The sequence below is a fragment of the Passer domesticus genome, chromosome 34 (assembly GCF_036417665.1).
Source record: "Passer domesticus isolate bPasDom1 chromosome 34, bPasDom1.hap1, whole genome shotgun sequence".
Lineage (NCBI taxonomy): Eukaryota > Metazoa > Chordata > Aves > Passeriformes > Passeridae > Passer > Passer domesticus.
Window position 1 is genome coordinate 202,143 of NC_087507.1, and position 140,100 is coordinate 342,242.

The 140,100-nt window shown below is 50.9% G+C and overlaps 4 protein-coding genes across 4 annotated transcripts in view; all 4 read left to right on the plus strand.

Moving 5' to 3' along the window:
• LOC135288698 (A-kinase anchor protein 8-like) overlaps nucleotides 1-6,345 on the plus strand; it is a 21,085-nt gene extending 14,740 nt beyond the window's left edge. The window contains exons 11-14 of the mRNA XM_064402083.1: nucleotides 1-34; nucleotides 966-1,096; nucleotides 3,727-3,822; nucleotides 5,340-6,345. The exon at nucleotides 1-34 is cut by the window's left edge and continues 72 nt beyond it. Of these exons, the coding sequence (XP_064258153.1) occupies nucleotides 1-34; nucleotides 966-1,096; nucleotides 3,727-3,822; nucleotides 5,340-6,011 (933 nt within the window). The 3' untranslated portion in view covers nucleotides 6,012-6,345. The remainder of the gene's footprint in view (nucleotides 35-965; nucleotides 1,097-3,726; nucleotides 3,823-5,339) is intronic.
• An 8,303-nt stretch (nucleotides 6,346-14,648) lies between these two features.
• On the plus strand, nucleotides 14,649-44,412 carry AKAP8 (A-kinase anchoring protein 8). The gene is given in 15 exon segments (XM_064401982.1): nucleotides 14,649-14,719; nucleotides 14,801-14,898; nucleotides 16,341-16,379; nucleotides 17,015-17,047; nucleotides 18,969-19,899; nucleotides 22,642-23,152; nucleotides 25,567-25,822; nucleotides 28,150-28,197; nucleotides 30,615-30,699; nucleotides 32,433-32,574; nucleotides 34,548-34,583; nucleotides 34,585-34,642; nucleotides 36,993-37,123; nucleotides 39,186-39,281; nucleotides 41,750-44,412. Coding segments are annotated over 15 exon segments (2,568 nt in total). The 3' UTR covers nucleotides 41,783-44,412.
• A 9,675-nt stretch (nucleotides 44,413-54,087) lies between these two features.
• BRD4 (bromodomain containing 4) lies at nucleotides 54,088-116,613 on the plus strand. The gene is given in 23 exon segments (XM_064402081.1): nucleotides 54,088-54,229; nucleotides 68,817-68,893; nucleotides 70,341-70,448; nucleotides 72,189-72,507; nucleotides 74,560-74,697; nucleotides 76,519-76,654; nucleotides 78,510-78,778; nucleotides 82,058-82,312; nucleotides 82,314-82,421; nucleotides 84,791-84,919; nucleotides 86,329-86,538; nucleotides 88,813-89,012; nucleotides 90,578-90,876; nucleotides 92,817-92,924; nucleotides 97,650-97,702; nucleotides 99,283-99,613; nucleotides 101,419-102,057; nucleotides 104,649-104,761; nucleotides 106,227-106,392; nucleotides 108,205-108,332; nucleotides 109,790-110,001; nucleotides 113,909-114,179; nucleotides 116,340-116,613. Coding segments are annotated over 21 exon segments (4,173 nt in total). The 5' UTR covers nucleotides 54,088-54,229; nucleotides 68,817-68,893; nucleotides 70,341-70,428; the 3' UTR covers nucleotides 116,409-116,613.
• Nucleotides 116,614-124,036: 7,423 nt separating this feature from the next.
• Nucleotides 124,037-135,051, plus strand: LOC135288613 (epoxide hydrolase 3-like). Its single transcript, XM_064401983.1, has 7 exons — nucleotides 124,037-124,078; nucleotides 124,180-124,434; nucleotides 126,462-126,547; nucleotides 127,753-128,051; nucleotides 129,876-129,979; nucleotides 131,799-131,947; nucleotides 134,757-135,051. The coding sequence occupies exons 1-7, from the start codon at nucleotides 124,037-124,039 to the stop codon at nucleotides 134,986-134,988; spliced, it is 1,167 nt and encodes a 388-aa protein (XP_064258053.1). The 3' UTR covers nucleotides 134,989-135,051.
• The last annotated feature ends 5,049 nt before the right edge of the window (nucleotides 135,052-140,100 follow it).

Below are 140,100 nucleotides of genomic sequence, written 5' to 3' on the forward strand. Positions count from 1 at the left end.
CAGCAGATCCAGAGGGAGCAGGACCTGACCCAGGGTACCCCGGAATGCTGGGAATGCTGGGGATGGGAATTCCTGGAATGCTGCGCTGGGATCCCTGGGCATGCTGGGAATGGGATTCCCAGGAATGCTGGGAATGGGATCCCTGGGAATGGTGGGGATGGGATCCCTGGGAATGGTGGGGATAGGATCCCTGGGAATGGTGGGAATCCCTTCCCTGGGAATGCTGGGGGTGGGAATTCATCCCCTGGGAATGCTGCGCTGGGATCCCTGGGAGTGCTGGGAATGGGATCCCTGGGAATGCTGGGGGTGGGATCCCTGGGAATGCTGGGAATGGGATCCCTGGGAATGCTGGGAATGGGATCCCTGGGAATGCTGGGAATTCATCCCCTGGAAATGCTGGGAATTCCCTGGGAATGCTGGGGGTGGGATTCCCTGGGAATGCTGGGAATGGGATTCTCTGGGAATGCTGGGAATCCCTTCCTTGGGAATGCTGGGGTGGGAATTCATCCCCTGGGAATGCTGGCGATGGGGAGGTCATTCCCTGGGGATGCCTGGGTGCTTCCCTGATCCCAATCCCAATCCCTGTTTTCTCTCCCCAGAGTTGGGCCTGGAGCCCTGGGGATCCCAGGATTCCCAATCCCAATCCCAATCCCATTCCCTGTTTTTTCCCATTCCCTGTTTTTCCCATTCCCTGTTTTTTTTCTCCCCCCCCAGAGCTGGGCCTGGAGCCCTGGGGATCCCAATCCCAATCCCAATATCATTCCCAATCCCTGTTTTTTCCCATTCCCTGTTTTCCCCCCCAGAGCTGGGCCTGGAGCCCTGGGGATCTCAGAAGGATTCCCAATCCCAATCCCAATCCCCGTTTTTTCTCCCCCCCCAGAGCTGGGCCTGGAGCCCTGGGGATCCCAATCCCAATCTCATTCCCATTCCCTGTTTTTCCCATTCCCTGTTTTTTCCCCCCCCAGAGCTGGGCCTGGAGCACTTTGTGCGCAAGGTGGAGGCCGCTCACTGCTCGGCCTGCGACCTCCTGATCCCGATGCACTTCGGCTCCATCCAGAAACACCTCCGGTCCCCGGAGCACAACCACAACCGCCGGGTGAGCCCCGACATCCCGGGATTCCTGAGGGGATCTGCCCAAAATCTGGGAGTCCTGAGGGGATCCGCCCAAATCCTGGGAGTCCTGAGGGATCTGCCCAAATCCTGGGAGTCCTGAGGGGATCTGCCCAAAATCCTGGGAGTCCTGAGGGGATCTGCCCAAATCCCGGGAGTCCTGAGGGATCTGCCCAAATCCTGGGAGTCCTGAGGGGATCTGCTCAAATCCTGGGAGTCCTGAGGGGATCTGCCCAAATCCTGGGAGTCCTGAGGGGAGCCAGCCAAAATCCTGGGAGTCCTGAGGGGATCCTGCCCAAATCCTGGGAGTCCTGAGGGGATCTGCCCAAAATCCTGGGAGTCCTGAGGGGATCTGCCCAAATCCTGGGAGTCCTGAGGGGATCTGCCCAAAATCCTGGGAGTCCTGAGGGGATCTGCCCCAAATCCTGGGAGTCCTGAGGGGATCTGCCCAAAAATCCTGGGAGTCCTGAGGGGATCTGCCCAAATCCCGGGAGTCCTGAGGGGATCTGCCCAAATCCTGGGAGTCCTGAGGGGATCTGCTCAAATCCTGGGAGTCCTGAGGGGATCTGCCCAAATCCTGGGAGTCCTGAGGGGAGCCAGCCAAAATCCTGGGAGTCCTGAGGGGATCTGCCCAAATCCTGGGAGTCCTGAGGGGATCTGCCCAAAATCCTGGGAGTCCTGAGGGGATCTGCCAAATCCTGGAGTCCTGAGGGGATCTGCCCCAAAATCCTGGGAGTCCTGAGGGGATCTGCCCAAATCCTGGGAGTCCTGAGGGGATCTGCCCAAAATCCTGGGAGTCCTGAGGGGATCTGCCCAAATCCCGGGAGTCCTGAGGGGATCTGCCCAAATCCTGGGATTTACACAGGGAGCCACCCCAAATCCCGGGAGTCCTGAGGGGATCTGCCCAAATCCTGGGATTTACACAGGGAGCCACCCCAAATCCTGGGAGTCCTGAGGGGATCTGCCCAAATCCTGGGAGTCCTGAGGGGATCCAGCCCAAATCCTGGGAGTCCTGAGGGGATCTGCCCAAATCCTGGGAGTCCTGAGGGGATCTGCCCAAATCCTGGGAGTCCTGAGGGGATCTGCCCAAATCCTGGGGTTCCTGAGGGGATCTGCCCAAATCCTGGGAGTCCTGAGGGGATCTGCCCAAATCCCGGGAGTCCTGAGGGGATCTGCCCAAATCCCGGAGTCCTGAGGGGATCTGCCCAAATCCTGGGAGTCCTGAGGGGATCCAGCCCAAAATCCTGGGAGTCCTGAGGGGATCTGCCCAAATCCTGGGAGTCCTGAGGGGATCTGCCCAAATCCCGGAGTCCTGAGGGGATCTGCCCAAATCCTGGGAGTCCTGAGGGGATCTGCCCAAATCCTGGGAGTCCTGAGGGGATCTGCCCAAATCCTGGGAGTCCTGAGGGGATCTGCCCAAATCCTGGGAGTCCTGAGGGGATCTGCCCAAATCCTGGGAGTCCTGAGGGGATCTGCCCAAAATCCTGGGAGTCCTGAGGGGATCTGCCCAAATCCTGGGAGTCCTGAGGGGATCTGCCCAAATCCTGGGAGTCCTGAGGGGATCCAGCCCAAAATCCTGGGAGTCCTGAGGGGATCTGCCCAAAATCCCGGGAGTCCTGAGGGGATCCAGCCCAAATCCTGGGAGTCCTGAGGGGATCTGCCCAAAATCCCGGAGTTCCTGAGGGGATCTGCCCAAAAATCCTGGAATTCCTGAGGGGATCTGCCCAAATCCTGGGGATTTGCACGGGGATCCATCTCAGTCCTGGGAGTCCTGAGGGTTCCATCCAAAATTCCGGAATTCCCTGGAAAATCCCCTGGAATTCCTGAAATGCCCAGAATTCCCTGAAAAAAACCCTGGAATTTCCTGAAAATCCCCCTGGAATTCCCTGAAATCCCCTAAGAAAATCCCCTGGAATCCCCTGGAATTCCTGGCAAACTCCCCGGAATTCCCTGAAATCCCCTGAAAAATCTCCTGAAATCCCCTGGAAAATCACCTGGAATCCCCTGAAAAACGCCCTGGAATTCCCGGAATTCCTTACAAACCCCTGAAATTCCCAGAAAACCCCCTGAAATTCCTGGAATTCCCTGAAAAAAACCCTGGAATTCTCTGAAAAACCTCCTGAAATTCCCTGAAAACCCCCTGAAATTCCCGGAATTCCTTGGAAACCCCTGGAATTCCCTGGAATTCCCTGAAAAACCCCCTGGATCCCTCTGAAATTCCCTGAAATCCCCTGGAATTCCCCGGAATTCCCTGAAAAATCCCCTGGAATTCCCTGATAAACCTCCTGGAACCCCCTGAAATTCCGTGAAATCCCCTGGAACCCCCTGAAATTCCCTGAAAAAAACCCTGAAATCCCTTAAAAACCCCTGGAACCCCCTGAAATTCCCGGAATTCCCTGAAAACCCCTGGATCCCTCTGAAATTCCCTGGAATTCCCCCGGAATTCCCTGAAAAATCCCCTGGAATTCCCTGATAAACCTCCTGGAAACCCCTGAAATTCCCTGAAAAAAAACCCTGAAATCCCCTTAAAATCCCCTGAAATTCCCGGAATTCCCTTCAAACGCCCCTGGAATTCCCGGAATTCCCTGGGAACCCCTGGAATTGCGGAATTGGCAGGCGATGCTGGAGCAGTCGAAGCGCGCGTCGCTGGCGGTGGCGCGGAGCATCCTCAACAACAAACTGATCGGCAGCAAGCTGCAGCGCTTCCTGCAGGTGGGAACGCCCCGTGCCCGCGGCTCCGGGGCTCCGGGACTTTGGGGGATTCTGGGGAATTTTGGGGGGGGTTTGGGAAATTTTGAGCGTTTTTTTGGGAATTTTGGGGGGTTTTTGGGGAATTTTTGGGGGTTTTTTTTGGGGAATTTTGGGGGTTTTTTTTGGGGAATTTTGGGGGTTTTTTTGGGAATTTTTGGGGTTTTTTTGGGAATTTTTGGGGTTTTTTTTGGGGAATTCTGGGGGTTTTTTGGGGAATTTTGGGGGTTTTTTTTTTTTTGGGAATTTTTGGGGGGTTTTTTGGGAATTTTTGGGGGTTTTTTGGGGAATTTTGGGGGTTTTTTGGGGAATTTTTGAGGAAATTTAGGGAATTTTTGGGGGGATTTTTGGGGTTTTTTGGGGGTTTTTTGGGAATTTTTGGGGAGGTTTTTTTGGGAATTTTTGGGGAATTTTAGGGAATTTTGGGGGTTTTTTGGGAAATTTTTCGGGGTTTTTTTGGGAATTTTTGAGGAAATTTAGGGAATTTTGGGGGGATTTTTGGGGATTTTTTGGGGGTTTTTTTGGGAATTTTAGGGAATTTTTGGGGGTTTTTTTAGGAATTTTTGGGGTTTTTTTGGGAATTTTTGGGGTTTTTTTGGGGATTTTTTGGGGTTTTTTTTGGGAATTTTTGGGGAATTTTAGGGAATTTTTGGTTTTTTTTTTTTTAATTTTTGGGAGTTTTTTGGGAATTTTTGGGGGATTTAAGGGAGATTTTTGGGGATTTTTCAGGGTTTTTTTGAGAATTGTTTGGATTTTTGAAGAGGTTTTGGGAGTTTTTTGGGGTTTTAAGGTTTTTTTTTTAATTTTCAGGGGGTTTTGGGGTTTTTTGGATTTTCGGGAGTTTTTGGGTGTTTTTTTTGAATTTTTGGGGCTTCATTGGGAATTTGGGGTTTTGGGTGGAATTTTCAGGGCTTTGAGGGAGATTTTTGGGGATTTTTCAGGGTTTTTTTGGGGAATATTTTGGATTTTTGAAGAGGTTTTGGGGGTTTTTTTGAATTTTCCTGGGGTTTGGGGTTTTTTGGGAATTTTCAGGGCTTTTTGGGGAATTTTTGGGGCTTTTTTTTTGGGAGTTTTCGGTGTTCTTTTTGGAATTTTCAGAGGGTTTTGGGGGGTTTACTGGGAATTTTCAGGGCTTTTGGGTTTTTTTGGAATATTCAGGAGTTTTGGGGGTTTTTGGGGAATATTAGGGGTTTGGTTTTGTTTGTTTTTGTTTTTTTTTTTTAATTTTCAGGGGTTTGTTTTGGTTTGGGTTTTTTTTAAGTTTTGAGGCTTTTTTGGGAATATTTTGGATTTTTGAGGATTTCTTTGGGATAATTTGGGGGGAATTTTTGATGTTTTGAGGGGGATTTTTGGGGATTTTTTTTGATTTTGGGAATATTTGGAGGTTTTGAGGGGGGGTTGGGAATATTCCCATATTTTTTCAGGATTCGGGGCAGTGGGGGGTGAGAATTCCTTGGGATTTTTGGGAATTTTCTTTCCAGGGAGAAAATCCCTTCACGGATGATGCCGAGGAGAAGGAGGAGCACGAGGAAGGGGAAGGAGCAGCGAGGAAAACCCCCAAAATCCCGAGGAAAACCCCCAAAATCCTGAAGAAAACCCTGAAAATCCCACAGAAAATCCTGAAAATCCCACAGAAAATCCTGAAAATCCCACAGAAAATCCCCAAAATCCAGAAAATCCCACGGAAAAAACCCCAAAACCCCGAGGAAAATCTGGAAAACCCCACAGAAAATCCTGAAAATCCTGCGGAAAATCCTGGAAATTCCACAGAAAATCCCCAAAATCCCGAGGAAAATCTGCAAAACCCCACAGAAAATCTGCAAAATCCCACAGAAAATCCTGAAAATTCCACGGAAAATCCTGAAAATCCCGCGGAGAATCTCGAGGAAAATCCCCAAAATCCTGAGGATTCTGAAGAAAGTCCCAAAAATCCGGAGGATTCGGAGGAAAATCCCAAAAATTTGGAGGAAAATCCCGAGGAAAAGGAAAATCCCGAGGAAATTGCAGCGGCCAAAAAGCAGGAAAAGGGACCAGGGACAGACACAGGCGTGGAAAAATCCCCAAATTCCCCAAATTCCCCGAATTCCCCGAATTCCCTGAATCCCGAGGGGTCCCCGGAGGCAGAGGAAGGTTCCGGAAGGTTCCAGGAGTGAATTCCTGCCCCAGGGAGAGGGACCCGGAGGCAGCCCTGGATCAGCCCGGCCCCGCCTGGAATTCCTGGGAAAAACTGGGAAAAACGGAATTTCCTTGGATTTTTTGGGAATTCCTGGGAAAAAAATGAATTTCCTGGGGGTTTTTGGGAATTCCTAGGGAAAAAATGGAATTTCTTTGGATTTCTTTGGGAATTCCTGGGGAAAAAACTGAATTTCCTGGGGTTTTCTGGGAATTTCTGAGGGGAAAATGGAATTTTGTGGAAGATTTTTGGGAATTCCTGGGAAAAAAATGGAATTTCCTGGCAATTTCTGGGGGGAAAATGGAATTTCCTGGGGTTTTCTGGGAATTTCTGGGGGGAAAATGGAATTTCTTTGGATTTTTTGGGAATTCCTGGGAAAAAACCTGAATTTCCTGGGGGTTTTTGGGAATTCCTAGGGAAAAAATGGAATTTCTTTGGATTTTTTCTGGGAGTTCCTGGGGAAAAAAATGAATTTCCTGGGGTTTTCTGGGAATTTCTGAGGGGAAAATGGAATTTTGTGGAAGATTTTTGGGAATTCCTGGGAAAAAAATGGAATTTCCTGGCAATTTCTGGGGGGAAAATGGAATTTCCTGGGGTTTTTTTTGGGAATTCCTGGGAAAAAAATGGAATTTCCTGGGGTTTTCTGGGAATTTCTGGGGGGAAAATTGAATTTCTTTGGATTTTTTGGGAATTACTGGGAAAAAAACTGAATTTCCCTGGGGGGTTTTCTGGGAATTTCTGGGGAAAAATGGAATTTCTTTGGATTTTTTCTGGGAGTTCCTGGGAAAAAACTGAATTTCCTGGGGTTTTCTGGGAATTCCTGAGGGGAAAATGGAATTTTGTGGAAGATTTTTGGGAATTCCTGGGAAAAAATGGAATTTCCTGGCAATTTCTGGGGGGAAAATGGAATTTCCTGGGGTTTTTTTTTGGGAATTACTGGGGAAAAATGGGATTTCCTGGGTTTTCTGGAATTTCTGGGGGGAAAATGGAATTTCTTTGGATTTCTTTGGGAATTCCTGGGGAAAAAAATGAATTTCCTGGGGTTTTCTGGGAATTTCTGGGGGGAAAATGGAATTTTGTGGAAGATTTTTGGGAATTCCTGGGAAAAAAAATGGAATTTCCTGGGGTTTTCTGGGAATTTCTGAGGGGAAAATGGAATTTTGTGGAAGATTTTTGGGAATTCCTGGGAAAAAAATGGAATTTCCTGGGGTTTTCTGGGAATTTCTGAGGGGAAAATGGAATTTTCTGGAAGATTTTTGGGAATTCCTGGGAAAAAATGGAATTTCCTGGCAATTTCTGGGGGGAAAATGGAATTTCCTGGGGGTTTTTTTTGGGAATTACTGGGGAAAAAATGGGATTTCCTGGGGTTTTCTGGGAATTTCTGGGGAAAAATGGAATTTCTTTGGATTTTTTCTGGGAGTTCCTGGAAAAAAACTGAATTTCTTGGGGTTTTCTGGGAATCTCTGAGGGAAAAATGGAATTTTGTGGAAGATTTTTGGGAATTCCTGGGAAAAAAATGGAATTTCCTGGCAATTTCTGGGGGAAAATGGAATTTCCTGGGGTTTTCTGGGAATTTCTGGGGGGAAAATGGAATTTCTTTGGATTTTTTGGGAATTCCTGGGAAAAAACCTGAATTTCCTGGGGGTTTTTGGGAATTCCTAGGGAAAAAATGGAATTTCTTTGGATTTTTTCTGGGAGTTCCTGGGGAAAAAAATGAATTTCCTGGGGTTTTCTGGGAATTTCTGAGGGGAAAATGGAATTTTGTGGAAGATTTTTGGGAATTCCTGGGAAAAAAATGGAATTTCCTGGCAATTTCTGGGGGAAAATGGAATTTCCTGGGGTTTTTTTTGGAATTCCTGGGAAAAAAATGGAATTTCCTGGGGTTTTCTGGGAATTTCTGGGGGAAAATTGAATTTCTTTGGATTTTTTGGGAATTACTGGGAAAAAAACTGAATTTCCTGGGGGTTTTCTGGGAATTTCTGGGGAAAAATGGAATTTCTTTGGATTTTTTCTGGGAGTTCCTGGGAAAAAACTGAATTTCCTGGGGTTTTCTGGGAATTCCTGAGGGGAAAATGGAATTTTGTGGAAGATTTTTGGGAATTCCTGGGAAAAAATGGAATTTCCTGGCAATTTCTGGGGGGAAAATGGAATTTCCTGGGGTTTTTTTTTGGGAATTACTGGGGAAAAAATGGGATTTCCTGGGGTTTTCTGGGAATTCCTGGGGGGAAAATGGAATTTCTTTGGATTTCTTTGGGAATTCCTGGGGAAAAAAATGAATTTCCTGGGGTTTTCTGGGAATTTCTGGGGGGAAAATGGAATTTTGTGGAAGATTTTTGGGAATTCCTGGGAAAAAAATGGAATTTCCTGGGGTTTTCTGGGAATTTCTGAGGGGAAAATGGAATTTTGTGGAAGATTTTTGGGAATTCCTGGGAAAAAAATGGAATTTCCTGGGGTTTTCTGGGAATTTCTGAGGGGAAAATGGAATTTTCTGGAAGATTTTTGGGAATTCCTGGGAAAAAATGGAATTTCCTGGCAATTTCTGGGGGGAAAATGGAATTTCCTGGGGGTTTTTTTTGGGAATTACTGGGGAAAAAATGGGATTTCCTGGGGTTTTCTGGGAATTTCTGGGGAAAAATGGAATTTCTTTGGATTTTTTCTGGGAGTTCCTGGAAAAAAACTGAATTTCTTGGGGTTTTCTGGGAATCTCTGAGGGAAAAATGGAATTTTGTGGAAGATTTTTGGGAATTCCTGGGAAAAAAATGGAATTTCCTGGCAATTTCTGGGGGGAAAATGGAATTTCCTGGGGTTTTTTTTTGGGAATTACTGGGGAAAAAATGGGATTTCCTGGGGTTTTCTGGGAATTCCTGGGGGGAAAATGGAATTTCTTTGGATTTCTTTGGGAATTCCTGGGGAAAAAAATGAATTTCCTGGGGTTTTCTGGGAATTTCTGGGGGGAAAATGGAATTTTGTGGAAGATTTTTGGGAATTCCTGGGAAAAAAAATGGAATTTCCTGGGGTTTTCTGGGAATTTCTGAGGGGAAAATGGAATTTTGTGGAAGATTTTTGGGAATTCCTGGGAAAAAAATGGAATTTCCTGGGGTTTTCTGGGAATTTCTGAGGGGAAAATGGAATTTTCTGGAAGATTTTTGGGAATTCCTGGGAAAAAATGGAATTTCCTGGCAATTTCTGGGGGGAAAATGGAATTTCCTGGGGGTTTTTTTTGGGAATTACTGGGGAAAAAATGGGATTTCCTGGGGTTTTCTGGGAATTTCTGGGGAAAAATGGAATTTCTTTGGATTTTTTCTGGGAGTTCCTGGAAAAAAACTGAATTTCTTGGGGTTTTCTGGGAATCTCTGAGGGAAAAATGGAATTTTGTGGAAGATTTTTGGGAATTCCTGGGAAAAAAATGGAATTTCCTGGCAATTTCTGGGGGAAAATGGAATTTCCTGGGGTTTTCTGGGGAATTTCTGGGGGGGAAAATTGAATTTCTTTGGATTTTTTGGGAATTCCTGGGAAAAAACCTGAATTTCCTGGGGGTTTTTGGGAATTCCTAGGGAAAAAATGGAATTTCTTTGGATTTCTTTGGGAATTCCTGGGAAAAAAAATGAATTTCCTGGGGTTTTCTGGGAATTTCTGAGGGGGAAAATGGAATTTTGTGGAAGATTTTTGGGAATTCCTGGGAAAAAAATGGAATTTCCTGGCAATTTCTGGGGGGAAAATGGAATTTCCTGGGGTTTTTTTTTGGGAATTCCTGGGAAAAAAACTGAATTTCCTGGGGGTTTTTGGGAATTTCTGGGGAAAAATGGAATTTCTTTGGATTTTTTCTGGGAGTTCCTGGGAAAAAACTGAATTTCCTGGGGTTTTCTGGGAATTTCTGGGGAAAAATGGAATTTTGTGGAAGATTTTTGGGAATTCCTGGGAAAAAAAAATGGAATTTCCTGGGGTTTTCTGGGAATTTCTGGGGGAAAATGGAATTTCTTTGGATTTCTTTGGGAATTCCTGGGAAAAAAATGAATTTCTTGGGGTTTTTTTGGGAATTTCTGGGAGAAAAGTGAATTTCCATTGGATTTTTTGGGGGAATTCTGTTGGATTTTTTGGGAATTCCTGGAAAAAACTGAATTTTCTTGGGGTTTTTGGGAATTTCTGGGGAGAAAATGGAATTTCCTTGGGTTTTTAGGGAATTTTTGGGGAAAAGGGGGAATTTCCTTGGGATTTTTTGGGAATTCCTGGGGAAAAGAGGGAATTCTGATGGGGTTTTTTTTGGGAATTCCTGGGGAAAAATGGAATTTCCTTGGATTTCTTTGGGAATTCTGTTGGGGTTTTGGGAATTCCCAGGATAAAGAGGGAATTTCATTGGAATTTTTGGGAATTCCCAGGAAAAAGAAGGAAATCTCTTGGTTTTTTTGGGAATTCCTGGGAAAATGTGGAACTTTGTTGAATTTTTGGGGGAATTCCCAGAAAAAAAGAAGGAATTTTTTTGGAATTTTTTCTCCCAGCTCTCCCAGGGTTTTGCTGTGATCTTTGATTTTCCAGCTGGGATTTTTGGGAATTTCCAGCTGGGATTTTGGGGAATTTCCACCTGGATTTGGGGGAATTTCCATTGGATTTGTGGGAATTCCAGCTGGATTTATGGGAATTTCCATTGGATTTGTGGGAATTCCCAGCTGGATTTTTGTGGAATTTCCAGCTGGATTTTTGGGATTTCCAGCTGGGATTTTGGGGAATTCCCAGCTGGATTTGTGGGAATTTCCAGCTGGATTTTGTGGGAATTTCCAGCTGGGTTTGTGGGAATTCCCAGCTGGATTTTTGTGGAATTCCCAGCTGGGGTTTGTGGGAATTCCCAGATGGATTTATAGGATTTCCAGCTGGGATTTTGGGAATTTCCTGCTTGGTTTGTGGGAATTTCCAGCTGGAATTTTGGGATTTCCAGCTGGATTTTTGGGAATTTCCATTGGATTTTTGGGATTTCCAGCTGGATTTGTGGGATTTTCCATCTGGGATTTATGGGTTTCCCAGCTGGGATTTATGGAATTTCCTTCTGGGTTTGGGGAAATTCCAGCTGGATTTATGGGAATTTCCATTTGGATTTGTGGGAATTCCCAGCTGGATTTGTGGGACTTTCCAGCTGGGTTTGTGGGAATTTCCAGCTGGGATTTATGGGAATTTCCATTTGGATTTGTGGGAATTTCCTGCTGGATTTTTGGGATTTTCCAGCTGGGATTTTGGGGAATTTCCAACTGGATTTGTGGGAATTCCCATCTGGATTTTTGTGGAATTTTCCAGCTGGATTTGGGGAATTTCCAGCTGGATTTGTGGGAATTCCCAACTGGGATTTATGGGAATTTCCAGCTGGATTTTTGGGATTTCCAGGTGGATTTGTGGAATTCCCAGCTGGGATTTGTGGGAATTTCCAGTTGGATTTTTGGGGAATTTCCAGCTGGAATTTTGGGGAATTTCCAACTGGATTTGTGGGAATTCCCATCTGGATTTTTGGGATTTCGAGCTGGATTTGTGGGAATTCCCAGCTGGGATTTGTGGGAATTCCCCTTTTTTCCCTCAGGGCTGGGGATTTTTCCAGGTGGAAGGCGGCTGGGCTTTGTCCCCGAGGTTTTTCCCGGGCTTTCCCGTGGCCGTGGCTCCCTTTTCCCGCTCTTTTCCCGCCGTTTTCCCGTCGTTTTTCCCGTTTTCCCCCCGTTTTCCCCCCGTTTTCCCCGCTGTTCTTCCCGCCCCTCCCTCCCGGAGCGTTCGGTGCCGTTGTGTCCCTTGTGAAACGGGAGAAAATTCCCGAGGTTTCTGTGGATTTTAAAGGACTCAAGCTGAGCTCATCCCGGATTTCTCATCTTTGGGAAAGCCCCCAACCCCAAATTCCTGGGTTTTTTGGGAAAATCTTGGTGCTGACCTGGGTGGGGTTGGGGTTTTCCTGCCCAAAATTGGGGAAATGTTGGGATTTGGGATCCAGGAATGGTCCTGGGGGGGGGTTGTGGGTTTGGTTTTGGGGGATTTTGGGAAATTTTGGGGAATTCGGGGTTTGGGAGGGGGAAATTCCTGCCAGGAATGGGGAAAATCTGCTGGAGTGGGAGAATTCCCACAGGAATGGGAAAATTCCTGCCAGGAAAGGGGAAATCCTTCAGGGATGGGAAAATTCCTTCAGAAATAGGGAAATTCCTGCCAGGATTGGGAAAATTCCTGCCAGAAATGGGAGAATTCCTGCCAGGAATGGGAGAATTCCTGCCAGGAATGGGGAAATTTCTGCCAGGAAAGGGGAAATTTCTGCCAGGAATGGGAGAATTCCTGCCAGAAATGGGAGAATTCCTGCCAGGAATGGGGAAATTCCTTCCAGAAATGGGAGAATTCCTGCCAGGAAAGGGGAAATTCCTTCCAGAAATGGGAGAATTCCTGCCAGGAATGGGGAAATTCCTTCCAGAAATGGGAGAATTCCTGCCAAGAATAGGGAAATTTCTGCCAGGAAAGGGGAAATTTCTGCCAGGATTGGGAGAATTCCTGCCAGAAATGGGAGAATTCCTGCCAGAAATGGGAGAATTCCTGCCAGGAATGGGAGAATTCCTGCCAGGAATGGGGAAATTCCTTCAGAAATGGGAGAATTCCTGCCAGGAAAGGGGAAATTCCTTCCAGAAATGGGAGAATTCCTGCCAGGAAAGGGGAAATTCCTTCAGGGATGGGAGAATTCCTGCCAAGAATGGGGAAATTTCTGCCAGGAAAGGGGAAATTTCTGCCAGGATTGGGAGAATTCCTGCCAGGAAATGGGAGAATTCCTGCCAGGAATGGGGAAATTCCTTCAGGGATGGGAAAATTCCTTCACAAATAGGGAAATTCCTGACAGGAATGGGAAAAATCTGCTGGAGTGGGAGAATTCACACAGGAATGGGAAAATTCCTGCCAGGAATGGGGGAGATTTTGCTGGAGTGGGGAAATTCCTGCCAGGAAAGGGGAGATTTCTGCCAGGATTGGGAAAATTCCTGCCAGGATTGGGAAAATTTCTTCAGGAAAGGGAAATTTCCCTTCAGGAATGGGGAAATTCTTTCAGGAATTTGAGAATTCCTGCCAGGAATGAGGAAATTCCTTCCAGAAATGGGAGAATTCCTGCCAGGAATGAGGAAATTCCTTCCAGAAATGGGAGAATTCCTGCCAGGAATGGGGAAATTCCTTCCAGAAATGGGAGAATTCCTGCCAGGAATGGGGAAATTCCTTCCAGAAATGGGAGAATTCCTGCCAAGAATAGGGAAATTTCTGCCAGGATTGGGAGAATTCCTGCCAGGAAATGGGAGAATTCCTGCCAGGAATGGGGAAATTCCTTCAGGGATGGGAAAATTCCTTCACAAATAGGGAAATTCCTGACAGGAATGGGAAAAATCTGCTGGAGTGGGAGAATTCACACAGGAGTGGGGAAATTCCTGCCAGGAAAGGGGAGATTTCTGCCAGGATTGGGAAAATTCCTGCCAGGATTGGAAAAATTTCTTCAGGAAAGGGAAATTTCCCTTCAGGAATGGGGAAATTCTTTCAGGAATTTGAGAATTCCTGCCAGGAATGAGGAAATTCCTTCCAGAAATGGGAGAATTCCTGCCAGGAAAGGGGAAATTCCCTTCAGGAATGGGGAAATTTCTGCCAAGAATGGGGAAATTCCTCCTCAAGAAAGGGAAATGTCCCTTCAGGGATGGGAGAATTCCTTCAGGAATGGGGAAATTCCACTCAGGAATGGATAAGAGATGAAAAAAATGAAAAAATGATGGAAATGGGGTGGAAAAAATTATGAGAAAAGGGGTGGACAAAGGGATTTGGGGACACCGTGAGGGGATTTGGGAACCCTGAGGGGATTTGGGGACACCATGAGGGGATTTGGGGACATTTTGAGGGGATTTGGGGATATTTTGAGGGAATTTGGGAACCTTGAGGGAATTTGAGGACATTTTGGGGGAATTTTGTGACATTGTGAGGGAATTCCGTGACCCTGAGGGGATTTGGGGACCCTGAGGGGATTTTGGAAGACCATGAGGGGATTTGGGGACATTTTTAAGAAATTTGGGGACATTGTGAGGGGATTTGGGAACCCTGAGGGGATTTGAGGACATTTTGAGGGGATTTGGTGACCCTGAGGGGATTTGGGGACACCGTGAGGGGGTTTGGGAACACTTTGAGGGGATCTGGGGTCCCTGAGGGGATATGGGGACATTTTGAGGGAATTTCGTGACATTGTGAGGGAATATGATGACTCTGAGGGGATCTGAGGTCCCTGAGGGGATACCGTGAGGGGGGTTGGGGACATTTTGAGGGAATTTGGTGACACTGTGAGGGGATTTGGCGACCCTGAGGTAATTTAGGAACATTTTGAGGGCATCTGGGGTCCCTGAGGGGATGTGGGGACACTGTCCCTGAGGGCTGGGGACACTCACTGCGAGGCCCTGGGGACATTGTCACTGGGAGGGGCCGCTCCGAGCCCATTTCGAGGCCGCTCCGGGCCCATTTCGGGGCCGGGCCGGGCCCATTCCGGGTTTCTCTCGGGGCCGCTCCGCTCCCGGCCCCGGGGGCACCATGGCGGCCCCTCCTCCCCTCACCGCCGGCAAGGGGAGCGCCCCGCGGCGCCGTCCAATCAGGAGCCACAATGCCCGTGATTGACAGGCCGTGCCCTCAGGGAGGAAGCTCCTTCACCAATCAGCTCGAGGGCGGGAACCAGTCCGACCAATAGGAACTGCGGGCGGGCCGCGCCGATGAGAATATCAACCAATCAAGAGTATTGTGGGCGGGGCCAAACAGGAGGCGGGCGGTGCCGCGCCTGCGCAGGAGGCTGAGGCGGGCGGTGAAGCGGCGGCGGCGCCGGGCGGACGCGGCGGCGATGGAGCCGGGATACGGCGGTAAGTGCCGGGCGGGGCGGCCCCGCGGTGCTGCCGCTCCCCCGGGGTGGCGGTGGCTCCTTCCCGTCGCTGCCTCAGCACCGGCTCCGTTACCGGCGAATGTTGGGGGGGGCTCCGCGGTAGCGGGAAGCGCAGCGCCCGCCGCTCCGTGAGGCGCCGGCGCCGCTGATTGGCTGAGCGCCACGTCACTCACCGCTAGGGCGGCGCTGATTGGCTGTTAGGGGCTGAGGGAGGGTCGTGCCCTGAGGGGGACGGGGGGGCGGAAATGGCGCCGGGCCCATTTCTGAAGACGACACAAAATGGCGGCCGAGGCCCCGCCCCCGCCGCCTGTGCCTCAGTTTCCCTCGTCCTGACCCGGCCCAACCGTGGCGACACCCGGGGGGAGTCCCGTGTCCCCTTCCTTGGTGTCCTGTGTCTCGTTCTTGGGGGTCCTGTGCCCTCCTCAGGGCGTCCCGTGGTCCCTCCTGAGGGGATCCCCTTGGATCCCCTTATGGATTTCCCCTGGAAATTGCCTCCTGGAATCCCTTTAGGATCCCCTCAGGATTCCCTCTGGAAATTCCCTCAGGGTCCCCTCAGGATCTCCCCTGGAAATTCCCTCAGGATTCCCCTGGAATTTCCCCTGGGTCTCCCCTGGAATTTCCTTGGAAATTCCCTCAGGATCCCCCTGGAATTTCCCCATAATCCCCTCAGGATTCCCTCTGGAAAATCCCCGTGGATTCCCCCTCAGAATTCCCCTGGAACCCCTCAGGATCTCTCTTGGAACTTCCACTGGATCCCCTCAGGATCCCCTCTAGAAATTCCTTCAGGATCCCCCTGGAATTTCCCCTGAATCCCCTCAGGATTCCCTCTGGAAATTCCCCGTGGATTCCCCCTCAAAATTCCCCTGAATCCCCTCAGGATTCCCCCTGGGATTTCCCCTGAACCCCCCCCTCAGGATCTCTCTGGAAATTCCCTCAGGATTCCCCCCAGAATTTCCCCGTGGATTTCCCTCAGGATTCCTACTGGAAATCCCCTGGATTCCCTCGGGATTCCCCCTGGAATTTCCCCTGGATCCCCCCAGAATTTCCCCTGGAATTTCCCTCAGGATTCCCCTGGATCCCTTCAGGATTCCACTGGAATTTCCCCTGGGTTCCTCAGCTTGGCAAAAGGGATTAGGAGAGGGCAAGTCTCACCATTTTATTTTGTTGTTTTTTCAGGTTTTGGGTTTTTTTTTTTTATTATTTATCCCAGGCTTGGCTTCTTTTCCAGGCTCACTTTGGATTTTGGGGCTGGATTTTGGGATCAGAGCTGGATTTTGAGATTGGGGTTGGATTTTGGGGCTGGATTTGGGATCAGGGCTGGATTTTGAGATTGGGGTTGGATTTTGGGGCTGGAATTTTGGGATTGGCTCAGGAAAAGTGGGAATTTTCCCTTCCCTGCTGACATCTCCTCCTTTTCCCCAGGCTATGGCTCCTGGAGCACCGGGGCCACCGGCACCCAGGGTGAGATTTTCCCAACTTTTCCTCAGCTTCTCCTTTTTCCCCCCTTTCCCCCCCCTTTTTCTCCCATTTTCCCTCATTTTTTTCTTCATTTTTCTCCCATTTCCCTCTAATTCCCCCTCCCCCCATTTTTCTTCCCATGTTATTAATTTTTCTCCATTTTTCCCCTACTTTATTCTTATTTCCCCCCATTTTTTCCCTTTCCCCCCATTTTTTCTCCCATTTTATTCCTTTTTTCCCCCATTTCCCCCCTTTTTTCTCCCTTTTCCCCCCTTTTTCTTTCTCTTTTCCCCCTTTTCCCATATTTCTCCTCTTTCTCTTCCCCCCCTTTTTTCCCTATTTTCCCACCCTTTTCTCCCCATTTTCCACTCTTTTTCCCCATTTTTTCCTTATTTTTCCCATTTTCCCTCCTTTTTTTTCCCATTTTCCCACCCTTCCCTCCCCATCCCACCCCCAACTCCCAAAACCTCTTCACCCCCAAACCCTTTTTTCCCCTCTTTTCCTGCTTTTTCCTGGAAAACTCGTCAAAATTCCACCCAACCCCCCAAATCCCCCATTTTCCCAGAAACCCAAACATTTCAGCCCAAATTTCAGCTTTTTTTCCATGGAAAAATTCCCATTTTTCCCATTTTTTCCAGGTTCCTACGGAACCAACACAGCGAGCTGGCAAGGTGGGTGTGAGGGCTCAGGATCCTTGGGAATCTGGCAATTCCCAAATTCCTGATCCTCCCTTTTTCCCCCTTTTCCTTCTTTTCCCCCCATTTTCCCAATTTTTTTCCTCCTTTTCCCTCATTTTCCCAATTTTTCCTCACTTTTTCCATCCCTTTTCCCAATTTTTTCCTCTTTTTCCCTCCTTCCCCCCCTTTTTCTTCTCTTTTTCCCCTTTTCCCCCATTTTTACCTTTTTTCCCTCCTTTTTTCCCCATTTTCTTCTCTTTTTCCCTCTCTTTTCCCAATTTTCCCTCCCTTTTTCCCATTTTCCTCCCTTTTCCTTCCTTTTTTCCCTTTTTTTTCCTTCCTTCCCCCTTTTTCCTTCCTTTTCCCCCCTCCCTTTATTCCTCACTTTTAGCAGTGCTTTTCCTGCTGGGCTCCCACTCCTGTAACTCCTTAATTAATCCCCTAATTAACTAATTACTCCCCAGGCTACAAAGGCTCTGACTCCAGAGCCCGAAACCCCTCAGATTCCTTTGGAATTCTTTTCCTATGGAATCCTCCCAGAGCTTTTCCTGCTGTAACTCTCAAATTCCCCCTTCAATGATCCTCTAATTAATTAATTAATTAATTAACTAATTAACCCTTTACTGCCCAGGCTATGAGGGTTCTACGCCCCCCAGATTCCCTTGGAATCCTCTCAGGGCTTGGAATCCTCCCAGAGCTTTTCCTGCTGGGTTTCCACCCTTTTAACTCTCCCATTCCCCCCTTCATGACCCTCTAACTAATTAATTAATTAACTGATTGACTAATTACTCCCCAGGCTACAAGGGCTATGAGTTCTGCACCCCCCAAATTGCTTTGGAACTTTTTCCCTTGGAATCCTCCCGGAGCTTTTCCTGCTGGGCTCTCACCCCTGTAACTCTCCCATTCCCCCCTTCATGACTCTTTAGTTAATTAATTAACTGATTAACCCTTTCCTGTCCAAACTGTGAAGGTTACAAGTTCTACAGCCCGCTAAATTTCTTTGGAATTTTTTCCTTTGGAATCCTCCCAGAGCTTTTCCTGCAGGGCTCCCACCCCTGTAACTGTTCAATTCCCGCCTTAGTGACCCTCTAATTAATTCATTAATTAACTATTTGACTAATTACTCCCCAGGCTATGAACGTTATGGGTTCTACACTCCCCAAATCCCCTTGGAATCCTCCCGGAGCTTTTCCTGCTGGGCTCCCACCCTGTAACTCTCCAATTCCCCCCTCAATGACCCCCTAATTAATGGTTTCATTAACTGATTAACCCCTTCCTGCCCAAGCTACGAAGGTTACAAGTTCTACACCCGCTAAATTGCTTTGGAATTGTTTCCCCTGGAATCCTCCCAGAGCTTTTCCTGCAGGGCTCCCACCCCTGTAACTCTCCAATTCCCGCCTTCGTGACCCTCTAACTAATTCATTAATTAACTATTTGACTAATTACTCCCCAGGCTATGAACGTTATGGGTTCTACACTCCCCAAATCCCCTTGGAATCCTCCCAGAGCTTTCCCTGCTGGGCTCCCACCCCTGTAACTCTCCCATTCCCCCCTTCACGACGCTCTGATTAACGAATCAATTAACTAATTGGCTGCTTCCTCCCTAGGCTATGAAGGCTACGAGTTTTACACTCCCCAAATTCCCTTGGAATCCTCCCAGAGCTTTTCCTGCTGGGCTCTCACCCCTGTAACTCTCCCGTTCCCCCCTTAATGACCCCCTAATTAATTGTTGAATTAACTAATTAACCCCTTCCTGCCTAGGCTACCAGGGTTAGGAGTTGTACACCCCCCAGATTCCCTTGGAATCATCCCAGGATTTTCCCTGCTGGGCTCCCACCCCTGTAACTCTCCCATTCCCCCCTTAGTGACCCTCTAACTAATTCATCAATTAACTGATTGACTAATTACTCCCTAGGCTATGAAGGCTACGAGTTCTACACCCCGCAGAGCTCGGCCCCCACGGGAGCCTCCTACAGCTACGGGGGAGGGGCGGCCGGGGGCGCCTCCTGGGACTCCCCCAAGGCTGAGCTGGGCCTGGGCTCCTCCGAGGGCTCGGGCAGCGCCCTGGGGCTGGGGGCTGGGGCCGCCTTCGGCTCGGGATCTGCCTTCGGATCGGGATCTGGAGCTGCCTTCGGGTCGGGATCCACCTTCGGATCGGGATCCACCTTCGGATCGGGATCTGGAGCTGCTTTTGGGTCGGGATCCACCTTTGGATCGGGATCTGGAGCTGCCTTTGGGTCGGGTTCCACCTTTGGATCGGGATCTGGAGCCGCTTTTGGATCGGGATCTGGAGCCGCCTTTGGATCGGGATCTGGGACTGCCTTCGGATCGGGATCTGGGACTGCCTTCGGATCGGGATCAGGAGGCACATTTGGGTCAGGATCTGCAGGATCCACCTTTGGATCGGGATCTGGAGCTGCCTTTGGGTCAGGATCTGGAGCTGCCTTTGGATCAGGATCAGGAACCACTTTTGGCTCAGGATCTGCTGGATCCACCTTCGGCTCAGGATCAGGAACCACCTTTGGCTCAGGATCAGGAGCTGCCTTCGGCTCAGGATCAGGAACCACCTTTGCCTCAGGCTCAGGACCCGCTTTTGCCTCAGGATCCACTTTTGGCTCAGGATCAGGAACTGCTTTTGGCTCGGGATCCGCGTTTGGATCAGGATCCACCTTTGCCTCGGGCTCAGGATCCACCTTTGCCTCGGGCTCCACCTTCAGCCAGGGCTCGTCCTCGGGCCCGGCCGAGCCCGGCTCCAACCCCGACTCCATCATCGCCAAGATCAACCAGCGCCTGGACCTGCTGGCCAAGGAGGGCAGCCCGGGGGATGGCCCCGAGCAGCACCACAGGTGGGAGCTCAATTAACCTTAATTAACCCCAAATCCCCCCTTTCCCCCTCATTCCTGGAGTTTGGGGCTGGTTTTTGGTGGTTTTTGAGGTTTTGTCCCAAAATTCCGGTGTTTTCCCAGGGTTTGGAGTGGTTAGGGAACGTTGAACCTCAAATTTTAGGGTTTTTCTGGGAAAATTCCCAGGTTTTTTTAGGGGATTTTGGGAAAGAGAGGAAGGTTAATCTGAAATTTTGGGGTTTTTCTAGGAAAGTTCCTGGGATTTTAGGGAATTTTGGGAACAGGAGAGGGTTCAAAAGCAGCCAAGATCAACCAGGCCTGGACCTGCTGGCCAAGGAGGGCAGCCCGGGGGATGGCCCCGAGCAGCACCACAGGTGGGAGTTCAATTAGCCCTAATTAACCCCAAATCCCCCCTTTCCCCCTGATTTTGGAATAGTTTTTTGAGGTTTTGTCCCAAAATTGCAGCGTTTTCCCAGGGTTTGGAGTGGTTAGGGAAGGTTTAGTCTCAAATTTTAGGGTTTTTCTGGGAAAATTCCCAGGTTTTTTAGGGGATTTTGGGAAAGAGGGGAAGGTTAATCTGAAATTTTAAGGTTTTTCTGGGAAAATTCCCAGGATTTTTAGGGGATTTTGGGAAAGAGAGGAAGGTTAATCTGAAATTTTAGGGTTTTTCTGGGAGAGTTTGTGGGATTTTGTGGAATTTTGGGAACAGGAGAGGGTTTAAAAGCAGCCAAGATCAACCAGCGCCTGGACCTGCTGGCCAAGGAGGGCAGCCCGGGGGATGGCCCCGAGCAGCACCACAGGTGGGAGCTCAATTAACCTTAATTAACCCCAAATCCCCCCTTTCCCCCTCATTCCTGGAGTTTGGAGCTGGTTTTTGGTGGTTTTTGAGGTTTTGTCCCAAAATTGCAGCGTTTTCCCAGGGTTTGGAGTGGTTAGGGAAGGTTTAGTCTCAAATTTTAGGATTTTTCTGGGAAAATTCCCAGGATTTTTAGGGGATTTTGGGAAAGAGAGGAAGGTTAATCTGAAATTTTAAGGTTTTTCTGGGAAAATTCCCAGGATTTTTAGGGGATTTTGGGAAAGAGAGGAAGGTTAATCTGAAATTTTAGGGTTTTTCTGGGATAGTTCCTGGGATTTTAGGGAATTTTGGGAACAGGAGAGGTTTTAAAAGCAGCCAAGATCAAGCAGGCCAAGGAGGGCAGCCTGGGGGATGGCCCCGAGCAGCACCACAGGTGGGACCTCAATTAGCCCTAATTAACCCCAAATCCCCCCTTTCCCCCTCATTTCTGGAGTTTGGGGCTGGGCGCCTTCTCCTCGCGGGACTCCTGGGATCGCTTCTGGGGCGACCTCCCCTTTTTCAACCCCTCATTCCCAGCCCTAATTCTGATTTTATTCCCGTTTTTACAGGATAAAAAGGGATCTCTGCCCGTCATTCCCACCCCTAATCCCGATTTTATTCCCATTTCTCGTCCCCTAATCCCAGTTTTATTCCTATTTTCCACCTCCTTCCGCTTCGACTCCCTGGGCGCCTCCTCCTCGCAGGACTCGCGGGATCCCCTTCTTCAACTCCCCATTCCCATCCATAATCCCGATTTTATTCCTGGTTTTTTAGGATAACAGGGGATCCCAGTCCGTCATTCCCACCCCTAATCCCTATTCTATTCCCATTTCCCTCCCCTAATCCCAATTTTATTCCTTTTTTCCAGCTCCTTCCTCTTTGACTCGCTGGGCGCCTTCTCACGGGACTTGCGGGATCCCTTCCGGGGAGAGTCCCTTTTCCACCCCTAATCCCAGTTTATTCACATTTCTCCAGTCCTAATCCCGATTTTATTCCCATTTCCCTCCCCTAATCTCAGTTTTATTCCTTTTTTCCAGCTCCTTCCGCTTCGACTCGCTGGGCGGCTTCTCCTCATGGAGCTCCTGGGATCCCTTCTGGGGAGGCTTTCCCTTCTTAAACCCCCCATTCCCAGCCCTAATCCCGATTCTATTCCCATTTCTCCAGCCCCAATCTCGATTCTATTCCCATTTTCCCCCCCCAATCTCGATTCTATTCCCATTTTCCCTGCCCTAATCCCAATTTTATTCCTTTTTCCCAGCTCCTTCTGCTTTGACTCGCTGCGCGCCTTCTCCTCGCGGGACTCGCGGGATCCCTTCTGGGGGGGAGTCCTTTTTCCCCCCCCAATCCCAATTCTATTCCCATTTCTCCTGCTCTAATCCCAATTTTTTTCCTATTTTCCAGCTCCTTCCGCTTCGACTCGCTGGGCACCTTCTCCTCTCGTGACTCACGGGATCCCTTCTGGGGAGAGTCCCTTTTCCAGCCCTAATCCAGATTTATTCCCATTTTTCCAGCCCCAATCCCAATTCTATTCCCATTTCTCCTGCCCTAATCCCAATTTTATTCATTTTTTTCCAGCTCCTTCCGCTTCGACTCTCTGGGCGCCTTCTCCTCGTGGGACTCTCGGGATCCCTTCTTGGGGGAGCTTTCCCTTCTCAAACCCCCCATTCCCAGCCCTAATCCTGATTCTATTCCCATTTCTCCAGCCCTAATCCTGGTTTTATTGCCTTTTTCCCTCCCCTAATCCCAATTTTATTCCTTTTTCCCAGCTCCTTCCGCTTCGACTCTCTGGGCGCCTTCTCCTCGTGGGACTCGCGGGATCCCTTCTTGGGGGGGAGGTCCTTTTTCCAACCCCAATCTCGATTCTATTCCCATTTCCCTCCCCTAATCCCATTTTTTTTCCTTTTTCCCAGCTCCTTCCGCTTCGACTCGCTGGGCGCCTTCTCCTCGCGGGACTCTCGGGACGCGTTCCGCGCCTCGCTGCCGCTGCCCGAGGCGCTCCCGGAGCGGGACGATCCCTTCGGGCCCCGGCCCGGGGAGCCGTCCCGCCGCCCCCCGGGGCTGTCGCGGGGCTCGCCCGGCGGCTCCCGGGGCCGCTGCCCGCCGCGGGGCCGGCGGCTCCCGGAGCCCTTCCCGGGGGGCTCCCGCGGCTGGAGCGAGCCGCCCTTCCCGGGCGGCCGCGCCTCGCGCCCGCTGCCCTCGCTCTTCTCCCAGGCGCTCGACTACCCCGGCGACTACCCCGACTACCCCGGCGACTACCCCGGGGATTACCCCGGCGATTTCCCCGGGGATTATCCCGATTTTCCGGGCGATTATCCCGACTATCCCGGCGATATGCTGGGAATGCCCCCCCTGGGCCGCGGCCCCTACGGGATGAGGAGGAGGGACAGGATGGGAGCCCTGCCCTGGAACGGCCTCAGCATGGTGAGTCCTGCGCTCCCCCTTCTCCCACTTTTTCCCTCTTCTCCCCACTTTTTCCCTCTTTTCCTCACTTTTTCCCTGTTTTTTGCCACTCCCTCCCACTTTTTTCCTCTGTGGATCTCCCATTTTTGGCTCTTTCCGCCATTCCCTGCTCCCTTTTCCCGTTTCTTTTCCCACCATTCCTGCTTCCTTTTCCTGTTGTTTTCCCTCCATTCCCTGATCTCTTTTCCTGTTTTCCCTCCATTCCCTGATCTCTTTTCCTGTTTTCCCTCCATTCCCTGATCTCTTTTCCTGTTGTTTTCCCTCCATTCCCTGATCTCTTTTCCTGTTGTTTTCCCTCCATTCCCTGATCTCTTTTCCTGTTGTTTTCCCTCCATTCCCTGATCTCTTTTCCTGTTTTCCCTCCATTCCCTGATCTCTTTTCCTGTTGTTTTCCCTCCATTCCCTGATCTCTTTTCCTGTTTTCCCTCCATTCCCTGATCTCTTTTCCTGTTGTTTTCCCTCCATTCCCTGATCTCTTTTCCTGTTTTCCCTCCATTCCCTGATCTCTTTTCCTGTTGTTTTCCCTCCATTCCCTGATCTCTTTTCCTGTTTTCCCTCCATTCCCTGATCTCTTTTCCTGTTGTTTTCCCTCCATTCCCTGATCTCTTTTCCTGTTGTTTTCCCTCCATTCCCTGATCTCTTTTCCTGTTGTTTTCCCTCCATTCCCTGATCTCTTTTCCTGTTTTCCCTCCATTCCCTGATCTCTTCTCCTGTTGTTTTCCCTCCATTCCCTGATCTCTTTTCCTGTTTTCCCTCCATTCCCTGATCCCTTTTCCCGTTGTTTTCCCTCCATTCCCTCATCTCTTTTCCTGTTGCTTTCCCTCCATTCCCTGATCTCTTTTCCTGTTGTTTCCCTCCATTCCTGCTCCCTTTTCCCGTTGTTTTCCCTCCATTCCCTTCTCCCTTTTCCTGTTTGTTTTCCTGCACCTCACACCCCCTTTTCCCATTTTCCCATTTTTGCACCTTCCCACCATTCTCTACTCCCTTTTCCCATTTTATTCCCGTTATTTTCCCATTGTTTTCCCGCCATCCCTGCTCCTTTTCCCGTTCTTTTCCTGCCATTCCTGACCTTTTCCTGTTCTTTTCCCATTGTTTTCCCACCTTTCCTGACCCTTTTCCCGTTGTTTTCCCATTCTTTTCCCGCCATTCCTGACCATTTTCCCGTTATTTGCCCATTCTTTCCCTGTTCTTTTCCTGCCATTCCTGACCTTTTCCTGCTCTTTTCTCATCTTTTCTGACCCTTTTCCTGTGTTTTTCCCGTTCTTTTCCCGCCATTCCTGACCCTTTTCCCATGTTTTTCCCATTATTTTCCTGTTGTTTTCCTGCCATTCCTGACCTTTTCCTGTTCTTTTCCCGTTGTCTTCCCACCTTTCCTGACCCTTTTCCCGTTGTTTTCCCGCCGTTCCTGACCCTTTTCACCTGTTTTTCCCGTTGTTTTCCTGCCATTCCTGACCTTTTCCCGTTGTTTTCCTGTTGTTTTCCCACCTTTCCTGACCCTTTTCCCATTCTTTTTCCCACCGTTCCTGACCTTTTTCCATTGTTTTCCCATTATTTTCCCACCATTCCTGACCTTTTCCCATTGTTTTCCTGTTGTTTTCCTGCCATTCCTGACCCTTCCCCGTTGTTTTCCCGCCGTTCCTGACCCTTTCCCTGTTGTTTTCCCACCTTTCCTGACCCTTTTCCTGTTGTTTTCCTGTTCTTTTCCCATTATTCCTGACCTTTTCCCGTGGTTTTCCCACCTTTCCTGACCCTTTTCCTGTTGTTTTCCTGTTGTTTTCCTGTTATTCCTGACCTTTTCCTGTTGTTTTCCCACCTTTCCTGACCTTTTTCCATTATGTTCCCGTTGTTTTCCCGCCGTTCCTGACCCTTTTCCCGTTGTTTTCCTGTTGTTTTCCCGTTATTCCTGACCTTTTCCCATTCTTTTCCCGCCGTTCCTGACCCTTTTCCTGTTATTTCCCCGTTGTTTTCCCGCCATTCCCGTTCTTTTCCCGTGGTTTTCCCGCCGTTCCTGACCCTTTTCCTGTTATTTTCCCGTTGTTTTCCCGTTATTCCTGACCTTTTTCCATTATTTTCCCGCTGTTTTCCCGCCGTTCCTGTTCTTTCCCCGTTGTTTTCCCGCCGTTCCTGACCCTTTCCCGCTGTTTTCCCGTTGTTTTCCCACCATTCCTGTTCTTTCCCCGTTGTTTTCCCGCCGTTCCTGTTCTTTCCCCGTTGTTTTCCCGCCGTTCCTGACCCTTTCCCGCTGTTTTCCCGTTGTTTTCCCACCATTCCTGTTCTTTCCCCGTTGTTTTCCCGCCGTTCCTGTTCTTTCCCCGCTGTTTTCCCGCCGTTCCTGACCCTTTCCCGCTGTTTTTCCCGGGAATCCGGGCTGCCAGGGCCGGCGCCGGGGGCTGCGCGCTCGCTCCGGGGGGCGCTGGGAGCCGGAGGGGCCCCGCAAGCGGAAACGCTCCGGGAACAACGACGGCACCGACGGCACCGAGCCCGGCAACGACGGGAATGACGCCGGCAACGACGGGAATGACGCCGGGAATGACCCCGGGAATGACGGGAACAACGACGGGAACGACCCCGGGAACACCGAGGGCGGCGAGGAGCCCAAACAGCCCCGCAGCGACAGCGACTCCGAGCACGGTGCGGCCTTCGCCTGGGGATCTGGCCTTCTCCTGGGAATTCTGCCCTTTTCCCCTGGGAATTCCGGCCTTTTCCTGGGAATTCGGGCCCCTTCTCCTGGGAATTCTGCCCTTTGCCTGGGAATTCTGCCCTTTTCCCCTGGGAATTCCGGCCTTTTCCTGGGAATTCTGCCCTTTTCCCCTGGGAATTCTGCCCTTTTCCCCTGGGAATTCTGGCCTTCTTCGGGGAATTCCAGCCTTTTCCTGGGAATTTTGCCCTTTTCCCCTGGGAATTCTGGCCTTTTTCCTGGGAATTCCAGCCTTCTCCTGGGAATTCTGGCCTTTGCCCTGGGAATTCTGGCCCCTTCTCCTGGGAATTCTGGCCTTCTCTTCTGGGAATTCCAGCCTTTGCCCTGGGAATTCCAGCCTTTTCCTGGGAATTCTGCCCTCTTCTCCTGGGAATTCCGGCATTTTCCTGGGAATTCTGTCCTTTTCCCCTGGGAATTCTGGCCTTCTCCTGGGAATTCTGGCCTTTTCCCCTGGAAATTCTGGCCCCTTCTCCTGGGGATTCTGCCCTTTTCCCCTGGGAATTCTGGCCTTTGCCCTGGGAATTCCAGCCTTTTCCTGGGAATTCTGCCCTTTTCCCCTGGGAATTCTGCCCTTTTTCCTGGGAATTCTGCCCTTTTTCCTGGGAATTCTGCCCTTTTCCCCTGGAAATTCTGCCCTCTTCTCCTGGGAATTCTGCCCTCTTCTCCTGGGAATTCTGGCCTCTTTTCCTGGGAATTCCAGCCTTTGCCTGGGAATTCCGGCCTTTTCCTGGAATTCTGGCCTCTTCTCCTGGGAATTCCAGCTTTTTCCTGGGAGTTCCGCCCTTTTCCCCTAGAAATTCCAGCCTCTTTTCCTGGGAATTCTGCCCTTTTCTTGGGAATTCTGCCTTCTTCTCCTGGGAATTCTGGCCTCTTTTCCTGGGAATTCTGGCCTTTGCCTGGGAATTCTGCCTCTTTTCCTGGGAATTCTGGCCTTTTTCCTGGGAATTCTGGCCTTTTCCTGGGAATTCTGCCTCTTTTCCTGGGAATTCCAGCTTTTTCCTGGGAATTCCAGGCTTTCCTGGGAAATCTGCCCTCTTTTCCTGGGAATTCTGCCCTTTTCCCCTGGAAATTCCAGCCTCTTTTCCTGAATTTCCAGGATTTTCCCAGCAATTTCCAGCCTTTTCCAGCGAATTTCCAACCTTTTCTTGGGAATTTCCAGCCCTTTTTCCTGAATTTCCAGGATTTTCCTGGGAATTCTGCTTTTTCCCCAGGAATTTCCATCTTTTTCTGGGATTTCCCCCTTTTCCATGGATTCCCACAGTTTTTTCCTGCATTTTTACCCTTTTCCTTTGGATTTTCCCTGATTTTCTCCCCTTTTCCATGGATTTTCCACAGATTTCCCCCCTTTTGCTCAGGAATTTCCCCCTTTTTCATGGAATTTTCCCCTTTTTCCATGGAATTTCCCCCTTTTCCCTGGAATTTCCCCCCTTTCTCATGGATTTTCCGGAGATTTCCACCCTTTTGCTCAGGATTTTTCACCTTTTCTGTAGAATTTCCTCCTTTTCCCTGGAATTTTCCTCTTTTTCCCTGGAATTTCCCCCCTTTTCCCTGGAATTTCTTCTTTTTCCCTGGATTTTTTCTCTTTTCCCCTGGAACTTCCCCCTTTTCCTCTGGAATTTCCCCCCTTTTTCCATGAAATTTTCCCCCCTTTTCCCATGGATTTTTTCTCTTTTTTCCTGGAATTTCCCCATTTTCCACTGGAATTTCCCCCATTTCTATGGAATTTCCCCCATTTCCATGGAATTTCCCCCTTTTCCTCTGGAATTTCCACCCTTTTCCCATGAAATTTTCCCCTTTTCCCTGGAATTTCCTCCTTTTTCCCTGGAATTTTCCCTGTTTTCCCTGGAATTTTCCCCCTTTTCCCTAGAATTTTCCCTGTTTTCCCTGGAATTTTCCCCCTTTTCCCTGGAATTTTCCCCCTTTTTCCATGAAATTTTCCCCCCTTTTCCCATGGATTTTTTCTCTTTTTTCCTGGAATTTCCCCATTTTCCACTGGAATTTCCCCCCTTTTTCCCTGGAATTTTCCCCTGGAATTTTTCTTTTTTTCCCTGGAATTTCCCCCCTTTTCCATGGAATTTCCCCCTTTTCCCTGAATTTCCCCCCTTTTTCCATGGAATTTCCCCCTTTTTCCATGGAATTTCCCCCTTTTTCCATGGAATTTTTCTCTTTTTCCCTGGAATTTCCCCCTTTTTCCCTGGAATTTCCCCTTTTTTCCCACTTCCTGCCATTTCCCCCCTGAATTTTCCCATTTTTCCCGCAGGAGATGAAGGGGAAGGAGATGAGAAATCCTTGGACGAGGCAGACAAAGGTGTAAGTGTTCCAGGAATTCCCAAAATCCCAGAAAATCCGGGAATTTCGGAGCCCTGCAGCAACTCCTGAGGAATTCCCAGCCTTGGAAAATCCCAAATTATCCCCAAAAAACCCAAATTTGGTGGAATTTTTCCCCCTTTGGAATTCCCAGGGGGATTTCCCTGCCTGGAGCATCCCAAAAAAAAACCTGGGAATGGGAAAAATTGGGAATTTCCACCCGGATTTGGCTCCTGGAGGGGCTGAATCCCAAATTTTGGGGTTTTTGATCAGAAATTTGGGAATTTTGGGGATTTTTTGGGAATAATTCCCACCTGGAAAAAGCTGAGGGAGCCTGAGCAGGGCAGGGCTTTTCCAGCCTTAAAAATTCCTTTAAAAATCCAAATTTTTTGGGGAATATCCCTAAAAAATGAGGTGAAAATCCCCAAAATTCCAAGGAAAATTGAGCCCAACGATTCCTTTTCCTTCTTTTTTTCCAGGAGCTCCCGGATTTGCTTCCCCAGGAGGTGCCAGGTTCATTTTCCAGGAGAATTCCCGGAATTCTGGGGCTCTTTGGAGGAAATTCCCCAGAATTTTGGGATTTTCCAGCTTTTTTTTTGGGAATTTTTGGAGGGGAAGGGGGAAAATCCCAAAATTCCAAGGGGTTTTCCCAGGTTTTGGGGTGGAAATTCCCAAAAATTCCAATTCCCAACCCCAAAACACGGCGAAATTTGGGATTTTTTCAGCTTTTTTTTTTTGCTTTTCCTGATGATTTTGGGGGGTTTTTGGAAGGAATTTTGGGGGAAAAATGGAAAAAATGAGGGAATAAAATGGGAAAATCAGGGAAAAATGGGGAAAAGGAGGGAAAATCAAGGAAAAATTGGGGGAAAACAGGAGAATGTCAGGGAAAACTGGGAAAACCAGGGGGAGAAAAGAAGGAAATCAAGGGAAAATGGGGAAAATTTTGGAAAAGCAGAAAAAACTGGGAGAAATAAGGGGGGAAAAGAGGGAAAATGGGAATATCTGGAAAAATCCACGGGAAAATTGGGGAAAAACTGGAAAAAGAAAGGAAATCAAGAGAAATTGGGGGGAAAAAAATGGGGAAAATGGAGAGAAAATGGGGGAAAAATGTGGGGGGGAAAAAAAGCAGGAAAACCGGGAAAAAGGTGGGAAGAACACAGAAAAAAGGTGGGAAAATAAGGCAGGAAAAACAAGGAAAAATGTGGGAAAAGCATGGAAGAAAGGAGGGAAAAACTGGGGTGGAAAGTGGGAAAAATGGGGGAAAAAGGTGGGAAAAGCCTGGGAAAAGGCAGGAAAAACATGGGGAAAAAAACAGGGAAAAAAGGCAGGAAAAACACAGAAAAAAGGTGGGAAAAACATGGAAAAAAGGTGGGAAAAACTTGGAAGAAAGGTGGGAAAAACTGGGGAAAAAGGCAGAAAAAAACACAGAAAAAAGTGGGAAAAACATGGAAAAAAGGCAGGAAAAACAGGTGGGAAAAACATAGAAAAAAATGGGAAAACGAGGGGAAAAAGGTGGGAAAAATACAGAAAAAAAGTGGGAAAAACTGGGGGAAAACGTGGGGAAAAAGGTAGGAAAAGACAGGAAAATTGGGAAATGAAGGTGGGAAAAACATGGAAAAAGGCCGGAAAAATGGGAAAAAGGCAGGGAAAACATGGAAAAAAGGTAGGAAAAACATAGAAAAAAGTGGGGGAAAAAGGCGGGAAAAACAGAAAAAAAGCAGGAAAAACACGGGAAAAAACTGGGAAAACATGGAAAAAAAAGGCGGGAGAAACATGGAAAAAAAGGTGGGAAGAACATGGGAAAAAAGGTGGGGAAAACATGGGAAAAAAGGCAGGAAAAACACAGAAAAACGGCAGGAAAAACACAGGAAAAATCTGGGAAAACATGGGAAAAAAAGCGGGAAAAACATGGAAAAAAGGCAGGGAAAACATGGGAAAAAAGCAGGAAAAACATGGGAAAAAAGTCAGGAAAAACATGGGAAAAACACAGGAAAAACATGGGAAAACCAGGGGAAAAAGGCAGGGGAAAAAAGTGGGAAAAACACAGAAAAAAAAGTGGGAAAAACTGGGGGAAAAGGTGGGAAAAAAGGCAGGGAAAACACAGGAAAAAGTGGGAAATAAAGGTGGGAAAAACATGGAAAGAAGGCTGGAAAAACATAGAAAAAAAGTGGGAAAAACAGGGGAAAAAGGCAGAAAAAAGTGGGAAAAACATGGGAAAAAAGGCGGGAAAAACGGGAAAAAGGCAGGGAAAACATGGGAAAAAAAGGCGGGAAAAAGATGGGAAAAAAAGTCAGGAAAAACATGGAAAAAGGCGGGAAACCAGCAGGAAAATCTGGGCAGACTCAGGGAATTCGGGACTCTGGCCTCGGGAACTTTGGGATGGTTTTTTTGGGCTGAGAATTCCCGAATTTCCCGCAGGCTCGGAGGAGGAGGACGAGGAGGTGAAGAAGAAGCGGGAGAAGCAGCGGAGGCGCGACAGGATGAGGGACAGGGCCATGGACAGGTGGGGCTGCCATTTGCCCGTTTTGCCCTTTTTTATCCCCATTTTTCCAGGATCCACTTCCCTGCTCCGTGTGCATTTCCCTATTTTTCCTGTTATTTCCCCATTTTTCCCCATTTTCCCCATTTTTTTCCCCAATTTCAGGATCCACTTCCCTGCTCCGTGTGCATTTCCCTATTTTTCCTGTTATTTCCCCATTTTTCCCCATTTTCCCCATTTTTTTTCCCCAATTTCAGGATCCACTTCCCTGCTCCGTGTGCATTTCCCTATTTTTCCTGTTATTTCCCCATTTTTCCCCATTTTCCCCATTTTTTTCCCCAATTTCAGGATCCACTTCCCTGCTCCGTGTGCATTTCCCCAGAATCCCCATTTTTCCTGTTATTTTACTCAGAATTCCCATTATTTTCCCATTTTTCCATTATTTTTCCCCAATTTCAGGATGCAATTCCCCTGCTCCGTGTGCGTGTCCCCATTTTTCCCATTATTTCTCCCATTTCTCCCATTTTCCCACTATTTTTCCCCATTTTTCCAGGATCCAGTTTGCCTGCTCGGTGTGCATTTCCCCATTTTTCCCGATATTTTTTCTGTTTTGCCCAATTTCCCCGTTTTTTCCCCCATTCCAGGATCCAGTTTGCCTGCTCGGTGTGCATTTCCCCAGAATTCCCAATATTTTTTCTGTTTTGCCCATTTTCCCACTATTTTTCCCCATTTTTAGGATCCAGTTTGCCTACTCCGTGTGCATTTCCCCATTTTTCCCGATATTTTTTCTGTTTTGCCCAATTTCCCCGTTTTTTTCCCCCATTCCAGGATCCAGTTTGCCTGCTCCGTGTGCATTTCCCCAGAATCCCTGTTATTTCTCCCAGAATTCCCGATATTTTTCCCAATTTCCCCGTTTTTTCCCCCATTCCAGGATCCAGTTTGCCTGCTCGGTGTGCATTTCCCCATTTTTCCTGATATTTTTTCTGTTTTGCCCATTTTCCCACTATTTTTCCCCATTTTCAGGATCCAGTTTGCCTGCTCCGTGTGCATTTCCCCAGAATTCCCAATATTTTTTCTGTTTTTCCCAATTTCCCCGTTTTTCCCCCCATTCCAGGATCCAGTTTGCCTGCTCCGTGTGCATTTCCCCAGAATTCCCAATATTTTTTCTGTTTTGCCCAATTTCCCCATTTTTATCCCCATTCCAGGATCCAGTTTGCCTGCTCCGTGTGCATTTCCCCAGAATTCCCAATATTTTTTCTGTTTTGCCCAATTTCCCCGTTTTTTTCCCCATTTTTAGGATCCAGTTTGCCTGCTCCGTGTGCATTTCCCCAGAATTCCCAATATTTTTTCTGTTTTGCCCAATTTCCCCCGTTTTTTCCCCCATTTTAGGATCCAGTTTGCCTGCTCGGTGTGCATTTCCCCATTTTTCCCGATATTTTTTCTGTTTTGCCCAATTTCCCCGTTTTTTTCCCCATTTTTAGGATCCAGTTTGCCTGCTCGGTGTGCATTTCCCCAGAATTCCCAATATTTTTTCTGTTTTGCCCAATTTCCCCGTTTTTATCCCCATTCCAGGATCCAGTTTGCCTGCTCCGTGTGCATTTCCCCAGAATTCCCAATATTTTTTCTGTTTTGCCCAATTTCCCCATTTTTATCCCCATTTTTAGGATCCAGTTTGCCTGCTCCGTGTGCATTTCCCCAGAATTCCCAATATTTTTTCTGTTTTGCCCAATTTCCCCCGTTTTTATCCCCATTTTTAGGATCCAGTTTGCCTGCTCCGTGTGCAAGTTCCGCAGCCTGGAGGAGGAGGAGCTGCAGCGGCACCTGCAGAGCAAATTCCACCGGGACACGCTGCGCTACATCGGCACCAAGCTGCCCGACAAAACCGTCCAGTTCCTGCAGGTACCCACCGAAATTGGGGAATTTGCCTGGAATTTGGCACTTCCGGGATGATCCTGGATTTTTGGGGATTTTTCCCTGATTTTTTGGGAATTTTTCTGGGATTTTTTAGGTAAAAATTTGAATTTTTCGGCATTTTTAAATATTTTTTCGGCATTTTTTCTGGTGTTTTTTCAGGGTTGTTTCCAGGATTTTTCAGGTTTTTCCAAGTTGGATATTTGGGATTTTTGGAGGATTTTTTTGGAGATTTTTCTGGATTTTTGGGGGATTTTGGAGGATTTTTTGGGGGTTTTCTCCACTCCCACCGGGACACACGCTGCGCTGCATCGGCACCAAGCTGCCCAACAAAACCGTCCAGTTCCTGCAGGTAGGGACCGAAATTTGGGAATTTTCCTGGAATTTGGCACTTGGGGTAATCCCTTGAATTTTTGGGGATTTTTTTCCGGGTGTTTCTGGAATTTTTCTGGGATTTTTTAGGTGAAAATTTGAATTTTTCGGCTTTTTTTTTTAATTTTTCGGCTTTTTTCCTGGTGTTTTTTCAGGGGTTTTTCCAGGATTTTTCAGGTTTTTGGGGGATTTTTTCCAAGTTGGATATTTGGGATATTTTGGAGGATTTTTTCCAGGATTTTTCTGGGGATTTTTTGGGAGGTTTTAGGTGAAAATTCCAACTTTTTGTGATTTTTTTTTTCATTGTTTCTCAGGATTTAGTTGGATATTTCAGATTTTTTGAATGTTTTTGGTGATTTTTTTTTATTTTTTTCTGGAATATTTGGGGAGATTTCTAGGTGAAAATTCAGATTTTCAGGGTTTTTTCCTTGTTTTTGTCCCAGAATTCCTGCATTATTTCCCCTGGTTTTATTCCCAAAATTCCCACTTTTATTCCCATTTTTCCCTGTTTTTATCCCCATTTTCCCCTGTTTTTATCCCCATTTTTCCCTGTTTTTATTCCCATTTTTCCATGTTTTTATCCCCGTTTTTCTCTGGTTTTATCCATGTTTTCCCATATTTTTTCCCATTTTTCCCATTTTCCCCGTTTTTCTCCCCATTCCCAGGAGTACATCGTGAACAGGAACAGGAAGATCGATGCTTTATTCCCATTTTTATTCCCATTTTCTCTGGTTTTATTCCCATTTTTCCCTGCTTTTATCCCCATTTTTCTCTGGTTTTTATCCATGTTTTCCCATATTTTTTCCCATTTTCCCCATTTTTACTCCCGTTTTTCCCATTTTCCCCGTTTTTCTCCCCATTTTTCCCTGTTTTCCCAGGAGTACATTGTGAACAGGAACAGGAAGATCGATGCTTTATTCCCATTTTTATTCCCATTTTCCCTGCTTTTATCCCCATTTTTCTCATTTTTCTCTGGTTTTATCCCCATTTTTCCATGTTTTTTCCCCATTTTTCCTCCCGTTTTTCCCATTTTCCCCATTTTTCTCCCCATTTCCAGGAGTACATCGTGGACAGGAACAGGAAGATCGATGCTTTATTCCCATTTTTATTCCCATTTTTCCCTGGGTTTATTCCCATTTCCCCTGCTTTTATCCACCTTTTTTCTCTGGTTTTATCCCCATTTTTCCATGTTTTTCCCCATTTTTCCTCCCATTTTTCCCATTTTCCCCATTTTTCTCCCCATTTCCAGGAGTACATCGTGAACAGGAACAGGAAGATCGATGCTTTATTCCCATTTTTATTCCCATTATTCCCTGCTTTTATCCCCTTTTTTCTCTGGTTTTATCCCCATTTTTCCATGTTTTTCCCCATTTTTCCTCCCATTTTTCCCATTTTCCCCGTTTTTCTCCCCATTCCCAGGAGTACATCGTGAACAGGAACAGGAAGATCGATGCTTTATTCCCATTTTTATTCCCATTTCCCCTGCTTTTATCCCCATTTTTCTCTGGTTTTATCCCCATTTTTCCATGTTTTTCCCCATTTTTCCTCCCGTTTTTCCCATTTTCCCCGTTTTTCTCCCCATTTTCCAGGAGTACATCGTGAACAGGAACAGGAAGATCGAGCGGGCGGCGCCAGGAGCTGACGGAGAAGGAGGGGAGCAAAGCCCGGCCCGACCCCTTCAAGGGTGGGGAGCGCAACTCCCGGCTCCGGGGACTTGGGGGGATTTTTTGGGAATTTTGGGGGGAATTTTGGGGAATTTTTGGGGAATTTTTGGGGAATTTTTGGGGAATTTTCTGAGTATTTTGGCAGAATTTTTTGGGAATTTTTGGGTGTTTGGGGAGGAACTTTTGGGGCGGTTTTGGGGAAAATTTTGGGGGAATTTTCGGGGGAATTTTTTGGGAATTTTGGGGGATTTTTTTGGGAATTTTTTGGCAATATTTTTTGGGAACTTTCAGGGGAATTTAAAAAAAAAATTTCTGGGGAATTTTCTGGAAATTTTCAGGGAACTTTTCGGGAAATTTGGGGGAAATTGTTTTGGAACTTTTGGGGAAATTTTCTGGGAATTTTGGGAAACTTTCTGGGAAATTTTCTGGAAATATTTGGGGGAATTTTTGGGGAATTTTGGGGAAATTTTCTGGGAATTTTGGGGAATTTTTTGGGGGAACTTTTGGGGGAATTTTTTTAAATTTTTGGGAATTTTTGGGGAATTTTTAGGAATTTGGGGGAATTTTTTTTGGAATTTTGGGGATTTTTTTGGGAATTTTGGGGAATTTTTGGGGGAATTTTTGGGAAATTTTTTTGGGATGTTTTGGGGGATTTGGGGGAATTTTTTTTTAATTTCGGGGATTTTTTGGGGAATTTTGGGGGGAATTTTTGGGATTATTTGGGAATTTTTGGGGGGATATTTTTGGGAATTTTTTTGGGGAACTTTTGGGGGAATTTTAAAAAAAATTCTGGGGAATTTTCTGGGAATTTTGGAGGAATTTTTTGGAACTTTCTGGGGAATCTTCTGGAATTTTTGTGGGAATTTTCTGGGAATTTTTGGGGGGATTTTCTGGGCAATTTTGGGGGAATTTTTTTGAAATTTTGGAGGAATTGGGGAAAAATTTTGGGGATTTTTTTGGGGATTTTTTTGGGGAACTTTTGGGGGAATTTAAAAAAAAATTCTGGGGAATCTTCTGGGAATTTTGGGGGAATTTTTGGGAATTTTCTGGGAAATTTTGGGGGAAAGTTTTTTTGAACTTTTGGGGGAATTTTCTGGGAATTTTGGGGAACTTTCTGGGAAATTTTCTGGGACTATTTTGGGGAATTTTTGGGGATTTTTTTGGAACTTTCTGGGAATTTTTGGGGACCTTTTCAGGAATCTTCTGGGAAATTTTGGGGGAATTTTTTTTGAAATTTTGGGGGAATTTTCTGGGAATTTTTGGACATTTTGGGGGAATTTTTTGGGGAATTTTCTGGGAATATTTTGGGGGAATTTTTGGGGATCTTTTTTTCAACTTTCTGGGAATTTTTGGGGAGTTTTTTTTGAAGTTTCAGGGAACTTTTGGGGAATTTTTGGGGAATTTTCTGGGATCATGGATCGGCCAGGAGCACTTTTCCAAGGGCATCGAGGCCAATCCTCATTTTTGGGGGTCAAATTTGCTGATTTTATCCCCGAGAAAGGGAATTTTTGGGCTGGGATTGGGGCTGTTTAACTCCTCCTGACCCAAATCCTTGGAATTTTCTGGGAATTTCCTGGAATTTTCTGGAATGTTCCTGCTCAGGGATCAGCCAGGAGCATTTCCCTGAGCGACTCTTCCCCAAATCCTCTTTTTTGGGTCAAATTTGCTGAATTTAATCCCCGAAAAAACCAATTTTGGGCTGGGATTGGGGCTGTTTGACTCCTCCTGACCCAAATCCCTGGAATTTTGGGGAATTTTTGGGGAATATTTTTGGAATTTCCTGGATCAGGGATCAGCCAGGAGCATTTCCCCGAGCGACTCTTCCCCAAATCCTCATTTTTGGGTAAAATTTGCTGAATTTAATCCCCGAAAAATCCAATTTTGGGGCTGGGATTGTGGCTGTTTAACTCCTCCTGACCCAAATCCTTGGAATTTCCTGGAATTTTCTGGAATTTCCTGGAATTTCCTGGAATTGCCTGCACAGGGATCAGCCAGGAGCATTTTTTTCAAGCGGATCGAGGCAAATCCTCATTTTTGGGTAAAATTTGCTGGATTTAATCCCCGAGAAAGGGAATTTTTGGGCCGGGATTGGGGCTGTTTGACTCCTCCTGACCCAAATCCCTGGAATTTTGGGGAATTTTTTGGGGAATATTTTTGGAATTTCCTGGGACCAGGGATCGCCAGGAGCATTTCCCCGAGCGACTCTTCCCCAAATCCTCTTTTTTGGGTCAAATTTGCTGGATTTTATCCCCCGAGAAAGGGAATTTTTGGGCCGGGATTGGGGCTGTTTGGGTTTCCCTGACCCAAATCCGTGGAATTTCCTGGAATTTTCTGGGAATTCCCTGGAATTTTCTGGAATTGCCTTCTCAGGGATCGGCCAGGAGCACTTCTTCAAGCGGATCGAGGCGGCGCACTGCCTGGCGTGTGACATGCTGATCCCGGCCCAGGGCCACCTCCTGCAGAGGCACCTGCGCTCCGCCGAGCACAACCGCAGCCGCAGGGTGAGCACGGGCTTAGGCCGGCCTTAAACCGGCCTTAACCGGGGTTTAACCTGAGCTTAACCTGAATTTATACTGAATTTATACCGAATTTGTCCTGAATTTATCCTGAATTATCCCGGATTGAGCACAACCGCAGCCGCAGGGTGAGCACGGGCTTAGGCCGGCCTTAAACCGGCCTTAAACCGGGGTTTAACCTGAGCTTAACCTGAATTTATCCTGAATTATCCCGGATCGAGCACAACCGCAGCCGCAGGGTGAGCACCGGCTTAGGCCAGCCTTAAACCGGCCTTAAACCGGGCTTAAACCAAAATTTATACTGAATTGATACTGAATTTATACCGAATTTATACCGAATTATCCCGGATTGAGCACAACCGCAGCCGCAGGGTGAGGAACAGGCTTAGGCCGAGCTTAAACCGAGCTTAAACCGGGTTTAACCTGAGCTTAACCTGAATTGATACTGAATTTATACTGAATTTAACCTGAATTTATCCTGAATTATCCCGGATTGAGCACAACCGCAGCCGCAGGGTGAGACACGGGGTTAGGCTGGGCTTAAACTGGGTTTAACCCAGGCTTAAACCGGGCTTAACCTGAGCTTAACCTGAGTTTATACTGAATTTATCCTGAATTATCCCGGATTGAGCACAACCGCAGCCGCAGGGTGAGCACGGGCTTAAACCGGGCTTAGGCCAGGCTTAACCGAGGTTTAACCTGAGCTTAACCTGAATTTATACTGAATTTGTCCTGAATTATCCCGGATTGAGCACAACCACAGCTGCAGGGTGAGACACGGCCTTAGACCGGGCTTAAACCGGGCTTAACCTGAATTTATACTGAGTTTATTCTCAATTTATCCCAGATTTAGCACAACTGCAGCCGCAGGGTGAGGAAAACAGACTTAGGCCGGGCTTAACCCGAGCTCAACCCAGGATTTTCCCCCCAAAGCCCTTTGGAATTCCCAGAATTCCAGGATTTTATTCCCAAATCCCCTCTGGAACTCCCAGAATTCCGGGATTTTCCCCCCAGGTCCCTCAGGAATTCCCGAAATTCTGGGATTTTATTCCCAAACCCCTGTGGATTCTCGGAATTCCGGGATTTTCCCCCAAACCTCTCTGGAATTCTGGGATTTGATTCCCAAACCCCTCTGGAATTCCGGAATTCGGGGATTTTCCCCCCGAACCCCTCTGGAATTCCGTGATTTCATTCCCAAACCTCTCTGGAATTCCGGGATTTGATTCCCAAACCCCTCTGGAACTCCTGGAATTCCGGGATTTTCCCCCAAACCCCTCTGGAACTCCCGGGATTGGATTCCCAAACCCCTCTGGAATTCTGGGATTTTCCCCCCAACCCCCTCTGGAATTCCTGGAATTCTGGGATATTTCCCCCCAAACCCCTCTGGAATTCCCGGAATTCCGGGATTTTCCCCCCAAACCCCTGTGGAGCTCCCAGAATTCCGGGATATTTCCCCCCAACAAACCCCTGTGGAACTCCTGGAATTCCGGGATTTTCCCCCCAAACCCCTCTGGAACTCCCAGAATTCCGGGATTTTCCCCCCCAAACCCCTGTGGAACTCCCGGAATTCCGGGATTTTCCCCCAAACCCCTCTGGAACTCCCGGGATTTGATTCCCAAACCCCTCTGGAATTCCGGAATTCCGGGATTTTCCCCCCAAACCCCTCTGGAATTCCGGGATATTTCCCCCCAACCCCCTCTGGAATTCCTGGAATTCTGGGATATTTCCCCCCAAACCCCTCTGGAATTCCCGGAATTCCGGGATTTTCCCCCCAAACCCCTGTGGAGCTCCCAGAATTCCGGGATATTTCCCCCCAACAAACCCCTGTGGAACTCCTGGAATTGCGGGATTTTCCCCCCACACCCCTGCGGAACTCCCGGAATTCCGGGATTTCATTCCCAAACCCCTCTGGAATTGCGGGATTTCCCCCCCAAACCCCTGTGGAACTGGCGGAATTCCGGGATTTGATTCCCAAACCCCTCTGGAATTCCGGAATTCCGGGATTCCCCCGACCCCCCCCCCCCCCGTGGCCGTGCTGTGTCCGCAGGTGGCGGCGGAGCAGTTCAAGAAGACGAGCCTGCACGTGGCCAAGAGCGTCCTCAACAACAAACACATCGTCAGGATGCTCGAGAAGTACCTGCAGGTACCCCGGCATTCCCGCATCCCAAAAACCCCCCAATCCCAAAAAACATCCCCAAAAAATCCCACCAAAAATCCCCCAAAAATCCCCCCAAAAATCCCCAAAATACCTGCAGGTACCCCCCGGGCATTCCCGCATCCCAAAAACCCCCCGAATCCCAAAAAACATCCCCAAAAAATTCCAAAAAAATCCCCCAAAAAATCCCCCCAAAAAAGTCCCCAAAAAAATCCCCCAAAAATCCCCCCAAAAATCCCCGAAATACCTGCAGGTACCCCGGGGATTCCCAAATTCCTGGGACCCCCAAAATCCCAAAAAACATCCCCAAAAAATTCCAAAAAAATCCCCCCAAAAAACCAAAAAAAGCCCCCAAAAATCCCACAAAAATCCCCAAAAAATCCCAAAAAAATCACCAAAAAATCCCACAAAAAACCAGCAAAAAATATTTAAAAAAACGCCCCAAAACCCCCAAAATACCTGCAGGTACCCCCAGTTGCTGGATCCCCAAAAATCCCCAAAACTGCACAAAAACATCCCCAAAAAAGTCCAAAAAAAATCCCCCAAAAATTCCCCTCCAAAAAAAATCACCAAAAAATCCCACAAAAAAGCAGCAAAAAATTCCACAAAAAATCCACAAAAAACACCACAAAAAATCCCCAAAATACCTGCAGGTACCCCCAGATCCCGGGTCCCCAAAAACCCCCAAAATCCCAAAAAACATCCCAAAAAAATTCCAAAAAAATCCCCCAAAAATACCCCCAAAAAATCACCAAAAAATTCCACCAAAAATCCCCAAAAAATCCCACAAAAATCCTACAAAAAATCCCCAAAATACCTGCAGGTACCCCGGGGATTCCCAAATTCCTGGGACCCCAAAATCCCAAAAAACATCCCCAAAAAATTCCAAAAAAAATCCCCCAAAAATCCCCCAAAAACGCCCAAAAAATCACCAAAAATCCCACAAAAATCACCAAAAAAATCCACAAAAAAATCCCCCCAAAAAATCCCACAAAAATCCTACAAAAAATCCCCAAAATACCTGCAGTTACCCCCAACTCCCGGGTCCCCAAAAACCCCCAAAATCCCACAGAAAATCCCACAAAAAATCCCCCCAAAATCCCACCAAAAAAATCCCACAAAAAAAAAAAAATCCCGAAAGAATTCCACAAAAAATCCCCCCAAAATACCTGCAGGTACCCCCAGATCCTGGGTCCCCAAAATCCCACAAAAAATTCCACAAAAAACACCACAAAAAATCCCCAAAATACCTGCAGGTACCCCGGGGAATTCCCACCTGCCTGGGGCCCAAAATCCCAAAAAAAACCCCAAAAAAATCCCCAAAAAATCCAACAGAAATCCCAAAAAAAAAACCCAAAAAATTCCCCCAAAAATCCCCAAAAAATCCAATAGAAATCCAAAAAATCCCCAAAATACTTGCAGGTACCCCCAGTTCCCGGATCCCCATAAATCCCCAAAATTCCACAAAAATCCCACAAAAAATTCCCAAAAAATCCCACCAAAAAAAAAAGGCCCCAAAAATCCCACAAAAAAACCTCCAAAAATTCCCCCCAAAATCCTCCAAAAAAAATCCCTAAAAATTCCAAAAATATCCCCGAAAAAATCCCCCAAAAATTCTACAGAAATCCCCCATAAAATCCCCCCAGAAAATCCCACAAAATTTTCCCCAAAATTCCCCAAAAATCCCCCAAAAATAAAAAAAATCCCCCAAAATTCCCCCCCCAAAAATCCCCAAAAAATAAAAAAAATTTCCCAGAATATCCCTGTAAAAATCCTCAAAAAAATTCCCAAAAATCCCCCAAAAATCCCCAAAAATCCCACCAAAAAATGCCACAAAAAATCCCCCACAAAACCCCCAGAAAATCAAAAAAATTCCCCAAAATCCCCAATTTTTTTCCCCTTGGGGCTGGGCCGGGAATTCCGGGTTTTCCGGAATGTTCCGGGCGGGACCCCGGGAGCGGCGGCGCCTCCGGAGGATCCCGGAATTCCGGCGGGAGAAGCTCCGAGATCCCAAAAATCCCTCCCCGAACGTTTGGGGTCAGCCCAGGCTGGGAAACCTTGGAAAAAATGGGGGGAAAAGGGAAAAAAAAGGGAAAAAAGTGGGAAAAATGGTGACTGTGCCTGCTGGGAGCTGGGAAAACGGGATTGGGATCCCAAAAATGGGATTGGGATCCGAAAAAATAGGAATTTGGATCCCGAAAAATGGGACTTTGGATCCCAAAAAATGGGATTGGCATCCCAAAAAATGGGATTGGGATCCTGAAAAATGGGATTGGGATCCTGAAAAATGGGATTGGCATCCCGAAAAATCGAGTTTGGATCCCGGGAAGATGGACCTGGAGTCCTGGGAAAAATGGGATTGGGATCGTGAAAATGGGATTTTGGATCCCAAAAAATGGGATTGGCACCCCAAAAAATGGGAATTTGGATCCCAGAAAAAGGACTTTGGATCCCAGGAAAAATGGGATTTTGGATCCCGGGAAGAGTGACCTCAGGTCCAGGGAAAAATGGGATTTGCATCCCAAAAAATGGAATTTGGATCCCAAGAAGAGGGACGGTGGATCCCAGGGAAAAAAGGATCTTGACTCCAGAGAATAAAGGGATTTGGATCCCAGGAAAAAGGGATTTGGATCCCAAAAAATGGACTTTGGATCCCAAAAAAAAAGGGTTTTGGATTCCAAGAAGAGGGACGGTGGATCCCAGGGGGAAAAAGGACCTTGAGTCCAGGGGAAAAGGGATTTGGATCCCAGGAAAAATGGGATTTTGGAGCCCAGGAAAAAAGGGATTTTGGATCCTGGGAAGATGGACCTCGGGTCCTGGGGAAAATGGGATTGGGATCCCAAAAAAACGGGAATTTGGATCCCAGAAAAAGGACTTCGGGTCCTGGGGAAAATGGGATTTGGATCCCCAAAAATGGGATTTTGGATCCCAGGGAAAAAGGGATTTTGGATCCCAGGAAGATGGACCTCGGGTCCTGGGGAAAATGGGAATTTGGATCCCAAAGGAAAAGGGATTTGGATCCCAAGAAGACGGACTTTGGATCCTAGGGAAAAAAGGGATTTGGATCCCAAAAAAAAAGGATTTTGGATCCCAAAAAATGGACTTTGGATGCTGGGAACACGGACCTCAGGTCCTGGGAAAATGGGAATTTGGATCCTAAAAACCTGGGAATTTGGATCCCAGAAAAAGGACCTCGGGTCCTGGGAAAAATGGGATTTGGATCCCAGGAAAAAGGGATTTGGATCCCAAAAAATGGACTTTGGATCCCAAAGGAAAAGGGATTTGGATCCCAAGAAGAGGGACGGTGGATCCCAGGAAAAGTGACCCCAAATCCTGGGAAAGGGACGCTGGATCCCGGGAAAAATGGGACTTTGGATCCCAAAAATGGGATTTGCATCCCAAACAAGAAGGATTTGGAGCCCAAGGAAGAAGGATTTTGGATCCTGGGAAGACGGACCTGGAGTCCTGGGAAAAATGGGATTGGGATCCCAGGAAAAAAGGGATTTTGGATCCCAGGAAAAAAGGGATTTTGGATCCCAGGAAGACAGACCTTGGGTCCAGGGGAAAAAGGGATTTCGGATCCCAAGAAAAAGGATTTTGGATCCTGGGAAAAAGGGACCTGGAGTCCCGGGGAAAAAGGGATTTGGATCCCAAGAAAAAAGGACCTTGGATCCTGGGAAAAGGGACCTGGAGCCCTGGGAGAAAAAGGACGTTGAGTCCTGGGAAAAAAGGGATTTGGATCCCAAAAAACGGGATTTGGATCCCAAAAAAAGGGACTTTGGAGTCCAAGGAAAAAGGATTTTGGATCCTGGGAAGACGGACTTGGAGTCCTGGGAAAAGGGACGCTGGATCCCGGGGAAAAAAGGGATTTTGGATCCCGAAAGATGGGATTGGGATCCCAAGAAAAAGGACCTCAGATCCTGGGAAAAGGGACTTGGAGTCCTGGGAAAAATGGGATTGGGATCCCAAGAAGAGGGATGGTGCATCCCAAAAGAAGGGACTTTGGATCCCGGGAAAAGTGATGCTGGATCCCAGGAAAAAAGGGATTTGGATCCCAAGGAAAAGGGACTTTGGATCCCAAAAAAAGGGACTTTGGATCCCAAGGAAAAGGGACTTTGGATCCCAAAAAAAGGGACTTTGGATCCCAAGGAAAAGGGACTTTGGATCCCAAAAAAAGGGACTTTGGATCCCAAGGAAAAGGGACTTTGGATCCCAAAAAAAGGGACTTTGGATCCCAAGGAAAAGGGACTTTGGATCCCAAAAAAAGGGACTTTGGATCCCAAGGAAAAGGGACTTTGGATCCCAAGGAAAAGGGACTTTGGATCCCAAAAAAAGGGACTTTGGATCCCAAAAAAAGGGACTTTGGATCCCAAGGAAAAGGGACTTTGGATCCCAAAAAAAGGGACTTTGGATCCCAAGGAAAAGGGACTTTGGATCCCAAAAAAAGGGACTTTGGATCCCAAGGAAAAGGGACTTTGGATCCCAAAAAAAGGGACTTTGGATCCCAAGGAAAAGGGACTTTGGATCCCAAAAAAAGGGACTTTGGATCCTGGGAAAAGTGATGCTGGATCCCAAGGAAAAGGGACTTTGGATCCCAAAAAAAGGGACTTTGGATCCCAAGGAAAAGGGACTTTGGATCCCAAAAAAAGGGACTTTGGATCCCAAGGAAAAGGGACTTTGGATCCCAAAAAAAGGGACTTTGGATCCTGGGAAAAGTGATGCTGGATCCCAAAAAAAGGGACTTTGGATCCCAAGGAAAAAGGATTTTGGATCCTGGGAAAATGGACCTCGGGTCCTGGGAAAAATGGGATTTGGAGCCCAAGAAGAGGGACGGTGGATCCCGAAAGAAGAACTTTGGATCCCAGGAAAAGTGACCCCAAATCCTGGGAAAAGGAACGCTGGATCCCGGGAGAAGGAGGTACGTTGGATCCTGGGGAAAAGGGGATTGGGATCCCAAAACATGGGATTGGGATCCCAAAAAAAAATGGATTTGAAGCCCAAGGAAGAAGGGTTTTGGATCCTGGGAAGACGGACCTGGAGTCCTGGGAAAAATGGGATTGGGATCCCCAAAAATGGGATTTGGATCCCAGGAAGATGGACCTCAGGTCCAGGGGAAAAAGGGATTCTGGATCCCAAAAAAAGGATTTTGAATCCTGGGAAAAGGGACCTGGAGTCCCGGGAAAAATGGGATTTGGATCCCAAAATATGGGATTTTGGATCCCAGGAAAAATGGGATTTTGGATCCCGGGAAGACAGACCTCAAAAAAAGGACTTTGCATCCTGGGAAAGGTGACCCTAAATCCTGGGAAAAGGGACGCTGGATCCCGGGGAAAATGGGATTTGGATCCCAAGAAAAAGGACCTTGGATCCTGGGAAAAGGGACCTGGAGCCCTGGGAGAAAAAGGACGTTGAGTCCTGGGAAAAAAGGGATTTTGGATCCCTTAAAAAAGAATTTGGATCCCAAAAAATGGGATTTGGAGCCCAAGAAGAGGGACGGTGGATCCCGAAAGAAGAACTTTGGATCCCAGGAAAAGTGACCCCAAATCCTGGGAAAAGGAACGCTGGATCCCGGGAGAAGGAGGTACGTTGGATCCTGGGGAAAAGGGGATTGGGATCCCAAAAAAAAAGGATTTGGAGCCCAAGGAAGAAGGGTTTTGGATCCTGAGAAGACGGACCTGGAGTCCTGGGAAAAATGGGATTGGGATCCCAAAAAAAGGGATTTTGGATCCCAGGAAAAAGGAGTTTGGACCCCAAAAGAGGGGACGCTGGATCCTGGGAAAAATGGGATTTTGGATCCCAAAAAAAGGGGATTTTGGATCCCAGGAAGATGGACCTCAGGTCCAGTGGAAAAGGGATTTAGGATCCCAAAAAAAGGATTTTGGATCCTGGGAAAAGGGATCATGGATCCTGAGAAGAGGGACTTCGGATCCTGGGAAAGAAAGGACATTGTGTCCTGGGAAAAATGGGATTTGGATCCTAAAAAATGGGATTTGGATCCCAAGAAGAGGGATGGTGGATCCCAAAAGAAGGGACGTTGGATCTTGGGAAAATGGGATTTGGATCCCAAAAAATGGGATTTGGATCCCAAAAAATGGGATTTGGATCCCAAGAAGAGGAACTTTGGATCCTGGGAAAAGGACTTGTAAGTTAAAGGAAAAGGGACGTTGGATCCCAGGAAAAAAAGGGGATTTTGGATCCCAAAAAAAGAATTTGGATCCCGGGAAAAGCGGGGATTTTCTATCCAAAAAAAAGGGATTTTGGATCCCAAAACCACAGGTTTGGATCTCAAGAAGAAGGACTTGGGATCCCACAAAAAGCAGCAATTTTTGATCCCAAAAAAGGGATTTTGGATCCCAGGAAAAGCAGGGACTTTGGATCCCAAAAAAGGGATTTTGGATCCCAAAAAAGGGACTTTGGATCCCAGTTTGGGATGGGATCGTTCCCAGTGATCCCAGTTTGGGATGGGATTGTTCCCAGTTTGGGATGGGATCATTCCCAGTGATCCAAGTTTGGGATGGGATTGTTCCCAGTTTGGGATGGGATCGGTCCCAGTGATCCCAGTTTGGGATGGGATTGTTCCCAGTTTGGGATGGGATCGTTCCCAGTGATCCCAGTTTGGGACTCCAGTAATTCCCATTATCCCAGACCAGTATTCCCAGTAATTCCCACTGTCCCAGCCCATCCCAAACTGGAACCTCTCCATCCCACGGAGCCGACCCTGGAAAAAATTTCCCAGAAAAAAAAAAAAAACCAACCAAAAATCCCACAAAAACCTGAAAATTCCCCCCCAAAACCCCTGAACATTCCCAGAAAAACCCAAAAAAATCCCCAGAAAAATCCCAAATATCCCCCTGGCAGGATTTGGGGCAATTCCCAGCACTTTTGGGACAATCCCAAGACCATTATCCCAGAATTTCCCACATTTCCCCCAATTTTCCTTTTTTTTTCCTTATTTCCCATTCTTTTCCCCAATTTTCCAGGATTTTTCCCCAATTTTCCCTCTTTTCCCCCAAATTTTCAATGATTTTTTCCCCAATTTTCCCCATTTTCCCACAAATTTCCCTGTTTTTGCCAAGTTTTCCCTGGTTTTTCCCCAATTTTCCCTTTTCTTCCCAAATTTCCCCCATTTTTCCCCAATTTTCAATTTTTTCCCCCTGATTTTCCCCATTTCCCACAGTTTTCCTCAATTTCCCCCGTTTTCCCTCCCCATTTTTCCCCAAATTCCCATCATTTTTGCCCAAATTTCCCCAATTTCACACATTTCCCCAAATTTTCCCCTATTTTCCGTGTTGTTTTCCTAATTTTCACTTTTTTCCCCAATTTTCCGTGGTTTTCCCCCAAACTTCCCTGTTTCCCCCAATTTTCCATGACTTTTTTCCCCAATTTTCCATGGTTTTTCTCCAATTTTTTCCTTTTTTTCTCCATTTACCCCAAATTTCCATTGTTTATTCCCCCATTTTTCCCTTTTCCCCCCAATTCTTCCCAAATTTCCATTGTTTCCCCTCCCAAATTTTCCATTTCTCCCCCATTTTTTCCCGAAATTTCCTTTTTTCCTCCCACTTTCCCCCAACTTTTCCATGTTTTTTTTCCCCCAAATTTCCCTGGTTTTCCCCACTTTTCAAAGTTTCTCCCCAATTTCCCCCAAATTTCCTTTTTTTCCCCCCAATTTTGCCAAAAATTTCCTTTTTTTCCCCCAAATTTCCGTGGTTTTCCCCCTAATTTTCCCTTTTGCCCCCCAAATTGTCAGTATTTTCCCCCCCATTTTCCCTTTTCCCCCCCAATTTTCCCCAAATTTCCTTGGGGTTTGTCCCAGTATTCCTTTTATTCCCCCAAATTTTCATGTTTTTCCACCCAACTTTCCCTTTCGCCCCCCAATTTTCCCAAAATTTTAATGTTTTTTCCCCACAAATTTCCCTTTTCCCCCCAATTTTCCATGATTTTTCCCTTTTTCTTCCCCAAATTTTCATGGTTTTTGCCCCAATTTTCCCTTTTTCCCCTCAATTTCCCCAAATTTTTAATTTTTTTCCCCACAAATTTCCCTTTCCCCCCCCCCAATTTTCCATATTTCTGACCCCATTTTTCCCTTTTTTTCCCCCAAATTTCCTTGGTTTTTCCCCCAATTTTCCCTTTTCCCCCCCAAATTTTCAGTATTTTCCCCCCAATTTTCCCTTTTCCCCCCCAATTTTGCCCAAATTTCCTTGGTTCTTTCCCCCAAATTTCCCTTTTTCCCCAATTTTTCCATGTTTCCGACCCCATTTTTCCCTTTTTCCCCCCAAATTTCTTTGTTTTTTCCCCCAATTTTCCCCAAATTTTTACCGTTTTCCCCCAATTTTCCCATTTTCCCCCCAACCCAATTTTCCCTTTCCCCCCCCAATTTTCCCCAAATTTCCTTGGTTTTTTCCCCCAATTTTCCCTTTTTCCCCCAATTTTCCCCAAATTTTCACCTTTTTTCCCCCAATTTTCCCTTTTCCCCCCAAACTTTCAGTATTTTTCCCCCCAATTTTCCCTTTTCCCCCCCAATTTCCCCCAAATTTTCAATATTCCCCCCATTTTCCCCAAAATTCCCGTTTTTCCCCCCATTCCAGGGTGAAGATCCCTTCACGGAGGAGCCCCAGGAGAGCCCCAAAGCCTCGGAAATGCCGGAAAAAGCCCCGGAAAATTCGGGAATTCCGCAGGATTGCCCCAAATCCCAGGAATTCCTGCAGGCCCCCGCGCCCCTCCTGGTGCCGCCCTTCCTGGAGGAGCCCGAAATGCCCCAAAATCCCCCGGAAAATCCCCAAAATCCAGAGAATCCCCAAGAAAATCCCCAAAATCCGGAAGATTCCCTGGAAAATCTCAAAAATTCCCAAGAAAATTTGGAAAATTCCCAAGAAAATCCCAAAAATTCCCAAGAAAATTTGGAAAATTCCCAAGAAAATCCCAAAAATTCCCAAGAAAATTTGGAAAATTCCCAAGAAAATTCAGAAAATTCCCAAGAAAATTTGGAAAATTCCCAAGAAAATGCCCAAGAAAATCCCAAAAATTCCCAAGAAAATCCCAAAGATTCCCAAGAAAACCCAACAGAAAACCCTCAAAAATTCGGGATTTCGCCCCAAAACCAAACCGAGGGAGGGGAGGAGGAAGAGGAGGGAAAAAATCCGGAGAAAATTCCAGAAAAAATTCCGGAAAAGGAGGAAAAAAACCCGGGAAAGGAAGAGGAGAAAACCTTGGAGGAGCCCTGAGAAAAAGGTGAGAATTCCACCCAGAAAATTCAGATTTTTCCGGGATTTTCCACCCCGGAATTGGAATTTTGGGGAGAATTCCTGGAAAATTCATTAAAATCAAATTTTTCCCATTTTTTCCCCCATCCCTGATTTATTTTTTTTTCCCTTTCTAGGATGAAGAAGCCAAAAAAAAGGAGAAATTCCTGAATTTTTTCATCCCTGAGGAATTCTCTGCTGGGATTTGGGGCAATTTTCAGGGAAAATAAACCCCAAAAATGGGAAAAATAAAAAGTTGGAAGTTTGGAAAATTCCTGAGGATTTCTCTCATTTTTTCTCCAAAATTCCTCAATTTTAGTGAAGATTTTTCCCAAAAAATTTGAATTTTTCCCTTTAATTTTCATTTTTTTTCATTCCCAGTGGGGATTTGGGGCTGGAATTGGATTTTTAAGGAATGATCTCATTCCAAAGGGGAATTTTTGGGAGAAATTCCTGATTTTTTTTGCCCAAAATTTCCCTTTTCCAACAAAATTTGAGGCTCCACCCCTTTGAGTTTGATCCTTTCTTTTCCCTAAAAAATCCCAAAAAATTTTCAGGAATGATTTGGGATTCAGAGGCAGAATTTGGAATAAATTTGGAATAAAACTGGAATAAATTTGGAATAAATCCCTGATTTTTGCTTTTACCAAAATTCCCTTTTTTTGCCCCAAAAATTGACGGGATTTTTTTTTTTTTAAATGGGAATTTTTTTACCTCAAATTGATCCCAAATTTCTCTGGAATGGGAATTTCCCAGGGGGGGGGACCCCAAATTGTCCTTGGGACCCCCAAAGTGTCCCCAAAATATCCCCAGGACCCTCAAAATGTCCCCAAATTGTCCCCAAAATGTCCTTGAATTGTCCCCAGGACCCCCAAAATGTCCCCAAAACCCCCAAAGTGTCCCCAAAGTGCCCCTGGGACCTCCAAAATGTCCCCAAATTGTCCCCAAAATGTCCCCAGGACCCTCAAAATGTCCCCAAATTGTCCCCAAAATGTCCCCAAATTGTCCTTGGGACCCCCAGAATGTCCCCAAAATGTCCCTTGGACCCCAAAAATGTCCCTGAAGTGTTCCCAGGACCCCCAAAATGTCCCCAAAATATCCCCAGGACCCCCAAAATGTCCCCAAAATGACCCCCGGGACCCCCAAAATGTCCTTGCGACCCCTCAAATGTCCCCAAATGCCTCCAAGACCCCCAAAATGTCCCTAAAATGCCCCAAAATGTCCCTGAATTGTCCCCAGGACCCCCAAAATGTCCCCAAAAGGTCCCCAAAACCCCCAAAGTGCCCCCAAATTGTCCCCAAGACCCCCAAAATGTCCCCAAATTGTCCCCAAAATGTCCCTGAATTGTCCCCAGGACCCCCAAAATGTCCCCAAATTGTCCCCAAAATGTCCCTGAATTGTCCCCAGGACCCCCAAAATGTCCCCAAATTGTCCCCAAAATGTCCCTGAATTGTCCCCAGGACCCCCAAAATGTCCCCAAAGTTTCCCCAGAATGTCCCCAGGACCCCCAAAATGTCCCCAAAATGTCCCTGAATTGTCCCCAGGACCCCCAAAATGTCTCCAAAATGTCCCTGAATTGTCCCCAGGACCCTCAAAATGTCCCCAAATTGTCCTTGGGACCCCCAGAATGTCCCCAGAATGTCCCTTGGACCCCAAAAATGTCCCTGAAGTGTTCCCAGGACCCCCAAAATGTCCCCAAAGTGTCCCCAAAATGTCCCTGAATTGTCCCCAGGACCCCCAAAATGTCCCCAAAGTTTCCCCAGAATGTCCCCAGGACCCCCAAAATGTCCCCAAAATGTCCCTGAATTGTCCCCAGGACCCCCAAAATGTCCCCAAATTGTCCTTGGGACCCCCAGAATGTCCCCAGAATGTCCCTTGGAACCCAAAAATGTCCCTGAAGTGTTCCCAGGACCCCCAAAATGTCCCCAAAGTGTCCCCAAATGTCCCTGAATTGTCCTCAGGACCCCCAAAATGTCCCCAAAGTGTCCCCAAAATCCCCCCAGGACCCTCAAAATGTCCCCAAAGTCCTCAAGGAACCCCCAAAATAACCCAGGACCCCTCAAACATCCCCAAAATGTCCCCAGGGACCCCCAGAGTGTCCCCAACCACCCCGGTGTCACCCAGGACCCCCCAAAACGTCCCCAAAGTCCCCAAAATGTCCCTAAAATTACCCTGAGCCCCCCCAAAATGTCCTTGGGACCCCCAAAATCGCCCCCAAAACGTCCCCAAAGTCCCCAAGGACCCCCCAAAATAACCCGGGACCCCCCAAACGTCCCCAAAATGTTCCCAGGGACCCCCAAAGGGTCCCCAAAGTGCCCCTGGGACCCCCAAAATCGCCCCCAACGGTCCCTAAAGTGCCCCTGAGACCCCTCAAATGTCCCCAGGACCCCCCAAAACCCCCAACATGTCCCCTGGGACCCCTCAAATGTCCCCAAATTGTCCCCAGGACCCCCCAAAATGTCCCCAAAATGTCCCTGGGACCCCAAAAATGTTGCCAAACCCCAAGAACGTCCCCAAGTTGTCCCCAAAGTGTCCCCAAGTTGTCCCCAGGACCCCCAAAGTGTCCCTGGGACCCCCCAAATGTCCCTAAAATGTCCCTAAAATTACCCTGGGACCCCCAAAATGTCCCCAGGACCCCCAAAATGTCCCCAAACTGCCCTTGGGACCCCCAAAATGTCCCTGGGATCCCCCAAAATCTCCCCTAAAGTGTCCCCAAAACCCCCCAAATTGTCCCCGAAATGTCCCCAGGACCCCCAAAATGTCCCCAAATTGTCCCTGAGACCCCCAAAATGTCCCCAAAATCCCCCCAAAAGGTCCCTAAAGTGACCCTGAGACCCCTCAAATGTCCCCAGGACCCCCAAAATGTCCCCAAAGTGCCCCTGGGACCCCCAAAATGTCCCTGGGATCCCCCAAAATCTCCCCTAAAGTGTCCCCAAAACCCCCCAAATTGTCCCCAAAATGTCCCCAGGACCCCCCTGGTGTCCCCAAAGTGCCCCTGGGACCCCCAAAATGTCCCCAAAATGCCCCCAAAAGGTCCCTAAAGTGACCCTGAGACCCCTCAAATGTCCCCAGGACCCCCAAAACGTCCCCAAAGTCCCCAAGGACCCCCCAAAATAACCCGGGACCCCCCAAACGTCCCCAAAATGTTCCCAGGGACCCCCAAAGGGTCCCCAAAGTGCCCCTGGGACCCCCAAAATCGCCCCCAACGGTCCCTAAAGTGCCCCTGAGACCCCTCAAATGTCCCCAGGACCCCCCAAAACCCCCAACATGTCCCCTGGGACCCCTCAAATGTCCCCAAATTGTCCCCAGGACCCCCCAAAATGTCCCCAAAATGTCCCTGGGACCCCAAAAATGTTGCCAAACCCCAAGAACGTCCCCAAGTTGTCCCCAAAGTGTCCCCAAGTTGTCCCCAGGACCCCCAAAGTGTCCCTGGGACCCCCCAAATGTCCCTAAAATGTCCCTAAAATTACCCTGGGACCCCCAAAATGTCCCCAGGACCCCCAAAATGTCCCCAAACTGCCCTTGGGACCCCCAAAATGTCCCTGGGATCCCCCAAAATCTCCCCTAAAGTGTCCCCAAAACCCCCCAAATTGTCCCCGAAATGTCCCCAGGACCCCCAAAATGTCCCCAAATTGTCCCTGAGACCCCCAAAATGTCCCCAAAATCCCCCCAAAAGGTCCCTAAAGTGACCCTGAGACCCCTCAAATGTCCCCAGGACCCCCAAAATGTCCCCAAAGTGCCCCTGGGACCCCCAAAATGTCCCTGGGATCCCCCAAAATCTCCCCTAAAGTGTCCCCAAAACCCCCCAAATTGTCCCCAAAATGTCCCCAGGACCCCCCTGGTGTCCCCAAAGTGCCCCTGGGACCCCCAAAATGTCCCCAAAATGCCCCCAAAAGGTCCCTAAAGTGACCCTGAGACCCCTCAAATGTCCCCAGGACCCCCAAAGTGTCCCCAAAGTCCCCAAGGACCCCCCAAAATAACCCGGGACCCCCCAAACGTCCCCAAAATGTCCCCAGGGACCCCAGAGTGTCCCCAAAGTGCCCCTGGGACCCCCAAAACGTCCCTGGGATCCCCCAAAGTGTCCCCAAAACCCCCCAAAGTGTCCCCAAAACCCCCCAAATTGTCCCCAAAATGTCCCCAGGACCCCCAAAGTGTCCCCAGAATGTCCCAAGGGAGCCCAAAATTGTCCCCAAACCCCCAGAATGTCCCCAAAATGTCCCCAGGGACCCCCAAAGTGTCCCCGAAATGTCCTTGGGACCCCAAAAATCCCCCTAAAATCTCCTCCAAAGTGTCCCAAAAGCCCCAAAGTGTCCCCAAAACGTCCCCAGGGACCCCCAGAGTGTCCCCAGAGTGCCCCTGGGACCCCCAAAGTGTCCCCAAGACCCTCCTGGTGTCACCCAGGACCCCCCAAAGTCCCCAAAGTCCCCAAAATGTCCCTAAAATTACCCTGAGCCCCCCCAAAATGTCATTGGGACCCCCAAAATCCTCCCAAGACCCCCCAAAGGTCCCCAAAATGTCCCCAGGGACCCCCAAAATGTCCCCAAAGACCCCCAGGACCCCCCCCAAAATAACCCGGGATCCCCAAAATTGACCCCAGAATGTCCCCAGGACCCCCCGATGTCCCCAAGACCCCCAGGACCCCCCAGGACCCCCCCCGGTGCCCCCCCATTCCCGGCCCCTCCCCCCCCGGGGTCCCCCCGGTTCCCCTCCCCCCGCTCCCTCCCGTGACGTCACGCGGCGGGGCCGGCGGCGGTGGGCGTGGCGCGGTGCGCCGTGACGTCACGCGCAGCGCGGTGAGGTCAGTGCGGCGCCGCTGCCGGACCCGCTGCCCCTCGGTGCCCGCGGCCCCCCCGCCCCCTCCCCTCCCTCCTCCTCCTCCTCCTCCGCCCCCGCCGCCGCCCCCGGCCCGCCGGGAGGGAGGGAGGGCGGCCCGGCCCGGCCCGGCGCGGCGCGGCCCCCTCAGGTAAGAGCGGGGCGGCCGCGGGCGCGCCGGGAGGGCCGGGCCGGGCCGGGCCGGGGGCGGCGGCGGCGCTGAGGGGAAGCGGGAGGACGGAGCGGGGACGCCGGGTGGGCTTCATGGGGGTGCCGCGATTCACCAACGCCGCTTACGTCGCCCCGCCGGCGTAACCCGCATTGCGTAATGCGGCCGCTGCGTCAGGGCGGCTACGCCAACGGCGCAAGCTGCGGCGCGGGCCCCGCCGCTGCGCCAGCGCCGTAAAGGCGGGGGCGCCGCTGGCGCAAGCGCCGGTCACGCGCCGCCCTCCGCCCCGCTCCGCCGTGCCCGCCGCCCTCTCCGCCGCCTCCCGGTGCGGCGGGCGGGCGATCCGCGGCCTGTCCGCCCTCACCGGGCGGCGCGGGGGCTCCGGGGGTCGCGGCGGAGCGCCCTCCGCCCTGCGCCGCCGGGGTTACGCCGTTTGCGTAGGGGGCGGGCGGGGCCGCGCTGCGCCGTTTGCGTACGCGCCGTTCAGCGCCGCCTTACGCCGCCGGCGTACGAGCAGCCCCGCGGTGCGCTGCGCCGTTTGCGCACCGCCGGGCGTGCGCGGCGCGGGCGGGGCCGCCTTACGCCGTTGGCGTAGCGCGGGGCGGGGCCGGCGCGCGGGGGGCACTTCCTGCCGCCGCCATTTTGTCGCGGACCGGGAGGAAGCGGCGGCGGCTCCTGCGCGGCGGCAGCGCCGGCCCGGCCCGGCCCGGCCCGCGGTGAGTGAGCCCCGCGACAGCGCCGGCAGCGCCCGCCGCGCCGCGCCGCCCCGCCGCGGCCGCGGCAGCCCGCCCCCGCTGGGCCCAGCCCGCCCCCGTTAGGCCCAGGCCGCTCCCGCCCCGCGGGGCCGCCCCCGCCCGCTCCGTGAGGGGAGGACGCGCTGAGGGCGGCCCGGCGCCGCGGGGCCTCGGCGGGCACGGCAGCGCCGCCTCTCCCGGGGCGCCGTGGGGCTTTCCCCGCGCGGTTGTGCCGAATTTGCGAGGTTTGGGGCGGGTTTTGGGGAGCGGTGACGTTGGAGCGCTCGGCGCGGGCAGCGGGGCAGAGCCTGAGGGGAGCGCGGGGGGACAGCGGCAGCCTGAGGGGGGACAGCGGGAGTTCGGGGCGGGAACGGGACGCTGAGGGGATTTTTGGAGTGGGAAGGGGACACTGAGGGAATTCCTGATTTTTTGGGGGGAGGGAATGGAGCACTGAGGGAGTTACTGTTTTTTGGGGGGATAGGAACGAAGCACAGGGAAATGCTGGTTTATTTGGGATGAGGAGTGAACACTGGGGGAATTCCTGGATGTTCTGGGATGAGGAGCGAACACTGAGGGAATTCCTGGTTTATTTGGGATGAGGAGTGAACACTGAGGGAATTCCTGGATGTTCTGGGATGAGGAGCGAACACTGAGGGAATTCCTGGTTTATTTGGGATGAGGAGTGAACACTGAGGGAATTCCTGGATGTTCTGGGATGAGGAGCGAACACTGAGGGAATTCCTGGTTTATTTGGGATGCGGAGTGAACACTGAGGGAATTCCTGGTTTATTTGGGATGCGGAGTGAACACTGAGGGAATTCCTGGTTTATTTGGGATGCGGAGTGAACACTGAGGGAATTCCTGGATGTTCTGGGATGGGAAAGGGACACTGAGGGAGTTCCTGGATGTTTTGGGGTGGCAGTGGGACACTGAGGGAATTCTTGGTTGATTTGGCATAGCAATGAAACACTGAGGGAATTCCTGGAAGTTGATTTGGGATAGGGAGTGAACGCTGAGGGAGTTCTGGATGTTTTGGGGTGACAGGAAGTCACTGAAAGCATTTTTGAGTGTTTTGGGATGGGAATGAAACACTGAGGGAATTCCTGGTTTATTTGGGGTGGAGAGTGAACACTGAGGGAATTCCTGGATGTTTTGGGGTGGGAGAGGGAATTCTTGAATTTTTTTGGTGTGGGAATAGAACACTGATGGGATTCCTGGATGTTTTGGGATGGCAATGAAGCACTGAGGGAATTGCTGGTTTATTTGGGATAGGGAGTGAACATTGAGGGAATTCCTGGATGTTCTGGGATGGAAATGGGACACTGAAGGAATTCTTGGATTTTTTTGGGTTGGGAATAGAATACTGAGGGGATTCCTGGATGGTTTGGCATAAGGAGTAAACACTGAGGGAATTCCTGGTTTATTTGGGATGAGGAGTGAACACTGAGGGAATTCCTGGATGTTTTGGGATGGGAAAGGGACACTGAGGGAATTCCTGGATGTTTTGGGGTGACAGGAAGTCACTGAAAGTATTTTTGAGTGTTTTGGGATGGGAATGAAACACTGAGAGAATTGCTGGTTTATTTGGGGTGGAGAGTGAACACTGAGGGAATTCCTGGATGTTTTGGGGTGGGAGAGGGAATTCTTGGATTTGTTGGGGTGGGAATGGAACACTGATGGAATTTCTGTGTTTTTTTGGGATGAGGAGTGAACTCTGAGGGAATTCCTGGTTTATTTGGGATGAGGAGTGAACTCTGAGGGGATTCCTGGTTTATTTGGGATGGGGAGTGAACACTGAGGGAATTCCTGATTTATTTGGGATGGGGAGTGAACACTGAGGGGATTCCTGGATGTTTTGGCATGGGAGAGGGACACTGAGGGAATTCCTGGTTTTTTTGGGAATGAGGAGAGAACACTGAGGGAATTCGTGAGTTTTCTGAGATGGGAATGGAACACTGAGGGAATTCTTGGATTTTTTTGGGGTGGGAATAAAACACTGAGGGAATTCCTGGATGTTTTGGGATAAGGAGTGAACACTGAGGGAATTCCTGGATGTTTTGGGATGAGGAGTGAACTCTGAGGGAATTCCTGGATGTTTTGGGATGAGGAGTGAACTCTGAGGGAATTATCAGGATTTTTGGGATGGCAATGGGACACTGAGGGAATTGCTGGTTGTTTTGGAATAGAAATTGGATACTGAGGGAATTCCCAGATTTTCTTGGGATGAGGAGGGCACACTGAGGGAATTCCTGGTTTTTATAGGATGGGAATGGAACGCTGAGGGAATTCCTGGATGTTTTGAGGTGACAGGGACCTGTCACTGAAATCATTCCTGAGTGTTTTGGGATGGGAATTGGGAGCCTGAGGGAATTCCTGGTTTATTTGGGATGGGAATTGGGAGCCTGAGGGAATTCCTGGTTTATTTGGGATGGGAATTGGGAGCCTGAGGGAATTCCTGGATGTTTTGGGTTGAGAATGGAACACTGAGGGAGTTTCTGGATGTTTTGAGGTGACAGGAAGTCACTAAAATTATTCCTGAGTGTTTTGGGCTGGGAATTGGGAGCCTGAGGGAATTCCTGGGTCTTTTGGGGTGGGAATGGAACACTGAGTGAATTCCTGATTTTTTGGGGAATGGGGAGTGAACACTGACAGAATTGCTGGATGTTTTGAGATGAGGAGGGCACACTGAGGGAATTCCTGAGTTTTCTGGGATAGGAATGAAACACTTGAGAGATTTCCTGGATGTTCTGGAATGGGAATGGAAATCTGAGGGAATTCAGGGATGTTTTGGGGTGGGAATGGGACACTGAGGGGATTCAGGGATGTTTTGGGGTAGGAATGGAACCCTGAGGGAATTCCTGGTTTGTTTGGGATGGGAATGGAACTCTGAGGGAATTCAGGGATGTTTTGGGGTGGGAATGGAACTCTGAGGGAATTCAGGGATGTTTTGGGGTAGGAATGGGACACTGAGGGGATTCCTGGATTTTTTTGGTATGGGAGGGAGATGCTGAGGGAATTCCTGGATTTTTTTGTATGGGAAGGAGATGCTGAGGGAATTCCTGGATTTTCTGGGATGGGAATGGGACACTGAGGGAGTTCCTGGAAGTTTTGGGCTGGGAATTTCCAGCCTGAGGGAATTCCTGGGTATTTTGAATGGGAATGGAACACAGAGGGAATTCCTGGGTTTTTTGGGGATGAGGAGGGAGCACTGAGGGAATTCCTGGATATTTGGGGGTGACAGGGAATCACTGAAATTATTCCTGAGTTTTCTGGGATGGGAATGGGACACTGAATGAATTCCTGGAATTTTTGGGATGAGGAATGAACACTGAGGGAATTCCTGAATTTTCTGAGATGGGAATGAAACACTGAGGAAATTCTTGGATTTTTTGGGGGTTGTGAATGGAACACTGAGGGAATTCCTGGATGTTTTGGGATGGGAATTGGGACACTGAGGGGATTTTTGAGATGGGAGTGGAATGCTGAGGGAATTCCTGGGTGTTTTGGGGTAATGGGGAGTCCCTGAAAGTATTCCCAGGTTTTTTGGGGTGGGAATTGTGAACCTGAGGGAATTCCTGTTTTTATGGGGTGGGAATGGGACACTGAGGGAATTCCTGGATTTTCTGGGATGGGAATGGGACACTGAGGGAATTCCTGGATTTTCTGGGATGGAAAGGGAACCCTGAAGGAATTCCTGAGTTTTCTGGGGTGGGAATGGAACACTGAGGGAATTCTTGGGTATTTTGGAGTGGGAATGGGGCACTGAGGGGATTTTTGGGATGGGAATCAAACACTGAGGGAATTCCTGGATGTTTTGTGATGGGAATGGAGTACTGAGGGAATTCCTGGATGTTTTGGGGTGGGAATGGAGCACTGAGGGATTTTCTGGTTTTTATAGGATGGGAATCAAACATTGAGGGAATTTTTTGGATTTTTGGGATGGGAATGAAATGCTGAGGGAATTCCTGGAATTTTTGGAATGGGAATTAAATGCTGAGGGAATTCCTGGTTTTATTTGGGATGGGAAAGAGACACTGAGGGAATTCCTGGTGGTTTTGGGCTGGAAGTTTGGAACGTGAGGGAATTCCCAAAGTTTTAGAGTTGGAATTCCCAGTCTGAGGGAATTCCCAAGGTTTTGGGCTGGGAATTTGCAGCCTGAGGGAATTCCCAAGGTTTTGGGCTGGGAATTTGCAGCCTGAGGGAATTCCCAAAGTTTCAGAGTTGGAATTCCCAGCCTGAGGGAATTCTCAAGGTTTTTTGGGCACAGGAATTGGGAACCTGAGGGAATTCCCAAGGTTTTAGAGTTGGAATTCCCAGCCTGAGCGAATTCCCGAAGTTTTGGGCTGGGAACTGGCAGCCTGAGGGAATTCCCAGGATTCTGGGGTTGGAATTTCCAGCCTGAGGGAATTCCCAGTGTTTTAGGGATGGGAATTGAGAGCCTGAGGGAATTCGTGGGAATTTAGGGATGGGAATTCCCAGCCTGAGGGAATTCCTGGGGTTTTGGGCTGGGAATTTGGAACCTGAGGGAATTCCTGAGGTTTTGGGGTTGGAATTTGAAGCCTGAGAGAATTCTGGGGTATTTTGGGATGGAACTGGGAGCTCGAGGGAATTCCCAGGTTTGTTTGGGATGTGAGGGAATTCCCAGGGTTTTTTGGGATGGAAATTTGCAGCCTGAGGGAATTCCCAGGGTCTTTTGGGATGGGAATTTCCAGTCTGAGGAAATTCCTGGATATTTTGGGCTGGGAATTTCCAGCCTGAGGGAATTCCCAAGGTTTTGAGGTTGGAATTTTCAGCCTGAGGGAATTCCCAGTGTTTTAGGGGTGGGAATTTGCAAGCTGAGGGAATTCCCAAGGTTTTTTGGGGATGGAAATTTCCAGCCTGAGGGAATTCCTGGGAATTTAGGGATGGGAATTCCCAGCCTGAGGGAATTCCCAAGGATTTGGGCTGGGAATTGGGAACCTGAGGGAATTGCCAAGGGTCTTTTGGGATGGGAATTCCCAGCCTGAGGGAATTTTGGGGTATTTTGGGATGGAATTGGGAGTCTGAGGGAATTCCCAGGGTCTTTTGGGATGGGAATTCCCAGCCTGAGGGAATTCCCAAGGATTTGGGATGGGAATTTGCAAGCTGAGGGAATTCCCAAGGTTTTTTGGGGATGGAAATTTGCAGCCTGAGGGAATTCCTGGGAATTTAGGGATGGGAATTCCCAGCCTGAGGGAATTCCCAAGGATTTGGGCTGGGAATTGGGAACCTGAGGGAATTCCCAGGTTTGTTTGGGATGGGAATTGGGAGTCTGAGGGAATTCTCGAGGTTTTTTTGGGATGGGAATTCCCAGCCTGAGGGAATTCCCAAGGATTTGGGCTGGGAATTTGGAACCTGAGGGAATTCCTGAGGGTTTTGGGGTTGGAATTTGAAGCCTGAGGGAATTTTGGGGTATTTTGGGATGGAACTGGGAGCTTGAGGGAATTCCCAGGTTTGTTTGGGATGGGAATTGGGAACCTGAGGGAATTCCCAGGTTTGTTTGGGATGGGAATTCCCAGCCTGAGGGAATTCCCAAGAATTTGGGATGGGAATTCCCAGCCTGAGGGAATTCCCAAGGATTTGGGCTGGGAATTGGGAGCCTGAGGGAATTTTGGCCGATTTTGGAGCGGGAATTGGGAGCTTGAGGGAGTTCCTGGGAATTCAGGGATGAGAACTGGGAACCTGAGGGAATTCCCAAAATTTGTGGGTTGGAATTCCCAGCCTGAGGGAATTCCCAAGGATTTGGGACAGGAATTTGCAGCTTGAGGGAATTCCCAAGGTTTTAGGGTTGGAATTTGCAGCCTGAGAGAATTCCCAAAGTTTTGAACGAGGGATTTCCAGCCTGAGGGAGTTCTCGAGGTTTTGGGATGGGAATTCCCAGCCTGAGGGAATTCCTGGATATTTTGGAGTTGGAATTCCCAAGGTTTTAGAGCTGGCAATTTGCAGCCTGAGGGAATTCCCAAGGATTTGGGCTGGGAATTGGGAACCTGAGGGAATTCCCAGGGTTTTTTTGGGATGGGAATTTGCAGCCTGAGGGAATTCCCGAGGTTTTTGGGATGGGAATTTCCAGTCTGAGAAAATTCCCAAGGTTTTAGGGTTGGAGTTTGCAGCCTGAGAGAATTCCCAAAGTTTTGAGCTGGGAATTTGCAGCCTGAGGGAATTCCTGGATATTTTGGGGTTGGAATTCCCACCCTGAGGAATTCCCAAGGTTTTGAACTGGGAATTTGCAGCCTGAGGGAATTCCCGAGGTTTTTGGCTGGGAATTTCCAAGCTGAGGGAATTCCCAAAGTTTTGGGCTGGGAATTTGCAGCCTGAGAGAATTCCTGGATATTTTGGGGTTGGAATTCCCATTCTGAGGGAATTCCCAAGGATTTGGGATGGGAATTGGGAACCTGAGGGAATTCCCGAGGTTTTGAGCTGGGAATTTCCAGTCTGAGAAAATTCCCAAGGTTTTGGGGTTGGAGTTCGCAGCCTGAGGGAATTCCCAGGTTTTAGGGCTGGAATTCCCGAGATTTTAGGGTTGGAATTCCCGAGGTTTTAGGGTTGGAATTCCCGAGGTTTTAGGGTTGGAATTCCCACGGTTTTAGGGTTGGAATTCCCGAGGTTTTAGGGCTGGAATTCCCACGGTTTTAGGGTTGGAATTCCCACGGTTTTAGGGTTGGAATTCTCACGGTTTTAGGGTTGGAATTCCCACGGTTTTAGGGTTGGAATTCCCAGGTTTTAGGGCTGGAATTCCCGAGGTGTTAGGGCTGGAATTCCCGAGGTTTTAGGGTTGGAATTCCCACGGTTTTAGGGTTGGAATTCCCGAGGTTTTAGGGCTGGAATTCCCACGGTTTTAGGGCTGGAATTCCCGAGGTTTTAGGGTTGGAATTCCCGAGGTGTTAGGGTTGGAATTCCCGAGGTTTTAGGATTGGAATTCCCGAGGTTTTAGGGTTGGAATTCCCGAGGTTTTAGGGCTGGAATTCCCGAGGTTTTAGGGTTGGAATTCCCAAAGTTTTAGGATTGGAATTTGCATTCTGAGGGAATTCCCAAAGTTTTGGGGTGTCAGCCCCTCCCCTTGGATTTAATTCCCAAAAATCCCCAAATTTCCCTGGAATGAGCCCAACCCCTCTTCCCGGGAAAATCCCCGGGGCTGGGTGAAGCCGCGGCTAATTAGCTGCTAATGAGCCCTTAATGAGCGGGGGTGGGGCTGCCGGAGCTGGGCCGGGTTCGCTCCTGGCTGTGGGGTTTGGGGCCGCGGTTCCCAAAGTTTGGGGGATTTGTCCTAAAGTTTGGGGGATTTTCGGAATTTTGGGGGATTTTTCCCAAAGTTTGGGGGAGTTTTGGGATCCAAAATCACCCAGAACTTGGGGTGATTTTGGAATTGTTTCCCAAAGTTTGGGGGAGTTTTGGGATCCTTTCCCAAAGTTTGGGGGAGTTTTGGGATCCTTTCCCAAAGTTTGGGGGAGTTTTGGGATCCTTTCCCAAAGTTTGGGGGAGTTTGGGGGAGTTTTGGGATCCTTTCCCAAAGTTTGGGGGATTTTGGGGAATTTTTCCTAAAGTTGGGGGGATTTTCTGAATTTTGGGGGGGATTTTGGGGATTTTTCCCAACGTTTAGGGGATTTTGGGACCCTTTTTCCAGAATTTGGGGAATTTTGGAGTCATTTTCTGATTTTTAGGGGTGATTTTGGGATTGTTTCCCAAAGTTTGGGAGATTTTGGGATCTTTTCCCAAAGTTTGGGGGATTTTGGGGGATTTTTCCCAAAGTTTGGGGGATTTTTGGGACCCTTTTTCCAGAACTTGGGGGATTTTGGAGCCATTTTCTGAATTTTGGGGTGATTTTGGAATTGTTTCCCAACGTTTGGGGGATTTTGGGGAATTTTTCCTAAAGTTTGGGGGATTTTCTGAATTTTGGGGGGGATTTTGGGGATTTTTCCCAAAGTTTGGGGGATTTTTGGGATCCTTTTCCCAGAATTTTGGGGATTTTGGAGTAATTTTCTGAATTTTGGGGTGATTTTGGGATTGTTTCCCAAAGTTTGGGGGATTTGGGGAATGTTTCCTAAAGTTGGGGGGATTTTGGGATCCTCTCCCAAAGTTTGGGGGATTTTGGAGTAATTTTCTGATTTTTAGGGGTGATTTTGGGATTGTTTCCCAAAGTTTGGGGGATTTTGGGATTGTTTCCCAACGTTTGGGGGATTTGGGGATCCTTTTCCCAGAATTTGGGGAATTTTGGAGTAATTTTCTGATTTTTAGGGGTGATTTTGGGATTGTTTCCCAAAGTTTGGGGGATTTTGGGATCTTTTCCCAAAGTTTGGGGGGGATTTTGGGGGATTTTTCCTAAAGTTTGGGGGATTTTGGGATCCTTTCCCAAAATTTGGGGGATTTTGAAGTAATTTTCTGAATTTTGGGGGTGATTTTGGGGTCGTTTCCCAAAGTTTGGGGGGATTTTGGGGGATTTTTCCTAAACTTTGGGGGATTTTGGGGATCCTTCTCCCAGAATTTGGGGGATTTTGGAGTAGTTTTCTGAATTTTGGGGTGATTTTGGAATTGTTTCCCAAAGTTTGGGGGAGTTTTGGGATCCTTTCCCAAAGTTTGGGGGATTTTGGGGAATTTTTCCTAAAGTTGGGGGGATTTTCTGAATTTTGGGGGGGATTTTGGGGATTTTTCCCAAAGTTTGGGGGATTTTTGGGATCCTTTTCCCAGAATTTTGGGGATTTTGGAGTCATTTTCTGAATTTTGGGGTGATTTTGGGATTGTTTCCCAAAGTTTGGGGGATTTGGGGAATGTTTCCTAAAGTTGGGGGGATTTTGGGATCCTTTCCCAAAGTTTGGGGGGATTTTTGGGTATTTTTCCTAAAGTTTGGGGGATTTTGGAGCCTTCTCCCAAAATTTGGGGGATTTTGGAGTCATTTTCTGAATTTTGGGGTGATTTTGGAATTGTTTCCCAAAGTTTGGGGGAATTTGGGATCCTTTCCCAAAGTTTGGGGGGATTTTGGGGGATTTTCCCCAAAGTTTGGGGGATTTTTGGGATCCTTTTCCCAGAATTTGGGGGATTTTGGAGGGGATTTTGGGATCCTTTCCCAAAGTTTGGGGGATTTTTGGGGATTTTGGAGCCATTTTCTGAATTTTTGGGGGTGATTTTGGGATTGTTTCCCAAAGTTTGGGGGGATTTTTGGGACTCTTTCCCAAAGCTTGAGGGATTTTTGGGATCATTTGTCAAAGTTTTGAGGGATTTTAGGCTCCTTTCCCAAACTTTGGGGGATTTTGGGGTCATTTCCCAAAGTTTTGAGGGATTTTGGGATCTTTTCCCAAATTTTGGGGTGGTTTGAGCATCACTGGTGGGATTTTGGGGCTGTTTGGGGATTTTCTGTGCAAGTTTTGGGATTTTTGATCCTCATTTCCCAAAATTTGGGGTTATTTGGGGATGAATTCCCAAAATTTGGGGTCATTTGAGGCTCAATTCCCAAAAATTTTGGGGTTATTTGAGGATCAGTTCCCAAAATTTGGGGTTATTTGAGCCTCAGTTCCCAAAATTTGGGGTTATTTGGGGATGAATTCCCAAAATTTGGGGTTATTTGAGCCTCAGTTCCCAAAATTTGGGGTCATTTGGGGATGAATTCCCAAAATTTGGGGTCATTTGGGGATGAGTTCCCAAAATTTGGGGTTATTTGAGGACAGATTCCCAAAATTTGGGGTTATTTGAGCCTCAGTTCCCAAAATTTGGGGTTATTTGAGGATGAATTCCTAAAATTTGGGGTTATTTGAGGATCATTTCCCAAAATTTGGGGTTATTTGAGGATGAATTCCCAAAATCTGGGGTCATTTGAGGATCATTTCCCAAAATTTGGGGTTATTTGCGGATGAATTCCCAAAATCTGGGGTTATTTGAGGATGGTTTCCCAAAATTTGGGGTCATTTCACATTTGGGGTTATTTAAGGATAATTTCCCCAAGTTTGGGGTTATTTAAGGATAAATTCCCAAAATTTTGGGTTATTTGAGCCTCAGTTCCTAAAATTTGGGGTTGTTTGAGGCTCAATTCCCAAAATTTTGGGATTATTTGACAATCAGTTCCCAAAATTTGGGGTGTATTTGATCCTCAGTTCCCAAAATTTGGGGTCATTTGGGGATGAATTCCCAAAATTTGGGGTCATTTGAAGACAAATTCCCAAAATTTGGGGTTATTTGAGCCTCAATTCCCAAAATTTGGGGTTATTTAAGGATAATTTTCCAAATTTTTGGGGTCATTTAAGGATAATTTCCAAAATTTTTGGGTCATTTAAAGGTCGCTTTCCAAAGTTTTGGGATTATTTAAGGATCAGTTCCCAAAATTTGGGGTTTTTTAAGGATCAATTCCCAAAATTTGGGGTTTTTTAAGGATCAATTCCCAAATTTTTGGGTCATTTAAGGATAATTTCCAAAATTCTGCGTTTGTTTAAGGATAATTTCCCAAATTTGGGGTTTTTTTAAGGATCAGTTCCCAAAATTTTGGGGTTTTTAAGGATAATTCCCAAAATTTGGGGTTATTGAAGGATAATTTTCCAAATTTTGGGGTCATTTAAGGATCAATTCCCAAAATTTTGGGATTATTTGAGGATAATTCCCCAAAATTTGGGGTTATTTGAGGATGATTTCCCAAAATTTGAGCATCATTCCCAAGATTTTAGGATTATTTAAGGCTGAAATCCCAAAATTTGGGGTAATTTGAGGATCAGTTCCCAAAATTTGGGGTTATTTGAGGATAAATTCCCAAATTTTTGGAATTATTTGAGGAAACATTCCCAAATTTTTGGAATTATTTGAGGATAAATTCCCAAATTTTTGGGATTATTTTAAGATAATTTCCAAAATTTTTGGGTTATTTAAGGATAATTCCCAAATTTTGGGGTCTTTTAAGGATAATTCCCGAAGTTTTGGGTTTTTTTAAGGATCAATTCCCAAAATTTTGGAGGTTTTTTTTTAAGATTAATCCCAAAATTTGAGGATCATTCCCAAAATTTGGGGTTTTTTTTAAGGAACTGGAGGAAAAATTGGGAATTTTATCCCAAATTTCCTGGCATGAGAATATTTGGGATTTTCTGGGAATTCTGTGCTGGAAAACCTGGGAATTTTTATCCCAAATTCTGGGATTTGGTGAAGATTTGGGGAATTCCAAGGGAAAATTCCCGGATTTGGGAGAATTTGGGAATTTTGGATTTCGGGAATTCAGATTTGGGGAATTTTCCTCTTTTTTTGCCACCCCTGGGCTTGGATTTGGGGCTTCATCACTTAAACCCGGCACTAAAACATTAATTAAGCTCAGTTTTAATTACTCAGGGGTGACAGAGATCTGAGTAAGGCTCTGAACCACTTAAACCCGGCCTAAAAGCCAATTAAACCCAGGTTTAATTACAAATTTCTAAGTAAAGAGGGAGTTCAGGGCCCTGGACCGCTTAAACCCAGCACTAAATGTTCGTTAAGCTCAGTTTTAATTAGTCAGGGGTGACAAAGCCTGAGTAAGGCCTGAACCACTTAAACCCAGCCTAAAACCCAATTAAACCCGGGTTTAATTATCAGGGAGTTCCAACCCGGAGTAACGGCTGGAGCAGAGCCTTGAACCACTTAAGCCCAGCACTAAATGTTCATTAAGCCCAGTTTTAATTACTCAGGGGTGACAAAACCTGAGTAAGGCCCTGGATCACTTGAACCCAGCACTAAATGTTCGTTAAGCCCAGTTTTAATTGCTCAGGGGTGACAGAGATCTGAGTAAGGCTCTGAGCCGCTTAAACCCAGCCTAAAAGCCAATTAAACCTGAGTTTAATTGCAAAGCCTGAGTAAAGAGTGAGTTAGGTTCTGGACCGCTTAAACCCAGCACTAAATGTTCGTTAAGCTCAGTTTTAATTACTCAGGGGTGACAGAGATCTGAGTAAGGCTCTGGATCACTTAAACCCAGCCTAAAAGCCAATTAAACCTGAGTTTAATTATCAGGGAGTTCCAACCCGGAGTAACGGCTGGAGCAGAGCCTTGAACCACTTAAGCCCAGCACTAAATGTTCGTTAAGCTCAGCTTTAATTAGTCAGGGGTGATAGAGATCTGAGTAAGGCTCTGGATCACTTAAACCCAGCCTAAAACCCAATTAAACCCGGGTTTAATTATCAGGGAGTTCCAACCCGGAGTAACGGCTGGAGCAGAGCCTTGAACCACTTAAACCCAGCACTAAATGTTCGTTAAGCCCAGTTTTAATTACTCAGGGGTGACAAAACCTGAGTAAGGCCCTGGATCACTTAAACCCAGCACTAAATGTTCGTTAAGCCCAGTTTTAATTACTCGGGGGTGACAGAGATCTGAGTAAGGCTCTGGATCACTTAAACCCGGCCTAAAAGCCAATTAAACTAGAGTTTAATTGCAAAGCCCTGGGTAAAGAGTGAGTTCAGGACCCTGAACCGCTTAAACCCAGCACTAAATGTTCGTTAAGCTCAGTTTTAATTAGTCAGGGGTGGCAGAGATCTGAGTAAGGCTCTGGATCACTTAAACCCAGCCTAAAAGCCAATTAAACCTGGTTTTAATTATCAGGGAGTTCCAACCCGGAGTAACGGCTGGAGCAGAGCCTTGAACCACTTAAGCCCAGCACTAAATGTTCGTTAAGCCCAGTTTTAATTACTCAGGGGTGACAAAACCTGAGTAAGGCCCTGGATCACTTAAACCCAGCACTAAATGTTCGTTAAGCTCAGTTTTAATTAGTCGGGGGTGACAAAGCCTGAGTAAGGCCTGAACCACTTAAACCCGGCCTAAAAGCCAATTAAACCTGAGTTTAATTATCAGGGAGTTCCAACCACGACTAACGGCTGGAGCAGAGCCTTAAACTACTTAAGCCCAGCACTAAGTGTTAATTAAGCTCAGTTTTAATTAGTCGGGGGTGACAGAGATGTGAGTAAGGCTCTGGACCACTTAAACCCAGCCTAAAAACCAATTAAACTCGGGTTTAATGACAAAGCCCTGAGTTAGGAGCGAGTTCAGGGCCCTGAACCACTTAAACCCAGCACTAAGTGTTCGTTAAGCTCAGTTTTAATTAGTCAGGGGTGACAAAACCCTGAGTAAGGCTCTGGATCACTTAAACTCAGCCTAAAAGCCAATTAAACCCAGGTTTAATTGCAAACCTCTCAGTAAAGAGGGAGTTCAGGGCCCTGAACCACTTAAGCCCAGCACTAAATGTTAATTAAACCTGGTTTTAATTACCAGGGGTGTTTTTAGGACTTTTTGGGCCATTTTAAGGCAATTTGGAGCATTTTAGGGGAGATTTGGGGGCTGGAATTGGGAATTTTGAGGCTAAAAATGGAAATTTTGGGTCTAAAATTGGGATTTTTGGGCTGAAATTGGGAATATTGAGACTGAAATTGGGAATATTGAGACTAAAATTGGGAATTTTGGGGCTAAAATTAGGATTTTGGGGGGTAGAATTGGGAATTTTGAGGCTAAAATTGGGAATTTTGGGCGGAAATTGAGAATTTGAAGTTGGAATTGGGAATTTCAGGACCAGAATTGAGAATTTTGGGGCTAAAGTTGGGGTTTTTGGGGCTAAAATTGAGGATTTGAAGCTGGAATTGGGAATTTGGGGCCTGGATTGGGAATTTTAGGGCCAGAATTGGGATTTTTGGGGCTAAAATTGGGATTTTGGGGGCTAGAAATCGGAATTTTGAGGCTGGAATTGTGGATTTGGGGCTGGAATTGGGATTTTTAGGACCAGAAATTGGGAATTTTGGGGCTAAAATTTGGAATTTTCAGGCTGGAATTGAGAATTTTAGGGCTAAAATTGGGATTTTTGGGGCCAGAAATTGGAAATTTTGAGGCTGGAATTGGGAATTTCAGGGCCAGAATTGAGAATTTTGGGGCTAAAATTGGGAATTTTGGGCTGAAATTGAGGATTTGAAGCTGGAATTGGGAATTTGGGGCCTGGATTGGGAATTTTGGGGCTAAAATTGGGGGTTTTGGAGCCAGATATTGGAATTTTGAGGCTGGAATTGGGAATTTTAGGACCAGAAAATGGGAATTTTGGGGCTAAAATTTGGAATTTTTAGGCTGGAATTGAGAATTTTGGGGCTAAAATTGGGTTTTTTGGGGCCAGAAATTGGAATTTTGAGGCTGGAATTGGGAATTTTAGGGCAAAAATTGGAATTTTGAGGCTGGAATTGAGGATTTTAAGCTGGAATTGGGAATTTTAGGGCTGCAGTTTTGAATTTTGGTGCTGGAATTGGGAATTTTAGGACCAGAAATTGGGAATTTTGGGGCTAAAATTGGGGGTTTTGGAGCCAGAAATTGGAATTTTGAGGCTGGAATCGGGAATTCTGTGGCAAGAATTGGGAATTTTAGGGCAAAAATTGGAATTTGGAGGCTGGAATTGGGAACTTTAGGACTGGAAATTGGAATTTTGGGGCTAAAATTTGGAATTTTCAGGCCGGAATTGAGAATTTTAGGGCTAAAATTGGGATTTTTGGGGCTGAATTTGTGAATTTTGAGGCTGAATTTTGGAATTTTTGGGGCCGGAATTGGGATTTTTGGGCTGGAATCAGGAATTGATGGAAATTCCCATTTTTCCCAGAGCTTTTTGCAGCGTGAGGTGGAAGATGAAGGTCAGAGGCTGAGGGAGCCACACCCGCACGGCCCCTGGAAATTCAGGTAAATTCACTTCTCCTGAGCTCCTGGGGGAAAAAAAGTGAAAAAAACCAGAAAAATTCAAATTTTGGTGCAAAATCCCATTTTTCTGTAGGATTCTCCCAATTTTTTTGGGGGTTGGGGGCTGGAAAAATTAGTGGAAAAACCCAAATTTTAGTGCCAAAATCTCATTTTTCTGTAAGATTCTTCCAATTTTTTGGATTTTGGGGCTGAAAAAATGGGGAAAAAAAGGGTAAAAACCTGAATTATGGTGCCAAAATCTCATTTTTTGGTCGGTATCTCCCCATTTTTATGGATCCCACTGAACTCAAGTGGATTTCCAGGATTTTGGGGCAATTCCTGAGGTTTTTTCCCCCTCAGAGTTGGGGTCTGGAGCTGGAAAAATGGGGAAAAAAGTGAAAAAAATCCAGAAAAATTCAAATTTTGGTGCAAAATCCCATTTTTCTGTAGAATTCTCCCAATTTTTTTGGGGGTTGGGGGCTGGAAAAATTAGTGGAAAAACCCAAATTTTGGTGCCAAAATCTCATTTTTCTGTAAGATTCTTCCAATTTTTTGGATTTTGGGGCTGAAAAAATGGGGAAAAAAGGGTAAAAACCTGAATTATGGTGCCAAAATCTCATTTTTTGGTCGGTATCTCCCCATTTTTATGGATCCCACTGAACCCAAGTGGATTTCCAGGATTTTGGGTGGAAATTCCTGAGTTTTTTCCCCCTCAGAGTTGGGGTCTGGAGCTGGAAAAATGGGGAAAAAAGTGAAAAAAATCCAGAAAAATTCAATTTTTGGTGCCAAAATCTCATTTTCTGTAGGATTCTCCCAATTTTTTTGGGATTTTAGCTGGAAAATGGGAAAAATTATTGGAAAAACCCAAATTTTGGTGCCAAAATCTCATTTTCTGTAGGATTCTCCCAATGTTTTTGGGTTTGGGTCTGGAAAAATGGGGAAAAAATGGGAAAAACAAAATTTTGGGGGCAAAATCTCATTTTCCCATGGGAATCTCCCCATTTTTATGGATCCCAGAGAACCCAGGGTGGATTTCCAGGATTTTGGGGGAATTCCTGAGGTTTTTTCCCCTCAGAATCGGGGTCTGGAGCAGAAATCCCTCCTGGAAATGCGGATTTGGGGCTGGAAAAATGGGAAAAAAACCCCGAAAAATTCCAATTTTGGTGCCAAAATCTCATTTTCCCATGGGAATATCCCCATTTTCATGGATCCCACTGAACCCAGGTGGATTTCCAGGATTTTGGGGGAGTTCCTGACGTTTTTTTCTTCTCAGAATTGGGATTTGGAACAGGAAAAATGGGGGAAAAAATGAAAAAAACCCAGAAAAATTCCAATTTTGGTGCCCCAAACCCCATTTTCCCGTGGGAATCTCCCCATTTTCGTGGATCCCAGAGAAGCCAGGGTGGATTTCCAGGATTTGGGGTGGGAATTCCCAGGATTTTCCCCTCAGAGCGGGCGGAGGCGCCGTGCCGCAGCCGGGGCAGCATCGATGGAGCAGCCGAGCGAGCTCTGACCGCGCCGCCTCCGGGAGCACTTCCATGGCCATGTATCCTACAAGGTACCTGGGAATTCCCAAAAATGCCTTCTCCCAAATTTCTGCTCCTTTTCCCAAAATTCCTGCCTCGTCTCCCAAATTCCTGCCCCTTTGCCCCAAATTCCTGCCCCTTTTCCCCCAATTTCTGCCTCTTTTTCCCAAATTCCTGCCCCTTTTCCCCAAATTCCTGCCCCTTTTTTCCCAAATTCCTGCCTCTTTGCCCCAAATTCCTGCCCCTTTTCCCCAAATTCCTGCCCCTTTTTTCCCAAATTCCTGCCCCTTTTTTCCCAAATTTCTGTCCCTTTTTTCCCAAATTTTCTGCCCCTTTTCCCCAAATTTCTTCCCCTTTTCCCCAAATTTCTGCCCCTTTTTTCCCAAATTTTCTGCCCCTTTTCCCCAAATTCCTGCCCCTTTTCCCCCACTTTCTGCCTCTTTTTCCCAAATTTCTTCCCCTTTTCCCCCAAATTTCTGCCCCTTTTTTCCCAAATTTTCTGACCCTTTGCCCCGAATTCCTGCCCCTTTTCCCCAAATTTTCTGCTCCTTTCCCCCCACTTTTCTGCCCCTTTTTTCCCAAACTTCTGCCCCTTTTTTCCCAAATTTTCTGATCCTTTTCCCCAAATTCCTGCCCCTTTTTCCCCAAATTTCTGCTCCTTTTCCCCAAATTCCTGCCCCTTTCCCCCCACTTTCTGCCCCTTTTTCCCCAATTTTCTGCCCCTATTTTCCCAAATTTCTTCCCCTTTTCCCCCAGTTTTCTGCCTCTTTTTCCCAAATTTCTTCCCTTTTTTCCCAAATTTTCTGACCCTTTGCCGCAAATTCCTGCCCCTTTTTACCCAGATTTCTGCCCCCTTTGCCCCAAATTCCTGCCCCTTTCCCCCAAATTCCTGCCCCTTTCCCCCAATTTTCTGCTCCTTTTTTCCCAAATTTCTGCCCCTTTTTGCCAAATTTCTGCCCCTTTTCTCCTAATTTTCTGCCCCTTATTTCAATTTTTTGCCCCTTTCCCCCAGTTTTCTGCCCCTTTTTTCTCCAATTTTCTGCCCCTTTTCCCCAAATTTTCTGCCCCTTTTTCCCCAAATTTCTTCCCCTTTTTCCCAAATTTCTTCCCCTTTTCCCCAAATTTCTGCCTCTTTTTCCCAAACTTCTGCCCCTTTTCCCCCAAATTTCTGCCCCTTTTTTCCCAAATTTTCTGCCCCTTTTTTCCCAAATTCCTGCCCCTTTACCCCAGTTTTCTGCCTCTTTTTTCCAGTTTTCTGCCCCTTTCCCCCCAGTTTTCTGCCCCTTTTCCCCAATTTTCTGCCCCTTTTTTCCCAAACTTCTGCCCCTTTTCCGAATTTTCTGTCCCTTTTCCCAAATTCCTCTCTTTTTTCCCCACATTCCAGGGTGGTCCCACCCCCCTTGGTGTCACCTCAGGGAGATCCTAACCTCCTTAGTGCCACCCCAGGGTGGTCCCAGATCCACCTCAGGGTGGTCCCAAACCCCTTGGTGCCACCTCAGGTCCCTCAGGGTGGTTCCCCCCACCTTGGTGCCACCCCAGGGTGGTCCCAGATCCACCTCAGGGAGATCCCACCCCCCCGTGGTGCCACCCCAGGGTGGTCCCACATCCATCTCAAGGTGGTTCCACCCCCTTGGTGCCACCCCAGGGTGGTCCCAGCCCCCGTGGTGCCACCCCAGGGTGGTCCCAGATCCATCTCAAGGTGGTCCCACCCCCTTTGGTGCCACCCCAGGGTGGTCCCAGCCCCTCTCTCAAGCCCCCCCGCCCACCCGCAGGGTCTCCGGTGAGGAATGCAACGGCATCAACGCCATGGCGGCCGAGAGCGGCCCCGGCACGCGCCTGCGGAACCTGCCGGTGCTGCCGGACGCGCTGGACTCCACGCAGCCGTCGGCGGCGCCGGCGCCCGGCCAGGCCCAGCCCGGCGTCGGCGTCGGGGTCAATCCACCGCCGCCGGAGACGTCCAACCCCAACAAGCCCAAGCGCCAAACCAACCAGCTGCAGTACCTGCTCAAGGTGGTCCTCAAGACCCTCTGGAAGCACCAGTTCGCGTGGCCCTTCCAGCAGCCCGTGGACGCCGTCAAGCTCAACCTCCCGGTGGGTTTGGGGAAGGGTGGGGGGCTCCGGGAGGTGGGGAAGGGTGGGGCTGTCTGGGAGATGATGATTCAAGGGTTGGACTTGATCTGGTGGTTGAGTTGATGATCCAGTGGTTGGGTTGATGATCCAGTGGTTGGGTTGATGATCCAGTGGTGCCATTGATGATCCAGTGTTGAGTTGATGATCCAGTGGTTCCATTGATGATCCCGTGGTTCCATTGATGATCCATTGGTTCCATTGATCATCCATTGGTTCCATCGATGATCCATTGGTTCCATTGGTGATCCCGTGGTTCCATTGATGATCCCGTGGTTCCATCGATGATCCATTGGTTCCATTGATGATCCATTGGTTCCATCGATGATCCCGTGGTTCCATTGATGATCCATTGGTTCCATTGATGATCCCGTGGTTCCATTGATGATCCATTGGTTCCGTTGATGATCCATTGGTTCCATTGATGATCCATTGGTTCCATCGATGATCCCGTGGTTCCATTGATGATCCATTGGTTCCATTGATGATCCATTGGTTCCATTGATGATCCATTGGTTCCATTGATGATCCCGTGGTTCCATTGATGATCCATTGGTTCCATCGATGATCCATTGGTTCCATCGATGATCCATTGGTTCCATTGATGATCCCCTGGTTCCATTGATGATCCCGTGGTTCCATTGATGATCCATTGGTTCCATTGATGATCCATTGGTTCCATTGATGATCCCGTGGTTCCATTGATGATCCCCTGGTTCCATTGATGATCCCATGGTTCCATCGATGATCCTGTGGTTCCATTGATGATCCATTGGTTCCATTGATGATCCATTGGTTCCATCAATGATCCATTGGTTCCATTGATGATCCATTGGTTCCATTGATGATCCCGTGGTTCCATTGATGATCCCCTGGTTCCATTGATGATCCCATGGTTCCATTGATGATCCCGTGGTTCCATTGATGATCCATTGGTTCCATCGATGATCCTGTGGTTCCATTGATGATCCATTGGTTCCATTGATGATCCATTGGTTCCATTGATGATCCCATGGTTCCATCGATGATCCATTGGTTCCATCAATGATCCATTGGTTCCATTGATGATCCATTGGTTCCATTGATGATCCATTGGTTCCATTGATGATCCCGTGGTTCCATTGATGATCCATTGGTTCCATTGATGATCCCGTGGTTCCATTGATGATCCATTGGTTCCATCGATGATCCATTGGTTCCATTGATGATCCCATGGTTCCATCGATGATCCATTGGTTCCATCAATGATCCATTGGTTCCATTGATGATCCATTGGTTCCATTGATGATCCCATGGTTCCATTGATGATCCATTGGTTCCATTGATGATCCCGTGGTTCCATTGATGATCCATTGGTTCCATCGATGATCCATTGGTTCCATTGATGATCCATTGGTTCCATTGATGATCCCGTGGTTCCATTGATGATCCATTGGTTCCATCGATGATCCATTGGTTCCATTGATGATCCCGTGGTTCCATTGATGATCCCATGGTTCCATTGATTATCCATTGATTCCATTGATGATCCCGTGGTTCCATTGATGATCCCGTGGTTCCATTGATGATCCCGTGGTTCCATTGATGATCCCATGGTTCCATTGATGATCCCGTGGTTCCATTGATGATCCATTGGTTCCATTGATCATCCATTGGTTCCATTGATGATCCATTGGTTCCATTGATGATCCCATGGTTCCATTGATGATCCATTGATTCCATTGATGATCCATTGGTTCCATCGATGATCCATTGGTTCCATTGATGATCCATTGATTCCATTGATGATCCATTGGTTCCATTGATGATCCAATGTTGGGTTGATTCTCCAATGTTGGAGCTGATAACCCCAAGTTGAACTCGATGAATTTCGCTGCCTTTGGTTTCAAATGTCCCAAATTTTCCTCTTTTCCCACTAAAAATCCCCATTTTCGAACAAACCCCGGTGCTCCATCCAGCAAAAACCACAGACCCCAAACCCTTCCAAATCCCTAAATTCCCTTTTTTTTCCCCCAGGATTATTATAAAATAATTAAAACTCCGATGGACATGGGAACAATAAAGAAACGCTTGGAAAATAATTATTACTGGAACGCTCAAGAATGTATCCAGGATTTCAACACCATGTTTACAAACTGCTACATCTACAACAAGGTAGGGAAACCCGGATTTTTGGGGAAAAAAAATCAGAATTTAATCAATTCTGCCTCAGCCTCATTCCCACTGGGATTGGTCAAGTCCCCCTGGGGAATTTTTCCCCTTTTTTTTTTTAAATTTTAAAGGATTTTTTTGAAGCACATCCTTGGGAATTTGGGTCTGGGTTTGGTGTTTTTCAGGAATGGTGAAAGTTTGGAATCTGCACATGGATTTTTCCTTTTTTTTTGGCTTTTTAGGGGAATATTTGAAGGGATTTTTCCTTGATTTTTTTTTCCTTCCCTCCTTTTTTCCCCTCCTTTTTTCTCCATTTCCCCTTTTTTCCCCCTTATTTTCCCCCTTCTTTCCCCCTTTTTTGCTATTTTACCACTTTTCACCCCATTTTCCCCCCTTTTTTTCCTATATTCCCCCTTTTCCCTCCTCTTTTCCCTTCTTTTCCTCCCCTTTCCCCCCATTTTTCTCTTTTTTCCACTTTCCCCTTTTTTCTCCAATTTTCCTCCCTTTTCCCCCTTTTTCCTCCTTTTCCCCCCATTTTTCTTCTTATTTTCCCCCTTTTTTTCCCTGTGTTCCCCCAATTTCCCCATTTTTTCCCTATTCCCCCCTATTTTCCCTGATTTTTCCCTCATTTTTCCCCCATTTTTCCAATTCCCATCTCCCCATCCTCAGCCTCTCCCTATAAAAACCCCAGGACTCACCCCAAAACCTCCAGTCCCAAATCCCTCCTGGAAAATCCCCAATTTCTGGGTTTTTCCCCAATTTCCAGCCAGGGGATGACATTGTGCTGATGGCAGAAGCTCTGCAGAAGCTTTTTTCTCCATAAATCCTATTTTTCCCTAATTTCTGGTTTTTTTCCCTGATTTCTGGGTTTTTTCCCCAATTTGCAGCCAGGGGATGACATTGTGCTGATGGCAGAAGCTCTGCAGAAGCTTTTTGCCCTAATTTCTGGGGTTTTTTCCCTAATTTCTGTGTTTTTACCCCAATTTTCCAGCCAGGGGATGACATTGTGCTGATGGCAGAAGCTCTGGAGAAGCTTTTTTTCCCTAATTTCTGGGTTTTTACCCCAATTTTCCAGCCAGGGGATGACATTGTGCTGATGGCAGAAGCTCTGCAGAAGCTTTTTTCCCTAATTTCTGTGTTTTTTTCCCCAATTTTCCAGCCAGGGGATGACATTATGCTGATGGCAGAAGCTCTGGAGAAGCTTTTTTTCCCTAATTTCTGGTTTTTTTCCCCAATTTGCAGCCAGGGGATGACATTGTGCTGATGGCAGAAGCTCTGCAGAAGCTTTTTTCCCCTAATTTCTGGTTTTTTACCCCAATTTTCCAGCCAGGGGATGACATTATGCTGATGGCAGAAGCTCTGGAGAAGCTTTTTTCCCTAATTTCTGGGTTTTTTCCCCAATTTCCAGCCAGGGGATGACATTGTGCTGATGGCAGAAGCTCTGCAGAAGCTTTTTTCCCTAATTTCTCTGTTTTTTCCCCAATTTGCAGCCAGGGGATGACATTGTGCTGATGGCAGAAGCTCTGGAGAAGCTTTTTTCCCTAATTTCTCTGTTTTTTCCCCAATTTGCAGCCAGGGGATGACATTGTGCTGATGGCAGAAGCTCTGCAGAAGCTTTTTTCCCTAATTTCTGGGTTTTTGTCCCCAATTTTGCAGCCAGGGGATGACATTGTGCTGATGGCAGAAGCTCTGCAGAAGCTTTTTTCCCCTAATTTCTGTTTTTTTACCGCAATTTTCCAGCCAGGGGATGACATTGTGCTGATGGCAGAAGCTCTGCAGAAGCTTTTTTTTCCCTAATTTCTCTGTTTTTCCCCCAATTTGCAGCCAGGGGATGACATTGTGCTGATGGCAGAAGCTCTGGAGAAGCTTTTCCTGCAGAAGATCTCGGAGATGACGCCGGAGGAGACGGAAATCGTCATCGCCCAGACCAAGGGCCGGGGCCGCGCCCGCAAGGAACCAGGTGGGGCTCCCAAAAAATCCCCAAATTCCCCCCAAATAATCCCCAAATCCTCAAAATTCCCCCTAAAAAAAAATCCCAAAATCCCCCCCCAAAAAAATCCTCAAGGTTTTCCAAAGAATTGCTGAAATCCCTGCAAAAAAATTCCCCCTCAAATAATTTCAAATCCTCAAAATTCCCCAGAAATATTCCAAGAATGCCTCCCAAATTCTCCCCCAAAATCTATCAAAATTGCCCAAAAAATTGCTGAAATTCCTGAAAAAAAATCCAAAATTTTCCCCCAAATCCGCAAATTCCCCCCCAAAAACCCCAAAATAATAAAAATTCTCCAAGACATTCCTGAAAAAAATCCCAAAATTCCCCCGAAAAATTCTCTAAACTCCTTCCAAAAAAAATCCACCAGTCCTCAAACCCCCCCCCCCCAAAAATTCCCAGAATTTCACCCCAAAAAAATCCCTAAATTTTCAAAATTTCCCCCCAATTTTTTTCCCCTCCTTTCCTCCACCTATTTTTCTCTCTTATTTTCCCCCATTTTTCCCCCTTTTCCTGTTTTTTTCCCTGATTTCTTCCCTTATTTCCCCCCTCATTTTCATGTATTTTTCCCTATTTTCCCCCTTATTTTTCCATTTTTCCCCCCTTACTTTTCCCCTTATTTCCCCCTATTTTCCTGTATTTTTTCCCCATTATTTCCCCCATTTTCCTTTTTGTTTTCTCTCATTTTCCCCCCATTTCCCCTTATTTATCCCCTCATTTTCCCCCTTATTTTCCCTTTTATCCCCTCGTTTTCCCCTCATTTTCCCCCTTATTTCCTCCTATTTTCCATTTATTTTCTTCTCATTTTCCCCCTCATTTTCTTCTCTTTTTCCCCCATATTTTCCCCTCATTTTCCCCCTTATTTCCCCCTATTTTCCCCTCATTTTCTACTCGTTTTCTGCCTTATTTTCCCTATTTTCCCCCTATTTTCCCCCTTATTTCCCCTTTATTTTCTCTTTTTTCCCCTCATTTTCCCCCTTATTTCCCCTCAACTTCCCCCTTATTTTCCCTGTTTTTTCCCCATATTTTCCCCTCATTTCCCCCAATTTCCCCCCTTATTTCCCCTCATTTTCCCCCTATTTTCCCCCTTATTTCCTCCTATTTTCCCCCTTATTTCCTCCTATTTTCCCCTTATTTTCTTCTCATTTTCCCCCCTTATTTTCCCTTTTTTCCCCCCTCATTTTCCCCTTATTTTCCCCCATATTTTCCCTCTATTTTCCCCTTATTTTCTTCTCATTTTCCCCCTTATTTTCCCTTTTTTTCCCCTCATATTTTCCCCTCAATTTCCCCTTTATTTTCCCTTTTTTCCCCTCATTTCCCCCTTATTTCCCCTCAATTTCCCCCTTATTTTCCCTATTTCCCCCCATATTTCCCCCATATTTTCCCCCTTATTTCCCCATATTTTCCCCCATATTTTCCCCTCATTTTCCCCCTATTTCCCCCCTTATTTCCTCCTATTTTCCCCTCATTTTCTTCTCATTTTCCCCCCTTATTTTCCCTTTTCCCCCCTCATAATTTCCCCTCAATTTCCCCTTTATTTTCCCTTTTTTCCCCTCATTTCCCCCTTATTTCCCCTCAATTTCCCCCTTATTTTCCCTATTTCCCCCATATTTTCCCCCTTATTTCCCCATATTTTCCCCCTTATTTTCCCTTTTTTCCCCCCTCATTTTTCCCCCCCCTTCCAACCCTATTTCCCCCTTATTTCCCCCTATTTTCCCCTCATTTTCTTCATTTTCCCCCTCATTTCCCCCCTCATTTCCCCATATTTCCCCCCATTTTTTCCCTTTTCCCCCATTTCCCCTCCCTGACTGTGTCTCTCCGGCAGTGCCATCCAAGCCGGGCTCCTCGGACGGTGCCAACGCCTCCCAGGCCTCCTCCCCGGCGCCGCCGGTGCCGCCGGTGCCGCCGGTGCCGGGCCTGGCGCCGCCGCTGCCGTTCGGCGCGGCGGGCACCGAGCTGCTGGTGCCGCCCGCCATGACCGTGGTGCCCCCCGTGCCCCCCGCGCCCGCCCCGGCGCCGCCGCCCGCCCCGGCCGCGCCCGCCGCGCTGCAGCCGCACCCGCCCGTCATCCCCACGCCCGCCCAGCCCGTCAAGGTGAGCGCCGCGTCGGCTGCATCGGGGCGGGGGTTGTGGTTGGGATTGGTACTGCTTTAGCTGTTGTTGTCATCATTTGTTGGTGGTGTTGGTGTTGGTGTTGTTCCCAAAACCCCAATGAACGCCCCCAAAACCCAAACTCCAAAACCCAAAATCCCAATGAACGATCCCAAAACAGAAACTCCAAAACCCCAATGAACGATCCCAAGGTAGAAACTCCAAATCCCAAAAAACGCTCCCAAAGCCCAAACTCCAAACCCTGAAACCCCAATGAACGATCCCAGAGTAGAAACTCCAATCCCAAAATCCCAATGAACGCCCCCAAAGTCCAAACTCCAAACCCTGAAACCCCAATGACCAATCCCAAGGTAGAAACTCCAATCCCAAAACCCAAAAAAACGCCCCCAAAGCCCAAACTCCAAACCCTGAAACCCCAACAAACGATCCCAGAGTGGAAACTCCAAATCCCAAAACCCCAACGAACGCCCCCCCAAAGGCCAAACTCCAAACCCTGAAACCCCAATGAACGATCCCAAGATAGAAATTCCAAACCCAAAAACACCCCCAAAGCCCAAGCTCCAAAACCCAAAATTCCAATGAACGATCCCAAAACAGAAACTCCAAAACCCCAATGAACAATCCCAAGGTGGAAACTCCAAATCCCAAAACCCCAACGAACGCCCCCAAAGCCCAAACTCCAAACCCTGAAACCCCAATGAACGATCCCAAGGTAGAAACTCCAATCCCAAAACCCCAAACGAACGCCCCCAAAGGCCAAACTCCAAACCCCCAGCAAACACCCCCAAACTACAAACCCCAAAATTCCAATGAACGATCCCAAAACAGAAACTCCAAAACCCCAATGAACAATCCCAAGGTGGAAACTCCAATCCCAAAACCCCAACGAACGCCCCCAACACCCAAATTCCAAACCCTGAAACCCAACGAACGATCCCAGAGTGGAACTCCAATCCCAAAATCCCAACGAACGCCCCCAAAGTCCAAACTCCAAACCCTGAAACCCCAATGACCAATCCCAAGGTAGAAACTCCAAATCCCGAAATCCCAAAAAACGCCCCCAAAGGCCAAACTCCAAACCCTGAAACCCCAACAAACGATCCCAGAGTGGAAACTCAAAATCCCAAAAAACGCCCCCAAAGGCCAAACTCCAAACCCTGACACCCCAATGAACGATCCCAAGGTAGAAACTCCCAATCCCAAAAAACGCCCCCAAAGCCCAAACTCCAAACCCTGAAACCCCAACGAACGATCCCAGAGTGGAAACTCCCGATCCCAAAACCCCCAGCGAACGCCCCCAAAGGCCAAACTCCAAACCCTGAAACCCCAACGAACGATCCCAGAGTGGAAACTCCAAATCCCAAAACCCCAACGAACGCCCCCCCAAAGGCCAAACTCCAAACCCCAACGAACGCCCCCCAAAGGCCAAACTCCAAACCCTGAAACCCCAATGAACGATCCCAAGATAGAAATTCCAAACCCAAAAACACCCCCAAAGCCCAAGCTCCAAAACCCAAAATTCCAATGAACGATCCCAAAACAGAAACTCCAAAACCCCAATGAACAATCCCAAGGTGGAAACTCCAATCCCAAAACCCCAACGAACGCCCCCAAAGGCCAAACTCCAAACCCTGAAACCCCAATGAACGATCCCAAGGTAGAAACCCCCAGTCCCAAAATCCCAAAAAATGCCCCCAAAGGCCAAACTCCAAACCCCAATGAACGATCCCAAGGTAGAAACTCCAATCCCAAAACCCCAAAAAACGCCCCCAAAGGCCAAACTCCAAACCCTGAAACCCCCAACAAACGATCCCAGAGTGGAAACTCCAAATCCCAAAAAACGCCCCCAAAGGCCAAACTCCAAACCCTGACACCCCAATGAACGATCCCAAGGTAGAAACTCCCAATCCCAAAACCCCAACAAATGATCCCAAGGTAGAAACTCCAATCCCAAAAAACGCCCCCAAAGGCCAAACTCCAAACCCTGACACCCCAATGAACGATCCCAAGGTAGAAACTCCCAATCCCAAAACCCCAACAAATGATCCCAAGGTAGAAACTCCAATCCCAAAAAACGCCCCCAAAGGCCAAACTCCAAATCCCAAAACCCCAACAAACGATCCCAGAGTAGAAACTCCCAATCCCAAAATCCCAAAAACACCCCCAAAGGCCAAACTCCAAAACCCAAAATTCCAATGAACGATCCCAGAGTAGAAACTCCCAATCCCAAAACCCCAACGAACGCCCCCAACGCCCAAATTCCAAACCCCAACAATCCCAAGGTAGAAACTCCAATCCCAAAACCCAACGAATGATCCCAAAGGCCAAACCCCAAAACCCCAACAAACACCCCCAAAACCCCAGGGAATGCTCCCAAACCCAACCTCCACCTCCAGATCCCCATGGAACTCCCCCAAAGCCAACCTCCCCCCCAAAACCCCATCAAACGCCCCCAAACCCAACCTCCACCCCCCAGAACCCCAGAGAACGCCCCAAATCCCAACCTCCACCCACGGAACGCCCCCAAACCCAACCTCCACCCCCCAAAACCCCAGTGAACGCCCCCAAACCCAACCTGCACCCCTCAAATCCCCATGGAATGCCCCCCAACCCAACCTCCACTCACCAAAACCTCATGGAACGCCCCCAAACCCAACCTCCACCCCCCAAAACCCCACAGAACGCCCCCAAATCTCAACCTCCACCCCCCAAACCCAACCTGCACCCCCCAAACCCAACCTGCATCCCCCAAAACCCCACAGAACACCCCCAAATCTCAACCTCCACCCCCAGAACTCCTTGGAACGCCCCCAAACCCAACCTGCACCCCCCAAACCCAATCTCCACCACCCGAAACCCCATGGAACTCCCCCCAAAACCCCACGGAACACCCCCAAACCCAACTTCCATACCCCAAATCCCCATGGAACTCCACGGAACTCCCCCAAAACCCAACCTCCACCCCCCAAAACCCCACAGAACTCCCCCAAAACTCAAGCTCCACCCCCCAAACCCAACCTCCACCCCCCCAAACCCCCCCGGAACGCCCCAAACCCAACCCTCCACCCCCCAAACCCAACCTCCACCCCCCAAACCCCCCTGAACGCCCCCAAACCCAACCTCCACCCCCCAAACCCAACCTCCACCACCCAAATCCCCACGGAACACCCCCAAATCTCAACCTGCACCCCCCAAGCACCCCCAAACCCAACGTCCACCCCCCCCCAATCCCGTCCCTGACGTCTCGGTTCCCCGCGGCAGACAAAGAAAGGCGTGAAGAGGAAAGCAGACACCACCACTCCCACCGCCATGGACCCCATCCACGAGTCGTCGGCGCTGCCCGCCGAGCCCAAGGCCGCCAAGCTGGGCGCGCGGCGCGAGGGCGGGCGGCCCGCCAAGCCCCCCAAGAAGGAGGTGCCCGACTCGCAGCAGCAGCCGGGCGAGGCGCGCGCCTCCAAGGCCTCGGAGCAGCTCAAGTACTGCGGCGGCATCATCAAGGAGATGTTCGCCAAGAAGCAACGCGGCCTACGCCTGGCCCTTCTACAAACCCGTGGACGTGGAGGCGCTGGGGCTGCACGACTACTGCGACATCATCAAACACCCCATGGACCTCAGCACCATCAAGGTGAGCCGGGGAGGGGGGAAAATGGGGGTTTGGGGGGAAAAAATGGGGGTTAGGGGGGGAAAAATGGGGTTTGGGGGGGGTAAATGGGGAAAAAATGGGGGGTTTGGGGGGATGAAATGGGGAAAAAATGGGGGTTTGGGGGGATGAAATGGGGAAAAAATGGGGGTTTGGGGGGGGAAATGGGGGTTAGGGGGGAAATATGGGGGGTTGGGGGGGGAAATGGGGAAAAAATGGGGGTTTGGGGGGATGAAATGGGGAAAAAATGGGGGTTTGGGGGGAAAAATGGGGGTTTGGGGGGGGAAATGGGGAAAAAAATGGGGGTTTGGGGGGGGAAATGGGGGTTAGGGGGGAAATATGGGGGGTTGGGGGGGGAAATGGGGAAAAAATGAGGGGTTTGGGGGGATGAAATGGGGAAAAAAATGGGGGTTTGGGGGGAAAAATGGGGGTTTGGGGGGGGAAATGGGGAAAAAATGGGGGTTTGGGGGGATGAAATGGGGAAAAAATGGGGGTTTGGGGGGATGAAATGGGGAAAAAATGGGGTTTAAGGGGAAAATATGGGGGTTTGGGGGATGAAATCAGGAAAAAATGGGGGTTTGGGGGGTGGAAAATGGGGTTTGGGGGGATGAAATGGGGAAAAAATGGGGGTTAGGGGGGAAAAATGGGGGTTAGGGGGGAAAAAATGGGGGTTTGGGGGGGGGAAATGGGGAAAAAATGGGGGTTTGGGGGATGAAACCAGGAAAAAATGGGGGTTAGGGGGGAAAAATGGGGGGTTGGGGGGGGGGAATGGGGAAAAAATGGGGGTTAGGGGGGAAAAAATGGGGGTTTGGGGGGGGAAATGGGGAAAAAAATGGGGGTTTGGGGGGGGAAATGGGGAAAAAATGGGGGTTAGGGGGGGAATATGGGGGGTTGGGGGGGGGAAATGGGGGAAAAATGGGGTTTAGGGGGATAAAGATGGAATTTCAGGGGAAAAAAATGGAGGTTTGGGGGGATGAAATGGGGAAAAATGGATTTTAGGGGAGAAAATGGGGAAAAAATGGATTTTGGGGGGAAAAATGGGGGTTTGGGGGTATGAAATGGGGGGTTGGGGGGATGAAATAGGGAAAAAATGGGGGTTTGGGGCAATAAAATGGGGTTTTGGGGGAAAAATGGGGATTTGGGGGAATAAAAATGGGAATTTCAGGGGAAAAATTGAGAATTTTAGGGGAAAATTGGGAATTTCAGGGGGAAAAATGGGGGTTTGTGGGAAAGAAATGGGGGTCTGTGGGGAATAAAATGGGGTTTGGGGGGAAATGGGAATAAAAATAGGGTTTGGGGGATGAAAGGAGAAAAAATGGGATTTTGGGGAAATCAATTTGGGTTTCAGAGGAAATAATTGGATGGAGGGGGGAAAATGGGATTTTAGGGGAATAAAATGGGGTTTCGGGGGAAATAATGGGGGTTGGGGAAATAAAATGGGATTTTGGGAAGGAAATTTGGGATTTTGTCACATTTCAGTGGTGGTTTGGGGATCTTGGGTTTCTTCTTCTTGGTGTTCAGGAGGAAAAACGGCCCCAAATCTTTCCAGGAAAGCTAGAAACCCTGAAATGGATTTTTTTAGTCAGAAAGTAAAAATTTTTTTGACCAAAAATAGTAATTTTTATGGATCAAAAAATGGGGTTTTTTTACAAAAAAAATGAAGGCCCTAAAGAAGTGGGTTTTTAAACCAAAAATAGTAATTTTTATGGAGCATAAAAAGGGGGATTTTTGACCAAATTTGTCATTTTTATGGACCAAAAGAAGGGGGTTTTGACTAAAAATAGTAATTTTCATGGACTAAAAAAGGGGATTTTTAAACCAAAAGTAATCGTCTTTATGGACCAAAAAAAGAGTTGTTTGGACCAAACCAAGGTGTTCTTTTAACTAAAAATAGTCATTTTTATGGCTCAAAAAAAGGGCTTTTTAAACAAAAAATAGTCATTTTTATGGCCTAAAAAAAGGAATTTTTAACCAAAACCAGATTTTTTGAGCCCAAAAAGATTTTTTTGGCCAACCCCAAAAACCTCCTGCCCAGGTGCCCATCCCACATGACAAATTCCCATGGAATTCCACCGGAATTCCCAATTTTGGGTGGTTTTTGCCCAGGTGCCAAATTCCCCTGGAATTCCACCAGAATTCCCAATTTTGGGTGTTTTTTGCCCAGGTGCCCATCCCAGGTGCCGAATTCCCAATTTTGGGTGTTTTTTGCCTAGTTGTGCATCCCAGGTGCCAAATTCCTCTGAAATTCCACCGGAATTCCCAATTTTGGGTGGTTTTTGCCCCGGTGCCCACCCCAGGTGCCGAATTCCCCTGGAATTCCCCCGGAATTCCCAATGTTTGGGTGTTTTTTGCAGTCCAAGCTGGAGGGCCGGGAGTACCGCGACGCTCAGGAGTTCGCGGCCGACGTGCGGCTGATGTTCTCCAACTGCTACAAGTACAACCCCGCCGACCACGAGGTGGTGGCCATGGCCCGCAAGCTGCAGGTGAGCGTCCCCAAAACTTCCAGGAGAATTCCCAAAATTCCAAGAAAAAAAAAATTAAAAAAAAAAAACAATCTAATTTAAAAAATGCTGACTCGGCAAAAAAAAAAATTAAGATTGGCATTTTTTTGTTGTTGAAGGAATTGGAATTTGAATTTTGAATTCCCAACGTTCCAGGAAAATTCCCTTTTTTTCCCCAGTGGGATTTGTCAAAAAAAAAAAAATTATGGAAGAAGCAAAAAAAATGCTGACTCGGCAAAAAAAATTGGTGTTTGGGGGTTTTTTTGGTTGAGTTTTTTTGTTTTGTTTTTTTTTTTTTGTTTTTTCTTGTTGAAATGAAGGAAATCAGAATTCCCAAACCTTCCAGGAAAATTCCCTTTTTCTTTTTCTTCCAGTAGCGTTTACAAAAAAAAAAATCTGAATTATTGAAAAATGGTGACGCTGCAAAAAAATTGCCAAAAAAGAAATTGGGGTTTTTTGCTGTTGAAGTGAAGGAAATCAGAATTCCCAAACCTTCCAGGAAAATTCCTTTTTTTTTTTTTCCAGTGGGATTTACCCCAAAAAAAGTCTCTCAAAATAATCCAAAAAATGCTGATTTGGCAAAAAAATTACAAAAAAAAATTGGGGAACTCCTTCAAAATTGAGGGAAACTCCTTCAAAAAGGAGGGAAACCCTTCCAAAATGAGTGAAAATCCTTCAAAATGAGTGGAAACCCCTGGACTGGATGGAGAGGAGAGCGGGCTCTGAATCCATGGTGGAATTGAGGATGGAAAAGACCTCAGAAATTGTGGAGTCAACCAAAGATGATCCAAGAAGATCTCAAGAACTTGGAAAACGCAGGTTTTAAATGAGAAACTGAGGAAATCCTGTAAAATTTTCCCCCAAAACCATCTTGGGGATGGTTGAGATCTCCATTGGGAATCTGTGGTGGAATTGAGGTTGGAAATGACCTCAAAAATTATGGAGTCAACCAAAGATGATCCAAGAAGATCCAGAACAACTCAAGAATGTGAAAGAAGCAGCTTTTAAGTGAGAAATTGAGGCAATTCTATGAATTTTTCCCCCAAACCACCTTGGAGATGGTTGAGATGTCCAGTGGGAATCCATGGTGGAACCTCTAAGATCATCACATCAACCGAAGTTGACCCAAGAAGATCCAGAAGATCTCAAGAACCTGAAAGTCGCAGCTTTTAAACAAGAAAGTAAATGAGCAAATCCCATAAATTTTCCCCTAAATCCACCTCGGAGAGAGTCAGAATTCCAAGAAACTCCCAAGATTTCAGGGTCCCTCCCCCACCCCGTGTCCAGGTGTTGATTTTGGTGTGGAACCCCCCAGTCCGTAGGGCCCCCTCTTTGGAGACGCCGCGGTGCCGACCCCGGCGTCACTCCCGTCCCGTTCCCTGTGATTCCAGGACGTGTTCGAGATGCGCTTTGCCAAGATGCCGGACGAGCCGGAGGAGCCGGTGATCCCCGCCTCGTCCCCGGTGGTGGTCCCGCCCCCCACCAAGGTGGCCCCGCCCTCGTCCAGCGACAGCAGCAGCGACAGCTCCTCCGACAGCGACAGCTCCTCCGACGACTCCGAGGAGGAGCGGGCGCAGCGCTTGGCCGAGCTCCAGGAGCAGGTACGGGGCGCTCCAAGGGTCCTTCGGTGGGGCTGGGTGGTCTTGGGGTCAAGGGGTGGAAGTCATGGATGTCCCACCACCGTCAGCTCCAGAGGCAACAAAATTGTTGGGTTTGTTGAGCTTAAAGGTTGAGATGTCCAGTGGGAATCCATGGTGGAACCTCTAAGATCATTTCAGGTTTGTCAACCTGAAATCGTTGGGTTTGTTGACCTGAAATAGTTCGGTTTGTCGACCTGAAATTGTTGGGTTTGTCAGTCTGGAATCATTGGGTTTGTTGACCTGAAATTGTTGGGTTTGTTGACCTGAAATTGTTGGGTTTGTCGACCTGAAATCGTTGGGTTTGTCGACCTGAAATCGTTGGGTTTGTCAGTCTGGAATCGTTGGGTTTGTCAACCTGAAATTGTTGGGTTTGTCATCCTGAAATCGTTGGGTTTGTCAACCTGCAATCGTTGGGTTTGTCGACCTGAAATCGTTGGGTTTGTCAACCTGAAATCGTTGGGTTTGTCAGTCTGGAATCATTGGGTTTGTCAGTCTGAAATTGTTGGGTTTGTCGACCTGAAATCATTGGGTTTGTCGACCTGAAATTGTTGGGTTTGTTGGCCTGAAATTGTTGGGTTTGTAGACCCAAAATCATTGGGTTTGTTGACCTAAATAGTTTCGTTTGTCGACCCAGAATCATTGGGTTTGTAGACCCAAAGTTGGGTTGACTTGAAATGGTTGGGTTTGTTGACCCAGGGTCATTGAGTTTGTTGGCCTAAATCATTGGATTTGTTAGCCTGAAGTTGTTGGGTTGAGTTGAAATCATTGGGTTTGTAGACCCAAAATCATTGAGTTTGTAGACCCAAAGTTGTTGGGTTGACTTGAAATCGTTGGGTTTGTTTACCTAAAATTTTTAAGTTGACCCAAAATCGTTGGGTTCGTCGACCCAGAGTTGTTGGGTTTTAACTGGAAATGGTTGGGTTTGTTGACCCAGGATCGTTGGCTTTGTTGCTCCAAAACAGTTGGGTTCGTTGACCTAAAGTTGGGTTGGGTTGACCCAAAACTGTTGGGTTTGTTGACCTGAAAGTGTTGAGTTAACCCAGAATTGTTTGGCCCAAATTCTTTGGGTTCGTTGACCTCAAATCAATGAGTTTGTTGGCCTGGAAGTGTTGGGTTGACCCAAAATCATTGGGTTGTTGGGCCAGAACTCAACAGTGACCAGGTGGGTCGTTCATGGATTTGGCTTGATGACCTTGGAGGTGTCCATGGAACCGTTGGAGGTGACACTCAGTGACCGGGTGGGGTCAGTCGTGGGGTGGGTTTGATGACCCCAGAGGTGTCCATGGAACGGTTGGAGGTGACACTCGGTGACCAGGTGGGGTTAATCAGAGGTCACATTTGATGACCCTGGAGGTGTCCATGGAACCCCTGGGCACTGATCTAGGTGACCACAGAGAGTTGATCAGTCCCAGTTTGTAATCGATGACCCTGGAGGTCTCCATGGAATGGTTGGAGATGACATTGACCAGGTGGAGTCAGTCATGGGCTGGGTTTGATGACCCTGGAGGTGTCCATGGAAGGACTGGACACTGGGCTGGCTGAGAAGGTTGGGGTCAGTCCAAGTTGGGATCTGATGACCCTGGAGGTGTCCATGGAATGGTTGGAGGTGACACTCAGTGACCAGGTGGGGTCATGGGCTGGGTTTGATGACCTTGGAGGTGTCCGTGGAAGGACTGGACACTGGGCTGGCTGAGAAAGTAGGGGTCAATCAGAGGTCACATTTGATGACGACCCTGGAGGTCTCCATGGAACCCCTGGACCCTGATCTGGTGACCAGGTGGGGTTGGCCAGTCCCAGGTTGCAGTCCATGACCTCGGAGGTGTCCATGGAATGGTTGGAGGTGACACTCAGTGACCAGGTGGGGTCATGGGTTGGGTCTGATGACCCTGAAGGTGTCCATGGACACTGATCTGGGTGACCACATGGGGTTGGTCAATCCCAGTTTGCAGTCCATGACCTCGGAGGTGTCCATGGAACCCCTGGACATTGATCTGGGTGACCAGGTGGGGTTGGTCAGTCCCAGGTTGCAGTCCATGACCTCGGAGGTGTCCATGGAATGGTTGGAGGTGACGCTCAGTGACCAGGTGGGGTTGGTCAGTCCCAGGTTGCAGTCCATGACCTCGGAGGTGACCAGGCCGTGGCCGGACGCTGCTCTGCCGAGGAGCTGGGGCTCGGCCCGAGGTGGGACCGGACCTTCTGGAGAACCTCTCCCAGCTCCGTGCCCCGTTCCCACAGCTCAAGGCCGTGCACGAGCAGCTGGCGGCGCTGTCCCAGCCCCAGCAGAACAAACCAAAGAAGAAGGAGAAGGACAAGAAGGAGAAGAAGAAGGAGAAGCACAAAAAGAAGGAGGAGCTGGAGGACGCCAAGAAGAGCAAGGCCAAGGAGCCGCCGCCCAAGAAGGCCAAGAAGAGCAACAGCAACAGCAGCGCCTCCAGGTGGGCCCTTCCCACAATTCCCTGGGGCAGTTTGGGCATTCCCCGGTGCTAATTAAGGTAATTACCGCCGGGTTCTTCATGAGGGACCTCAGGCCCCAGGCGATGGGTGGGGTTGAGCTCAGCCCTGAGCTCAGCTCGGGGTTTGGGGCTGGTTCTTCTCCGTGGTTGCTGGGGACACCTGGGTTTGGGTGTGCAGGAGCAAATTAAGCTCAGCTTTGGGTGCCAGGAGCAAATTAAGCTCAGCTTTGGGTGCCAGGAGCAAATTAAGCTCAGCTTTGGGTGCCAGGAGCAAATTAAGCTCAGCTTTGGGTGCCAGGAGCAAATTAAGCTCAGCTTTGGGTGCCAAAACCAGCTTGAGTTGAGTTTTGGCTGTCCTGGAGCAAATTCAGCTCAGTTTTGGGTTTCTGAACATCTTGAGCTCAGTTTCAGCTTTGCAGGAGGAAATTAAGCTCAGCTTTGGGTTTCTGAACACCTTGAGCTCAGCTTTGGGTGTCCAGGAGCAAATTAAGCTCAGCTTTGGGGTTCTGAACAGCTTGAGCTCAGTTTTAGGTTTGCAGGAGCAAATTGAGCTCAGCTTTGGATGTCCAGGAGCAAATTAAGCTCAGTTTTGGATGTCCAAAACCAGCTTGAGCTCAGTTTTAGGTGTCCAGGAGCAAATTAAGCTCAGTTTTGGATGTCCAAAACCAGCTTGAGCTCAGCTTTGGATGTCCAGGAGCAAACTAAGCTCAGTTTTGGATGTCCAAAACCAGCTTGAGCTCAGTTTTAGGTGTCCAGGAGCAGGTGAAGTTCAGTCTAGACCATCCTGAGCTCACCTTAGGATCACCACACGTTTTAAGCTCAGCTTTCCACCCCAAAGGCACAACCAACAAAGCCACTCATTTTAGGATAAAATCTAAACCTCCTCCAGCGCCTGTGGGTTAGGGCCAGGTTTAGGGCGGGTTTAGGTCAGGTTTAGATCTAAAATGCCATTTTTGGTCCTGTAAGTAGGAAGAAGGAGCAAGTGGCAAAGCTCTCCAGATCCTGTGGGTTAGGGCTGGTTTAGGTTGGGTTTAGACCAGGTTTAGGCTGGGTTTAGGCCTAAACCAGCACTTTTTTTTCCCATGAGCAGCAAGAAGGAGCCGGTGGCAGCGAAGATCTCCAGATCCTGTGGGTTAGGACTGGTTTAGGCTGGGTTTAGGCCTAAACCACCATTTTTTCTTCCTGTGAGCAGCACAGAACCGATGGCAGTGAAGATCTCCAGATCCTGTGGGTTAGGGCTGGTTTAGGATGGGTTTAGACCAGGTTTAGGCTGGGATTAGGCCTAAACCAGCACTTTTTATTCCCATGAGCAGCAAGAAGGAGCCGGTGGCAGTGAAGGTCTCCAGATCCTGTGGGTTAGGGCTGGTTTAAGTTGGGTTTGGACCTGGTTTAGGCCTAAACCACCATTTTTTCTTCATGTGAGCAGCAAGGAGCCGGTGGCAGTGAAGGTCTCCAGATCCTGTGGGTTAGGGCTGGTTTAGGTTGGGTTTAGACCAGGTTTAGGCTGGGATTAGGCCTAAACCAGCACTTTTTATTCCCGTGAGCAGCAAGAAGGAGCCGGCGCCGGTGAAGCCCAGCAAAGCCGCGCCCGCCTACGAGTCGGAGGAGGAGGAGAAGTGCAAGCCCATGTCGTACGAGGAGAAGCGGCAGCTGAGCCTGGACATCAACAAACTGCCCGGGGAGAAGCTGGGCCGCGTCGTGCACATCATCCAGTCCCGCGAGCCCTCGCTCAAGAACTCCAACCCCGACGAGATCGAGATCGACTTCGAGACGCTGAAGCCGTCGACGCTGCGCGAGCTCGAACGTTACGTCACCTCCTGCCTGCGCAAGAAGAGGAAACCCCCAGGTACGGCCAAAGCCCAAAATTTGGCGGTTTTCAGCCCAAATTTCCGGTGGTTTTAATCCCGAGGGTTGAGGTTTGGGGAGGTTTTGGAGGTGTTTTCGCCTCGCCGAGATGGCGGCGGGTGGGATTTAAAATGGGTCCCATTTTTGTCGTAGTAATTAAAGATTTTATTTTCAAGTTTCAATATTTGAAATTACTGAATGCACGTCTGCAACAGTTGGGATGCACCAGTTGAGTTTAGGATAAACCAGTTGGGATGAACCAGTTGGGATGAACCAGTTGAGTTTGGGCTGAACCAGTTGGGATGAGCCAGCTGGGTTTAGGATAAACCAGTTGAGTTTAGAACCAAACAGCTGAGACTAACCAATGAGTTTAGAACCAACCAGTTGGGATTAGGACAAGCTAGTTGTGTTTAGAACCAACCAGTTGAGTTTAGGATGAACCAGTTGAGTTTAGGATGTCCCAGTTGAGTTCGGGATGACCCAGTTGAATTTAGAACCAACCAGTTGAGTTCAGGATGACCCAGTTGAGTTTAGAACCAGCCAGTTGAGTTCAGGATGTCCCAGTTGAGTTCGGGATGACCCAGTTGAGTTCAGGATGACCCAGTTGAGTTCAGGATGACCCAGTTGAGTTTGGGATGTTCCAGTTGAGTTTGGGATGACCCAGTTGAGTTTAGAACCAGCCAGTTGAGTTTGGGATGATCCAGTTGAGTTCAGGATGTCCCAGTTGAGTTCGGGATGACCCAGTTGAGTTCGGGATGACCCAGTTGAGTTTGTGATAACCCAGTTGAGTTCGGGATGACCCAGTTGAATTTGGGATGTTCCAGTTGAGTTTGGGATGACCCAGTTGAGTTCAGGATGTCCCAGTTGAGTTCAGGATGACCCAGTTGAGTTCAGGATGACCCAGTTGAGTTCAGGATGACCCAGTTGAGTTCGGGATGTCCCAGTTGAGTTCAGGATGACCCAGTTGAGTTTGTGATAACCCAGTTGAGTTCGGGATGACCCAGTTGAATTTGGGATGTTCCAGTTGAGTTTGGGATGACCCAGTTGAGTTTAGAACCAGCCAGTTGAGTTCGGGATGACCCAGTTGAGTTCAGGATGTCCCAGTTGAGTTCAGGATGACCCAGTTGAGTTTGGGATGACCCAGTTGAGTTTGGGATGGCCCAGTTGAGTTCGGGATGACCCAGTTGAGTTTGGGATGACCCAGTTGAGTTTGGGATGACCCAGTTGAGTTTAGAACCAGCCAGTTGAGTTCGGGATGACCCAGTTGAGTTCAGGATGTCCCAGTTGAGTTCAGGATGACCCAGTTGAGTTCAGGATGACCCAGTTGAGTTCAGGATGACCCAGTTGAGTTTGTGATAACCCAGTTGAGTTCGGGATGACCCAGTTGAATTTGGGATGTTCCAGTTGAGTTTGGGATGACCCAGTTGAGTTCAGAACCAGCCAGTTGAGTTTGGGATGACCCAGTTGAGTTCGGGATGTCCCAGTTGAGTTCGGGATGACCCAGTTGAGTTCGGGATGGCCCCAGTTGAGTTTGGGATGTCCCAATTGAGTTTAGAACCAGCCAGTTGAGTTTGGGATGACCCAGTTGAGTTCGGGATGGCCCAGTTGAGTTTGGGATGTCCCAATTGAGTTTAGAACCAGCCAGTTGAGTTTGGGATGACCCAGTTGAGTTCGGGATGACCCAGTTGAGTTTGGGATGACCCAGTTGAGTTCAGGATGACCCAGTTGAGTTTGTGATGACCCAGTTGAGTTCAGAACCAGCCAGCTGAGTTCGGGATGACCCAGTTGAGTTCAGGATGACCCAGTTGAGCTCAGGCTGCCCCAGTTGACCTCAGGCTGCCCCGGTTGGATGCCCTGTCTGACTTCAGCCCATCCCGTTGGGCCGAGTCGCTCAGTCCCCGTTGACGCCCCGCGCTGACGCGCTCCCGTTGTTCCCGGCAGAGAAGCTCGACGTCCTGGCCGGCTCCTCCAAGCTCAAGGGCTTCTCCTCGTCGGAGTCGGAATCCAGCAGCGAGTCGAGCTCCTCCGACAGCGACGAGTCGGACTCAGGTTAGCGCTTCCCTCCTCTCCCGACGTGCCGGACAAATAAACTCGATTTCATTCCTGCCTCCGCCGTCCATTCTTCTTTGGGGGAGCCTCGGCCAAGCCCGACCCCGTGCCGTGGCTTTTGTGATTTTTGTGTGGATTGTTTTAATCCCGGAGCCGTGGGAGGTTTGGGTGGGACGGGCTTGGTGGGGTTGAGGGTAAATGGGAGTTGTGGTGGAGCCGTTGGGAATGTTGGGGGATGGGGGTTTGGGGGAAAAAATGTGAATTTATGGGGGAAAATGGAGCAGGTGGGGTTTGGTGGAGGGAAAATGCAGGGAAAGGGATTTTATGGGGGAAAAATGTGATTTTATGGGGGAAAAAATGTGATTTTATGGGGGAAAAAATGTGATTTTATGGGGGGAAAATGTGATTTTATGGGGGAAAATGGAGCAGGTGGGGTTTGGTGGAGGAAAAATCCAGGGAAAAGGGATTTTATGGGGGAAAAATGTGATTTTATGGCAGGAAAAATGTGATTTTGTGGCAGGAAAAATGTGATTTTATGGGGGTAAAATGTGATTTTATGGGGGAAAAATGGAGCAGGTGGGGTTTGGTGGAGGAAAAATGCAGGGAAAGGGATTTTATGGGGGAAAAATGTGATTTTATGGCAGGAAAAATGTGATTTTATGGGGGTAAAATGTGATTTTATGGGGGAAAAATGGAGCAGGTGGGGTTTGGTGGAGGGAAAGGGATTTAATGGGGGGGGAAATGGAGGAAATGGATTTTTATGGAAAAAATGGGATTTTTATGGAGAAAATAAGATGGAGAAAAAGAGATTTTATGGAAAAAAATTAGATTTTTATGGAGAAAAAAATGGAGTAGATGGGATTTTAAAGAGAAAAAAAAGATGGAAAAGGGATTTGATGGAAAAGATGGGATTTGATGGATAAAAATATGGAGAAAATAGATGGAGGAAAAGGGATTTTATGGAAAAAATGTGATTTTATGGGAAAAAATGGAGCAGGTGGGGTTTGGTGGAGGAAAAATGCAGGGAAAGGGATTTTATGGAGAAAATAAGATGGAGGGAAGGGGATTTTATGGAAAAATGGGATTTTATGGATGAAATTATAAAGGGAATGGGATAATACTATGGGAAAAATTGGATTTTATGGATAAAAAGATGGAGGAAAGGGATTTTATGAAGAAAAAAGATGGAGGGAATGGGATTTTATGGATAAAATATGGAGGGAAATGGGATTTTATGGAGGAAAAAAGGTAGAAGGAAAGGGATTTTAGGGAAAAAACGGGATTTTATGGAGAAAAATGCAAGGAATGGGATTTTATGATGAAAATAAGATTGAAGAAAAGATATTTTAAAGAAAAAAAAGTGGGATTTTATGGATAAAAATATGGAGGGAATGGGCTATTATTAAAAAATGGGATTTTATTGAGAGAATAAGACAGAGGGAAAGGGATTTGATGAAAAAATATTATTTTATGGATAAAAAGATGGAGGAGAAGGGATTTTATGGAGAAAAAAGATGGTGGAAGCGGGATTTTATGGGAAAAATGAAATTTCATGAAGAAAAGATGGAGGGAGCAGGATTCTATGGATTAAAAAATTGGGAAAATGGGATTTTAGGGTTAAAAAACCGGAGGGAATGGGATTTTACAGATTAAAAAATTGGGGGAAATGGGATTTTAGGGATAGATCCTTTTTTATTTTACGGCACCGGGCGGATTTGGGATCTGGGATCTGGAGTTAAAAATGGATTTTGAGGAAATCTGGAATTCCGAGTCCCCGGCGTCGCTCCCTGCGCCTCTTTTGGGATGAAATTTTGATTTTTCCTGGTTATTATCCTGAATTTTCCTGGTTATTATCCCAGATTTTCCTTATTCCCACCCTGCTGTGGGTTTGGGATTTGTCGCCATCCCAAAATCTGAGGTTGAGCCGGGCTTAACTCCAGGAAATGGGAAGGGTTTGGTGGGTCCAGTGTTGGAAAATCCCATGGAAATATTCGGGATTGAATTCCAGTGTGGAGAGACAGCAGAAATCCAAAACTATTCCCCAAAAAAAGATTTAAAAATTCCCAAAAAATCCCCCAAAAAAACCAGGATTGAGCCAGATCTGATGGTGATCCCCAGCAATTTTCCAGGATAAATCCAGAATTTGGAAATTTTGAACTTTTTCATTATTTTTTAGAACAATTTTAAGGAGTTTTCCATACATTTTTGGGGGTTTGTTGGAATTTTCCATAAAATTTTTGGAGGTTTTGTTGGAGTTTTTAAGCCTGAGTCAGGAATGGGAAAATCCGAGGAATTGGTGCTGAATTCTTCCCTGGATTTATCCTTTAAATCCTATTTTGATCATGTTTTTCCTGATTTTTGCTTGATTTTCCATCAAATCCATGAAAATTAACAAGATTTGGCTCATCCCAAATCCAGACCCTTAATTTTTCCCAAAAAAGTGGTGGTTGGAAGCAGAAAAACCTGGAAAATTTCATTTTTTGGGATGAATTTCACTCCAAACCACCAAATCCAGATTTTTTTTCCCAGAAAACTTTGATCTGCCTCAAAAAACTTTGATATTTTCCCCAAATCCATTTTTTTTATGTTCCTTTTTTGCAAGATTTCTCAGCCTTGGAAGCACCAATTCCTCACTTCCTCAAAACCTTGGAAAAATGGATGTTTGGGAATTATAAAAGCAAGAAAAGGACTCCAAAAATTCGCTTTTTTCACGGAATTTCACCCCCGGATGTGGGAATTTGGATCCGTCCGTTGGCGTTTCGCTGTTTGGGTGGGAATAAAATCAGGATTTTGGGGAAAATTTGGGGAAAAAATCCCATAAATTCAACATTTCTGTCCCAAAATCACCTGGAAGTGACTTTTCCATCAATGCTGGATTTTATCCCCGTGGATTCGGGGTTGAAGGTTCATCCGTGGGTTGGGTTGGGAGCTCCAAAATCCGGGATGATCCTCCTGGGAGCGCGATTCCGACTCGGATCCAGCGGCCGGGGAGGAAGTTTGGGATCATCCTTGGGTTGGGATCTCCAAAATCCAGGAGGATCCTTCTGGACTAGAAAATTCCAGTTGGTGATGAAGGTTGGGATCATCTTTGGGATCTCCAAAATCCGGGATGATCCTTCTGGGAGCGCGATTCCGACTCGGATCCAGTGGCCGGGGAGGAAGTTTGGGATCATCCTTGGGTTGAAGTCCTTGGAATCTCCTCCGGACCAGAAAATTCCAACCGGGACCCAAAACTGCTGATGGAGTTTGGGATCATCCTTGGGTTGGGATCTCCAGGTGATCTCCATAGAACCTCACGATTCCAACTGAGACCCAAAATCGGTGGTGGAGTTGGGGATCATCCTTGGGTTGAAATCTTTGGAATCTCCTGGACCAAGAAATTCCAACCGGGACCCAAAATTGGTGATGGAGTTTGGGATCATCCTTGGGTTGGGATCCCTGGAATCTTCTTTTGGACCTTGCGATTCCGACTGGGACCCAGTGGCTGGGAATGAAGGTTGGAATCATGCTTGGGATCTCCAAAATCCAGGGTGATCCTTCTGGGAATGCGATTCCGACTGGGACCAACAACTACCAGAGGAATTTGGGATCATCTTTGGGTTGAAATCCTTGGAATCTTCTTCTTCATGTCGTGATTCCAACTTGGATCAACAATTTGCAATGAAGGTTGGGATCGGCTTTGAGTTGGGATCTCCAAAATCCAGGATGATCCTTCTGGGAATGTGATTCTGACTGGGACCAACAACTACCAGAGGAATTTGGGATCATCCTTGGGTTGAAATCTTTGGGATTTTCTTTTGGACCTCACGATTTCAACGGGGATCCAACACCAGCGATGGAATTTGGGATCATCCTTGGTTGAAATTCTTGGAATTTCATTTTGGACCTCATGATTCCGACTTCAATCCAACACCGGCGATGGAATTTGGGATCATCCTTGGTTGAAATCCTTGGAATCTTCTGCATGTCGTGATCCCGACCTGGATCAACAATTTGCGATGAAGGTTGGGATCGTCTTTGAGTTGGGATCTCCAAAATCCAGGATGGACCTCGTGATTCCGACTGGGATCCCACAACCAGCAGTGGAATTTGGGATCATTTTTGGGCTGAAATCTTTGGGATTTTCTTTTGGACCTCGCAATTCTGACTGGGGTCCAACGACTGGTGATGGAATTTGGGATCATCCCTGGGTTGAAATCCTTGGAATCTTCTGGACCTCACAATTCTGACTGGAACCCATCAGCTGGCAGTGGAATTTGGGATTTTTGGGTTGGAATTTGGGATCATCTTTGGGTTTAAATCCTTGGAATCTTCTGGACCTCACAATTCTGACTGGAACCCATCAGCTGGCAAAGGAATTTGGGATCTTTGGGTTGAAATTTGGGATCATCTTTGGGTTGAAATCCTTGGAATCTCCTCAATTCTGGGATTCCAGCTGGGATCCAACGACCGGCGATGGAATTTTCCAAGGTTCTCCCTCTGGAGCAGCGACATTCCCGGGATATCTGATCCTCTGGAATCCATGGATTTTCTTGCCCGTTGGATCTTTTTCCAACAATTTTCCTTCTCTTTTTTTTGGCGGCAAAATCCCCGCTCCCCAATCCCAGAAATCCCTGGGGAATTCCAGTCGGTCCCTGGGGAATTCCAGCCCCGTTCCCGATCGGTGCCGTCGGGTTTGTCTGGATCCGTTCCCAAATTAATTTCTTTTCCCCCTTTTTTTGGCAGAAATGGCGCCAAAATTGAAGAAAAAAGGGCACTCGGGGCGGGAGCAGAAAAAGGTAGGAATGGGATTGGGATTGGGATTGGGATTGGGTCCGTGGGATTGGGATTGGATCCGTGGGATTGGGATTGGATCCGTGGGATTGGATTGGTGGATTTGGTTGGGGTGGGATCCATGGGTTGGGGTTGGATTGGGATTGGATCTGTTAATTGGGTTGGGATGGGATCCATGGATTAGGGTTGGATTGGGGTTGGATCCATGGATTGGGATGGGATCGGTCGTTTTGGTGACCAAAAGCCATTTTTGGTGGAACAGAAGAAAATTTTGGTGACCAAAACCTCATTGAGATGATCCAAGAGATCGTTTTGATGACCAAAAAAGTCCTTTTGATGACTCAGGAGTTAATTTTGAGGCCTAAAATGTATTCTGATAACCCGAAAAACTGTTTTGGTGACCAAAAAACCATTCAGATGACCCACAAGGGACTTAGATGACCCAAGAGAGCATTTCAGTGACCACAACTGCATTTTGATGGCCAAGGAACACATTTCAATGACTAAAAAACCATTTTGGTGACCAAAAAATTAGTTTGATTATGAAGTTGGGCATTTTGATGACTTAGGACAGCACTTATGTGACCAGAGAGCCATTTTGGTGGCCCAAGAGGTCATTTTGGTGTCCAAAACCACCTTTAGATAACCCAAAAGGTCATTTTGATGACCAAAAGACCATTTTTGTGTCCAAAACCACATTTTGATGACCCGAGAGCTCATTTTGATGACCAAAAGACCATTTTGGTGTCCAAAACCACATTTTGATGACCCGAGAGGGCATTTTGGCAGCCAAAAGACCATTTTGGTGTCCAGAACCACCTTTAGATGACCCAAGAGCTCATTTTGATGACCAAAAATCCATTTTGGTGTCCAAAACCACCTTTAGATGACCCAAGAGCTCATTTTGATGACCAAAAGACCATTTTGGTGTCCCAAACCACCTTTAGATGACCTAAGAGCTCATTTTGGTGACCAAAAGACCATTTTGGTGTCCAAATCCACCTTTAGATGACCCAAGAGCTCATTTTGATGACCAAAAATCCATTTTGGTCTCCAAAACCACCTTTAGATGACCCAAGAGCTCATTTTGAAGACCAAACCACCAATTTTGGTGTCCAAGACCACATTTAGATACCAAAAACACCATTTTGGTGTCCAAAACCACCCGTAGATGACCCAGAAGATGATTTGACCACCAAACCACCAATTTTGGTGACCCCCTGGCCCATTTTGGTGACCAAAAGACCATTTTGGTCTCCAAAACCACCTTTAGATGACCCAAGAGCTCATTTTGATGACCAAAAATCCATTTTGGTCTCCAAAACCACCTTTAGATGACCCAAGAGCTCATTTTGAAGACCAAACCACCAATTTTGGTGTCCAAGACCACATTTAGATACCAAAAACACCATTTTGGTGTCCAAAACCACCCGTAGATGACCCAGAAGATGATTTGACCACCAAACCACCAATTTTGGTGACCCCCTGGCCCATTTTGATGCCTCATTCCCATCCCCAAACCCCCATTTCGCCGCCCCACCCGAACATCTCCACCCTTTCTAACTCCTCCCCCTTCTTCCCACAGCACCACCACCACCACCACCAACCGGCGCCGGCGCCGCCGCAGCCCCCGCCGGCGCCGCCGCAGCCCGTCCCGCCGGCGCTGCAGCCGCCGCAGCCGCCGCCCGTCCCGCAGCCCGCCGCGCCCCTGAAGGCGTCGCCGCCGCCGCCCTTCGTGCCCGCGCAGGTGCCCGTGCTGGAGCACGCCCTGCCGGGCGCCATGTTCGACACCATGGCCCACTTCGGGCAGCCCATCCTGCACCTGCCCCAGCCCGAGCTGCCCCCGCCCCACCTGCCCCCGGCGCCCGAGCACAGCACCCCGCCCCACCTCAACCAGCACGTGGTGTCTCCTCCAGGTGAGCGGCACGGGCTTGGGGGCGGTGCCGGGAGGAGGAGGATGGTGGTGGTGGGTGGGATTGGGATCTTCTGGAAGAGGGTGGATGGGGGAAAAGGGAGGTTCTTGGGTCTTGGTGTCCATCATGGTCATGTTGGGGTGTCCCAGGAGGAAGAGGATGGTGGTGGGTGGGGGAAAGGGACCTTCTTCACTCTTGGTGTCACCATGGTCTTGTGAGGGTGTCCCAAGAGGAGGAGGATGGTGGTAGATGGGGAAAAGGGACCTTCTTCACTCGTGGTGTCCACCATGGTCTTGTGGGGATGTGCCAGGAGGAGGAGGATGGTGGTGGGTGGGGAAAAGGGATGTTCTTGTGACTTGGTGTCCACCACGGGCTTGTTGGGATGTGCCAAGAGGAGGAGGATGGTGGTGGATGCAGGAGAGGGAGGTTCTTGGGTCTTGGTGTGCACCACGGTCTTGGTGGGAAGTGCCAAGAGGAGGAGGATGGTGGTGGGTGCAGGAGAGCGAGGGTCTTTGGTCATGGTGTCCACCATGGTCATGCTGGGATGTCCCAAGAGGAGGAGGATGGCAGTAGATGGGGGAAGAGGGAGTTTCTTGGGTCTTGGTGTCCATCATGGTCTTGGTGGGAAGTGCCAAGTAAGAAGAGGATGGTGGTGGGTGGGGAAAGGGAGGGTCTTGGGTCGTGGTGTCCACCATGGTCTTGCGGGGGTGTTTCTCCTGGTCCCACCACCGTTCCCTCCTGGGACAGCCCAGCAGGAGCCAACACTGGGTGGGGCTGGGGCTGAAGGACCATCCCTGAAGCTCTCCTGGTCCCACCACCGTGTCCCTCCTGGGATATCCCAGAAGGAGCCAGCCCTGGGTGGGACTGGGGCTGAAGGACCATCCCAGGGAGGTTCTCCTGGTATCTCCTGTTCCCTCCTGGGACATCCCAGAAGAACAGGACAGTGTTGAGTGGGTCTGAAGGACCATCCCTGAACTTCTCCTGGTCCCACCACCGTGTCCTTCCTGGGACATCCCAGAAGGAGCCAGCGCTGGGTGGGATTTGGGCTGAAGGACCATCCCTGAAGCTCTCCTGGTCCCACCACCGTGTCCTTGCTGGGACATCCCAGCAGGAGCCAGCCCTGGGTGGGATTTGGGCTGAAGGACCATCCCTGAAGCTCTCCTGGTCCCACCACTCGTTCCTCCCTGGGACATCCCAGAAGGAGCCAGCCCTGGGTGGGATTGGGGCTGAAGGACCATCCCGGGGAGGTTCTCCTGGTCTCTCCTGTTCCCTCCTGGGACATCCCAGAAGAAGAGGACAGTGTTGAGTGGGTCTGAAGGACCATCCCTGAAGTTCTCCTGGTCCCACCACCGTGTCCCTCCTGGGATATCCCAGAAGGAGCTGACACTGGGTGGGACTGGGGCTGAAGGACCATCCCGGGGAGGTTCTCCTGGTCCCACCTGTTCCCTCCTGGGACAGTCCAGAAGAACAGGACAGTGTTGGGTGGGTCTGAAGGACCATCCCTGAAGTTCTCCTGGTCCCACCACCGTGTCCCTCCTGGGATATCCCAGAAGGAGCCAACACTGGGTGGGATTGGAGGGTGAAGGACCATCCCTGAAGCTCTCCTGGTCCCACCTGTTCCCTCCTGGGACAGTCCAGAAGAACAGGACAGTGTTGAGTGGGTCTGAAGGACCATCCCTGAAGTTCTCCTGGTCCCACCACCGTGTCCTTGCTGGGACATCCCAGAAGGAGCCAGCCCTGGGTGGGGCTGGAGGCTGATGAACCATCCCTGAAGTTCTCCTGACCTGGCTCGTGTCCTTCCTCCGCAGCTTTGCACAACGCTCTGCCTCAGCAGCCCTCGAGGCCCAGCAACCGGGCGGCGGCGCTGCCCCCGAAGCCGCCGCGGCCGCCGGCCGTGTCCCCGGCGCTGCCGCCGCCGCAGCCGCCGCCGCAGCCGCTGCTCCCGCAGCCGCCGCTGCCGCAGCCGCCGCAGGTGCTGCTGGAGGACGAGGAGCCGCCGGCGCCGCCGGTGCCGCCCCCGGTGCCGCCGCCGGTGCCGCCGCCGCCGCCGCACCACAGCCTCCCCCTGAGCACCAGCCAGATGCAGCTGTACCTGCAGCAGCTGCAGAAAGTGCAGCCGCAGACTCCGCTTCTCCCTTCAGTGAAGGTCCAGTCGCAGCCGGCGCCGCAGCCGCAGCCGCCGCCGCCTCCCCCGGCGCTGCCGCCGCCGCCGGCGCACCCCGCGGTGCAGCCGCTGCAGCCGCCGCCGCGCCCGCTGCACCTGCAGCCCCTGCCCTTCCCGTCGCACCTGGCGCAGCCGGCGCCGCCGCCGCCGCAGCCGCCGCAGCAGCAGCCGGCGCAGGCGCAGCCGCAGGCGCCGCAGCCGCCGCCGGCGCCGGCCAAGGCGCAGCAGGTCATCCAGCACCACCCGTCGCCGCGGCACCACAAAGCCGACCCCTACGGCAGCGGTGAGCGCCAGGACGGACACACGGACACCGGGAGGGGTGGAGGGATGGATGGTGGGTGGATGGTGGATGAGAACATCGTGGTGTTCCTCAAGAACGTCTTGGGGTTGTTTGAGGAAACCTCGATGTTGATCAAGGACGTTTTGGGTTCTTTGAGGAAACCCTGGTGCTCCTCAAGGACATTTTGGGTTCTTTGAGGAAACCCTGATGTTCCTCAAGGACATCTTGAGGTTCATTGAGGAAACCCTGACATTCCTCAAGGACGTTTTTGCGTTCTTTGAGGAAACCCTGGTGTTCCTCAAGGAGGTTTTGGGTTCTTTGAGGAAACCCCGATGTTCCTCAAGGAGGTTTTGGGTTCTTTGAGGCCATCATGGTGTCTTTTGAGAACATCCTGATGTTCCTCAAGGACGTTTTTGGGTTCTTTGAGGAAACCCCCATGTTCCTCAAGAACATTTTGGGGTTCTTTTAGAACATCTTGACGTTCCTCAAGGACATTTTGGGTTCTTTGACGAAACTCTGACGTTCCTCAAGGACGTTTTGTGTTCTTTAAGGAAACCCTGATGTCCCTCAAGGACATTTTGGGTTCTTTGAGGAAACTGCAGCGTTTCTCAAGAACATCTTGGCTTCTTTGAGGAAACCCTGATGTTCCTCAAGATCATTTTGGCTTCTTCAAGGAAACCTTGATGTTCCTCAAGGACGTTTTTGGGTTCTGTGAGGAAACCCCGACGTTCCTCAAAGACGTTTTGGGTTCTTTGAGGAAACCCCAATGTTCCTCAAGAACATCTTGAGGTTCTTTGAGAACATCTTGACGTTCCTCAAGGACATTTTGGGTTCTTTGAGGAAACCCCAACGTTCATCAAGGACATTTTGGGGTCTTTGAGGAAATCCCGACATTCCTGAAGGACATTTTGGGGTCTTTGAGGAAACCCTGACGTTCCTCAAGGATATTTTGGGTTCCTTGAGGAAACTCTGATGTTCCTCAAGGACGTTTTGGGTTCTTTGAGGATACTCTGATGTTCCTCAAGGACATTTTGGGTTCTTTGAGGAAACCCCAACGTTCATCAAGGACATTTTGGGGTCTTTGAGGAAATCCCGACATTCCTGAAGGACATTTTGGGGTCTTTGAGGAAACCCTGACGTTCCTCAAGGATATTTTGGGTTCCTTGAGGAAACTCTGATGTTCCTCAAGGACATTTTGGGTTCTTTGAGGCCATCCCAGGGTTCTCTGAGAACAACTTGGTGTCCCTCAAGAACATCTTGATGTTCCTCAAGGACATTTTGGGTTCTTTAAGGAAACCCCGAGGTTCCTCAAGAACATTTTGGGTTCTTTGAGGAAACCCTGATGTTCCTCAAGGATGTTTTGGGTTCTTTGAGGATACTCTGATGTTCCTGAAGGACATTTTGGGTTCCTTGGGGAAACCCTGACGTTCCTCAGGACATTTTTGGGTTCCTTGAGGAAACTCTGATGTTCCTCAAGGAGGTTTTTGGGTTCTTTAAGGAAACCCCGAGGTTCCTCAAGGACATTTTGGGGTCTTTGAGGAACCCCTGACGTTCCTTAAGAACATCTTGAGGTTCTTTGAGGAAACCTCGGTGTTCCTCAAGGACTTTTTTGGGTTCCTTGAGGAAACCCCAATGTTCCTCAAGAACTTTTTGGGTTCTTTGAGGAAACCTTGATGTTCCTCAAGGACGTTTTGGGTTCTTTAAGGAAACCCCGACGTTCCTCAAGAACATTTTGGGGTCTTTGAGGAACCCCTGACGTTCCTCAAGGATGTTTTGGGTTCTTTGAGGATACTCTGATGTTCCTCAAGGACATTTTGGGTTCCTTGGGGAAACCCCGACGTTCCTCAGGACATTTTTGGCTTCTTCAAGGAAACCTTGATGTTCCTCAAGGAGGTTTTTGGGTTCTTTGAGGCCATCCCAGGGTTCTCTGAGAACAACTTGGTGTCCCTCAAGAACATCTTGAGGTTCTTTGAGAACATATTGATGTCCCTCAAGGCTATTTTGGGTTCTTTGAGGAAACCCCGACGTTTCTCCAGGACGTTTTGGGTTCTTTGAGGAAACCCCGACATTCCTGAAGGACATTTTGGGTTCTTTAAGGAAACCCCGATGTTCCTCAAGGACGTTTTTGAGTTCTTTGAGGCCATCCTGGTGTCTTTTGAGAACATCCTGACGTTCCTCAAGGACATTTTTGGGTTCTTTGAGGAAACCCTGACGTTCCTCCGGGATGTTTTGGGTTCTTTGAGGAAACCCTGACGTTCCTCAAGGACATTTTTGGGTTCTTTGAGGATACGCTGATGTTCCTCAAGGACATTTTGGGTTCCTTGGGGAAACTCTGACGTTCCTCAAGGACATTTTTGGATTCTTTGAGGAAACCCTGATGTTCCTCAAGATCATTTTGGCTTCTTCAGGGAAACCTTGATGTTCCTCAAGAACATTTTGGGTTCTCTGAGGAAACCCTGACGTTCCTCAAGGACGTTTTTGGGTTCTTCAAGGATACTCTGATGTTCCTCAGGACGTTTTGGGTTCTGTGGGTGCGAGCTGGGGTTTTGGGGTGGCGGCGGTGCGACGCTGACTGACGGCTCCCCCTGTTGCAGGTCACCTGCGGGAAGCCCCCTCCCCCCTCATGATGCCTTCCCCACAGATGGCGCCGTTCCAGGGCCTCGTGCCTCAGTCGCCCCCTCAGCAGAGCATCCAGCCAAAAAAACAGGTGACACCGCGGGCTCGGGGTGTGGGGTGTGGGGTTTGGGGTGTGGGGTTTGGGGTCAGGTGACACCACGGGGTCAGGGGAGTGTGGGGTTTGGGGTTTGGGCTTCGGGGTTTGGGTCAGGTGACACCGCAGGGTCGGGGTTTGGGGTTTGGGTTTTGGGGTTCAGGGTTCGGGGTTTGGGGTCAGGTGAAATCGCAAGGTTCGGGTCAGGTGGAACATGGAGTTTGGGGTTTGGGGTTTGGGGTCAGGTGACACCACGGGCTCAGGGGAGTTTGGGGTGTGGGGTTTGGGGTCAGGTGAAATTGCGAGGTTGGGGTCAGGGGGAGCCTGGGTTGTGGGATTTGGGGTTGGGGGTCAGGTGAAAAAATGGGATTTGGGGTCAGGTGAAACCACGAGGTTCGGGTCAGGGGAACATGGGGCTTGGGGTTTGGGGTTTGGGGTCAGGTGAAACTGCGAGGTTCGGGTCAGGGGAACTTGGGGGTTGGGGTTTGAGGTTTGGGGTTTGGGGTCAGGGGCAGCGTGGGATTTGGGGTTTAAGGTCAGGTGAAACCGTGGGGTTCGGGTCAGGGGGACCGTGGGGTTTGGGGTTTGGGATTAGGATTGGGATTGGGATTTTGGATCCCATCCTGACCCCGGTTTCCTTTAGGAGCTGCGGGCGGTGTCGGGATCAGGATCAGGATTAGGGCCAGGATTGGGATTTTGGGTCCCATCCTGATCCCAGGTTTCCGTGGCAGGAATTGTGATCAGGATCAGGATTAGGATTGGCTTTGGGATTTTGGGTCCCATCCTGACCCCGGTTTCTTTTAGGAGCTGCAGGCGGTGTCAGGATCAGGATTAGGGTCGGGATTGGGATTTCGGGTCCCATCCTGACCCCGCTTTCCTTCAGGAGCTGCGGGCGGTGTCGGGATCGGGATCAGGATTGGGATTGGGGTCGGGATTGGGATTTTGGGTCCCATCCTGACCCCGGATTTCCATGGCAGGAATTGTGATCAGGATTGGGATCAGGATTAGGGTCAGGATCGGGATTTCGGGTCCCATCCTGACCCCGCTTTCCTCCAGGAGCTGCGGGCGGTGTCGGGATCAGGATCAGGATCAGGATCAGGATTGGGGTCAGGATTGGGATTTCGGGTCCCATCCTGACCCCGCTTTCCTTCAGGAGCTGCGGGCGGTGTCGGGATCAGGATCAGGATCAGGATCAGGATTGGGGTCAGGATTGGGATTTTGGGTCCCATCCTGACCCCGTTTTCCTTCAGGAGCTGCGGGCGGTGTCGGGATCAGGATCAGGATCAGGATTGGGGTCGGGATTGGGATTTCGGGTCCCATCCTGACCCCGCTTTCCTTCAGGAGCTGCGGGCGGTGTCGGGATCAGGATCAGGATCAGGATCAGGATCAGGATCAGGATCAGGATCAGGATTGGGGTCAGGATTGGGATTTCGGGTCCCATCCTGACCCCGCTTTCCTTCAGGAGCTGCGGGCGGCCTCGGTGGTGCAGTCGCAGCCGCTGGGGGGGCCCAAGGAGGAGAAGCTGCACTCGCCCGTGATCCGCACCGAGACCTTCAGCCCCCCCCTGCGCCAGGAGCCCCCCAAGGGCCACCCCGAGGGCATCAAGGCGGCCCCGCACCTCCCCCAGCGTGAGTGGGGCCAGCCCGGGCACGGGGCACCCCGAAAAAACCCCGAAAAACATCAAATCCTGTTAAAATCCTGAAAAACGTCGTGGGGAGAGGGAAAAACCCGAGAAAATCCCATAAAGTTTCATGGGGAGGGGAAAAAATCCCAAAAAGTTTCATGGGGAGAGAGAAAACCCCAAAAAATCCCATAAAGTTTCATGAGGATGGAAAAAAATCTCAATAATTCCCAATTTTTGGGTTCCTAATCTCCAGAATTCCAATTTTTGGGTCCCAAAATCCCACAATTCCCAAGTTTTGGGTCCCAAACCCCCACAATTCCCAATTTTGGGGTCGGAATTCCCAATTTTTGGGTTCCAAAACTCCATAATTCCCATTTTTGGGTACCAGATCTCCAGAATTCCCAATTTTGGGTCCATAAATTTCCAGAATTCCCAATTTTTTGGCTAGAATTCCCAATTTTTGGGTTCCAGACCCCCAGAATTCCCAATTTTTTGGCCAGAATTCCCAATTTTGGGGTCCTGAATCCCCAGAATTCCCAATTTTTGGGTCCCAAACCCCACAATTCCCAATTTTTTGGTCACAATTCCCAATGTTTGGGTCCCAAACCCCACAAATCCCAATTTTTGGGTCCCAAACCCCAGAATCCCCAATTTTTGGGTTCCAAATCCCCTGAATTCCCAATTTTTTGGCCAGAATCCCCAATTTTGGGGTCCCAAATCCCCAGAATTCCCCTTTTTTTGGTCCCAAACCCCAGCATTCCTGATTTTTTGGGTCCCAAACCCCCAGAATTCCCAATTTTTGGGTTCCAAATCCCCAATTTTTTGGCCAGAATTCCCAATGTTTGGGTCCCAAACCCCAATGTTTGGGTCCCAAACCCCAATGTTTGGGTCCCAAACCCCAATTTTTGGGTCCCAAACCCCAGAATTCCCAATTTTGGGTCCCAAATCTCCAGAATTCTGCGTTCTTGCCCTGCAGGGCCGGAGCTGAAGCCCCTGGCGGGGGCAGGACCCGGCCCAGCCCAATTTGGGGTCTGAGACCCCCAGAATCCCCAATTTTGGGGTCGGAATTCCCAATTTTTGGGTCCCAAACCCCACAATTTCCAATTTTTTGGTCACAATTCCCAATGTTTGGGTCCCAAACCCCAGAATCCCCAATTTTTGGGTCCCAAACCCCACAAATCCCAATTTTTGGGTCCCAAACCCCAGAATCCCCAATTTTTGGGTCCCAAACCCCACAAATCCCAATGTTTGGGTCCCAAACCCCAGAATTCCCAATGTTTGGGTCCCAAACCCCAATGTTTGGGTCCCAGCCCCCAGAATTCCCAATGTTTGGGTCCCACACCCCAATTTTTGGGTCCCAAACCCCAATGTTTGGGTCCCTAACCCCAGAATTCCCAATTTTGGGTCCCAAATCTCCAGAATTCTGCGTTCTTGCCCTGCAGGGCTGGAGCTGAAGCCCCTGGCGGGGGCAGGACCCGGCCCAGCCCAATTTGGGGTCTGAGACCCCCAGAATCCCCAATTTTGAGTTCCAAACCCCCAGAATTCCCAATTTCTTGGCCAGAATTCCCATTTTTTGGGTCCCAATCCCCAGCATTCCCGATGTTTGCCCTGCAGGGCCGGAGCTGAAGCCCCTGGAGGGGGCAGGACCCGGCCCAGCCCAATTTGGGGTCTGAGACCCCCAGAATCCCCAATTTGGGGTCTGAGACCCCCAGAATCCCCAATTTTGGGGTCGGAATTCCCAATGTTTGGGTCCCAAACCCCAGAATTCCCAATTTTTGGGTTCCAACCCCCAGAATTCCCGATGTTTGCCCTGCAGGGCCGGAGCTGAAGCCCCTGGAGGGGTCGGGACCCCGGCCCGTGATCCGCCCCCCGGAGCCGACGCCGCCCGCCCCCGACAAGGAGCGGCAGAAGGCCGAGCCCAAAACCCCCGTGGCCCCAAAAAAGGTAAAAAAACCCAAATTTTGGGAAAAAATCCCCAAATTCCTGAGGGATCTCCCACGGGGGCTGGGCTGGGGGTGGGATTTGGGGCCTTCCTGCCCCAAAAACGAGAGGTGGGATCCAGGAAGGGCTGGAGAAGGGCCAGGGTTGGGTTTGGAGAAGGTCCTGAGGTCCCACCAGGGTCAGGGGGGGTTTGGGGGTACCACAGAATGTGGAGAAGCTCCAGAACCTTCCATGAGGTCCCACCAGGCTCAGGGGGGGGGGTTGGGGGTCCCAAGGAACCTGGAGAAACTCCAGAACCTTCCATGAGGTCACACCAGGCTCAGGGGTCCCAAGGAGCCTGGAGAAGCTCCAGAACCTTCCATGAGGTCCCACCAGGCTCAGGGAGGGTTTGGGGGTCTCAGGGAACCTGGAGAAGCTCCAGAACTTTCCATGAGATGCCACCAGGCTCAGGGGTCCCAGGGAACCTGGAGAAGTTCCAGAACCTTCCAGAGGTTGTTCCATGAGGTGCCACCGGGGTCAGGGAGGGTTTGGGGGCTCCAAAGGAGCCTGGAGAAGTTCCAGAACCTTCCCTGAGGTCCCACCAGGCTCAGGGAGGGTTTGGGGGTCCAAAGGAACCTGGAGAAGTTCCAGAACCTTCCATGAGGTCCCACCAGGCTCAGAGAGGGTTTGGGGGTCCCACAGAATGTGGAGAAGCTCCAGAACCTTCCATGAGGTGCCACCAGGCTCAGGGGTCCCAGGGAACCTGGAGAAGTTCCAGAACATTCCATGAGATGCCACCAGGCTCAGGGAGGGTTTGGGGGTCCCAGAGAAGCTCCAGAACCTTCCAGAGGTCCTTGTGTGAGGTCCCACCAGGCTCAGGGAGGGGTGGGATCCAGGGGGACCTGGAGAACTCTGGGGTTGGATCTGGGAGAAGCCCCTGAGGTCCCACCAGGCTGAGGGATCTCCAGGTTGGCTCCGGTTCCTCAGGACAAAGCCACTGGAGGATCCCACGGGGGCCACCACGGCTCTGGTGGCTCCCAGACCCCGTGGTGGCCCATGGTGACCTGTGGTGGCTCCCAGACCTCGTGGTGGCCCCATGGTGGCCCCTGGTGGCCCCGTGGTAGCCCCATGGTGGCTCCCAGACCCCGTGGTGACCCGTGGTGGCTCCCAGACCCCGTGGTGACCCGTGGTGGCTCCCAGACCTCGTGGTGGCCCCGTGGTGGCTCCCAGACCCCGTGGTGGCCCCGTGGTGACCCCGTGGTGGCCCCCAGACCCTGTGATGACCCCCTGGTGACCCTGTGTGCCCCGTGGTGGCTCCCAGACCTCGTGGTGACCCATGGTGGCCCATGGTGACCCTTGGTGGCCCCGTGGTGGCTCCCAGACCTCATGGTGACCCCATGGTGGCCCCGTGGTGGCTCTCAGACCCCATGGTGGCCCCGTGGTGTCCTGGTGGTGACCCGGTGGTGGCGGTGTCTCGGCAGGACCTGAAGATCAAGAACATGGGCTCGTGGGCGTCGCTGGTGCAGAAGCACCCGGCGGCGCCGGCGGCGGCGGCCAAGTCCTCGAGCGACTCCTTCGAGCAGTTCAAGCGGGCGGCGCGCGAGAAGGAGGAGCGCGAGAAGGCGCTCAAGGCCCAGGCCGAGCAGGTGGAGCGCGAGAAGGAGCGGCTGCGGCGCGAGCAGGAGAGGATGAGGTGAGCGCGCGGCCTCGAGGGGAGCCCCGGCACCAGCAGGGACCACAAACACCAGAAACACCAGCAGGAACATCACAAACACCAGCAGGGACACCATAAACACCAGCAGGAACTCCATAAACACCAGCAGGAACTCCATAAACACCAGCAGGAACTCCATAAACACCAGCAGGAACTCCATAAACACCACCAGGAACTCCATAAACACCAGCAGGAACTCCATAAACACCAGCAGGAACTCCATAAACACCAGCAGGAACATCACAAACACCAGCAGGAACTCCACAAACACCAGCAGGAACATCACAAACACCAGCAGGAACTCCATAAACACCAGCAGGAACATCACAAACACCAGCAGGAACTCCATAAACACCACCAGGGACACCATAAACACCAGCAGGAACTCCATAAACACCAGCAGGAACATCACAAACACCAGCAGGAACTCCATAAACACCAGCAGGAACTCCACAAACACCAGCAGGAACTCCATAAACACCAGCAGGAACATCACAAACACCAGCAGGAACATCACAAACACCAGCAGGAACTCCATAAACACCACCAGGAACTCCATAAACACCAGCAGGAACATCACAAACACCAGCAGGAACTCCATAAACACCAGCAGGAACTCCACAAACACCAGCAGGAACTCCATAAACACCAGCAGGAACATCACAAACACCACCAGGAACTCCACAAACACCAGCAGGAACTCCATAAACACCAGCAGGAACTCCACAAACACCAGCAGGAACTCCATAAACAGCACCAGGAACTCCATAAACACCAGCAGGAACATCACAAACACCAGCAGGAACATCACAAACACCAGCAGGAACTCCATAAACACCAGCAGGAACTCCACAAACACCAGCAGGAACTCCATAAACACCAGCAGGGACCCCATAAACACCAGCAGGAACTCCATAAACACCAGCAGGAACTCCATAAACACCAGCAGGGACCCCATAAACACCAGCAGGAACTCCATAAACAGCACCAGGAACTCCATAAACAGCACCAGGAACTCCATAAACACCAGCAGGAACTCCATAAACACCAGCAGGGACCCCATAAACACCAGCAGGAACTCCATAAACACCAGCAGGAACATCACAAACACCAGCAGGAACTCCATAAACAGCACCAGGAACTCCATAAACACCAGCAGGAACTCCATAAACACCAGCAGGGACCCCATAAACACCAGCAGGAACTCCATAAACAGCACCAGGAACTCCATAAACACCAGCAGGAACTCCATAAACACCAGCAGGGACCCCATAAACACCAGCAGGAACTCCATAAACACCACCGTAAACACCACCAGGAACTCCACAGACACCAGCAGACACCACAAACACCAGCAGGAACATCACACACACCACCAGGAACTCCATAAACACCAGCAGGAACTCCATAAACACCAGCAGGAACATCACAAACACCAGCAGGAACTCCATAAACACCAGCAGGAACTCCATAAACACCACCAGGAACTCCATAAACACCACCAGGAACTCCATAAACACCAGCAGGAACATCACAAACACCAGCAGGAACTCCATAAACACCAGCAGGAACTCCACAAACACCAGCAGGAACTCCATAAACACCAGCAGGAACATCACAAACACCAGCAGGAACATCACAAACACCAGCAGGAACTCCACAGACACCAGCAGGAACTCCATAAACACCAGCAGGGACCACAAACACCAGCAGGAACATCACAAACACCAGCAGGAACTCCACAAACACCATCAGGGACACCATAAACACCAGCAGGAACTCCACAAACGCTCCTGGCCACTCCCTGACCCCATTCCCACATTTCCTGACTTGTGTCCGGTTCATGGTCACTCCTGGTCACTCAGTGGTCACTGTGGTGATTCATGGTCACTCAGTGCTCACTTATGGTCACTCAGCCATGGTCAGTGGTCACTGTGGTCACTCCCCAGGTCCCGGGAGGACGAGGAGGCGCTGGAGCAGGGCAGGGTCCTGGTCACTCATGGTCACTCAGTGTTCAGTGATGGTCATTCATTGGTCACTGTGGTCACTCAGTGGTCACTGATGGTCACTGTGGTCACTCAGTGGTCACTGTGGTCACTCAGTGGTCACTGTGGTCACTCCCCAGGTCCCGGGAGGACGAGGACGCGCTGGAGCAGGCGCGGCGGGTGCACGAGGAGGGTCCAGAGCAGGGCAGGGTCCTGGTCACTGATGGTCACTCAGTGGTCACTCAATGGTCACTGTGGTCACTCAGTGGTCACTCAATGGTCACTCCTGGTCACTGTGGTCACTCCCCAGGTCCCGGGAGGATGAGGATGCCCTGGAGCAGGCGCACGAGGAGGGTCCAGAGCAGGGCAGGCTCCTGGTCACTGTGGTGGTTCATGGTCACTCAGTGGTCACTCCTGGTCACTCAGTGGTCACTGTGGTCACTCAGTGGTCACTCAGCCGTCACTGTGGTCACTCCCCAGGTCCCGGGAGGACGAGGACGCGCTGGAGCAGGCGCGGCGGGTGCATGAGGAGGGTCCAGAGCAGGGCAGGCTCCTGGTCACTGATGGTCACTCAGTGGTCACTCAATGGTCACTGTGGTCACTGTGGTCACTCAATGGTCACTGTGGTCACTCAGTGGTCACTGTGGTCACTCAGTGGTCACTCCTGGTCACTCAGTGGTCATTCATTGGTCACTGTGGTCACTCAGTGGTCACTCAGTGGTCACTGTGGTCACTCCCCAGGTCCCAGGAGGACGAGGACGCCCTGGAGCAGGCGCACGAGGAGGGTCCAGAGCAGGGCAGGGTCCTGGTCACTGTGATGGTTCATGGTCACTCAGTGGTCACTCCTGGTCACTCAGTGGTCACTGTGGTCACTCAGCCATGGTCAGTGGTCACTCAGTGGTCACTGTGGTCACTCCCCAGGTCCCGGGAGGACGAGGAGGGTCCAGAGCAGGGCAGGGTCCTGGTCACTCAGTGGTCACTGTAATCAATCAATGGTCACTCAGTGGTCACTCAGTGGTCACTCAGTGGTCACTCAGTGCTCACTGTGGTCACTCAGTGGTCACTGATGGTCACTGTGGTCACTCAGCAGTCACTGTGGTCACTCCCCAGGTCCCGGGAGGATGAGGATGCCCTGGAGCAGGCGCACGAGGAGGGTCCAGAGCAGGGCAGGCTCCTGGTCACTGTGGTGGTTCATGGTCACTCAGTGGTCACTCCTGGTCACTCAGTGGTCACTGTGGTCACTCAGTGGTCACTCAGCCGTCACTGTGGTCACTCCCCAGGTCCCGGGAGGACGAGGACGCGCTGGAGCAGGCGCGGCGGGTGCATGAGGAGGGTCCAGAGCAGGGCAGGGTCCTGGTCACTGTGGTGGTTCATGGTCACTCAGTGGTCACTCCTGGTCACTCAGTGGTCACTGTGGTCACTCAGTGGTCACTCAGTGGTCACTGTGGTCACTCCTGGTCACTCTGTGGTCACTCCCCAGGTCCCGGGAGGACGAGGACGCGCTGGAGCAGGCGCGGCGGGTGCACGAGGAGGGTCCAGAGCAGGGCAGGGTCCTGGTCACTGATGGTCACTCAGTGGTCACTCAATGGTCACTGTGGTCACTCAGTGGTCACTCAATGGTCACTCCTGGTCACTGTGGTCACTCAGTGGTCACTGTGGTCACTCCCCAGGTCCCGGGAGGACGAGGACGCCCTGGAGCAGGCGCGGCGGGTGCACGAGGAGGGTCCAGAGCAGGGCAGGGCTCCTGGTCACTGATGGTCACTCAGTGCTCAGTGATGATCACTCCTGGTCACTCAGTGGTCACTCAATGGTCACTCCTGGTCACTGTGGTCACTGTGGTCACTCAGCCATGGTCAGTGGTCACTCAGTGGTCACTCCTGGTCACTGTGGTCACTCCCCAGGTCCCGGGAGGACGAGGATGCGCTGGAGCAGGCGCGGCGGGTGCACGAGGAGGTGCGGCGGCGCCAGGAGCAGCAGGCGCAGGCGGCGCAGGCGCAGGCGGGGCCGGGCTCGGCCGCGGTGCCGGTGCCGGTGCCGGTGCCGGTGCCGGTGTCGGTGGCGGCGCCGCAGCCGCCGGCGCAGCCGCAGGGCCCGGCCGGCTCGCAGGCCATGCTGGACCAGCAGCGGGAGATGGCCCGCAAGAGGGAGCAGGAGAGGAGGCGCCGGGAAGCGGTGAGCGAAGGGTTAAACCGGGGGGGAATCACCGGGATATTCCTGAAAAATCCCAAAAATGGATCCCAAAAGTGGGGGGGAATCGTTGGGATGTGCTCAGGAAATCCCGAAAATGGATCCCAGAAAATGGGGAAAATCAGCAGAATATTCCTGAAAAATCCCAAAAAAGGGTCCCCAGAAATGGGGGAAATAATCAGAAAATTCCTGGGAAAGGGTCCCCAAAATTGGGGGAAAATCACTGGAATATTCCTGAAAAATCCCAAAAATGGATCCCAAATTTGCGAGGGGGATCGTTGGGATGTTCCCGGGAAATCCCGAAAATGGATCCCAAAATTGGGGGGGGAAATCATTGGGATGTTCCTGGAAAACCCCGAAAATGGATCCCCAAAAATGGGGGGGAATCGTTGGGATATTCCTGAAAAATCCCAAAAATGGATCCCAAAATTGGGGGGGGAATCGTTGGGATATTCCTGGAAAATCCCAAAAATGGATCCCAAAAGTGGGGGGGAATCGTTGGGATGTTCCTGGAAAACCCCGAAAATGGATCCCAAAAAATGGGGAAAATCAGCAGAATATTCCTGAAAAATCCCAAAAAAGGGTCCCCAGAAATGGGGGAAATAATCAAAATATTCCTGGGAAAGGGTCCCCAAAATTGGGGGAAAATCACTGGAATATTCCTGAAAAATCCCAAAAATGGATCCCAAATTTGCGAGGGGGATCGTTGGGATGTTCCCGGGAAATCCTGAAAATGGATCCCAAAATTGGGGGGGAATCGTTGGGATATTCCTGAAAAATCCCAAAAATGGATCCCAAAATTGCGGGGGGAATCGTTGGGATGTGCCCGGGAAATCCCGAAAATGGATCCCAAAAAATGGGGAAAATCAGCAGAATATTCCTGAAAAATCCCAAAAAGGGGTCCCCAGAAATGAGGGGGGGAATCGTTGGGATGTGCCCAGGAAATCCCAAAATAGGGTCCCCAGAAATGGGGGGAAATCGTTGGGATGCTCCCGGGAAATCCTGAAAATGGATCCCAAAAAACGGGGGGGAAATAAGGAGAATATTCCAGGGAAAGGGTCCCCAAAATGGGGGAAAATTGTTGGGATGTTCCTGGAAAATCCCGAAAATGAATCCCCAAAAATCGGGGGGGAAATCATTGGGATGTTCCCAGGAAATCCTGAAAATGGATCCCAAAAATGGGGAAAAAATCTTTGGGATGTTCCTGAGAAATCCCAAAAATGGATCCCCAAAATTGGGGGGAATAATCGGAATATTCCTGGGAAAGGGTCCCAAAAATTCAGGGGGAAATCATTGAGGATGTTCCTGGAAAATCCCAAAAATGGCCCAAAAAAACCTGAAATGACCCAAAAAATGCTCAATAAATCTGGAAATGATGCCAAAAAAATACCCAAAAAAATCCAGAAATGCCCCAAGAAAAGTCAGAAATCAGCCCAAAAATTCTACAGAAAATCCGTGAATTACCAAAAAAAAAAAAAAAAGCCAGAAATGACACAAAAAAACTCCTAAAAAATCTCATTAAAAAATCCCTAAAAATTCCGGAAATGGCCCCAAAAAAACCCAAAATGGCCTGAAAAGTACGCCTCAAAAAAGCCCAAAAAATACCTTAAAAAAAGCCAGAAATTACCCCAAAATGCCCCAAAAAATCCCCTAAAAAATCGAAAATAAAAAATCTGGAAATGCCCCCAAAAAAACCCAAAATGGCCCAAAAAATACCCCCAAAAAAAGCCCAAAAAATACCTTTAAAAAGCCAGAAATGACCCCAAAATGCCCCAAAAAATCCACTAAAAAATCTAAAAAAAAAAAAAATTAAAAAAAAAATCTGGAAATGCCCCAAAACAACCTGAAATGACCCGAAAAAATTCCCAAATAAGCCCAAAAAAAAAACCTTTAAAAAGTCAGAAATTACCCCAAAAAACCCCTAAAAAAATCTTTAAAAAAAAGTCCCCAAAAAAATCCGGAAATGCCCCCAAAAAACCCGAAATGACCCAAAAAATGCCCCGAAAAAAGCCCAAAATGACCCAAAAAATACCCCAAAAATCCCCAAAAAAAGCCCAAACTGACCCAAAAAACCCAGAAATAACCCCAAAAAATTGGGGGAAATTTTTCCTGGAATTTTTTCCCGATTTTTCCCATTTTTTGCAGATGGCGGCGACGATCGACATGAACTTCCAGAGCGACCTCCTGGCCATTTTCGAGGAGAATCTTTTCTAGGAGCGGCGACTCCGGCCGGGAATTTTGACTTTTCCCAAAAAAAAAAAAAAAAAAAAATCCCGGAAAAAAAAACCAACCAAAAAAAAGAAAAAAAAAAGTGGAAAAATATCAAAAAAAAAAGAAAAAATTCCTTTTTTTTTCTCTTTTCCCTTTTTTCCTGGCCAAAAACACCACAAAAAAAAAAAAAGAAAAAAAAAAAAACAAAGTTCGGACTCTCCGTTGAATTCCGGAAAAAATTCGGGAATGGGAGCGGGGGCGGGGCTGCCTTACCCCGGAATTCCAGTTTTTTGTTGCCTTTTTTTCCCTTTTTTCACACCAAAAAAAAAAATCCCCATCAAAATTCCTGGGAATTCCTGGGATTTTCATTCAAATTTTGAATTTTTTTGGAATTTTTTTTAATTTTTTGGGAGTTTTTTGGGGTTTTATTTTTTTTCCGGCGCAGCGGCGAAAAAATGGGAAAAAAATCCCGATTTTTTTTGGGCTGGATTGGGGCGGATTTGGGGAATTTTGGGGGGAATTTGAGGGGGGGAGGGGTGATGGGGGGAGGGGCGCAACCCCTCCCCCACCCGCGGCCTCAGGGACTTCCCCCCCTTCGCTTTTCCTGATTTTCCCTGGAATTTCTCCTTTTTTCCCCAATTTTTTACCTCCCTTTATCATTTCCTTCCCTTCCCAAAAATTCCCTTTTTTTTCTGATTTTTTTCCATTTTTCCCCTGATTTTTTTCTATTTTTACCGGATTTTTTTTTCCTTTTTTTCCCTGAGTTTTTCAATTTTTCTTCTGATTTTTTCTATTTTTTCCTGATTTTTTTCCATTTTTCCATTAACTTTTTTAATTTCTCCCCCGATTTATTTAAATTTATCCCTTGATTTTTTTAAATTTTCTCAATTTTCTTTCAAATTTTTCATGATTTTTGCCAAATTTTTCCAGATTTTTTAATTTTTTCCTGATTTTTAAAAACTTTTCCATTAATTTTTTTTCATTTCTGCATTATTTGTTTTCCATTTTTTCCCCTGATTTTTCTTCTCTCCTGATTTTTTCACATTTCCAGATTTTTTCCATTTTTCCCCTGATTTTTTTCAGACTTTTTCTGATTTTTTCAAGTATTTCCTGATTTTTTTTAATTTCAAATTTTTCTTGATTTTTTCAATTTTTTTCCATTTTTTTCCTGATTTTTTTTCTCTGATTTTTCCATTTTTTCCTGATTTTTTTTTCCATTTTCCCCTGATTTTCTCTTTATATTTTCCTTATTCGTTTCCTTTTTTCCCTGATTTTTTTCTTTTTTCCTTTTTTTCCCTTTTATTTCTAATTTTTGTTTTCCCCATTTTTTCCCTCATTTTTTCTTCTTTCTTTTTTTACATTTTCCCTGATTTTTTCCCTTTTTCTCCCATTTTTTTATCTTTTTTCCCCCTAAATTTCATTTTTATTTTCCCTCTTTTTCCTTTTTTCAATTTGAATTTCTCCCTTCAAAATTCCCTTTTTTCCCCCATTTTTTCCTCTTTTTTTCCCCCATTTTTTCCTCCTTTTCCCCCAATTTTTTCCATTTTTTCCTCCTTTTTCCCCCATTTTTAAAATAAATTTTTAATTTTTTAATTCCCCCCTTTCCCCTCCCTCCCCTCCCCCTTTTCCCCCCAAAATCGCCGCCGCGCCCGGAATTTTTTATTTTAAAAAATTCCCATTTTCCCCCCATTTTTCCGCCTTTTAATTCACTTTTTTTTTATATTTTCTCTCTCCCTTTTTGCCCAAAATCCCGGGAATTCTCCCCGTTTCCCCCCCCCCCGGGGTTGGATTAATTATTAATAATTAATTAATTTTATTTGGGTTGGGTTTTCCCCCCCGGAATTCCCGCGCCGGGGTTTCGCCGATCGTGGAATAAAAAACGCTGCGAGTTTGGTTTTGTATAAAAAACACCAAAAAAAAACAACACAAAAAATGGAATTTTCGGGTTTTTCCACCCCGTTTTTATCCCCCAAAAAAAATCCCCAAAAATTTAAAGGGAGGGGGAGGGGGGAAATTGGGGGAAAAGGAGAAAAAATCTGAATTAAAATTAAAAATATTTTTGTTAAAATGGGAATTTAAGGGAGGGGGAGTCCCAGAAATTGGGAATTTTTAAGTGGAAATTGACAGAAATTGGGAATTTAAAATTCAGATTTTGAAGGTTTTGGTGGAAATCGACAGAAATTGGGAATTTTAAAGCGAAAATCGACAGAAATTGGGAATTTTAAATCCAAATTTCGAAGGTTTCAGTGGAAATTGAGATTTTTTTAATTCAAATTTCAAAGGTTTCAGTGGAAATCGAGATTTTAAAATTTAAATTTCAAAGGTTTCAGTGGAAATCTACAAAAATTAGAAATTTAAAATCCAAATTTTGAAGATTTTGGTGGAAATCGAAGGAAATTGAGACTTTTAGAAGTTGAAGTTTTGAGATTTTAAAATCAAGATTTAAATTTTATTTAAAAAAAAAAAAATTCGGCCTGAAATGGCCAAAAATTGAAATTTTAAAAGGTGAAGTTTGGGCGTTTTGAAGTCAAAATTGACAGAATTTGAGATTTTGGTTTAAATTTAATTTTTTCAGTTGGATTTTTAGGTTTAAATTTGTAGAAAGGAGGAAAGGAAACGGGGAAAAAAAGGGGAAAATAGAAAAATAAATCTGAAAAGGCCAAAAAAAAGGGTTAAAATGGCCAAAAATACAAAAATAAGGAAAAGAAGGGAAAATTGAGTAAAAAGGGGGAGAAAAAGGTTAAAAAATAGGGGGAAAGAAGCTCAAAAATTCAAAAAAAATAAAATTAGGAGGATAAAAGGGCCCCGAAAGTCGCGAAAGCGACAAAAAAGGTGAAAACTAAAAAGGAGCAAACGCGGAAAAGCCAAAAAACGCCGCAAAAAGTTGAAAAAAAGGAGAAAAAAACCAAAAATTAACAAAAACGCCCCAAAGCCACGCCCCCTCGGGATTCTAGGCCACGCCCCTCGTGTTCCAAGCCACGCCCCTTGTGAATTCCAGGCCGCGCCCCCTCTTCTCATTGGCTGGTTGCCGAAGGCTCCTCCTCCTTTCCCCCGCCGCCCAATCAGCGCGGGGGGGCGGGGCCGGCCGGATCGAGGCGGAAGCGGCGCGGGGGGGGGGGGGGAGGGGCGGGGGCAGCGCCGCGATCGCGACAGAAAAACCCGGGAGCGCGACAGCGGCGACACAGCGGCGACACAGGGGTGACAGCGGCGACAGCGAGCCCCGGGGGCGACACCCGGAGCGCCGCAGGTCGGTGGCGGCCGCCGGAGCCCCGCGCTGTCGCGACAGAGGCGGCCCAGGGGGCGGGGCCATGTCGCGATAGGGGCGGGGCTGGCGGGGGGAGGGGAGGGGGGGACAGGCGACAGCGGTGTCGCGACAGAGCGGGGGGTTGGGAGAGCCCCGCGCGGCGACAAGGACGGCCCAATGTCGCGACAGCGCCGGGCGGGGGCGGCGACAGCGACGGGGACAGCGGAATGTCGCGACACCTCGTGGTGACAAGGACACCGCGACAGGGACACCGCTGGGGACAGGGACAGGGACAGGGACACGGCAGTGTCGTGACACCCCTGGGGACAGGGACACGCTTGGGGACAGGGACGTGGTGACAGGGACACCTCCATGTCGTGACACGTTGTGACAAGGACACCGTGACAGGGACAGCCCCGTGTCGTGACACGTCGTGACAGGGACATCTGACAGGGACAGGGACACTCTGGGGACAGGGACGTGGTGACAGGGACACCTCCATGTCGTGACACGTTGTGACAAGGACACCGTGACAGGGACAGCCCCGTGTCGTGACATGTCGTGACAGGGACATCTGACAGGGACACTCTGGGGACAGGGACGTGGTGACAGGGACACCTCCATGTCGCGACATCTCATGTGACAAGGACACCGTGACAGGGCCACCCTTGGGGACAGGGACAGGGACACGTCCGTGTCGTGACAGCCCTGGTGACAGGGTCACAGTGACAGGGCCACCCTTGGGGACAGGGACACCCCCCTGGTGACACGTCGTGACAGGGACACAGTGACAGGGCCACCCCAATGTCGTGACACCCCTGGGACAGGGTCACAGTGACAGGGCCACCCTTGGGGACAGGGACAGGGACACGTCCGTGTCGTGACAGCCCTGGTGACAGGGTCACAGTGACAGGGCCACCCTTGGGGACAGGGACATGGTGACAGGGACACCTGACAGGGGACAGGGACACCCCAGTGTCGTGACACGTCGTGACAGGGACAGGGACAGGGACACTCTGGGGACAGGGACACGGTGACAGGGACAGACTGCTGGGGACAGGGACAGCCCCATGTCGTGACATCTTGTGACAAGGACACCTGACAGGGACAGCCCCGTGTCGTGACACCCCCGTGGTGACAAGGACACCGTGACAAGGACACCGTGACAGGGACACCTCCCACGGTGACAGGGACACGCTGGTGACAGGGACAGCCCAATGTCGTGACACGTCGTGACAGCCCTGGTGACAGGGCCACCCTTGGGGACAGGGACACCCCCCTGGTGACAGGGACACCCCGATGTCGTGACACCCCTGGGACAGGGACACTCTGGGGACAGGGACCCCCCGATGTCGTGACACATCGTGACAGGGACACCATGACAGGGACATCCCCTTGGGGACAGGGACAGGGACACGTCCGTGTTGTGACAGCCCTGGTGACAGGGCCACCCTTGGGGACAGGGACACCCCCCTGGTGACAGGGACACCCCAATGTCGTGACACGTCGTGACAGGGACACCGTGACAGGGACACCCTTGGGGACAGGGACATGGGGACAGGGACGCCCCCCGTGGTGACAGGGACACCCCGATGTCGTGACACCCCTGGGACAGGGACGCAGTGACAGGGACACCCTGGGGTCACCCCCCGGGGTGGCACCTCTGGGCTGTGGCGGTGCCACCCCGGGGGTGGTGGCACTCAGGGGGTGGTGGCACCCGGACAATGGTGCCACCCAGGGGTGGTGACACCCAGGGGGTGGTGACACTCTGGGGATGGTGACACCCCTGTCGGTGCCACCATGGGGTGGTGACACCCCTGACAGTGCCACCCAGGGGTGGTGACACTGGGACAATGGTGACACCCAGGGGTGGTGACATCCAAGGAACGGGGACACCTGGACAGTGGTGACACTCCTGACAGTGCCACCCCGACAATGGTGACACTCTGGGGGTGGTGACACTCCTGACAATGCCACCCTGGGGTGGTGACACCCAGGCAACGGGGACACCCTGGGGTGGTGACACTCCTGACAGTGCCACCAAGGGGGTGGTGACACCGGGACAATGGTGACACCCAAAGAACAGGGACACCTGGACAGTGGTGACACTCCTGACACTGCCACCCCGACAATGGTGACACTCAGGGGGTGGTGACATCCTTGGAATGGGGACACTCCTGACAGTGCCACCATGGGGATGGGGACACCGGGACAATGGTGACATCCAAGGAACGGGGACACCCAGACAACGGGGACACCCAGGGGTGGGGACACCCAGGGGGTGGTGACACTCCTGACAGTGCCACCCAGACGATGGTGACATCCTGGGGGTTGTGACACTCCTGTCGGTGCCACCCAGGGGTGGTGACACCAGGACAATGGTGACACCCAGGGGTGGTGACATCCAAGGAACGGGGACATTCTGGGGGTGGTGGCACCCAGACGATGATGACACTCCTCATGGTGACACCCAGGGGACGGGGACATTCTGGGGGTGGTGGTGACACCCGGGGGGCGGTGACACCCGGGAACTGGGACAGGTGGTGGCACATCCCGGGAACGGCACCGCGGAGGCCGTGGGGACAAGGTGGGGACAAGGTGGGGACAGTGGGGACACCGAGGGGACACCGAGGGGACACTGAGGGGACTTTGGGGACACCCTGGGGGCTTTGGGGACACTGAGGGGACTTTGGGGACAAGGTGGGGACACTGCAGAGGCCTTGGGGACACCGAGGGGACTTTGGGGACAATGGGGACAAGGTGGAGTCTGTGGGGACAATGGGGACACCCTGGGGGCTTTGGGGACAAGGTGGGGACACTGCAGGGGCTGTGGTGACACTGAGGGGACTTTGGGGACAATGGGAACACTCTGGGGACACTGGGGACACTGTGGGGACTTTGGGGACACCCTGGGGGCTTTGGGGACAATGGGGACACTGCAGGGGCTGTGGGGACAATGGGGACACTCTGGGGACAATGGGGCCACCATGAGGTTGGGACACCCTGGGGCCGTGGGACATCGGTGACGAGGCCACCCTGCCACAGGGGACACCTTGGGCATGGGACACCTGCAGTGTCCCCGCGGTGTCCCCATGTCCCTGTCCCTGTGTCCCCCCAGCTGTCCCCACATCCCCAAGGTGTCCCCAAAGTGTCCCCAAACCCTCCCCTCAGGTGTCCCTGCTTTGTCCCCAGCTGTCCCCATGTCCCTTTGTCCCCCCCAATGTCCCCACTGTCCCCATGTTTCTTTTTCTCCCCAGCTGTCCCTCTGTCCCCAGCTGTCCCCCGCTGTCCCCATGTCCCTTTGTCCCCAGGTGTCCCCAGGTGTCTCTGTCCCCCCAGCTGTCCCCAATGTCCCCAGCTGTCCCTTTGTCCCCATCTGTCCGTTTGTCCCCAGGGGTCCCTGTCCCCCCAGCTGTCCCTGTCCCCAGGTGTCCCCGCTGTCCCCATGTCCCCACTGTCCCCACATCCCCATCTGTCCCTTTGTCCCCAGGTGTGGCCATGCCGTGCCACCTGCTGTCGCTGCTGCTGGCCCCCACGCGCGTCCTGCTGTCCCCATGTCCCCACTATCCCCATCTGTCCCCATGTCCCCATGTCCGTTTGTCCCCAGGTGTCGCCGCTGTGGCCATGCCGCGCTGCCTGCTGTCGCTGCTGCTGGCCCCATGTCCCCATGTCCCCAGGTGTCCCCAGGCGTCCCCATGTCCGTTTGTCCCCAGCTGTCCCTTTGTCCCCATGTTCCCAGGTGTGGCCATGCCGCGCCGCCTGCTGTCGCTGCTGCTGGCCCCCACGCGTGTCCTGCTGTCCCCATGTCCCTGTGTCCCCATATCCCCACTATCCCCAGCTGTCCCCATGTCCGTTTGTCCCCAGCTGTCCCCATCTGTCCCTCTGTCCCCAGGTGTGGCCATGCCGCGCCGCCTGCTCTCGCTGCTGCTGGCCCCATGTCCCCATGTCCCCAGGTGTCCCCAGCTGTCCCCATGTCCGTTTGTCCCCATCTGTCCCTCTGTCCCCAGGTGTGGCCATGCCGCGCCGCCTGCTGTCGCTGCTGCTGGCCCCCACGCGTGTCCTGCTGTCCCCATGTCCCTTTATCCCCAGGTGTCCCAGCTGTCCCCATCTGTCCGTTTGTCCCCAGGTGTCCCCAGGTGTCCCTTTGTTCCCATGTCCCCATGTTCCCACTGTCCCCATCTGTCCCTTTGTCCCCAGGTGTCCCCACTATCCCCAGCTGTCCCCACTGTCCCCATGTCCCCATGTCCCTTTGTCCCCAGCTGTCCCCAGCTGTCCCCAGGTATCCCAACTGTCCCCATGTCCCCAGGTGTCCCAGGTGTCCTCATGTCCCCATGTCCCTTTGTCCCCAGCTGTGCCCCCATCTGTCCCCATGTCCCCAGGTGTGGCCATGCCGCGCCGCCTGCTGTCGCTGCTGCTGGCCCCCACGCGTGTCCTGCTGTCCCCATGTCCCCGTGTCCCCATGTCCCCACTATCCCCAGCTGTCCCCATGTCCGTTTGTCCCCAGCTGTCCCTTTGTCCCCATGTCCCCAGGTGTGGCCATGCCGCGCCGCCTGCTCTCGCTGCTGCTGGCCCCCACGCGCGCCCTGCTGGCGCTGCGGGCGCTGCTGGCCCGCGGGGGCCTGGCGGTGGCCGCGGTGGCCTCGGGGGTGGCCTTCGGGCTCTGGGGGGCGGCGCTGCTGCTGCGCCGCGGGCCCCGCGCGGCGCTGGGGCGGCAGCGCCGGGACACGGCCCCGCCCGGGCTGGCCGACGGCACCTTCGGGGAGCACCCGCACCCTGCGGCTGCCGGTCAGCGGGTTCGGGGGGGTCCAGGGGGGGGTTTGAGGGGATTTTGGGGGATTTTAGGGGGATTTTGGGGGGATTTTAGGGGGATTTGGGGGGGATTTTGCGGGTCCTGGGGGGGATTTGGGGGGATTTTGGGGGTCCTGGGGGGGATTTGGGGGGATTTTGGGGGTCCCGGGGGGGAGATTTTGGGGAGTACTGGGGGGAATTTGGGGGCTCCTGGGGGGGTTTGGGGGGTCCTGGAAGGGTTTGGGGGGGATTTGAGGGAATTTTAGGGAGGTACTGGGGGGATTTTAGGGGGATTTAGGGGGATTTTGGGGGGGGATTTTGCGGGTCCTGGGGGGCATTTGGGGGGATTTTGGGGGTCCTGGGGGGGATTTGGGGGGATTTTGGGGGATTTTTTTTTGCATTTTAGGGGGATTTTGGGGAGTACTGGGGGGATTTGGGGGGGGTCTTGGGGGGATTTTGGGGGGTCCTGGTGGGGTTTGGGGGGTCCTGGAAGGGTTTGGGGGGATTTTGGGGGATTTTTTTTGCATTTTAGGGGGATGTTGGGGGGATTTGGGGGGTCTTGGGGGGATTTTGGGGGGTCTTGGGGGGATTTTGGGGGGTCCTAGGGGGATTTGGGGGGGATTTTGGGGGATTTTTTTTTGCATTTTAGGGGGATTTTGGGGAGTACTGGGGAGATTTGGGGGGTCTTGGGGGGATTTTGGGGGGTCCTGGAAGGGTTTGGGGGGATTTTTTTGGCATTTTAGGGGGATTTTGGGGAGAACTGGGGGATTTGGGGGGTCCCTGGGGGGGGTTTGGGGGGTCCTGGGGGGGTTTGGGGGGAATTTTAGGGGGATTTTTGGGGGGGATTTTGCGGGTCCTGGGGGGCATTTGGGGGGATTTTGGGGGTCCCGGGGGGGATTTGGGGGGATTTTGGGGGATTTTTTTTTTGCATTTTAGGGGGATTTTGGGGAGTACTGGGGGGATTTGGGGGGGTCTTGGGGGGATTTTGGGGGGTCCTGGAAGGGTTTGGGGGGGATTTTAGGGGGATTTGGGGGATTTTTTGGGCATTTTAGGGGGATTTGGGGGGGATTTTAGGGGGATTTGGGGGGGGATTTTGCGGGTCCTGGGGGGCATTTGGGGGGATTTTGGGGGGGGCTTGGGGGAGATTTTGGGGAGTACTGGGGGGATTTGGGGGGTCTTGGAGAGATTTTGGGGGGTCCTGGGGGGGTTTGGGGGGGATTTGAGGGGATTTTAGGGAGGTACTGGGGGGATTTTAGGGGGATTTTGGGGGGGTTTGAGGGAGATTTTGCGAGGTTTGGGGGGAGATTTTGGGGGTCCTGGGGGGTTTTGGGGGGGATTTTGGGGGTCCTGGGGGGAATTTGGGGGGGGTTGGGGAGTTTTGGGGGGATTTAGGGGGTCTTGGGGGGAGTTTGGGGGGATTTTGTGGAATGCTGGGGGGATTTGGAGGGGCTTGGGGGGTCTTGGGAGGATTTTGGGGGGGGGGTTGGAGGGGATTTGGGGGGGTTGGGGGAGATTTGGGGGACTTTTGGGGCATTTTAGGGGGATTTGGGGGGTCTTGGGGGTATTGGGGGGATTTGGAGAATTTTAGGGGGATTTTGGGAGAGATTTTGGGGAATTTTAGAGGGAATTTTGATGTGAATTTGGGGAAATTTTGGGGTGAATTTGGGGGGGAATTTGGGGGAATTTTGGAGGAATTTGGGGGTGAATTTGGGGGAATTTTGGAGTGAATTTTAGGAGGAATTTGGGGGAATTTGGGGGAATTTTTAGGGGAATTTGGAGCGGAATTTTGGGGGGAATTTTTGGGTGAATTTTGGGGTGAATTTTGTGGTGAATTTGGGGGAATTTTGGGTTCCTCGGGGTGGCTTTGGGGTCGTCCCCAGCGGTGACAACTCCTGGGACAGACCCGGGGGGGGGGTGGGGGGTCCCTGCGGGGGGAGAGGCTGATTTGGGGGTGTCCCCGAGGTGTCCCCTGGGTGTCCCCTGGGTGTCCCCTCAGTGTCCCCTCAGTGTCCCCGTGTCCCCAGGGCTCGGGGCTGCGCCTCCATTACGTCACGCGGGGTCCCCCCGGAGCCCCCCTGGTGCTGCTGCTCCACGGCTTCCCCCAGAACTGGTCAGTGTCCCCAAGGGTGTCCCCAAGGGTCCCCAATGTCCCCAAATGTCACCAAGGGTCCGCACATTTCACCAAGGGTTCCCAAGTGTCCCCCACATGTCCCAGTGTCCCCAGGGTCCCCATTGTCCCCAGTGTCCTGAGGTGTCCCCAGTTGCTCCCAGATTTCCCCAGGTGTCCCCAGTGTCCCCATGTCCTGTGTCCCCAGGTGTCCCCAGTGTCCCCCAAAATTCCCCAGATTTCCCCAGGTGTCCCGGCTGTCCCCATGTCCGGTGTCCCCAGCTGTCCCCAGATATCCCCAGTGTCCCCAGGGGTGTCCCCAGGGGTGTCTCCAGTGTCCCCATGTCCGGTGTCCCCAGTTGTCCCTATGTCCCCAGTGTCCCCAGTGTCCCCAGTGTCCCCATGTCCCCATGTCCGGTGTCCCCAATGTCCCCAGTATCCTCAGTGTCCCCATGTCCAGTGTCCCCAAGGGTGTCCCTGCTGTCCCCAGTGTCCCGGTGTCCTGTGTCTCCCGCTGTCCCCAGGGGTGTCCCCAGTGTCCCCATGTCCCTAGATGTCCCCAATGTCCCCAGTGTCCCAGTATCCTGAGGTGTCCCCAGGGGTGTCCCCAGGGGTGCCCCAAGGGGTGTCCCCATGTCCCCAGTGCCCCCATGTCCCGTGTCCCCAGAGATGTCCTCAGGGGTGTCCCCAGGGGTGTCCCCAGTGTCCCCAGCTGTCCCCATGTCCGGTGTCCCCAGGGGTGTCCCCAGGGGTGTCCCCAGTGTCCCCATGTCCCCAGTGTCCCAGTATCCTGAGGTGTTCCCCAGGGGTGTCCCCAGTGTCCCCAGTGTCCGGTGTCCCCAGGTGTCCCCAATATCCCCAGCTGTCCCCATGTCCTCGTGTCTGGTGTCCCCAGGGGTGTCCCCAGGGGTGTCCCCAGTGTCCCCACTGCCCCCATGTCCCCAGTGTCCCCAGTGTCCCCGGTGTCCCGGTAACCTGAGGTGTTCCCCAGGGGTGTCCCCAGCTGTCCCCATGTCCCAGTGTCCCCAGTGTCCCCAGGGGTGTCCCCAGTGTCCCCAGCTGTCCCCATGTCCCCCAGTGTCCCCAATGTCCCCATGTCCCCAGTGTCCCAGTGTCCCCATGTCCCCAGTGTCCCCAATGTCCCCAGTGTCCCGGTATCCTGAGGTGTTCCTCAGTGTCCCCGTGTCCCCGTGTCCCCATGTCCCCAGGTTCTGCTGGCGTCACCTGCTGCCCGAGCTGAGCGCCCGGTTCCGGGTGGTGGCCCTGGACCTGCGCGGCTGCGGCGCCTCGGAGAAGCCGCCGGGCCGGGACAGCTACCGGCTGGAGCTGCTGCTCGGGGACATCCGCGACGTCATCGAGGCCCTGGGGACACCGGCGGCCGCGCCGCGCTGCGTCCTGGTGGGACACGACTGGGGCGGCGTGCTGGCCTGGGAGCTGGCATCGAGCCACCCGCAGCTGGTGGAGAAACTGGTGGTGATGGACGCGCCGCACAGGGGCGTGATGGCAGGTGACAGCGGGGACAGCGGGGGGACTGGGGACACCAGGGACACTGGGGACGGCGGGGACACCGGGGGGACTGGGGACAGTGGGGACACCGGGGACAGCGGGGGGACTGGGGACACCAGGGACACTGGGGACGGCGGGGACAGCGGGGACAGCGGGGGGACTGGGGACACCAGGGACACTGGGGACAGCGGGGGGACTGGGGACACCGGGGACAGCGGGGACAGCGGGGGGGCTGGGGACACCAGGGACACTGGGGACGATGGGGACAATGGGGACAGCGGGGACAGCGGGGGGACTGGGGACACCAGGGACAGTGCGGGGGATTGGGGGCAGCGGGGACAGCGGGGAGCTGGGGACAGCAGGGGGACTGGGGACACAGGAGGGACTGGGGACAGCGGGGGGATTGGGGACACTGGGCACACTGGGGACACAGGAGGGACTGGGGACAGCGGGGACATTGGGGACACCGGGGACACCGGGGGGGCTAGGGACACCAGGGGGATTGGGGACACTGGGGACACTGGGGGGACTGGGGACAGCGGGGACAGCGGGGGGACTGGGGACAGCGGGGACAGTGGGGACAGTGGGGACAGCGGGGGGGATTGGGGGAACTGGGGACAGCGGGGACACAGGAGGGGCTGGGGGGATTGGGAACACCGGGGACAGCATAGGGACTGGGGACAATAGGGACAGCAGGGACAGCGGGGGGACTGGGGACAGTGGGGACACCGGGGACATTGGGGACAGGGGGGGATTGGGGACAATGGGGACACCAGGGACACTGGGGGGATTGGGGACAGTGGGGATATTGGGGACAGTGGGGGGACTGGGGACACCGGGGACAGTGGGGACACAGGAGAGGCTGGGGGGATTGGGGACACTGGGGACAGCAGGAGGACTGGGGACACTGGGGGGACTGGGGACAGCAGGGAGATTGGGGACAGTGGGGACACCGGGGACACCGGGGGGCTGGGGACAGCAGAGACAGTGGGGGGACTGGGGACAGCGGGGACAACAAGGACAGCGGGGAAATTGGGGATACTGAGGGCAGAAGGGGACTGGGGACACTGGGGGGACTGGGGACACCAGCGGGAATGGGGACAGCATAGGGACTGGGGACAATGGGGACACCAGGGACACCGGGGGGACTGGGGACAGTGGGGACACTGGGGGGATTGGGGACACTGGGGACACCGGGGACAGCAGGGGGGACTGGAGGGGCTGGGGACAGCGGGGACACCGGGGGGACTGGGGACACTGGGGACACCGGGGACGGAGGGGGACTGGGGACAGCGGGGACAGTGGGGACAGCGGGGGGCTGGGGACATTGGGGGGGAGTGGGGGCATTGGGGACATTGGGGGCATTGGGACACTCTGGGGACGGGGAGGATTGGGGACACTGGCAATACTGGGGACATCGGGGACACGGGGGATTGGGGACACTGGGGACATGAAGGGATATTGGGGACATCGGGGACATCAGGGATAATGGGGACATGGGGCACAATGGGGACACTGGGGACAGTGGGGACAGCAGGGGGATTGGGGACATTTGGAACATTGGAGGGATTGGGGACACTGGGGACATGAGGGGACATTGGGGACACTGGCAATACTGGGGACACTGGGGACATGACAGCATATTGGGGACACTGGGGACATCAGGGACACGGGGGGGGTTGGGGACACGAAGGGATATTGGGGACACTGGGGACATTTGGGGCATTGGGGACACCTTGGGGATACTGGGGACTTTGGGGGCATTGGGGACACGAGGGGACACTGGTGGTGTCCCTGTCCCCACGGTGTCCCTGTGCTGTCACAGCGTTCTCAGCCCGTCACCCGTCGCAGCTGCTCCGTTCCTGTTACCTGTTCCTGTTCCAGCTGCCCTGGCTGCCCGAGCTGCTGCTGTCCCTGGCCGACTTCCAGGTCAGCTGTCCCCTCCCTGTCCCCTCCCTGTCCCCTCTGTCCCCTCCCTGTCCCCTCTGTCCCCTCTGTCCCCTCCCTGTCCCCTCCTGTCCCCTCTGTCCCCTCTGTCCCCTCTCTGTCCCCTCTGTCCCCTCTGTCCCCTCTGTCCCCTCCCTGTCCCCTCCTGTCCCCTCGCTGCCATCCCCCACCCCAAGGAGCTCCTCAAGAAACCCCCAAAGGGGCGACACCCAACCCCAAAGCCTTGTCCCCCTCTTTGTCCCAAATTTCAGGGGTGGTGACCCCACCCAGTCCCCGTGTCCCCCTCTTTGTCCCCAATTTTTGGGGCTTCATGTCACCCAGACCTCATGTCCCCCTCTTTGTCCCCAATTTTTGGGGCTTGATGTCATCCAAACCTTGTTTCCCCCTCTTTGTCCCCAATTTCAGGGGTGGTGACACCACCTAGACCTCGTGTCCCCCTCTCTGTCGCCAATTTTTGAGAGGTTGATGTCATCCAAACCTTGTTTCCCCCTCTTTGTCCCCAATTTTTGGGGCTTCATGTCACCCAGACCTCATGTCTTCCCTCTTTGTCCCCAATTTTTGGGGCTTGATGTCATCCAAACCTTGTTTCCCCCTCTTTGTCCCCAATTTCAGGGGTGGTGACACCACCCAGTCCCCATTTCCCCCTCTTTGTCCCCAATTTCAGGGGTGGTGACACCACCTAGACCTCGTGTCCCCCTCTCACCCAAACCTTATTTCCCCGGGGCTTGATGTCACCCAGACCTCGTGTCCTCCATTTTGTCATCATTTCCCCCATTTTGTCCCCAATTTTCAGGAGCTTGGTGACACCCAGATCTCTTTCTCCCCAATTTTGGGGCTTGATGCCACCCAGACCTCGTGTCCCCCTCTTTGTCCCCAATTCTGGGGAGTGGTGGCACCACCCAGCCCCCATTTCCCCCAGTTTGCCCCCAATTTTTGGGGATTGATGTCACCCATGTCCTCCATTTTGTCATCATTTCTCCCATTTTATTACAAATTTCGGGGTCCTGGCACCCCCCAACCCCCATTTTGTCCCCAATTTTGGGGGGTTGATGTCACCCAGACCTCATGTCCTCCATTTTGTCCCAAATTTTCAGGGTCCTGGTGCCCCCCAGCCCAAATTTTCCCCATTTTGTCCCAAATTTTTGGGGTCCAAACACCCCCCAATCCCCAATTTCCCCATTTTGTCCTCAGTTTTCGGGTTCCCGACATCCCCCAGCCCCAATTTCCCCCAATTTGTCCCCAATTTTGGCTGGTTCAGCACCAACATTTTGTCCCCAATTTTGGGTGGTTCAGCACCACCCATTTTCCCCATTTTTTCCCCAATTTTTGGTGGTTCAGCACCACCATTTTTTCCCCAATTTCGGGTGGTTCAGCACCACCGATTTCCCCCATTTTGTCCCCAAATTTTGTATGCTTTAGCGCCACCATTTTTTCCCCAGTTTTGGGTGGTTCAGCACCACCCATTTCCCCCATTTTGTCCCAAATTTTCAGGTTCCTGGCACCCCCAGCCCCAATTTCCCCCATTTTTTCCCCAATTTCGGCTGGTTCAGCACCACCATTTTTTCCCCAATTTTGGTAGTTCAGCACCACCAATTTTTCCCCAACTTCGGATTGTTCGGCACCACCAATTTTTCCCCAATTTTGGGTGGTTCAGCACCACCATTTTCCCCAATTTCGAGTGGTTCAGCACCACCATTTTTTCCCCAATTTTGGGTGGTTCAGCACCACCAATTTGTCCCAAATTTTGGCTGGTTCAGCACCACCGATTTCCCCCATTTTGTCCCCAATTTGGGGTCCCCAGCTGGTGAGGACGTTCCTGACCAGCGCCTGGACGGGCATCCAGGACCCGGCGTGGCGGCTCTCGGAGCAGGAGCTCGACTCGTACCTGTTCAGCCTCTCGCAGCCCGGGGGGCTCAGCCCGCCCATCCACTACTACCGCAACCTCTTCCGGTGCCCGGGGGGCTTGGGGGGTCCCAGCTGGGTGGTGGGACCCCGCTGGGTGGCCCCAGTTGGGTTTGGGATGGTCCAGTTGGGTTTGGGATGATCCCAGTTGGGTGGTGGGACCCCACTGGGTGATCCCAGTTGGGTTTTGGGTGGTCCCAGTTGGATTTGGATTCTTCCAGTTGGGTTGGGGTGCATGTGGTTGGGTTTGGGATGACCCCATTTGGGTTTTGGGTGGTCCCAGTTGGGTTTGGGTGATCCCAGTTGGGTTTGGGTGATCCCATTTGGGTTTTGGGTGGTCCCAGTTGGGTTTGGAATGTTCCCAGTTGGGTTTGGGTGATCCCAGTTGGGTTTGGGTGATCCCAGTTGGGTTTGGGTGTTCCCAGTTGGGTTTGGAATGTTCCCAGTTGGGTTTGGGTGATCCCAGTTGGGTTTGGGTGTTCCCAGTTGGGTTTGGGTGATCCCAGTTGGGTTTGGGTGATCCCAGTTGGGATTGGGATGATCCCAGTTGGGTTTGGGTGATCCCAGTTGGGTTTGGGTGTTCCCAGTTGGGATTGGGTGTTCCCAGTTGGGATTGGGATGTTCCCAGTTGGGTTTGGGTGGTCCCAGTTGGGTTTGGGTGATCCCAGTTGGGTTTGGGTGATCCCAGTTGGGATTGGGTGTTCCCAGTTGGGATTGGGATGTTCCCAGTTGGCTTTGGGTGATCCCAGTTGGGTTTGGGTGATCCCAGTTGGGTTTGGGATGTTCCCAGTTGGGTTTGGGTTCTCCCAGTTGGGTTTGGGTGATCCCAGTTGGGTTTGGGTGATCCCAGTTGGGTTTGGGATGTTCCCAGTTGGGTTTGGGTGATCCCAGTTGGGTTTGGGGTGTCCCCCAGGTGTCCCCCGGTGTCCCTGACGGTGTCCCCTCCCCCTCAGGGACACGCCCATCCCATGAGAGCCGCCTGTCCCCCATTGTCCCAAGGTGTCCCCGACCCTGTCCCCATGTCCCCCCGGTGTCCCCAGGTGTCCCTGTCTGTGTCCCCCCATGTCCCCATGTGTCCCTGACCCTGTCCCCAAGGTGTCCCCCAGGTGTCCCTGACCCTGTCTCCATGTCCCCCCATTGTCCCAAGGTGTCCCCCAGGTGCCCCTGACCCTGTCCCCAAGGTGTCCCCATGTCCCCCAGGTGTCCCTGTCTGTGTCCCCGCGTTGTCCCCCAGGTGTCCCTGACCCTGTCCCGCCTGTCCTGTGTCCCCAAGGTGTCCCCAGCTGTCCCTCTCTGTGTCCCCAGGTGTCCCTGACGGTGTCCCCAGGGTGTCCCCACCTTGTCCCCAAGGTGTCCCCAGGGTGTCCCATGTCCCCAGGTGTCCCCCCCGTCCCTGACGCTCTCCCCTCCCCCCCGCAGGGACACGCCCATCCCTCAGGAGCCGCCCCCTCCCCCCATTGTCCCCATGTCCCCAGGGTGTCCCCATGTCCCTCTCTGTGTCCCCCAGGGTGTCCCCAAGGTGTCCCCATGTGTCACTGTCTGTGCCCCCAAGGTGTCCCCAGGGTGTCCCTGACCGTGACCCCTCCCCCCCCGTGCAGGGACACGCCCATCCCGCGCGAGCCGCCCCCTCCCCCCATTGTCCCCATGTCCTCAGGGTGTCCCCCCCTTGTCCCCAGGGTGTCCCCCCCTTGTCCCCAGGGTGTCCCCCATGTCCTCAGGGTGTCCCCCGGTGTCCCTGTCTGTGTCCCCCATGACCCCAGGGTGTCCCCATGTCCCCAGCTGTCCCTGTCTGTGTCCCCAGGGTGTCCCCAGGGTGTCCCCAAGGTGTCCCCAAGGTGTCCCCAAGGTGTCCCCCAGGTGTCCCCAAGGTGTCCCCAGGGTGTCCCCAGGGTGTCCCCAGGGTGTCCCCAAGGTGTCCCCATGTCCCCCAGGGTGTCCCCAGGGTGTCCCCAAGGTGTCCCCATGTCCCCCAGGGTGTCCCCAGGGTGTCCCCAAGGTGTCCCCATGTCCCCAGGGTGTCCCCCAGGTGTCCCCCAGGTGTCCCCCAGGTGTCCCCATGTCCCCAGGGTGTCCCCCATGTCCTCAGGGTGTCCCCCGGTGTCCCTGTCTGTGTCCCCCATGACCCCAGGGTGTCCCCATGTCCCCAGCTGTCCCTGTCTGTGTCCCCAAGGTGTCCCCAGGGTGTCCCCAGGGTGTCCCCAAGGTTTCCCCAAGGTGTCCCCCAGGTGTCCCCAAGGTGTCCCCAGGGTGTCCCCAAGGTGTCCCCAGGGTGTCCCCAGGGTGTCCCCAAGGTGTCCCCATGTCCCCCAGGGTGTCCCCAAGGTTTCCCCAAGGTGTCCCCAGGGTGTCCCCAAGGTTTCCCCAAGGTGTCCCCCAGGTGTCCCCAAGGTGTCCCCAGGGTGTCCCCAAGGTGTCCCCAGGGTGTCCCCAGGGTGTCCCCAAGGTGTCCCCATGTCCCCCAGGGTGTCCCCAAGGTTTCCCCAAGGTGTCCCCAGGGTGTCCCCAAGGTGTCCCCAGGGTGTCCCCAGGGTGTCCCCAAGGTTTCCCCAAGGTGTCCCCCAGGTGTCCCCAAGGTGTCCCCAGGGTGTCCCCAAGGTGTCCCCAGGGTGTCCCCAGGGTGTCCCCAAGGTGTCCCCATGTCCCCCAGGGTGTCCCCAAGGTTTCCCCAAGGTGTCCCCAGGGTGTCCCCAAGGTGTCCCCAGGGTGTCCCCAGGGTGTCCCCAAGGTGTCCCCATGTCCCCCAGGGTGTCCCTGTCTGTGCCCCCAGGGTGTCCCCCATGTCCCCCAGGGTGTCCCCAGGGTGTCCCCAGGGTGTCCCCTCAGTGTCCCTGACGCTGTCCCCTCCCCCCCGGTGCAGGGACACGCCCATCCCGCGCGAGCCGCCCCCTCCCCCCACGCTGCTGCTCTGGGGCTCCCGCGACGCCTTCCTGGACCCGCGCCTGGGCCCCGCCCACCTGCGCTGGCTCCGCCCCTCCGCCCGCCTCCGCCTCCTGCCCGGCGCCTCCCATTGGCTGCCCGAGGAGCGGCCCCGCCCCCTGGCCAAGCTGATTGGCGAGTTCCTCGGGGGCGGGGCCGAGGAGGGCTCCTAGCCACGCCCAGGATTGGGGGGGCGGGGGAAGGGCGGGGTTTGGGTGGGGGTCCCAACATCTGGGATGGGGGGGGGTGGGACCCCAACATCTGGAATGGGGACCCTGAAATTTGGGGGGAGACCCCAACATCTGGAACGGGGACCCCAACATCCGGAAGGGACCCCAACATCTGGAACGGGGACGCTGAAATTTGGGCGACGCCCTCAACATCTGGAATTGGGACCCCCGGGGGGGTGCTGGGACCCCCAACATCTGGACGGGGACCCCAAGGTCAGGGAATGAGACCCCAACATCTGGATGAGGGCCCCCAACATCTGGGCGGGACCCCCCCCAAAGGTCAAGAGTGATGGGACCCCAACATCTGGACGGGGACCCCAAGGTCAGGGAATGGGACCCCAACATCTGGAATGGGGGCCTTGAAATGCGCGGGGAGACCCCAACATCTGGATGGGGACCCCAACATTGGGAGGGTCCTGGTGGGGACCCCCAACATCTGGAATGGGGACCCCCAGCCGGGGTTGGCGCCCCCCAACATCTGGAGGGGGCCTCGCTCAGCTGGGGGTGGGGAGGGGAGAGACCCCCCCCCCCCAAAAAAACATCTGGGCAAGGCCCCGCCCCCCAACATCTGGATTGGGACCCTTCCCCCTCCCCCCCATCCCCCAAAATAAAACATCTGGCGGGGCCGGCCCCGAATAAATGGGGGTGAGACGGAAAGGGGGGAGGGGCGGGAATTGTGGGGGAGGGGCGCGGGGGATTTGGGGTTCTGGGGGGTGGGGGAGGGGATTTGGTGGGAGGGGCTTTTTTTGGGGTGGGGGAGGGGTGGGAGTTTGGGGTGGGGGATGGGAATTTTGCGGGGGAGGGGCTTTTTTTGGGGGGTTCTGGGTGGAAATTTGGGGGGGGTGGGGGATGGGTGAGAAATTTTTGGGGGGGGGGTGGGGGATGGGCCGAGCATTGGGGTGGGGGGAGGGGCGCGCGGGGAATTTGGGAGCCTCCCCCCCCCCCCTCCCCTCCCCCTCTCTAAGCCTCTTACGGGGCCCCGGCGGCCGCGGATTAACGGGGGGGGGGAGGGGCGGGGGGGACCCCGCGCTGCCCCTCCCCCACCCTCCCCAAATCCCCGTCCCGGCCGTGCCCGGCCCGCCCCTCCCCCACTCCCAGTTGAACCAGTTGGACCGGCCGGGCTGGGGAGGGGGGAGGGGCAGAGCCCGCGCGCGCCCCTCCCCCACCCCCGCGGGGGCGGCGCCCGCGAGGTCCCCAAATCCCTTTGGTGTCCCCAAATCCCCGCGGTGTCCCCAAATCCCTTTGGTGTCCCCAAATCCCTTTGGTGTCCCCAAATCCCCTTTGGTGTCCCCAAATCCCCGCGGGGTCCCCAAATCCCCGCGGTGTCCCCAAATCCCTTTGGTGTCCCCAAATCCCCTTTGGTGTCCCCAAATCCCCGCGAGGTCCCCAAATCCCCTTTGGTGTCCCCAAATCCCCGCGGTGCCACTCTCGGGGTCCCCAAATCCCTTTGGTGTCCCCAAATCCCCGCGGTGTCCCCAAATCCCTTTGGTGTCCCCAAATCCCCGCGGGGTCCCCAAATCCCCGCGGTGTCCCCAAATCCCCGCGGTGTCCCCAAATCCCTTTGGTGTCCCCAAATCCCCTCGGGGTCCCCAAATCCCCTTTGGTGTCCCCAAATCCCTTTGGTGTCCCCAAATCCCCTTTGGTGTCCCCAAATCCCTTTGGTGTCCCCAAATCCCCTTTGGTGTCCCCAAATCCCTTTGGTGTCCCCAAATCCCCGCGAGGTCCCCAAATCCCTGCGGTGCCACCCTCGGTGTCCCCAAATCCCCCCCGCCCCGTGTCCCCACCCTGTGTCACCTCCATGTCCCCAAGTCCCCTCCGTGTCACCATCGTGTCCCCTCCCTGTCCCCAAGTCCCTTCCAGTGTCCCCTCCATGTCCCCATTGTGTCCCCAAGTCCCCTCCATGTCACCATCGTGTCCCCTCCATGTCCCCGTGCCCCCTCCATGTCCCCTCCGTGTCCCTTTGGTGTCCCCAAACCCCCGCGGTGCCACCTCGGTGTCCCCAAATCCCCCCTGTGTCCCCTCCAGGTCCCTTTCTGTGTCCCCACCCTGTGTCACCTCCATGTCCCCGTGTCCCCTCCGTGTCCCTCTGGTGTCCCCAGGTCCCCGCGGTGCCACCTCGGTGTCCCTTTCCTGTCCCTCTGGTGTCCCCAGGTCCCCGCGGTGCCACCCTCGGTGTCCCTTTCCTGTCCCTTTGGTGTCCCCAGGTCCTCTCCAGGGCCTTTTCTGTGCCCTCTCCGTGTCCCTAGCCCATGTCCCCAAATCCCCTCCATGTCCCCTCATTCCCTCCTTGTCCCTTTTGTGTCCCCAAGTCCCCTCCAGGTCCCTTCCAGTGTCCCCTCTGTGTGTCCCTTGTCCCCATCCCTGTCCCTGCCATGTCCCCATGTCCCCTCAGTGTCCCCTCCGTGTGTCCCTTGTCCCCATCCCTGTCCCTGCCATGTCCCCTCAGTGTCCCCGTCCCTCCTGTCCCTGTCACTGCCTGTCCCTCATCTCTCATTGTGTCCCTTGTCCCCATCCCTGTCCCTGCCATGTCCCCATGTCCCCTCAGTGTCCCTGTCCCTCCTGTCCCTGTCACTGCCTGTCCCTCATCTCTCATTGTGTCCCTTGTCCCCATCCCTGTCCCTGCCATGTCCCCATGTCCCCTCAGTGTCCCTGTCCCTCCTGTCCCTGTCACTGCCTGTCCCTCATCTCTCATTGTGTCCCTTGTCCCCATCCCTGTCCCTGCCATGTCCCCTCAGTGTCCCCATCCCTGTCCCTGTCCCATCCCTGTCCATCCCTGTCCCCCCCGTGTCCCCATGTCCCATGTCTGTCCCCTCAGTGTCCCCGTGTCTGTCCCCATCCCCATCCCTGTCCCTGTCCCATCCCTGTCCCCATGTCCCATGTCTGTCCCCTCAGTGTCCCCATCCCTCCTGTCCCCACTGTGTCCCCTGCTGTGTCCCCATGTCGTCCCCATCCCTGTCCCCTCAGTGTCCTCGTCCCTGTCCCCTCAGTGTCCCCGTGTCTGTCCCCGCAGTGTCCCCGTGTCTGTCCCCGCAGTGTCCCCATCCCTGTCTGTTCCATGTCCTGTGTCTGTCCCCATCCGTGTCTGTCCCCTGTCCCCATCCCTGTTCCCCCCTCAGTGTCCCCATCCCTGTCCCCCCCGTGTCCCATGTCTGTCCCCATCCCTGTCCCCCCCGTGTCCCCCCCGTGTCCCGTGTCTGTCCCCTCAGTGTCCCCCCCATGTCCCGTGTCTGTCCCCTCAGTGTCCCCCCCATGTCCCATCTCTGTCCCCATCCCTGTCCCCCCCGTGTCCCGTGTCTGTCCCCATCCCTGTCCCCACCGTGTCCCCCCCGTGTCCCCTGTCTGTCCCCCCGTGTCCCCCCCGTGTCCCGTGTCTGTCCCCATCCCTGCCCCCCCCGTGTCCCCGTGTCTGTCCCCGCGTTGCCATGGCCACGGCGGAAAATAGGACACGGGGAGGGGCCGGGGGACACCGGACACGGGGACACGGGGACAGCGATGGGGACACCGGACACAGACACGGACACGGGGACAGTGACAGGGACACCAGACACAGACATGGGGACACGGGGACACAGGGACACCAGACACAGACACGGACACGGGGACAGCGACAGGGACACCGGACACGGACATGGGGACACGGGGACACCGGACACGGGGACACGGGGACAGCAACAGGGACACCAGACACGGACATGGGGACAGCGACAGGGACACCAGACACAGACACTGACACGGGGACAGGGACACCGGACACGGACACAGGGACAGGGACACCGGACACGGGGACATGGGGACAGTGACAGGGACACCAGACACAGACACGGGGACACTGCCAGGCACATGGGGACACCAGACACAGGGACATGGGGACACGGGAACAGAAGGGACACAGAAAGGGACCCAGGGGACACCGGACACGGACAGGGGGACACTGACAGGGACAGGGGGACGAGGGGGAGGACACTGACATGGACAGGGGGACATGGGGACACGGGGACACCAGCACAGACGTGGGGACAAGGGACACAGACACGGGGACAGTGAACATGGGGACAACGAAATGGAGATGGGGACAATGACAGGGGCATTGACACAGACAGGGGGACCATGGAATGGACAGGGGGACACGGACGGGGACACGGACATGGGGACACTGACAGGGACACGGGGACACGGGGACATGGGGACACAGGGACATGGGGACACGGGGACATGGGGACACTGACAGGGACATGGGGACACGGGGACATGGGGACACGGGGACATGGGGACACGGGGACAATGGAATGGACAGGGGGACACCGGACACGGGGACATGAACATGGGGACACCGACAGGGACATGGGGACACCGGACACGGACAGGGGGACACCGTGGGGACACGGGGACACCAACAGGGACACGGACACGGGGACATGGGGACAATGGACACGGACAGGGACAGAGGGACACGGACAGGGGGACACCGGACACGGACAGGAGGACACCGGACACGGACAGGGTGACACTGACAGGGACAGGGGGACACGGTGGGGACACGGGGACGCTCCCAGTGCTCCCAGTGCTCCCAGTGTCCCCCTCCCTCCCGGCCCCGCCCCTTTCCCCGCGAGCCGGGGGAGGGGGCGTGGCCTCCAGCCCCGCTCCCCATCACGTGACCGCAGGTGCGCCCCGCCCCCTCCCCGCCCCCCCCCCCCTCCCCGCACCTGGCGCTCGCCCGGAACCGCCCGGAACCGCCCGAACCCCCCCGAACCGCCCCCGAAACCCACCCGAACCGGGCCGAAGCCTCTCCGAGCCCACCCGAAGCCTCTCCGAGCCCACCCGAAGCCGCCGAGCCCACACGAAGCCTTCCCGCGGCGGCCGAACCCACCCGAGGCTTTTCTGAGGCGGCCGAACCCACCCGAATCCTCTCCGAGCCTTTCCGAGCCCACCCGAAGCCGCCGAACCCAGCCGAAGCCTCCCCGAACCCACCCGAAGCCTTTCTGAGGCGGCCGAACCCACCCGAGGCTTTTCCGAGCCCACCCGAAGAGGCCGAACCCGGCCGAAGCCTTTTCGAGC

Bases quoted from the DNA above. Each gene is read 5' to 3' on its own strand.
- LOC135288613 (XM_064401983.1), top strand. From the start codon at position 124,037: ATGCCGCGCCGCCTGCTGTCGCTGCTGCTGGCCCCCACGCGT. The intron at 128,052-129,875 runs GTGACAGCGGGG...GTGCTGTCACAG, and splicing joins GCACAGGGGCGTGATGGCAG to CGTTCTCAGCCCGTCACCCG. The intron at 129,980-131,798 runs GTCAGCTGTCCC...TGGGGTCCCCAG, and splicing joins TGTCCCTGGCCGACTTCCAG to CTGGTGAGGACGTTCCTGAC.